The 144,179-nt window shown below is 38.8% G+C and overlaps 1 protein-coding gene across 1 annotated transcript; it reads left to right on the top strand.

The window, feature by feature from the left end:
* Nucleotides 1–45,062: 45,062 nt before the first annotated feature.
* SLC27A6 (solute carrier family 27 member 6) lies at nt 45,063–114,224 on the top strand. The gene is made up of 10 exons (XM_032425318.1): nt 45,063–45,543; nt 56,189–56,392; nt 71,386–71,544; nt 72,844–72,968; nt 92,847–93,041; nt 102,872–102,962; nt 106,577–106,775; nt 107,819–107,916; nt 109,210–109,340; nt 113,679–114,224. The coding sequence occupies exons 1-10, from the start codon at nt 45,063–45,065 to the stop codon at nt 113,853–113,855; spliced, it is 1,860 nt and encodes a 619-aa protein (XP_032281209.1). The 3' UTR covers nt 113,856–114,224.
* Nucleotides 114,225–144,179: the final 29,955 nt, after the last annotated feature.

Raw genomic sequence — 144,179 nt, 5'->3', positions numbered from 1 at the left:
ATGGTCACAAGTTGCTTTGGAAAGGAAGAGTTCAAGATGTCAAAAAAGAGGGGCACCTGGGTGGCACACTCAAGCTTCCAACTCTTGGCTTCCACTCAGGTCCTGATCTCGGGGTCTTGAGATCAAGCCCTACATCAAGACCCGCGTGGGGCTCTACACTCAGCATGGAGTCTGCTTGGGCTTCTCTCTCCCCCTCCCCCTGCCCCTCCTACTCATGCTCTCTCTCTCCCCCAAATGAATAAGTACATCTTTTTAAAAATTTCAAAAAGAGCATTAACAATAGCCTCAACATTTGAGAAAGGGGGAAAAGCATATTCAGGGAATAGAAATCAGGATTTATAGGAAAATGAAGAAATGTCAGGCTGGGAAAAGTAGGAAAAAATGGACTTTTTCTGCATTGTGAAGAGGGAAAAATAATCTGATGATGATAGCATGAGGCTGTAATGTGAGTAAAGTGAAGAACTGACTGGAAACAGTAATTCAGGTTAGAAATAAGTAAAGCAACCACATCGTTTATCATTAAAAATGGGTCATTTCTGAGAGCAAACATGAGCACTGAAATCATTAAAATGTTATAACTTTTAGAAATGTTTATAGGTGAACAAATTGATTGTATTTTTTTTGGTGGACCTATAAAACAGTTCTATTTAAAATTGATTTCTGAAAATAGAATACACCCATATACACTAAAGCAAAAATGTTGATTAACTGAAAATTTCAAATAATATAAGCAAAATAATTGCTTCTCATATATGGTCACATACTTGAATCAGTTTCACAGCAATTTCTGCTTTTAATGCCTTGTCATTAATATTTTCTGGGGAATATACTTTCAATATAATGTTACTATGATAAATTTTTCATAAAATTGTCTGCTGTCTTCTTGAAAGTTGCATTTTATGGTACTGAATGTGAAATGGACTTGTCTGTAGATTATGATAGTTTTACTTGATAAAGTGCTGTCCCTACAGGTGCTGACGTGTTTAATAAACTCCGAGCAAGTTCTGCTAAATGGAAGGCTACCTCAATTTTAATTTTTTTTCTTAAGCTATGAAAAGATTTTAGCTTAATATTTTAGGTATTTTTTTAACCTCCATTCAGGGAACCATCTTTGACAAATATTACTCCACGACAGAAATTTTCTCTGTGTATAATTCTTTTCAATGTTTTGCCAAGCTTTATTGTTAGAAAACCGTAGGCCGTCTCAGTTTGATTTCAGTATAGAATTTAAATTTATTAAAAATAGGAGCTCCATGGGGCGTCTGGGTGGCTCAGTTGGTTGGGCATCCAACTCTTAATGTCAGCTCAGGTCATTATCTCAGGGTCAGGAGATGGAGCCCCTCAATAGGCTCCACGCTCAGCAGGGAGTCTGCTTGAGATTCTCTCCCTCTCCCTCTTCCCTGCTCTTCCCTAGGCTTATTCGTGCTGTCTCTGTCTCTCCCTCTAAAATAAATAAATCTTTTTTTTCTTAAAAAAAGGCGCTCCATTAAAGATTATTTCTGCAAGGTGAGACATTTAAAATTTCAAGTATAAGTCATCAAACTTACATTGTGTACATCCTGAGTTCACATTAGCTAATTTGTTCAGTTCCTCTTTAGCTTTGGTAAGGATGATTTTTCACTGTCTTCCATTCTGCAAGCAATGCTTTTAGTTGGTGCAAAATGTAAATGCTTCAAAGATTTCTGATGCTTAATTTGTGGAACACTTGGATTAAAAGTTTCCTATAGTTTTATAGAAAATTATTCTAAACTTCAAAGTATGAATTTATAGAAATTTTCAATGCCATCATAGAACACTTAGGTTGTTTTACAAGGTAGTGTTTTGAAGGTTTAATATGTCTAACTGCCAATTAATATTAAATTAATGAAGTATCTGCAATTGTGCTTAAGTGATTTTTAAAATATTAAATATCAGCTTCATCACCAAAAATGTAGACCAGTCACCCCAATTATGTATATATAGTAATATTTGTAGATTGTAAATTTGGACACTAAACATATTCTGTTTCAATTGGTAGACTCTTGAAGCTTGTTTGAACTCAGTTATGAATTATGTGTTCATCACCATCAATTCCAGGTGAATTATTCTCTCAACTTCTTAAGACTATTGTTTTTATCATAAGACTTGTTTATTCTAAATTTGTCTTTATAGTTTTACTACTAACTAAATAATTTTATCTTCGGTATTGAACTTTTAAACAAATTCTACAATAGGAGCCATATTATCATCTTTTGCAAAATGAACTGTACTTCTCTTTGGTTCCAATAATTGGGTGAAAAATATTTGAATGATTATTGATATGAATTTTTTAAAAATTTTTATTTAAATTCAATTTAGTTAACATATAGTGTGTTATTAGTTTTAGGAGTAGAATTAGTGATTCATCAGTTGCATGTAATACCCAGTGCTCATTATATCATGTGCCCTCCTTAATGCCCATCACCCAGTTCCCCCATCCCCCCACCCCCTGCCCCCCATCAACCCTCAGTTTGTTTCCTATAGTTAAGAGTCTCTTACAGTTTGCCTCCCTTTCTGTTTTTAAATTATTTTAGTTTTGGGCGCCTGGGTGGCTCAGTTGGTTGAGCGACTGCCTTCGGCTCAGGTCATGATCCTGGAGTCCCGGGATCGAGTCCCACGTCGGGCTCCCTGCTCAGCGGGGGGTCTGCTTCTCCCTCTGACCCTCTTCCCTCTCTTGCTATCTGTCTCTCATTCTCTCTCTCTCAAACAAATAAATAAAATCTTAAAAAAAAAATGAAAAAAAAATTATTTTAGTTTTCCTTCCCTTCCCCTGTGTTCATCTGTTTTGTTTCTTAAATTCCATCATATGAGATCATATGATAATTGTCTTTCTCTGACTGACTTATTTCACTTAGCATAATACCCTCTAGTTCCATTCACGTTGTTGCAAATGGCAAGATTTCATTCTTTTTGATCTTTGCGTAATATCCCATTGTGTGTGTGTGTGTGTGTGTGTGTATACCACATCTTCTTCTTTATCCATTATTGATATGCATTTAAATGATTTTCTACTTGAAGTACCTGATGACATGGATGAACAAACTGCATTAACTCACTTTTTGCAAAGGTTTTTTGTTTTGCTTTTGGTTTTTTTTTCTAATAGTGGCCGTATTGAGGGCTATTGCTTCACTTTTATATGTGCACAAGTAATCTTGGAATTTAAAGTGAACACATTTAAATTAGGAAACAGTCTTCTGCTATAATTGGAAGTCATGCTTCAAGGTTCATGTGTAAATATGTTTTCTGTATTTACATATACTAATTGTTTTCTTCAGGCACAGTTTTCTTAAAATTAATTTTTGAGGCAAATGCCAATGCTTCTTTAGCAGATTTATGCCTTCTGGATTTCAGTACAGAGAACACGGTGGGTGGGCAATGATGCACATTTTGTGCAAGTTCCTTTTTTATCATCTACTTTCTTGAGAAATGAAAATTTAGTATTTAATTGTCCTTCAATATGCACTTTTATTTTTAGCTCATTGCTTCTGAACATTTCTTGGAAATTTTAATATTTGAGAAACGAGGAATAAATATTATAGATTTACATGATACAATAAGGATATTACCACTACATGAAGAATAGAGACTGTTTTCTATTCACTCTGTTAAAGGACAGCTCCCAGTTCTATTTCCTACACATTAGTCATATACACCTAACTTATAATTTCCCATGATTCCTCCTGAGTCCCTTCGCCCTCATTTACTGTGAACAGTTTAATGCAGGACTCGTGGCCCAGAAGATTTGTCTCTCTTGTAGACCAAGGCAGGACCAAGGCACCACCGTCTGGCCAAGTATAGCAGCCCAGAGAATGGTGCTCCCTCCACCACGACCTGAGATCAGAAGGAGATGGTTGTTTTTTGCAGCTGATGGTTCCAGGAGCATAACTTTGTCAGCAAGCACCCTGCATGCGGACCTCCAAGGGGAAATGTTAGTCTGTTTCAGTCTGAGGGTTTCAGGAGAAGAGAAAGGGTTTCATTGTTTGTCCCAGTTTAAATAAGTTGCAGCTTGCAACTACTCATTTCACATAATTCTCGCTCTCTTCTGGATGGGAACATGACAGACACTATCAAGACTATCTTGGCTTATTTAAATACAATGATTGATAATACTTTGTGAAAACTAAAGTCCAGAACAAATATAAATCATGAGATGGTGCTTGGACAAATGTCAGAGACTGGGACTGTCCCAGGCAAACCAACATGTAGAATGTTCTGGTTATTGATTGCTGTGTATGAAATGTCCCCAAAAAGTAGTGGCTTCAAACAACCCTTTTATTATATCTCATGTTTTTTGTTTTTGTTTTTGTTTTTGTTTGAGCCAGGAGTTCAGGCAGTCAGGAGTTCAGGCAGTTCAAACTGGGTTATTTTTCTGTTCCATGTGGCATCAACTGGGGTCAGTTGGTGGTATTCAGCTGGCTGCTGGTCTGGTTTGGAGGTCTAAGATGGATTCATTCACATGCCTGTTGCGTTGACAGAGACAGCTGGAAATGAGTTGTCACTCCTCCTCCCTCTGCATCGTAATCTCGGGGCTTCTGCACTTGTTCTGTCCTTCAGGGTAGTCACTCTTCTTACACTGTGGTACAGGGCTCCTAGAAACCAAGATGAAAGTTGTCAATCCTCTTTAGGCTAGACCTGGAACCAGAGTAATATATTTCCACAATGCTCCATTGGTCACAGCAGTCAAAGGCTAGCCTGGGTTCAAAGGGAAGGGACATCCTGCCCAGTGTCAAAGAAAGAAGTGTCAAAGAACATGTGTGGCCATCTTTAATAAGCCACATATAGTCACAATCAGCTCAGGATCACATGAGTATGTACACAGCTGTTCATTCACTTGCTGCTAATCAAATCGCAATTGTTCATTCTTCCTCAAAGCTGACAACACTAATTTGTATAGTTGCTTTCATCACAGTGTGAATCTCTTGCCTATCGATCACTTTGACATATAACTATTAGCACTGTCTATGTGCAAGACACTGACACCGTGCTAATTGCTATGGAGTGAAAATATGAACCCCAAACTCCAACCCTTAAAGAGCGAGGAATCCGCTGAGAAGATACTCATCCTGAAAAAAGCACCAAAAGGAAAGGGATGTGTTTCCTTTGGGAAGTTGATTCACCCAGTGTCCTTTTGAGAATGTGTGCAGGGGTGCTTAAGATCACAGGAGAGCCATTTATTAAAATAATTTAATATTGATATATAAGCATCAAGTCCATTTAACATTTTATTTCCTTCCTTGTCAATGTTCCAAGGCATTCAGCTGTTGTAATATTATTAAATAATTGACCACACAGTGTTAGGACTAGTTAATGTTTTTATTGAAAAGCATTTCATTTATCCTTAAAATTAAAGTCTTTTATGACTTTAGAGGGAAGAAGGTGTGAGCTGTAAAGTGTAGCATGAATATGGGTGGACTTACAGATCTGAAAGAACAAGTGTATTGTCTTAAGAGACAAAGCCACTTGTGTGTCAGACAAAGTTCTAGGGACTTCTCACACAAGTCAAACACAGACACAAACACAGAGCAAACCGCAGGTGTGTCCCCTGTCACTTTGACTTATGATTATCCTTGTAAGCAACAAACAAAAAGCCTCAAATCAGTGGTGGAAAAAGCCAACATTATCTGCACTGAGAAACATTTGGTCTAATTCTATGTAGCTCCTAGCTCCAGGGAAAGAGAGGTACCGTCTCCAAATAAAGCATTAGCTTTAAATCTGTAAAGAATTACAAGATTTCTTTTTCCCTGAGAAATGCAGCAAAAACTGGAGAACGGTGTAGGATGGAAGTGAAAGGGAAAAGAAGAGAGACTTAATAAAATGAATTATGCCTCAGGAGAGTTAAGGGTGAAAGCCAGGATCTCAAATGTTAGCTAAAGGTGAACTTGCAATTCATTCTGTAATCACTACTACTAATAATAACCACCAGAAATCCCCTCTTGATAAATTCTCAAAGATCATTCATGCTGATTAACCTGGACAAAGCTAAGTGACTGTGTTACAATGTGGTTCTCCCTCCACACTTTTATTGTGTTTATCTTTTCCTTGGCTCAAAGCAGATTACAGCAGAAATATCACTTGACAGAGATTACAGAAATGGCTCGTTGGGTCTTTTTTTTTTTTTTTCCTTTTTGAGTGTTGAAATATTCCTAGACAGAGCTACACAGTTTATCTCACTACTCTTCTTGGAATGCAGAGAAGGAGACAGACTTGAGATAACTTATGTGCTTATCAGTTACTACAAATAGGGTTTGTATTACAAATCCACTGCCCTTTTTGGGTAATTTGGTATTCCTGGTTGGTAGTTATTATTAGCATTATTATTAGATGAGAAAGGTCTTCCTTATATAAAAGTTTTCATTGTAGAAATAATAAGTTTTCTTTCTAAGAAAGATTATCAGTAAAAAGAGAACAGTAAAAGTTACCTACACTCTAGAGATAATTCTGTATCCATTCTATGACTTTTGTCCAGTGTTTTAAAAATCTGCAAGTATGTATAGGATCATATTGCATATTATGAATAACTGTATGTACTGTACATAAATGGATAGGAAGGGGTTAGAGGTCAGCATTAAACCCATTTACCATCAGACGCTGTGGGGTTCAGAAGAATGTGCAGATCTGATGGGTCTGAGTGGAGACAGGGTGGACCCTGAAAGATGTCTCGGATTGCATTCACTAGAAAAGCACTCAGAAATGAGATGATGTGTACAGGAGTTTAATTAGGGAGAGGTGGGGGGCAGGTGGCTCCTCTCTTTTAATCTCTAAGGAATTGAAGAAAACAGAATTGGGCAGAGAAGTTGCAAGAGAGGTCTCAGTCCAGGGGTGCCTGGGTGGCTTAGTTGGTTACACATCTGACTCTTGATCTCAGCTCATGTCTTGATCTCAGGGTGAGTTCAAGCCCTGTATTCAGCATGGAGCCTACTTAAAAAAGAGAGAAAGAGAGGTCCCAGTCCCTCCAATAGAGAGTTTAGAGCCTGGATGGTCCTTCAGAGGTGTCCCATAAGTGGCCAGACTTCCAGTAGTAATAATAATGTGTTTTATTTTGGAGGGTATGTCTGGCCATGCCCCATTCTGTTGGACTCCTGAAATCTTAATGATGTAATGTACCCCTGCAATTTTGTAGGGCTTACTTCCTACCTTATAGGGCATGTTTAAACTCCTCCAACATACATGACACTTATTGAAATTGATTTTTAAAAATTAATTTGTAGGACACTAGCTGTCTTTTTAAAAAAGTTCCTGAAAGAATTCACTTAGCACTTCTGCATCCTCCTCGTGGGCTAGGACTTAGTCAGATCACCACATCCAGAAAGCTGGGAAATGAACTTTTCATCCTGGGCAACCAAGTGTGCAGGTGAAAATTGAGGTTTCTCTTTACTGACCACAAAAACATGGAGGGTAGATATAGGGGGACCGCTAGCCATCTCTGTCATAAACGTTGATTCTGATTAAACATAGAATCAAGGTTAACCAAGTGTGAGAGTTACTGCTACAGAACCAAATGCAAATGCCATACATTATGTTTTGACAACATAAAAATAGTATCTAGTAGAGGAGGTAAGATAGGTCTGGGAGGCCCACCAAGCAGCAGTCCTCTGTAAGACAAAAATGATAGATGTGGGATCAGGTGTGAGCAGGGCTATAGCATGCTGCGTGGATGAATAACCAGAATTGGAGTTCTAGGTCAAACCTGTGACTCTATTACAGTTGAGTGATGTCTCAAACACTTAGGCTGTCAAGGCAAATGGGGTCATGATAACATACCACTGGTGATGGCCTATGATTTTTAACTCTCCAAGAGACAGAATTAGTTTTCAAGACACATTAAATCACAGCCTTAGGCATCTCCCTCCTTGCCCCCCCCCCCAGGAATCCTGTTCCTCCAAGCACAGTGCTCATAAATACCCAGGCGACCAATCTGTTCAAATCACTTACAGCTAACAAACACGAAAGTCATGGACACAGGGAAGAATGAAAATTGCCCTTGTGTATGTTACCTAGTATTTGCAGTCAGCAATTTGTCAAAGACTGAAAGACACGATCTGTTTAAGTGTAGAAAAAAGGTGGTTCATTTGAGGGTACAGAATAATGAAATTCACCTTAAAATTATGTATTTGTGTATTGAGGAGAAATACTATGTATGGTGAAGTAGTTTTACAATGCAATTAAGGTTTTTTTAGACAAACTGATAAAACCTCGGTTTTTATAAATTTCACTTTTTCCAGCTCTTTTATTGAATGTTAACTTAGCTGAAAGGCATTTCACCTCCAAGATCAGTTATAAAGCATGTTTTTTCTCTCCCAAGAGCCACATTTGGTCAGCTAAGACAACGAGTAGTTGCATAAATGTCGCCATTAATGTAGTAACTTAACAACACTTTTCTGTTGTGCCACAAGATGGCAGCACATGCAAGGATGCTATTTACAGTAATACTGTATTATTGTGTAGTTAATGTATTCTTTGGTTTGGGGGCCTGTAAAGGATGATTCAAAGGCTAACTCCCACCTTCAAGAATATAACCAATTTACATTTTTGCTTATTTTATTGTTGCTCATGTTTTTGAGAGCAATGTGGTTTTTTTTACCCCATAATTATCAGATCTAAATTTGTTGTTTTAAAAAATTAAGCTACCTGGTGAAAATCCATTTACCTTTTAGGCCAGTGGGAGAAAACATCCTCACTCACAAATCTTATTTTGCTTCTCTTGTGACTTACTGACTTAGGGGGACAATCATCTCAAATTGCTGTTCCCCATGAAAAGTTGTTGCCCAAATTCGACATGGCTGTCTCGCATTTCCGAAGGTCTCTGCTCAGTTCCATTCGGTGAACCCTTCCGTGCACACCCTGTAAAAAATAATGACATAGTAACCCCTCTGTTACCCCTGGTATTCCCTTCCCCCTTTGTCTGGATTTATTGTTAAAATCTATGTTTTATCATCAAGCAATCTACCACACATCTACTTGTTGATGTGCGTTCCTCCCTAACAAGATGTAGGCTCCTCAGCAGACGGGATTTTGTCACTTTTTTTTTCCTTTTTTGTATTCCCAGCCCCAGAAATGGTTTCTGCACATGCTGGGTGTTCAACAAACACGCTCCATGTATTCCCATGGAGGTTGCAACAACTAATTGCAGCAGGATTGTAGATGTATTTAAACAGAGCAAGTACTGTAAATGAAAGAGTCCTAATCTAAGAATAGAGAGGCACATGTTATCTCTGTTCTGTCCCACTGGTGAGGGACCTGGTGCTGATAATCCACCTATGTGAGTCTTGGGTTTCTATTGAGTCAATATGGATAATAACACCATTTTTACTCATATCTCAACGTAGGTATGAAACTTCCAACCATGTGATGACTTTCAAATTTTTATCTCGAGCTAGGACCTCCCTCCACTCTAGACCTCAGTGTTTACTCAATGTCGCTATTTTAAGGTCTTATAGGCCTCCAACTCTATATGCCTAAAGCTGCACTGTTGGCAATTCTGTCCTTCTGACGATCCAAACACTGTGGGTTTGTTTTTGCCTCCTTCCTCGTCCCCTATCCTGACCTAACTTCATCAGCATGCACTGCCAGCAATATGATCTTAATGTCTCCGAGCTCTGAGCACTTTTGTCTGTCCTCACTACTGTTAGGAGAGTCAAAGACACTCTCATTCCTGGAGTGGAGCGCCATAGCTTCCTAACTGATCTCCCAGTTCTGCCCTCGTCCCATCAGTCTGGTTTTACCCCAACATCCAGAGTGACCTTGTTAAAATGTAAGTGTGATCATAGCACTCTTCTGCTCTCAACTGTCATTGGCTTCCATCTCTACTCAAGAAAAGTTAAAGCCCCGGGGGTGCCTGGCCAGCTCATTTGGAGGAGCATGCGACTCTTGATCTCGGGGTTGTGAGTTTGAGTCCCACGTTGGGTGTTGAGCTCACTTAAATAATTAATTAATTAAAAAAGAAAAGAAAAGTTAAAGCCCTAAAAAGGCCTTAATGCCCTGTGACTTATGCACCTACTCCTTACTTCTCTGATCTCGTCTTGTATTAACTCTGCCACCCCCCCAGGGGCCCCCACTGCTCATCCTTTCACACACCAGCTCTTCTTCTCTCCCATCCAGTGATCCTTGCTGTTCCGGAAGCATATCAGTCAGACCTCTGTGTGGCTCTCTCTCTCTGCTCTATTTCCCCATGGTCAGACCTACATTGTAGCTAAAATATACCACTTATAGGATATCTTGCAACTTCAGGGTTAAAGTGTCTACAGTTTCTTTTCCAAGAACTTAGTGGTCTAGAAGTAGGTAAGCCCTAGATGTCCTTTGGCAATGTGGTGAAAAGTAAGAATGGAATTTATAGCTTTCTTCCAGATGATCCTTTCACTTCGGCCTCCAGCCATTGCTGCCGCAGGACCAGCACTGCCTCATGTATTCCTCATACCAAGTCTCGAGAGTCTTTCAGAGGAGGGGACTCAGAAGCTGTTTAACAGAAACCAAGTATAGTTCTTTGGAAGTGATAACTCTTTCCTTACCATGACTCAGGAGGAAGCTCACAGCATGCTCATAGATTCTTTTCCCATGTAGCTCTTGAGATGGATAAGAGCCCCTATCACCATCCCTACCTACTCTTTAGAGGCTAAGGTCAACAGATAATCATTTTAATTGTTGCTTAATGATTAATGTGGTTTAAAATTTGTTTTAAAATTATCAACCGAGTGGAATTCTTCTTTAAATTTCACACAGTTGAAATTTCATAATTTATCATTTAACAACCAGGTCAACTGAAAAACAAACAAAATCACATACACACAATCAAGATCCTTAGTGTTTCAGGGCATCTGTACTTAAAGCGCTTTCTCCAGATAGCTGCTTTGCCTTCAAGATGGTGTTCAATTTTTACATTTTCACAGAGGCCCTCTCTGATCACCTCTGTTAAAATTTTGATCACCCCAACACCACTATCTCCATTGTTTGCTTCCATTTTCTATAATTCATGTTACTACAACATGGTATTTGGCTATTATTTTTGCTTATCTTCTTCCTTCCTCTACTAGAAGCTCCGTAAGAAGAAATCGTCACTTCTGCTTTCTTAAGAGAGCCCTTGTGATAATGAAAAAGGGTGAACATTCTTCTGCTTCCCTCACCTGCCCATAAAAATCACAGGTCAAACTCTAGATATTCATTCCCATGGACACTTACACATAACATGTGATTATAGTTAATCATACACCTGTATGTCTTCCTCACTGGGAGGAAGCTGTTTTGAGGTATTTTACTTTGTTTCATTTCTGTTTCTATCCCCAGCAAGGTGCCTAGAAGATGAAAGGTATTCAATAACCATTTGAACTGAAAGGGAGATATGAAAACACAAACATTCATTTAGTCTATGGCTAGAATGTAACAATGATATGGACAAATATGCCAGAATTTACACATGTAAGAGAGTTTCTTTTTTAAATCTTCAAAGAAGTCTCCTAAGGAAGCTGGAAATATTCTCACCATTTGACTCCCCCTCACCCCCGGAATTCCTCCTTTGTAATTGCCTTCAATATCTGAGCCAATTTCCTGAAGATATTATCAATAATGTCAAATCATCCTTTGAAGGTAGATTTGTTTTAGGGGCAGCTCAGTTTGGAACTAAATTTAGTGAATAAAACGGGTATGTTTTGGAGTCCAAAATGAGTTAGGGTGATAACATAAGATTTATTTTGTCTCGTGTAACTAGTAAAACGGATCTGATTGTAAATTTTAAAAAGATATGTCAATGATGACGACCGTGTAATCACAGTCATTCAAAGAAAATATACAACAACAACAAAATCTATTTAGAAGTATAAAATCTATTATTACTTTTTTAAAAGTTGGGGGCAGTGTTTCAGGCACATCTTGAAACAATCTTATTTTCCAAAGAGAGAAAGCGAGATGATAGCAGGCACTGTTAGATATTCTGCAGGATCAAGGAAAGACAAACTAAAAACAATCCAGGCTTGAAAAACCAGTCTTGTCAAAATCTTTACTGAGGACCAAAACCATGCCTTGACAGCATATCTAAGTCACTTCGTACTGGTATATATTGCCTGATGTTGTCACAGATGAGAAATTAGTTGCTGTCCTATAGTTTATATTTTTTGAACTTACGTAACCAAGAGACCTGACATTACTTTTGATTTTGCTAGATCACTGTACTTGAACTTCCTCTCTCAACAGATGAAAAGATTATGTTAAGAGCAAAACCCTTCTCTAGCTGGAAAACTGTAAAATCTCACATCCAGCAGTAATTATTATTTAAGTACCTAATTATAGGAACCTGATTAAACTTGGAAATAATAATTAACAAGATATGGAAGTGTATAATTAGATGCTAAAATGAGCAGATGAGAAAATAAGCACTACAAGAATTTGGAGATGAGATTGTGTGAGTGCTGAAGATACTGAGATTTTTTTTTATTTTTTAAAGAAAGTGGGCTTGAGCGATGTAGCTGACAGTTTGAGAAGGGGCAGGTGGCATGAAAAGCACAAGGTAAGGCTTGAAGTTGGAAGTGGGCAGTTTGGGGCAGAGAGCGGTGTAGGGATTCCTGGGAGGTACAGCTGAATGAATGAGAGGGAGACGTACAGATCCACCAGCAGGATGGGGCCAGGAGGGGACATATGAATGCTATGTTGCCAGATAATGAAGGATAGCTGAGCATTTTTGAGGAAGAGAATCATCTAGAGTTCGATATTTTAAAGATATTAATATGAGTGCAGGGTGAGACATGGATTGGAGCAGAGAGCAATTATTTTAAGAATTCCGAAGAAGAGGCTGTTGCTGAAATCATCAAATGACCTTGTCTGACCCAGCCCACAGAGCCTCTACAACTATGACCATGCACGTTTAGTCTTTGTCTGATCATTAGTCAATCACACACAGAAGCTTCTTAGATCGGCACAGACAGTTTTAAAAAATGTGTGGATTCTGACCATCCTATGACTCTTGGGTCTATACTATAACTGATTCTGTCTACTACTTACCTTGACTATTAAAAAAGGACTCATCCCTGTTGATTAATTTGTGAAAAAAGACCGTAGTGATATACATCCAATGAAATTAATATGCTTATTTTTAATAAGAATATTTTCTAGGTCCTTAGACTTCCCATTCACTGACTTCCTGGCACAAAATGTATTCATTAAACCTAATTACTGGCATAACTTGAGATCCATGATTCAATTAAAAATGATACTTTTTGGTGAGAAATAAAAATGAAAAGGATAGGAGACATAGCAACACTGATTAGAAAAACTGTCAGATAGCCTTTAAAATCATATTGATTTTTCAGATCCTCAGAATTATTCCCATGTGCTTTGGAAAATATCATGATAACAATTATAACCAGACCTAATCAGAAACGGTATTCTTGTAGGTTTCCTTTGTTAAAAAAAAGTTAGATTTCCAAATAGAATGACCCAGAGATGATTAAATCCTTTTATTGTTAGAGCTCCGTTCAAATACTTGAACATTGGTGTTGTCTTCACAAGATCCTAAAAATTCCAGTTAATGAAATTTTTAAATTATGCAGTATCTCTTTCAATATTGCTTTTCTAATGTTGCAAAGGTTTTTGTTTGTTTGCTTGTTTGGTCAGTTGTTTGGTTGGTTGGTTGGTTTTTAGCTCTCTTTTATAATCTCCAAAAAGTGGAGAAATGAGGTTAAGTTGGCTAACATGGGTTGAACAGGTCTGGAGCCTGCCTGCCAATAGGAGGTGCAGGAATGATGGAGAATCTCTCTCAGAGACAGCTGGGACTAAATTATTAGACAGTCTTTAGAAAACAAGGGATTAATTATGATGTTAAAGCATCCTGATTTCCTTGTTTGCCTTGTAAAACTCCTGACTCGCCCAGTTCGGTTGTGGAATCAAACAGACTCAAGGACAACCATACCGGGTTGCATGACAAGTAAGATAACTTTACAAACTATTGTTGTACATGAGGAAGGACTGGTAGTCATGCTTCTGTATAGATTCTTTTCCCATGTAGCTCTTGAGATGGATAAGAGCCCCTATCACCACCCCTACCTACTCTTTAGAGGCTAAGGTCAACAGATAGTCATTTTAATTGTTGCTTAATGATTAATGTGGTTTAAAATTTGTTTTAAAATTATCAACCGAGTGGAATTCTTCTTTAAATTTCACGCAGTTGAAATTTCATAATTTATCACTTAACAACCAGGTCAACTGAAAAACAAACAAAATCACATACACACAATCAAGATCCTTAGTGTTTCAGGACATCTGTACTTACAGCGTTATGTTCAATCTCATACAGAGTTAGCCAAGTAAAGACTCAGTGACTCTCACTGAGCCAGTACCCTGAAGCTTTGAGAAAAAACATGCTCACACCTTTCAAACTTATTGTCAGAGTAGTAAGTACAGAAACTAGATGTGGAATAACTTCCAGGAAATTGCGAATAGAAGAAATAATAGTTCTAATTCCTATTTAGGAGAAATTCTAATTCTTAGTTATACTATTACTTTCCCTCTTTAGAGGTCTTTGAATTTCAACCCCTCTAGTAAATTTATATGCAGGTATAAAAAATAGGCTAAATTCTAAAACCCAAGCTGCATTGATTGTATCTATTAGTCTCACTCCACATACAGTGGCTTCTTAAAAAAATCCAGCCTGGCAATGACTTCCATGACTGCAATACATTCTCGTTTTTCTTCTCATTAATATACAGTGCACAGAAAATAAGTTCCTTTTTGTCAAAAAGTTGGGAGCTTTCATTTCAAACAAGGTTATTTTATTCATATATACTCACATATTCTACATTGACATTGTAAATTTTATTCCAGAAAGTAAGAGCAAATGTAACCTCAACCAAATTTTTCTCTAGCTCAGTGTTAAGGCAAATATCCTTATCACTCTCCTTGGAAAAAACAAAAACAAAACCCATGTCCTTTTTTTTTTTTTTTTTAAGATTTTTATTTATTTATTTGACAGAGAGAGACACCGTGAGAGAGGGAACACAGGCAGGGGCAGTAGGAGAGGGAGAAGCAGGCTTCCCGCGGAGCAGGGAGCCCGACGCGGGGCTCGATCCCAGGACCCTGGGATCATGACCCCAGCCGAAGGCAGACACTTAACAACTGAGCCACCCAGGCGCCCCAAAACCCATGTTCTTAATAAAACTGTAATCCAGATATCTAAGATGTAAATTAAAGGGTGCAAAAAGATGACAATATCAGAAAAGGGCGGGGCGCCTGGGTGGCTCAGTCGTTAAGCGTCTGCCTTCGGCTCAGGTCATGATCCCAGGGTCCTGGGATCGAGCCCCGCATCGGGCTCCCTGTTCCGCAGGAAGCCTGCTTCTCCCCCTCCCGCTCCCCCTGCTTGTGTTCCCTCTCTCGCTGTCTCTCTCTCTGTCAAATAAATAAATAAAATCTTAAAAAAAAAAAATCAGAAAGGGGCAAAAAGACACCCAATAGCTTCCAGGTAGTGAAGAGCAAATATTAGAAGGCATGTCTTAACAACTAATGGAGAAGACTGTGCCTAGGTACCAGCAAGGAAAATAGCATATAAGTTAGCTTTCATTCAAAAAGTACCCCCCCCCCCCACGTTAGTTCCTAAAATATTTGAATTCCAGTTTGGAAACTGTATCTTCAAACACAAAAATGAGTTGGCTGTGCCCAGTAATTCCTTTTTCAAACACATCTTATTCAAGGTGTGAAGACATTGTACCAACTCAGTATGAGAATAGTACTCATTCTGGCGCAGTTATAGTGTGAATAGTGCCTGATGTCAACTCAGCACAAAGGGAAAGAAAGGAAAGTACAAAAGGACCTAATTATGCAGTGATTGCAACCAAGACACAGCCATGTGACTGGGATCTCAGATTTCTGGTATAGAAAGAGAATGTTTTAATCTTAGGCCTTAGCATAGGTTGAATATAATTTTCAGAAGGAGCATGACATCATTCTCTCTCCAGCTGATTTCAGAGCATTTCTTCAGTGACTGAGCCTCACCTCTGAACATTTGCAGGATATGCATTCCCAGAAGCATATCCGTGGCTCCTGAGTACAGAAGCACTTCTTGGGCCATCAAAAGCAGGGCCCCAAAATTCTAACACTGATCCCCTCTTACAAATACACTGTTTAGGAGTTTGCTTTCAGTAGCTTTTTCATTTCCATAATAGCCTAGGAAGGTCTAGCTTGGGATCATCTCAGGGTATAAAAAGGCAACCTCTTCTGAGCATTAAAAGGAAAGAAAAATGATATTTGCCCTCTTACTCATTCATGTCATAGGCACAGACAGTTTGGAAATGCATTCCTCCCATTATTCTTAAAGGAATCATTGTCAGTATTTATTGATAGTGAATATCCCTTATTTAAATTGCACTAAAATGTAAGATTACAAGTAATCCCGCCTTAATTAATGAGATTATCATAGACAGAAAACCAGTGGGTTCACACGTTACACAGCTTCAGGGCAATTGCATACTCCATTAGGGATACACTCAGCGTAGTGGGAGTATCTCCTTCAGAAAATGGGTGAAGCATAAGCAGTGTAGCTTTCACAGGGAATCTGGCCTGGAGGTGCAAGCCTTCTGAGAGCAAGAGAAAGGATGATAGAAAATCCGCTTACCATATGATTCATTCACGATCATATCCTCTAGGAAAAACTGATGAACTTAGAGCACTGTCCTAGTCAGTTTGGGCCACTCTAATAAAAATACCATAAACTGGGTAGTATACACAAGACACATTGATTTCTCACGGTTCTAGAGGCTGGAAGGTTAAGATCAGGATGCCAGCATGGTCAGGCTCTTGGTACAGGCCTCTTCCTGGTTTGCAGATGGTCGTCTTCTTCTTGTCTCCTCTCATGGCCCATGGGGAGAGGAGCAAGATCTCTCCTGTCTCTTTTTATAGGGGCTCTAGCCTTATGACCTAAATGATCTCCCAGAGGCCCCACCTCCTACAAACTGTGATGGTATCATATTGGGGGTTAGGATTTCACCATGAAGTTTAGGGAGATATAAACATTTAGTCCATTACAGGAACCTAGGGACATTTGTCAAACATTACAGAACATTTTAAGTTGTTAAGATTTGTCTAATGGAAGCCATGTAATAAATATATTAAGATGAATATATATATATATGTATATACTTAGTGTAACACGTATGGTACCTATGTATACGTCGGACCATGTGTGCGTACAGGCATGTGTACATATAACATATATGTGTACACATGATCGTGTGTTCATGTATATATACACATATTTCTCTGCATGTGTGTGTGTGTGTGTGTGTGTGTGTGTGTGTAGTTTGGAAAGTGTGTTAATTGCCTAGGGCTGCCATAACATTACCATAAACTTGGTGGCTTAAAATCATAGCAATTTATTCTGTCACTGTCCTGGTGGCTAGAGCCCCGAATCAAGGCATCGGCAGGGCCTCACTCTATAGAGGCTCTAGGGGAGAATCTGTTCCTTGCCTTTTCCAATTTCTAGGTAATGGTCACATCACTCTAGTCTCTGAAACCCATCTTCACATTGATTTTTGTCCTCTGTATGTCTGTCTTCTCTTCTGTATGTCTCTCATAAAGACACTTGTTATTGAATTTAGGGTCCACTCAGATTATCCAGGATGATCTTCCCATTTCAAGATCTTTAATTCAATTATATTATAAAGACCTTTTTCCAAATAAGGTAATATTCACAGGTTCCAGGAACTAGGGCATGGACATACCTTTTTTTTAGAAGCCACTACTCAAAATATCAAGAAGATATTTTACTTTTAGACTGCTCTGCTTTTGCTTGTCTGGCATTAACCTTTTTACTGTATTTTCTATCTTATGTTTATGTCATGGTCACTGCAACAATACTATCATATCATTTCTTTTATCTCAGGCAATCATCAACGGTGTACTAGAAAGAAAGCCATTTGAAACCCAGTTGGGCCTTGATATTCCACCCTTGCTCCTTTCCGCATTGTTCATTCTTTTTCATTTTAAATATCAAGAAAGTTAAAGGAATGTCAAGCTGAACAAAATAAAAAATATCCTTTGGTAAAACCGTGGTTATCTTGGCAAATGCAGAAGGAAATCTGCATCAGGCAGGGCTCAGGCAGGCTGTCTACACAAAGGCAGCTAACATTTATTTTTATTTATTTATTTTTAATATTTTATTTATTTATTTGACAGAGACAGATAGCAAGAGCAGGAACACAAGCAGGGGGAGTGGGAGAGGGAGAGCAGGCTTCCCGCCGAGGAGGGAGCCCGATGCGGGGCTCGATCCCAGGACCCTGGGATCATGACCTGAGCTGAAGGCAGACGCTTAACGACTGAGCCACCCAGGCGCCCAGGCAGCTAACATTTACCTCAGAGAAGACACTGTGATGTCCCACAGCCCCTGTGTCATTTGTGTACCTGAAGATAAATATATTTCAGTCTGTGGATCTATAAACCTCAAGCATTTTAGTTGGACCAAACCATTCAAGAAATTCCTTCCAAGGCTTAGGCCTTATTCCATTTCCCAGTGCCAGCATACTTGATCTCTCGTTTCTTCTGAACATGTTATATATAACATTTTTATATGGGATATAATGAAAGCATGTTAAAGAGAGAAAGAGAGAGGAAAGCAACACTAGGGAAGCCAAAATACTGGAAACACAATTTGTGTTGAGGACTTTATAAAAACTGTAAAATGTGATTCCGTTTCAATCATTACATTATAAATGACACTAAGTATGGTGCTTTCTTTTTTGGCTAACAGGGCCTAAAAATTAGATATACAATGATTCTGTTGCAGAAAATGCAAGTCTTTCTTTCTCCAGATGAATTTTTACTTAACCTCTGTATGGCAGAATAACCTTTGTGAGCCAAATACTTTGCTTCTTATTCATCACTTTCCTGTGGAGAAGAACTCTGCCCCTCACTGACAATGAGGAATAATTTGAGGATAGTCTCAAAACACTGTAACTTTGTTTTTCTCAAAAGTTACTCTTAGGGGTGCCCGAGTGGCTCCGTCGGTTAAGCGTCTGACTCAAGCTCAGCTCAGGTCTTGATCTCAGGGTCATGAGTTCAAGCCCTGTGTTGGGCTCCATGCTGGGTGTGGAGCCTACTTTAAAAAAAAAAAAGTTACTCTCAGACTTTGAAATGAAGCTCTCAGAGAGCTGAGATGAAATGGCGTCAAGATAGGAGGTGCCATTCTTCAACACTCCTTGGCCCCTGGTGGGTAATTGACCAAATTTACTCTTTGACAATAAGCAAGGAGGCATGTATGAAGCTGTGTGGGTGATAATAGTGATATTCCATGCATCCATTTTGTAAAAGCTTGTATTCAGAATAATTGTGCAAACACCTAGTTGATTGGTAAAAATGGGAATACAGTACAATTCTAACTTTATGACCTGCCATTCTAACAGCACGCTAGTTGTATAGATGTAAGACTGCCATGTTCCTGGGGAAGGAGCCCTTCATTCTCAATGCCTCAGAACATTTCCATTTCCATTTCTTTCTCCAGGTTGGTTTTCACACTGAAGCTCTCCTTTTAACAAACAGCTAGAAATGTTCTCATATTTTGCTTGTCCTTCTCTTGCTTTTACCTTTTGCCCTGCTTGTGATGGTTATTTGTTTCCCCATAGTTAACTAGATTTTGGTTCATGGTATAAAGGAAAGTATGAGTTTTTTAAAACAAAAATGTCAATTTTATAGTTTTCACATACAAAAATTTCTTGTGAGAAATGGCACTGAATGGATGATACAAAATAGGTGATTTTTGTGTATTTGCTTGTAGGTATAATTAGAAATGTTTGGAGTATGTAGAAATAAGCACTTAGCAGAAAGAAAGGCAATTGGCAGCTAGGAGAAATATCTATATCCAACCTAGACCAAAAAGCACTAAATGTCATTCATAAGATAAATTTGAAATATCTTTGCTCACAGGAATAGGTTCATATTTTTTAATTTAAAAACTATAAATGCCTAGCCAGTAATTAAATAAAAATAGGAGGTTTCTCCTAAATCTTGGGCTAAATTTCTGTTTGCCTTATAGCACATAGTTTGATGGAGTAAATTGAAAGGTGCTCTTGACATAGTGATAGTGGGGAGGGCTTGAAAACATAATTAATGATAAAGATGTCTGATTGTTTTCATGACAACTGTTTTATTCTACATTACTCAATTCCCTAGGCTATTTTGATAAGTTTTTTCTGTTACTCCTATTAATTTTGCATATTCTTACAGAAGAAGACAATCATTAGAATGATGTCTTCTGAAATATCTATAGATCAATTGAAAGTCCCCAATGATGAGCTTCCCTCTAATGTTGGTAGGTTGAAGAGAAGGAATTACTTGAAATGCAGTTTAGTTGAAAATGTACAAGTGGAGTGTGAAAAGAATGGCGTATTTTTTCTTACCTAACATTTTAAGATAAAAATTTACCTTTAATATTTAGGTGGTGTTCCATAAAAACAGGGACTAGGGCAGCTTGGTTTTATTTGAACCATGTTTCAATCATCATGCATATCTGAGTTCTTAATGAATTGGAATCATATGTTAACAGTATATTCTGGTCACCATACTACCTTGCATAGAAAATGTAAGAGCGAGCTAAGGTAATATATATAGGGTCAGAAGAGAAACTGACACAGCGTCGAAGCCCTAGCATGCTGCTTGGAATTCAATTGATAATGACCTATACCAGTAAGAAGCAGAATATGTGGATAGAGCCATATCTTTTCTGTCGGCTTCAAAGTGTCTCAACTGGGGCCCTATTGACATTTGGGGCCAGATAATTCTTTGTTATAGGAGACTGTCCTGCACATTGTAGCATGCTCAGCAACGTGCCTGACCTTTACCCATTAGATGCTACTAGTCCATCTGCCCCTCAACCGGCCCCCACATCAGGGCAAAAATCTCCCTAGTTGAGAACCACTGTCTGTGAAGAGCAGAGTCCCATTGCCCGGTACCCTGTCCCCAGCTCTGGGGCCCTGTCCTTCAAGTTCACGTTTGGTTTGTTTACACCATTAATGGCAGAACTCCCCCAATATGTAGGGGCACAGACACTGTATTTTCGGTAGTCATCCCAGAATTTACTGGAGGAAATTTCTTAATCACACATGTTGTTCCTAAATTAGAATAAAGTGTCAGAAACAGAGAGATGCCGTGAGATATGGTATTTAATTATATAGTGCTCAGTAAATTCCATGTGAATTTGAAAAGAAATGACCACTTCCAGCAACACAGTTCATACTTAACAATTACCCATGTTTAACGCAGAATGTCTCAAGATACTTGTTCAACTTCTAAAAATCGAGGATTATCAAAATAAAGTAAAATATGTACTTGAGGTAGAAAAATAGTCTCCTTTTGCATTAATAATTCTATTTCCTTAATTGATCTTTAATATACACTATGTGAAAGGATTAAAAACACCTGTTGTTCTGTAATATACTTGTTTTCACAGACAAGTGACTATTTTTATCTTATTATCTTTATTTTTGAAATAATAAAACTTTTAAGAATTGTTCTAACCAAATGGCTAACAGAGTTAAGCTATAAAAGCTATTAACCTATTGCTGTGAGCCATAAAATAAAAATAAGTTTTTAAAACGTGCCCCTTAGTAGTTTAGTATATGTTGGATGCATGCGTTGGAGCAGATTATGTTTACAATTACTCTGTCTTCATGTAAATGTTAAAGTGACTTAAATGTGGGGAGGGAAACAGAATTTGTGATGTGATGGAAACCACTTAAAAGCATGAAGTTGAACAAAAATGAGAAAGGCTGCTTTCACACTTCAGTGAGGCTCGATTTTAACCTAAGTAACCTTTTCCCTCTCTTCCACATAGCCTTAGCTTTTTGTTTCAGGAACTCGGTTCCACCCAGAAAACATGAGGAAGGAGGCTGGCGGCATGAGCCCAACTCCTGTAGAAACCAGCTAGATCCTCTATTTCCCTAGAAGACGCACCAGCCCCTTCCTCTGGCAGTTTTGAAGGCCTTGGCCTATTGCAGCCTCCTTTGCCCAGCAAAGCAATAGAGATTTTGTTCCTCTTTATGCCCAAACTCTGTCTTCGCATTACATATTTGGGCTCTGGAGCACAGAGGTCAGTTTTTGATGTGATCACAAGATATTCTCAGCTCTTTGTAAACAGCATGTAAACTAGGCCAATGCAGTACCTGGATTAATTATTTATTTGTGCTCAGCCTTGACTCCAATTACATTAAGCTATCGTACATAAATGCAGCAAGTACTCAAATGCTCAAAGTAAACAAAAAGAAAAAAACTAAAACAAAATCCTAAGAACATAAAAGTAAGTCAGTAAAAACCTAGTTAAAAGCAGTTATAAAATTAACTTGGTTGTAGTAATCATTTCACTACATATACATATTTCAAATCATCACATTGTATACCTCAAATATATACAGTTTTATCAATTATACCCTATTAAAACTGGAAAAATAAATTTTAAAACCTGAAATAAATTTTTTGTATGTACAAAAACAAAGTGCAAAAGATCCAAGTAGACAATTCTTCAAAGAAGATACACACATGCTCAACATACTTACTCATCATGAACATGCAAATCAAAACTCCAGTGAGACCCCACTTCACACCCACGAGGATGGCTATAATCAGAGAAAAATAATAATTGTTAGTGAGGATGTGGAGAAATTGGAACCCTTATACACCAATGGGAATGTAAATTTGGAAAATATTTTGAAAAAAGTCTGGCATTTCCTCAGAATGTTAAACAGAGTTCATGTAGAATCCAGCAGTTCTGAGAAGAGGTTTGGTGAGGGAGGTGAATATTATGATTCATTTGCTCTTTTTTGCAGAAATGATTGGGCCAGACCGCCACAAAGTATTTGTTTTTACTTCTCTTCCCACAGCCTAAGAATCTTCCCCGATTCCTAGAAATATTTTAGATAGCTCTATAGGATCTATTCAATAATTCCATTACAGTTTTATTTTTTCTCTCTTTAAGATTCAGAAACATAAGTGCACTTAATATAAAGTAGTAAAACTTTACAGATTTTCTTAAAAGGTACGTCACATAAACCACCGTTTGGCTCCCATTGCTATTGAAAATGAATTGCTAAGTACAGAGAAAAAAGTTTAGGCTAAGTAAGGGACTGTTAATATACTTTCTACTTTGTTTTAAGAGACAAAATTCTGAGCATGTTTACAGACCTAAGAGAATAAGAATAACTGCCTCAGAATTCAAGCCAAGAGAGAAAAATAAAAAGAAAATCCAATGATTTACCATCTATTTAAGAGCTGAACTGAATTCTCTTGTTGAGTTTGGGACTTGCAGCATTTTTGGCATTTTATATTAATTTTTCATTTACGATATGGTCTCTATATAAGTCAGTCTATGGATGGTTTGTTTTCATTATTAAAGAGATACTATTGATGACCTCTGTTTCCTCCTATTAAGGTAAGCTCTGCCAATTTTGAAGAGGGATACTTGAGTACTCTGTCTGACAGAATGACATACTGATATCGTTCATGTATGTGTAGGATATTCCTAAATATCCAGGCCCAAGATAAACCATTTGGGGTCTCGGACTTCCTTCTCCAGCAAACCAATTGACAAGCTTTATATACATGTTTTATCAGTTCCGTCTCCCCTGCTCTCCAATGTTGGCATAAATATTGGCATAAAAACAGACACACAGGGGCGCCTGGCTGGCTCAGTTGGAGGAGCATGTGACTCTTGACCCCAGGATTGGGAGTTCCAGCCCCACGTTGGGTATAGAGATTGCTTAAATAAATAAATAAACTTTAAAAAAAAAAAAAACAGACACGTAAATCAGTGGAACAGAAAAGACAGTCCAGAAATAAACCCGTACGTATATGGGCATTATGCTAAGTGAAATAAGTCAGACAGAGAAAAAGAAATCCTGTGTAATCTCCCTTAAATGTGGAATCAAAAACAAAAACAAAAACTGAGCTCACAGATCCAGAGAACATATTGGTGGTTGCCAAAGGTGGGGTGTAGGTGGTAGGTAAAATGGGTGAATTTGGTTAAAAGGTATAAACTTCCAGTTATAAAATAAATATGTCCTGGTGATGTAATGTATGGCATGATGACTATAGGTAATAATACTGTATTGTACATGTGAAAGTTGCTAAGAGGATATCTTAAAAGTTCTCATCGCGGTGGCGCCTGGGTAGCTCAGTCGTTAAGCGTCTGCCTTCGGCTCAGGTCATGATCCCAGGGTCCTGGGATCGAGCCCCGCATCGGGCTCCCTGCTCTGCGGCAAGCCTGCTTCTCCCTCTCCCACTCCCCCTGCTTGTGTTCTCTCTCTCGCTGTGTATCTCTCTTTGTCAAGTAAATAAACAAAATCTTTAAAAAAAAAAAAAGTTCTCATCACAAGAAAAAATTTTGTAACTACATGTGATGGTGAATGTTAACTAGACTTACTGCGGTGATCACTTTGTTACATATACATGCATTGAATCATTATGTAGTACACATGAAACTAATGTAATGTTTTACCACAATTATATCTCAAAAAAAATTTTTTTTAAAGAGAACTCCTGGGGCGCCTGGGTGGCTCAGTCAGTTGGGTGACCAACTCTTGATTTGGGCTCAGGTCTTGATCTCGGGATCATAGGATAGAGCCCTGCATGGACTCCAATGCACTCAGCAAGGAGTTTACTGGTCCCTCTTCCTCCTCCTCTGCGCCTGCCCCCACTCGTGGTGGGTGCTCTCTCTTTCTAAAATAAATAAAATCTTTGAGAGAGAGAGAGAGAGAGAAATCCCCTATTTTCAGCTTTTTAAAAATCACTTTCTGAGGAAAGCTTTTCCTTCATTTTTATGGTATTTTCTCTTTTTAAAAGCGTTTTCTATTTCAGATAATACTGGGGATTTGCTCACATGGCATCGATATACTAGTTAACCTTCTTGTTTGTATAGAATCTCCCTGAAGGCAATGATAATTAGATGATAATATGAAGGAATAATGACAATGATTATAAGCTTATGATTTGCATTCACACATGTCTGCATAATGCAGTAAAATTACCTCTATTATTTAGCCCTGTACTTAGGTCAAAATAGATCCTCGAATAATTCTATTTGCTGGAAAACGTACAGTCTTACTGATTTATTGCAAATCATCTGCATGTTGTGCATTAACATTAGCATCATGCATGACTATTCTTTTGTTTCCCAGCAACACAAAGAAGATTCCATTTGCTCTTGCACCGAACATCCACTCAATGCAAGACTGTATTCTTGCTGCTGCATGGAATGCATGAAGGGCCAAGGCAGAGTCTGACTTCAAGAATCTGACTATCAAATCGTAAGGATAAAGCAAGAACACAGTATAGATCAGATAAAAAAAAAAAAACTAATTGGAAGCATGCACAATATGCTCTGGAATTTGAAGTGAGAACTGATCACATCGGAATAGAAGTTAAAGGAAAGATTTCTTGGAATAGGTGACCTGTCAGTTACAGACTATGGCAGAAACTATTAGTTGTCTACCTAGATATCCGTGGTCCCCCTTCCTTCTTAGTCCACAATCCTGACTTTTAGCTGAGCCCACCGATGTATGGAAAGAAAGACCTCTCTTTCCCAGCCACTCTTAAAGCTGTCATGTGACTAAGCCCTGGCCAGTGAGATTTCAGCAGAAGTGTTATGTGTGATTTCTGTGAATGTTGCTTAAAGGTAGCTGACTTGCCGGAAGGTGTTTCTTTCTTTTTTTTTAAATTCGATTAACATGTAGTGTATTATTACTTTCAGAGGTAGAGTTTAGTGATTCATCAGTTGCATATAACACCCAGTGCTCATTACATCACGTGCCCTCCTTAATGTCCATCACCCAGTTACCCCATCCCCCCACCCACCTCCCTTCCAGCAACCCTCAGTTTGTTTCCTAGAGTTAAGAGTCTCTTACGGCTTGTCTCTTTTCTGATTTTGTCTTATTTTATTTCTCCCTCCCTTCCCCTGTGATCCTGTTTTGTTTCTTAAATTCCACATGAGTGAGATCATATGATAATTGTTGCTCTCTGACTGACTTATTTCGCTTAGCATAATACCCTCTAGTTCCATCCACGTCATTGCAAATGGCAAGATTTCATTTTTTGATGGTTGAGTAATATTCCATTGTATATGTATACCACATCTTTATCCATTCATCTGTCAATGGGTTCTTCATCTGGGTTCTTCAGGAAGGAGTTTCTTTTTATCCTTCTGCCTTTTGTCATCTGGCCCACAGCTCAGATATAATGGCTAAAGTTCCACAGACTGTTTTGGGTCACAAGGTATCCTGAGGATGGCAACCTTGTGCTAACCTGGTAGAAGAGAACAGCAGGAGTTGAGGTTTCTGATGAAAACATAAGATGGACTTCCTCCCTCCAGATTTATTTCACATGAGAATAAAATAAACTTTATATAACCCCTACTATTAAGGTATATTCTGGTCTATACAGATCCTAACACTCAGGCTGTAGAGAGTTTCACCAAACGGAGGCAGAGAGGAAAGTTGTTTTAGCAAAGAAAATAGCACTCTATTGGGGGTTTGTATAATTTTACCTTTATTCTCATTTTGATAATTTTACCTTTATTCTCTGGTCGTATTTCTTGTGGTCCTCTTTCCTTCCAACAATACTTCCAACATCAAGAGAGGCAGTTTCGCTCATTGATTGAAGTTTGGATTCTTGAATCAAACTGCCTGGTTAAAATCCCCGCTTGGCCTCCCATGAGCTGTGTGACTTGGAGTAATTATTTAACCTTCCCCAGTGTTCTCATTTGTATAATGTAAAAGGTGATAAAACCTAGTTTGTAGTGTTTTTGTAAAGATTAATTAGTAAAGCGAGTATTAGGAAATGTCAGAGTGAAATGTGGCCATCGTGTTCCAGAATGACATGTTGAGTTTTAGTTGGATTTCAAGCTCTAGACCCAACCTGGGAACACAGAGTTAAAGAAATCACATTCCTTACTCTGTGGAAGTTTACAGTCTAGTCATCTGAGAGAGAAAATGTGTTTGCATCTCAGGGATGCTTCTCTTTGTAGTTCCGTATCCTGTGAACTGTACCACACCACACAATTCTGAGTTACAGAGCAGTGTTTATTCAGCAGATAAACTATGAAGTTCACTGCATGCTCCAACGCCAAGAAGAGATATTCTGGCCTGGTACATGTGAAGATCAACATGATAATTGACGAGATTATCTCCCTACAAAAAGGAGGGATAGACTGTAAGTGTGTTCCAGTTAACAATTCAGTTCGGGGGAGACCTAAAAGTGAGTAATGTCAGAGTATGACAACATTGAAGATGTCTAATATTACTACAATTCCTGCAAATGCCAAATTACAAAGCAATTTTTACATGGCTTTTTGCCGCCTGTTCATATGTTTATAGCAAGAGACACTTCCTCTTTGTGGACATGACTTTTCATCAACCCCCACTTCTACTTGGAAGTATTGGAGGAAGTTAACCAAATCAGTACAAAGTGTGTCAGTTCTTTGGAAATTGGACATATTTCCTATAAAAATAATAATGTACATGTAGCCTACAGAACTCATGATGTTCCTCATAATAGCAGTAATAGTCCTGTAGACACTAGCTTTATACTCTCAGCTCTCCCAGGGGAAATTCATCACGTATTCTAACTTGGGATGATGGGACCCATGCCCTACTGCCATCACCCTTTCCTACACTGTCTCCCCAATCACTGGGGATGATTATTGAGACCTGGATGAAGAAGTCCAGCCATTTGGGGCTGGGTCAAGGACAATTGGAAGAGAGCAAGGAGATCTCAGAGGTCCTTCGTTCTGCATCAGCTCCCAATTACATTACTTACAGGCCTTGACAGTGGCCCACGTGTTTCCAGTTCTGCTGCCCTGACCTGTCCCTTATGCCCCCAGTTTGTCTCCTCTCCCAGGTCATTGTCATGAAAAACTGATGTTATTCTCTGGTCTCCAAGTGCCTGAATCCAAGTATACAGTCCTTTGCAGGAGTGCTTTTCAGACTTTTATTTACTAGGACCCACTATCATAAAGGCATTTTACATCATAATTAAGTAAATATGTACCTATATATTTACATAATTGAAACAGGAGTTTCAGGGGAAAAAAAAAAACTCATCCTACTATGCGATAGGCACATTGATAATTTGTATTCCCTTCTAGTGTGTTGAAAACAATTAGCTCACCAAATTGATTTAATGACACATTTAGAGGTCACATCTCACTGTTTGAAGAACCTTTCTTTGAAGGTTTTAAAAGCATTTCAATAATAAAACTAAAAAAAAATTAGCTTAAAACTAACATGGGGAAATTCACAAAATTCAAGTCATCTAAAAAATGTCACTCTAGTGAGCCTTTTGGTTCACTTCGGCTGTTTAGGTGTTGAAGCTCTTCTCTACGTTTGGGAAGTCCTCTATTCTTCTCTATTTGGGAAATTCTCTACCTCGTGATGCTTGGGGAGGCAGAGCCTATCTCCTAGTACAAAATCTCCACTGTCCAAACACCTTCTTTCTCCAGGTGCTAGAAGCGAGGGATGAGAACAACCTTACAGGCCCTCGGTGTAGAGCAAGAATTCATCCACAGCATGAATTACTTTTGGCCTCAATCACCGTGGGGCCACAGTGTATATACTGTCTGGTGCCAGATGGAACTGTGTGCCAGATGGTGCACGTCCATCATGGACAGCTGTAGAGATAGCAGCATCTGCCTCCACATGGCGCTCGGAGGTGTGGTTTCAGCTGCACTCACTGGGTCTCGCCTCCTCTGGTTCTTGCCCTGGCTTTGTCCAGGTCTCCAGCCCTTCTGGCAATGCCTTTTCTGTTTAAATCTGCTTAGTGTTAGTTGGTTCCTCTTGTTTGTAATCAGTTGCAATCAGTTTCTCTAAGGTTTAATTAAACATGAGGGAATTTAGCTCTGCTTTATGCAAAAAGATGACAATCTTGGCGGTTCCTTTCAAAACCAGCATTAGAAGTCCAGCGAAGAGAATGAGGGGGAGCTCCAAGAGGTGAAAGCCTGACTGGGAGATTGACAGTGTGGCTTGCTGGTGAGACAGGAAGTAGGGCGAGAACCCACCTTGGAGATTTTCTACCTTCCTTTCTCAACCAGCCTCTTTGTCATTTCTCTTCTTACCATCAAAAACTTGGGGGAGGGGGTAAGTGGGGGTACCACCAGAAGACCAACATTCTGTGTAAAGAAAAGGGAAGGCAGTCATAGGCAGTGAAAGGGAAGGGAAGCTGCAGCCTTGGGGAATAAAAGCAAACTATTACGGTCCTTCTCTGGGATAGCTTTTCATATGCCAGAGGCCATTTCTGGGTGTACATGAGTATACCTCCCTGCTGTCTAGAAAACTAAAATACATCTACCATCCATGAGCAGTGCTTGCAATTTAAATATCTGAAGCTTGCTTGTTTCCTTCCTTCCTTCCTTCTTTCCTTCCTCTCTCTGTCTTTCTCTCTCTTTCTTTCTGTCACCAAACTGTGAGATCCAACTTAATTCTTCCCAGTCAAGGAAGTCACTGGCTATACTTCCTAGATGGCCAGTATAAATTCTCTAGGTTGATTCATCAAGATGTCCCTCAATTTCTGTACAGTTTTTAGTCAATAGGATCATAATAAGGAGTACCAAGTACAGAGATACCTGCTTGTTGGGGCAAACCCTCATTAAATTCCATTGCTGCTTTCCTTTTCAGAACATTATGTTTTGACATTTCAACCATCTTCATTGCACAGGGGATTTCAGACAAAATATTTTGTGTATAAATCCAGTCAGTGCAGATGTGTTGAAAATTTTAATTTACAACCCAAATGTCACCAGCCTACAGAATCTATACTGGACTAACTCAGTGTATAAATGTGACGATTCCTTGTGCCTGCTTCTAAGCCAAGTGAACAAAAATGTGTTCTTTTAGCAAATAAGCACTTGTGAAATAGCTAATGAAACAAACATGAAATACCAATAAATTAACAGAAAAAAAACAAACAAAAAAAGATGTAGCAAATAATTTCATTTGAACTTTGACTAATTTAGTTTAGGCAGTGGATACGTAGGTACAGTTAATATAAATGTTGTTTTAGTATCAAAATATCCATTTTAACGTTCAAAACATTTGGAAAGCTGATATTTACTGGTATTAATCTCATGAATTTTCATTACAAAATAAAAAAAAAGTTCTTAGAAATTTTTCTTTTCTTAGAACTCTTCTTCATCTGCATTATGATAATGAGATATAGATGTAGGGCACAGATATTGTTCAAATGAATTATTGTGCAATAGGATATTGAACAGCAGGAATACAGGATTAAAAAAGTATCACCTGTGGTTTCAGGCTTGAGTGTGATTAAGGCTGAGTTGCCTGTACTTGCTGTAGTTGTGAGGTGTGAAGGCAGGGGATCTTTGGGGGCATCACCTAGTTTATTCAATAAAGTACTAACGTGTTGGAAAGAATAATTCTTCCTCAGAAACTAAATGCTAATGTTAGCTTCTAGAATCTGACATCTAGAATCTAGAATCTAAACTATCTTCACAAATAGCCACATAATCAAGAATGTGAAGGAAAATACTTCAGGTTTTAGATAGCAAATACTTTGAAGTTTTTTTTTTTTGTTTTTTTTTTTTTTAAAGATTTTATTTATTTATTTGACAGAGAGAGACACAGCGAAAGAGAGAACACAAGCAGAGGGAGTGGGAGAGGGAGAAGCAGGCTTCCCGCGGAGCGGGTAGCCCGATGCGGGACTCGATCCCAGGACCCTGGGATCATGACCTGAGCTGAAGGCAGACACTTAACCATCTGAGCCACCCAGGCGCCCCAAATACTTTGAAGTTTTGATCCAATTGATAAAAAAAAAATAATTGAAGTTTTGACAATGTGAAGATTTTAAAATCTCATTCATTTTTATCATAAATTTCCAAATGCTACTTTATTTAGGAATGATAAGCTCAGAATCCAAGTATATTTCGAGTCAAAAAAATAAAAATGAAGCAAGTTCTACTTCCAGAGGAGTCACAGGTTAATTTTACAAATTATTTCAGAAGACTAGTGACCTGGGTGGCTGCAGTCAACCAGCATCTCTGGATCTGCTTTTCCTTATCTGGGAGACCCGAACCAGATGCTATCAACCTAATGCCCTATGAGACTACACATTTGGTCATGGAAAGAAAGCAGGAATGGATCATATTTACTAGAAATTTACTGCACAATGTTGTTCTTTATCTGTGTTACCTCACCTTGTGTCTGCAGTAGTGCTCGGTGGTGGGGGGTGAAGTAATACGCAGACACCAAGTAACTTCACATATCACAGGAAGCCCAGGTGAAACCCAAGTAGTCTGACTCCTGGGCCTGGGCCTGGGGCATCTCTATTCTTTGATATGATACATTTCAGAAAAGTGCATTTCAAATTACTTCCTTTAGAAAGATGTATCTGATTCTCCCAAGTTACCTGAGGATTCTTTCATTTTGTCCCTTCAATACACTTTATCATTCATCCATTATACAAACCATCCTACTGGTTGCTACCATGCCCACCTCCCTTTCCTGAGAGAGGGGACTGTGATATTTCATGTTGTATCCCCAGCATCTGTCAATATCTGCTTCCTAATAGATACTGAATACATATCCATTAAATAGATGGTTTAACACTTCACATGTTTCTGTAGAAATAAAAGCCAGTAGGTTGACTATCAATATAAATAAAATAAGACTTACCATCACTCGGGACGCCTGGGTGGCTCAGTTGGTTAAGCGATTGCCTTCAGCTCAGGTCATGACCCTGGAGTCCCAGGATCGAGTCCCACATCAGGCTCCCTGCTCAACAGGGAGTCTGCTTCTCCCTCTGACCCTCCCCTCTCTCATGTGTGATCTCTCTCACTCATTCTCTCTCTCTCAAATAAATAAATAAATAAAATCTTAAAAAAAAAAAAAAAAGACTTACCATCACTCAGTACCAATAACATGGCTCTGCTTTGGTGAGGACAGTGCAGACAGGAATTGGATTGAGCGTTGGTATGAGGAGTATTGCTATATGGTCCAACTTGACCACCATAAACCATACATGAATGAAGTCTGGCATATTGCTTAGTAGCAGAGCAATATGTCTCTCTTCTTCTTTTTTTTTTTAAGATTTTTTATTTATTTAAGAGAGATAGAATGAGAGAGAGAGAGAGAGCATGACAGGGGGAAGGGTCAGAGGGAGAAGCAGACTCCCTGCTGAGCAGGGAGCCCGATGCAGGACTCGATGCTGGGACTCCAGGATCATGACCTGAGCTGAAGGCAGTCGCTTAACAAACTGAGCCATGCAGGTGCCCTGTGTCTCTCTTCTTTAGAGCTGCCTGGTCCATCAAGACATGGCTAACCTGATTGCTCCTGTGTCCTCATCCTGATAGGTATGGACTTCTTTCTGACACAGGATAAAAGATTTATTTCAAAATGTCTCCACTTGCTGAACAAAATGGTGCATGAATGTCAAGGGGGCCTTATTAATTACCTTAGAGTTTATCCTGTCTTGTACATGTATCTTAATCAAGAATAGATCTTACCTCAATAATAGTTATGTGCATATGAGTGAAGCATACAGTTTTGCTGCTCCAGCTGGAGTTGCTGGTGCTCCCAGAATTACCATTAGGGTGGATAAAATAATAATGTTTAATTAAATTATTTTATAATAATAATATGTTCACAAATGTAAATACTAAGAACAATCATATTCAGGAGAGAAGTTAAACAATACATAACAAACAATTATTTAATAACGTGGTAATTTATGTTGCTTATTAATACCTTTGAAACTGTATAGGAAAGTAAAAAAAAAAGGCAACATAATGACAAACCAAAGGCCTTCACTGATTTAAGATTCTTATATGTAAAAAATGCACTTAAAAAATACGAAAAAACTAATGAACTTTTAGGTTCATTAAGAATATTTCTTTTTGCTTTTTTAAGCCATAGTTATATTGGGTTTTTTTTTAAGGTATAATTGACATATAAGATTATAATAGTTTCAGGTGTACAACATAATGACTCACTATTTGTATACATTTTGGAGTAAGTCTAGTTAACATCGTCACCATGTCACCATACATAGTTACAGAATTGTTTTCTCTTATGATGAGACCTTTTAAGATCTAATCTCTTAAATGGGAAGAAGACATGAACAGACATTTCTCCAAAGAAGACATACAAATGGACAACAGACACGTGAAAAAAATGCTCCACATCACTTGGCATCAGGGAAATACAAATCAAAAACCACAATGAGATACTATCTCACACCAGTCAGAATGGCTAAAATTAACAAGTCAGGAAATGACAGATGTTGGTGGGGATGCAGAGAAAGGGGAACCCTCTAACACTGTTGGTGGGAATGCAAGCTGGTGCAGCCACTCTGGAAGACAGTATGGAGGTTCCTCAGAAAGTTAAAAATAGAGCTACCCTGTGACCCAGCAATTGCACTGCTAGGTATTTACCCCAAACTTACAAATGTAGTGATCTGAAGGGGCACCTGCCCCCTTGTGTTCATAGCAGCAATGTTCACAATAGCCACACTGTGGAAAGAGTCCAGATGTCCATCGATAGATGAATGAATAAAGAAGATGTGGTCCATATATACAATGGAATATTACTCAGCCATCAGAAAGGATAATACTTACCATTTACATTGATGTGGATGGAACTGGAGGGCATTATGCTGAGCAAAGTAAGTCAATCAGAGAAAGACAGTTATATGGTTTCACTCATATGTGGAATGTAAGAAACAGCACAGAGGATCGTAGCGAAACGGAGGGAAAACTGAATGGGAAGTCCTCAGAAGGGAGAAAAACCATGAGAGACTCTTAATTCTGGAAAACAATTGAGGGATGTGGAAGGGGATGTTGGGGGGGGTAACTGGGTGATGGGCATTAAGGAGGGCACATGATATGATTAGCACTGGGTGTTATACACAACTGATAAATTATTGAACACTACATCTGAAACTAATGATGTACCATATGTTGGCTAATTGAATTTAAATTGAAAAATATTCAAGGATTAAAAAAAGATCTAGTCTCTTAGCAACTTTCAAATATGTAATACAACATATTAACTATGGTCACATGCTCTACATTACATCCCCATGACTGATTTATTTTATAACTGATATTTTGTACCCTTTGACCTCTTACACCCATTTCCCCCACCTCCCACTCCCTGCCTCTGGCAACCACCAGTCTGTTCTCTAAATCTATGAACTTGTTTTCACTTTTGGTTTTTGTAGATTCTACATGTAAGTGAGATCATATGGTACTTGTCTTTGCCTGAATTATTTCATTTAGCATAATGCCCTCAAAGTCTATCCATGTTGTTGCAAATGGTAGGATTTCATTCTTTTCTATGGCTTAATAATATTCTATCGGTGTGTGTGTGTGTGTGTGTGTGTGTGTGTGTGTGTGTGTGAGACTACTTCTTTATTCATTCGTCTGCCAATGGACACTTCAGTTGTTTCCATATCTTGACTATTGTAAATAATGCTGCCGTGAACATTTTTGTTTTCATTTTCTTTGGATAAATACCATGAAGTGGAATTGCTGGATATGATATTTCTATTTTTAATTATTTGAGGAACCTCCATACTGGTTTCCATAATGGCTGCACTAATTCACATTCCCACCCACAGGGCACAAGTGTTCCCTTTTCTCCACGTCCTCCCCAACATTTGTTATCTCTTGTTTTTTTGTTAATTGGTATTTTAACATGGGTGAGGTGATACCTTACTGTGGTTTTGATTTGTATTTCCCTAATGATTACTGATGTTGAGCATCTTTTCCTGTACCTACTTGTTAGCTATCTGTAAGTTTTATTTGGAAAAATGGCTAGTCAGATCCTCTGAACCACCCATATGATTCATTTGCATGGAATTCTAGAAAATGCAAACTAATCTATAGAAAGCACCGTCAGTATTCGCTTGGAGATGGGGTGGGGGCAGGTGTGGTGGGGAGTGACTGAAAGAGGGATTTCAAAGTGAGGACACTTTGGATATTGATGGGTATGTGTTCATTATCTTGATTGTGGTGGTAATTTCATGCACATATACATATATATCAAGACTTACTAAATTACACACTTTAAATATGTACAGTTTTAAAATTATTCTATATATTATATTATACCTCAGTAAGGTATTGTTTTAAAAAAAGACATTCTCAAGAAACTCAGTTACGCAAAGAACACTGACATTTGATTAATAATAATATTTCTTCTTCTTAGATATTACACAGGAAAGAATATACATATATGCATACATCCATATATGTGTAAACTCATTCTGAGTTATTTGCTTTGCCATGAAGTTAAAACAAAAGAACCCATACAATGCTGTGAACGCCTCAGTAGTAGATGCTTCTGTGTATGTGTGCTGGTGAGTCTCTATTTTTAGTCCAGTGAACAGGCCTGCTTTTTTTTTTTTCCCAAAGCTGCTCAGAAGCCAAACAGTTCCTCAGAGCACATCAGCAAACAATGTACAGGCCTTACTAAAGACAGAAGAGGAGCTGCTCTAGTAAGTGGGAGGGTAAATGGGTGGGTTAGCTTTAGCCTGGTGCTTTGAGTACATCATAATTCCTAAGCCATAAAACATAAGGAAGTAATTTGTGTGTTCAAATCCTTTTATTCTATCTTCTAAAACTTGCCAAACCCGCCTTACCACCCTCAAATACATTTTCAGATTAATTAAGTAAGAGGCTTTAAGAAAAAATCCTCATTAAGATGTGTCAACCTCTTCCTCATTCTAACTCCATAATGAATGGATGAATGAATCCAGTAGTCTGTAGGTTTACTCCACCCTTCTAATCCAGTATGAGGAACTATACCAAGCATTGTGGCTGGAAAGAAAAAATGTCACACTATTCGGAAAGCTTCAGTTTTGCTACATGAGGTGGCTGCCTCCCCCTGCAACTTCTCCTTCACCACCTACACTTGACCTTCTGCTGACCCTCCTGTTTTATATTCAAAGGATAGATTGACACTTAAACTCTCTGTTTGCAGCTCAGTGTCACCCTGCTCCTACAGTTGGGTCTGCCCCCTTCCTGCCTCTGGTGGCAACAAGGCTGGACTAATTGCCTTACACACATTCCAGGATTGGTCTGACAACCTCTGGAAGGTACAAGGTCAAGACTAAGGCATTGGTAACAATAGAGGGTGATGGTAAAGCAAACAAACAAACAAAAAAATGAATACTAAAACATTAAAGAAGTGATCAATAGTTGAGCAAATTATCTTTCAGTGAATTAAATTTTGGTGAATTTGCCACTCATCAAATTGATCTTTGGCACGTTGATAATTTAAGGATCAACCATTCATGAGAGCCAGTGGGGAATGGCCGGCTGCCTAAGTTGAAAGACCAACTGGCCAACCTGCTGACGCTAGGGGCTGCAGCACATCTAGTGGAGAAGCCCATGGCTCGTCCCAGAAGAGATATTTCTCTCACATGTAGTCTGAATGTCCTTCAGGTATCAGGCAACAGTATTTACAAGTCTTCCAGTAGGTGCTCTCTGCCAAAGGAAGGCAAGCTGGTGGGCTAGTGATAGTCTTGGGAGAAGGGAATGTTCAAATCTTGGGAGAAGGGAAAAGAAGCATCAGGCAGAAACTTCTGGGCTATTGGCTTGGTGCCTGAGCATCAGACAAGTAACCTCTTCTTTATTTAATGCTTAGGGAGCAATGAGAACTACAGGCCTCACCTATCTGGGCTCCCTACGACGTATAGACCTGGAGAACGTAGACTTTGTTGGGTATGGTTTTCTATCTCTGATTTACCTACTTCGAGCCCTTTTATTTGTCCTGCAGCTTCTCTAAATCCTGGCCTGCTATCGGAATAGCCACAATGACAGTGAAAGTTGTTCTAATGAAGAATATGTGCTGATTAAATGCCTGGAGAGAATTAGAGTATGTCCATTTTGCCCTACAGAAATGAGAGATACACTAGGTGATACTGCACTCGAGGTACCCCTCAGCTTACAGTTCTCTCTGCATCTGTTATTGGCATGGGAGTGGGTACTAAATAGAACTCTTAAGAGAGGAATATGAATTAGAATTCTTTAGTCTTATATCACGTGACCTTGGAAGCCAGGGGACATAAAGACTTAAGTGGAGAGCTCTGAGGATGACTCATATCAGGGGTTGAATTGGGCAACCTAAGCTAATATGGGTGTGAAGACCAATATGCGGGTCCACTGACCAGACCCCAGGGTTCTTGGGGGTCAAGGGCAGGTACAGAAAACGCCTCAGGCCATTTGGTCTACCAGATTAATATATTCTGTCCAATGTGGGTCATTATTTCAGTTGGGCATCACTACATGACCCTGAAGCCCAGATGCTGCATGCTTAACATTGCTGGTGATCCACCAGTATTATGCTGGGGCTCAGACAGAGTGCCAGAGACATAAGCCTCCCTGGTGAGATGGCCTAATTAATTAACATTTCCTCTAGAGCCTTGTCAAAGATGGTCCTGAGCTGCATGAAGGCACTGGCCTGAGTTTTGATAAATTATGCGGCCAGATGACAGCAGCCAGGTCTAACTGTGCTTCCTACCCTCTCCTTGGTAAATCACTGAGCACCAGGTAAATCATTTATCTGCAGGTTCTATCAGCATGTTACTGCTGGAAGTTATATCCCATGTACTCTGATCTTTAAAGAAGGGTATCAGTTACGGAGTTTGTACTGTTCTCAGGTTGTTGGAACAGGGCCACAGAATCTGTTATTGACTTTGTTGAAAACCCTTCTCTTTGAGAGAGTACCAGGCTTTCTCCATTACTTTTGGGTGTCTTTCCCTGGCAAAAGAATGCATTATCAAACTTGTAGTTTTATTCTTGAAATTTCAACATAGAGAAAAATGGATACGAGGGCTTTTGGAACCTTCTCTGGGTTCAAAATCCAATTTTAAAGAGTGGACAAGTTTTCCTGTTGGCATGCATCAGAAATTCTTTGTAACCTTTAGGTTTTCATCTGATACTATATTATGCTGCCTATGAATATAATTAATTAAATGAGCCAAAATTTGTATGTGCCTTCTGTAACAAATCAGAACACATATTCTTGTAATAATTTGGAAAAGTCTATCTCTTTGAAGTGTGTGGTCTGGATGTTGAGGCCACATTTCTGTCTTCTTTCTCATCTTTGAAAAGATCTGTTACTTTAGTTTAGCTTTTGTTTTAAATATGTTTTTGTAATTTACTGTCTAAAAAGGCTGGAAATTTAGTGTTGCCCAAATCATACCACAGATGTGGATTTTGAATTATATAGTTTCATGTAAAATAAAATTAAAAAAATATATTCAATACAAATGAAACACTTTGGGGCGCCTGGGTGGCTCAGTAGGGTAAGCATCTGCCTTCGGCAGGTCATGATCCCAGGGTCCTGGGATCGAGCCCCACATCGGACTCCCTGCTTCTCCCTCTCCCTCTGCTGCTCCCCCTGCTTGTGTGCACTCTCTTTCTCTCTCTGTCAAATAAATAAATAAAATCTTAAAAAAAAAAAAAAGAAACACTTCAATAACGGTGTCAGAACACAGAACCAAATGCTTTACAATACTGAACATGAATTAACTTGTACATATTTGTGGGAACATTGTATGTAGTCCCCGGTATTGCCAGTTTAATCAAAGTAGTCATTAGAGACTTCATTGCTCTTCCCAAATACTCTCATATATTGATGGTGGGCACTTGATATGGAGGGGAAAATGGCAATATTCAGAAAAATTACACACGTTTTCTCTTTGTCTCAGCAATCCCATTTCTAGAAAGCTATCCCAAAGTTACACTGAAAATAAATATACACTATGTGCATAGACTCATTAACTTTAACACTATTTGTAATGGCAAAAGACTGAAAACAAGCCCACCAGTGGAGAGCAAGTTGAGTAAGTTATGTTATTCACCACATGATGGAGTATATACAACCATGAAAGAAAATGAGGAGGATCACTGCGTAATGATAGATTGTGGTCACCAGAGTGCATTAGGGACACAAAACAAGATAGATATCAGCGTATACAGTAAGGTACGTTTCTTTATCAGTGATGGGCTGATTCACAACTAGATAGCATGTTTATCTTGATGTAATACAACATAAAGTACATAGATTGTCCTATGAAGTATTCTTGCCCAAAAATGTTTAACCTGAGTCTCACCAAGTCTTTAGGTCTAATTACCGGTTTGCCTGGGTGGACAGAGGAACATTTTAAAGGAGACATGGGGAAGCAATGAGATCAAAGCAGAGGGTGGGACATTCTATAAGACTACTGGTCTGTTGTCTTTAACCAGGAAATGCCTGGGGAAAAGATAAAGAGGTTGTGATAAGGACTCTTCTAGATTAAAAGAGAACTTAGACTTTAGAGCTTGAATTGATTCTGGTTTTAGATCAACCAATTCCCCAAGACATTTTGGAAGCAAATACGGACTAAGTATTAGATGGTATTAAAGAATTAGCATTGATCTCATCGCATGTGATCGTGGTATGGTGATTAGGGAGTGAAATCTCCTTTTTTTTTCAGAAAAGCACCTAGAGATGTTCAGGGTGGGAATGCTATGTTGTCAAATTAAAATACTTCAGAAAAAAAAGAGTTGAAACAAATTGGGCAGAAGGTTAACAATCACAAACTCCAGGTGAGGACAATATGGTTGGGGGGGGTCATTATTGTATTATTTCCGTCTTTATGTGTGTTTGTAAATTTTATTTAATAAAAAGCTGAAAAATAAAACTGAAGCAATGACTCATCAGCTAAGGTGACTCCTTCAGTCCCCCACCTATCCCCCTCTTGAAGACTGGGAGCGGCTGCCTTGACCCCCTGAGGGGTGAGGCACGAGTCGAAGTTGGCAGAGTGGTGCCAGGTCTGCAGCACCTGCTTACCCAGGGAGAAATAATTATTATAATTAAGCCGTTGGAAAAAATTTAATTTTATGTGTTGTAAAGTTGCTTGATGTGTCAGGAAGTGATATCCACACTCTGAACCTCAGAATTCCCACTCTCCCCTCCCACACCTTTGAGACTAAATCTTAGACCCTATGAGACTTACAAAACTAAGGGCCCAGGGAACAACTCACTGTGATATTTGGAAGATTGTTAATTCCTAATAAAAGTTGCCAAAGAGTTTCTTTGATTTTATCTCACTGATGATCATATGACCTGCCTCCATGTAGGTGGCTTATAAAATAGAAATGAAGCTACCCTGAGGACTCAGAATCAGTATGTAAAACTTCATATAAATATCCCTTCCAAATAGTACAGCAACATCAAGGAAGGGGAAGTTATCACAGACAGAAGTACCTGGATATCAGAAAGCTATTTCTTTTTTTTTTTTTTAAAGATTTTATTTATTTGACAGAGAGAGACATAGTAAGAGAGGGAACACAAGCAGGGGGAGTGGGAGAGGGAGAAGCAGGCTTCCCGCAGAGCAGGGAGCCCGATGCGGGGCTCGATCCCGGGACCCTGGGATCATGACCTGAGCCGAAGGCAGACGCTTAACGACTGAGCCACCCAGGCGCCCTCAGAAAGCTATTTCTAAAATTCATGGATAAAATACATATCTTCTTGGCAGGATCCTGATGGGCAGAAGTTTCTAGGCATGGTTTCTGGTCTGTGGCAAAAATAATAGTTAAAGATTTAATTTGTTTGAGAATTGTTTCCCAGACTATTATTATAGGATCACTTACATGGTGCTATAAAAATTTTATATTTCAAGAAGTGTTTGATGTGTCAGAGACATGTAGTAATGTTAATACTATCCAACCCTCTAACCCACTTTTCATCTTTAATGTTGAGTTGGCTTCATGAGTCCTTGTGGGGAATAAACTTGTAGGCAATGATGGTTCATTAATACAACCAAACCAATTGTAGGAAGAGTTAGGCTTCCCATCAAAAACCAAGCTATGATCAGAGACTAAAACAGTGATTAAAACCTGAGCAAGACCCCATTCCTAGACAGAAGTGTTAAGTGGATAAGTCTCACATTCACCGCTTCCCAGCCTCAACTCACCATCCATCTCCCTCACACGGTCCACCGCACTCTTACCACCTTCCCCAAACACTGCTACAGTCTAGGAACTCAGCTTCCTGGCCCATGGCACATACCTGTTGTGGTATTTTGGTACCAACATAGCATCATTTGGGATTTTCTAAACCTGTGCCTTCTCCCCCAAAACTTCCTATAATCCAAAATATAACTGCTGTTGAATTTCCTCAGAATACTCAGAATACTTAATGGACACAAGTAATTTGTCTACATGAAGTCAAAATTCTTAAATTACAGTGGTAAAATCTTACGGGCATAAGATGACTCAGGGTCTACCATATGATGCTTTTTGTTCAGTTTTACTTCTATCTACTCACTAAACAATTCATCTTCAACAGAACGGGGGGTGTAGAGGGGATTGGGAGCAGGTTAGAGGGGAAAGTCGAGTCAGAAATGGGGAAGGGGGAGAGGAGAGCACATTTACATTGAAAATAAAGGGAGGGTTGTTTTTCTTTTTTGCATTGATTTGAATTTAGTCACAATATTTATTTTCAAATAACATTAAAGAAAAAAATTAAATTTCTGTATTTCATAAAAGGAAACCTGAGAAATACTGCATTGTCCCTGATCAAAAGTAATGTTAACAGAAATGTCTAGACTATTTGCATGTCTTTGTTTCTATTTTATTTTATTTTTATTTATTTTTTTTTTTTTAAAGATTTTATTTATTTGACAGAGAGAGAGCGAGAGAGGGAACACAAGCAGGGGGAGAGGGAGAGGGAAAAGCAGGCCTCCTGCCGAGCAGAGAGCCCGACGCGGGGCTCGATCCCAGGACCCTGAGATCATGACCTGAGCCGGAGGCAGTCACTTAACTGACTGACCCATCCAGGCGCCCCTCTATTTTAATTAAATGATAAATTTACTCACTTTCAATTATTCTTACTGTCTGACCCCCATTTTACAATAACTAACAACTGTAACAAATAATTATATCTATTTTACTTAGCTGTCTTTGGTTCTTTTTGAAAGTGAATATCAAATTTATAGAAAAAAAGCAGGGATATATGAGCTGATGTAATAGTACATATAATACTGCTAGCTGTCCCAAGATTTTCATTGATTCCTTCTTTTGTGGTGAGAGTTCAGGCAAGGAATTGGTCTTGGCTAATATAGATTTTGGCAACATAGGCTTGTAGCTCTCCTAATGAATCAAAGTATCTCACATGGTGCCAAATATTTTCTCAACCCACTTATATCTGTAGTTGCTAAAAATTTAGCTCCATGCCCTGGGATGATGTTACCAGGCCCATGATGAGAAAAATAAGTGTAACACAATGAATTTTTCATGAGGCTAATTTTATTTTAAAAGACTGTGTTTTATTATAATAGTATTCCTTGTTTTTAATGTTGAAATAAATCCTTCCCTTTATAAAACAATGGTGACAGTAGATGGTAATTGTTTTAATGTGTGCTTATGTTTTTAATTTAACAAATTAAAAGATGGCAACCTATGTTTCTTTAGTCATTTTTTTCTGCTAGAGGAGGACAGATTTTACTTGTGCTGGAAATCCAAAAGTCTAAGACCCATTGCTCCATAGTCTTTGTCTGCTTCAAATGTTGTTTTCCAGGAGGTAACTGAAGCAGACTACAGCTAGGAGAGAAAAGAATCGAATTTCAAAGATGCTTTTCAAGTTGAAAACTACTTGATACTAATGCTTTTTTTTTTTTTTAACTGAGAAGATGTTTTTGGATTGAAAAGACCAGAGCTTCTGAGTAAATTTAGGAAACATTTTCTTCATCTGCGAGTAAAGAGCCTGTCTTTCTTCTGGGCTCTTCACTGTAATTTCAAAATAATCATTTTCAGATTAATAAACCAGAGGCTGCCTTGGAGTTATCAGGTTTTCTTAATTAGGAAATCTGAAATTAGCTAGAACCCAGCTGCAGAACATAAGACAAAAGGAGGGAAATGTGAGGCAATGCTTAATCATTTTATTATGTGCAATTAACCATGTATTCACACTTCTTAAAAGCAGAGGCCTGGGATGCTGGTGTCTGCAAGAAAAAAAATGTGCAATTAAATGCCCCTCAGTTTCTTACCTTCAGTAAAATTTCATCAGTGCGTAAAATTTTATTGTTATTCTTTATAATTACTTGTTTCCTCTCCATTTCCCCTCCCACCTGGGGAATCTTTAGTTTGAAGTCCTGGTAAATGGTTTAAAAGATCACATGAAAATTTAAAAAGTTATTTTTAAGGACAGAAAATAGTATCTTTTTCTCTCTCTTTTTTTCTTTTCTTTTCTTTTTTTAAGACAGAGAGTGAGAGAGTGAGAGCCGGGGTGGGCAGAGAGAGGGAGAGAGAGAATCCCAAGCAGACTCCATGCCCAGCACCAGTCCCACCCTGGGCTCATCCCAAGAACCTGAGATCATGACTTGAGCCAAAATCAAGAGTAGGACCCTTAACCGACTGAGCCACCCAGGCGCCCAAGAATAGTATCTTATACTTTAAAAAAAAGGGGAGGTGTGTGTGGATATGGACTTAAGCTCGCACATCAATCAATATTTTTGTAAAATTCTGTAAAAAGCGCTTCTAGGCATTTTAAGGATAAAATTTCAATATAAATGTCAATTCCGACCTTTAAGTTTTTAAAAGTACTTTTTGGGGGCGCCTGGGTGGCTCAGTCGGTTAAGCGTCTGCCTTCGGCTCAGGTCATGATCCTGGGGTCCTGGGATCGAGCCCCGCATCGGGCTCCTTGCTCTGCGGGGAGTCTGCTTCTCCTTCTCCCTCTCCCTCTGCTGCTCCCCCTGCTTGTGTTCCCTCTCTCTCTCTCTGTCAAATAAATAAATAAAATCTTTAAAAAATAAATAAATAAAAGTACTTTTTGTAGAACAACCCAATTTTGTGTTTTATGAATCAAAGAGTTCAAATATTCCTTGACCTGACCAATTCATAGATATCTTTTTTGTTGTTTTCTCTCTCTTTCCGTCGGGATATGTATACATACATACATATACATATAAATACATATATTTTAATTCTTCCAGTCGCCTCTCCAGCGTCTAGTTTAGTTTAGTTCCCTTTATCGTTTAGTGAATGAACTCTCTCGCCCCAATTCCAGCAGCCTGGTTGCCCTCCACTCTTGCCACGACTTCCGGGATCCCCGGCTTTCCCTCCGGGGACCGTCCTTTCGCGGCCAGAGGCCCCAGTCACGGCACCCTCGCCGGACCCAGCGGGGGAGGCGGCCAGGGGGCCCGAGCTGTCCCGGCGGCGGCGCTTCGAGCGGGGGTTGGCCGGGAGCCTGGAGGCGGGCGGTAGGCGGACGACACCTCCGCGGTGGCTCGGAGGAGAGATACACCAGCCCAAGAGCAGTCGGAGGGTATCTGCGGCCCGGGCCGGAGGCAGCCACTCCGGGCGGGCGCGGGGGTCACCGGGGAGCAGTCCGCCGGGATCCGGCGCGTGGTGCGTCCGAGGGGAGCTGCGGGGCGCCGGGCCGTGGCGCGGGGCGGAGCCGGGGCGGGGCTCGGACCCGGATCTCACTAGACCTGGGGCATCCCCGACCCAGGCGTGGCCCAGACACCCCGCGCGGTTTCTGGTGGGTTAAGAGGGGAAGCCGCTGCCTTTCTCAGCCGTCGCCACCCCAGCGTCTCCAGCCTCGAGTTCAGCCTCCAAGTTGCAGCCGCCGGAAAGCCCGTCCCCAGAAGAAAAGCATCTGCCCCTGGACGTAGTTCTCCTGAGGGTGGTGGGATTTGTTGCGGGCCGCAGAGGCTCCAGGGACTGACCCAGCCTGCGGGGAGAGGGCTGGAGAGGGCCGGAGGACCCCTCAGGGCGCGGGCCGTAGTTGGGGCTTTTGGCAGGCAGGGGCGCTGAGCCGGGCTCCTAGATTCCGAGGACCCTGCGAGTGCCCGCGTTGATTTCGCGCGCTCTCCCCTCATCCGCCAGGTGACCCAAGCCTGATCCCCAGCATCCGTTGGAGCGACTTCTTCTGTGCACCCTTCTGATTCTGTTTCTCAAGTTTACCCTCTCCCTCCCGGAAACGGTGGCGCGAACTGCAGGTGCCAGCCTGAAGCCCCGAGGACCTGCGGTCTCTGCGGAGAGCTGCACTTGGGGGGAAGGGCTGGGATCCCAGCTGCCTTCTGTGCCGGTGGCCCCCATGCTCCTGTCATGGTTAACAGGACTAGCGGCTGGAATAGTCTTCCTGCATTTCTTGCAGAAACTCGCGTTCCCTTACTTCTGGGACGATTTCTGGTACCTGCTGAAGGTGGTACGTTATGGAATTCGGTTGGAGATGTACGTACTGAAAGGGGAGCTGTTCACTGTCCTGGATAAATTCCTGAGTCTTGCCAAGAAGCAGCCCCAGAAACCTTTCATCATCTATGAGGGAGACATCCACACCTATCAGGATGTGGACAAAAGGAGTAGCAGAGTGGCCCACGTCTTCCTGAACCATTCCACGCTGAAAAGGGGGGACACCGTGGCTCTGCTGATGAGCAACGAGCCTGACTTCGTCCACGTGTGGTTCGGCTTGGCCAAGCTGGGCTGCGTGGTGGCCTTCCTCAATTCCAACATTCGCTCCAACTCCCTTCTGCACTGTATCCGCAGCTGTGAGCCCAGGGCCCTCGTGGTAGGCGCAGGTAAAGTACCGGGTGAGGGTCACCCGACCCCCCCCCCCCCGCCGCCCTTTTTTGTTAGAACAGTTCACAATTAATACTTTGGGTATGTGATGAAGTGTGCATAGTAAGGATACAAAACAGTTTTACAGTTCTGTGACTCGTGGTTTAATTCTCCCTCTTCCATTTCCACCACTTTCTCTGTTGTAGATGAGTAAATACCAAGACAAGTTTAAAAACTTTTCTGAATCCTCTGCTTCTTACTGTTTTGGGGAGAGGGGGCAGTTTTATGGTTATTGATGTCTTCAGTGAATGTAAGAACACAGAGAGATAGAACTTGGTATGTTTTAAAATTTTGTCCCATCTGACAAAATTATTTGATGAGTAGGAAAGGTATCTTGATTTCATGGCAGAATACCTACCTGCCCCTAATAGTAACACTATCAAGGTTGACTACATTTGAAGAACAAATATGTTTAATCTGAATTGCATGAAGTCTTATCTTCATGTCTGCTTTTATTCTGCACTGCTTGCAAGCTAGGATTTGCCTAGCAAGTTTGGGTTCCCATCTCCCAGCCAGTGGGCGGGCTCTTGGCAGACTTGGCAGACTCTCTCTCTTACCCCAGCCCTGTCTGTGATCTTTTTTTTTTTTCCCTGTCAGTAGGTTCTAGTCTTCTCCCTCCTCCCTTGGAGTTAGGCTTTGGATGCACATGTTGACACAGAACTACAAGGGAAAGGTTTTGGATACTAATTAACAAAGCACCTAGGAAGATGGGTCGCACAACCAAGTGGAATTGAAGTATGACCAGTGATACTTATTTGGTGTAATCTAATGGATTTGTGCATATTTTTCTTGCACGAGGAGAGGCAGGTGGAGGATGAGGAGGATCCACAGCAAGGGCCTTAGTGAAAGTACTTAAGTAGTTTAGACTAAGAGATACACACTGACACCTCATATAGAGTTTTTAGATTTATAGAGCAATTATGAAAAATTATCTACGTTTATACATTAGTGATCTCGGAAGTGTAGAACTTTACAAGTAACCTTTATCCTATAACACTTGCATATCACACAATAATGGGTTAGGGATATATAGTACAAAAGTTAGTTTTTCAAGACTTTCATTTCTGCTCATTCCCCTTGTCCTTCCAGCTCAACTTGTGACCTGAGAAAGTAGCAAAATGTTTACTCTCAAGCACTGATTTTACCTTGTTTAATCTAAAGGAGTGGAGAAGCTGAATAGTCTCTCTTGTCTATTTTTTGTTCCTTTTTTTTTTTTCATTCAGTAGTCATATCCTCCAAGACTGAAATTCAATCCCTTATCTTGGAACGAGGTTAATTAGTGTGATGAACTTCCTCTGAACTGTAACAATAAGTAGGATAAATGAGTCATACAGAATTTTGACATCATGGTGAACAGGGGCAAGTGATAAATGTGAATGCAGCAGAAAAAAATACCATTCATCTCTGGATATATTCCAACATTTTATTGCTCAATCTAATTTAGATAGCAGTTTCTAGAGCAAATCGAAATTTGGTTGTGCTAAAAATTGATAAAGCCATAAATTCCTTTTACAAGAGCAAACTAAGAGGGCCAGGGTGTCCCTAAAAAGATTTCAGTGGCCATGTTATTGAAGCCAACCTGAGAAACATCCTATAGCCAGTCTCCTGAGGGATTCCTCTGAGAGTGTATAGGGCTGGTTACCTCTAGGCAAAGAACAGTCAAATTTTGCTCTTGACTGAGTGGTTGCCTAATTAGGAACAATTAATTTTGCAGTTCTACTTGTGCCAAAGTCTTGCTTTGCTTGCCAATAACTAAATTGCATTGTTTCCTTGTTTTTGACTTTTACACCAACAGTGAATTTTTATATATAAAAGCCGATTTGGGATGCTGGAGTTTTAAGCCAAAACCATTTAGTCAATTTGCTTAGTAATAGATAGGTGGAGAAACCAACCTTAAATCTTATTAACAGTTCTTTTTAGCGTATCTTTAGAATATATAAATTACATATGTTTTTCAAAGATGGGACAATTGTATTTTATGTAATAACTGGGTTGTGTATTTTTTGGTTTTTTTTTTGTTTGTTTTGTTATTGTTTGTTTTTTGGTAGGATGTGGCTTATCACAGGGATTTTTCTGTATTTGAAGCTCTTAGCCTGAAATACTGTATTCTTGGCATCTTGAGTCAAATTAGTGAACAATATATACATACAGTTTTTAGAGCTTTAAATTTTAGAGGTCTTAGAGTCTCATGGAATGTTTCTAATGGAGATGTATCATTAAACCATTATATCCCCAGGGAAAGTGTACTGAGAAAGAAATGAGTCAGAGGGTTTAGATGGAGATAACCCAGACAGATTTGGATTTCAATTATGGTCTATCACTTCTTAGCTCTGTCATTGAGGAAAAGGTCATCAGTTGCCCTGGATCTCATTTTACTTAGTTGCAAAATGGTGACAAAACCAATCTACTTCACAATGTAATTCTGAGATTCAATGAGGTGGCTTTTGTAAAGTGACTAGCTGAGTGCCCGGTATGTACTAACTGGAGCTGTAGTGAATTGAAATAATTGCTATTATTATTATTATAAAGTCATCTGAGGCTTTTAATAAGGAAACTTGCTTGGATTTTGCTGCTACAATCGAATTTGGTGTTAGCTATAAGAAAGGCTGGTAAGTAGTTTGGTATAGGACCTCAAGCACCTTACTTTGGTATGTTTTAACAACATTTTATTTTCCAGAAGTTATATAGAACTGATTTCAAACAGGTTTTATAGGCAGGCCAGGTAATGCCCTTTTTTTTTTTTTTTTTTTAAGATTTTATTTATTTATTTATTTATTTAGAGAGAGGGAAAGAGTGAGCAGGGGGAGGGGCAGAGAGAGAGAATCTCAAGCAGTCTCCCTGCTGAGCCTGGGACCCAAAGCCGGGCTCCATGTCAGGACCCTGAGATCATGAGCTGAGCTGAAATCAAGTGGATTTCAAGCTAAGCCACCCAGGAGTCCCCAAATAATGTCTTATAATTCTGTCTTCAGGAATAAGTCAAAGGAAAAGATGTCAACTAATCTCCCAGGCAAATTGTTAACGTCATGAACAAAAATATTAACAGTTGCCCTTTACTCAAGGCTGATTATGTAAAAGATACTCTCAGTGATTCTGAGAGGCAGGTACAGAGCTATGTATTGGCAGCAGAGGGAAAGACATTCACTGAGAACAACTTAGTTTGCAGAGCAAAGATTCAAAAGCTCATCTCTGATACAAGACTCTGTTGTACTATGTAGCCCAGTTGTTTCTGAGGCTGGTCAGTCCCCTTTTGATATAACTAGGAAAAGATATGCATTCCAGTTTTATAAAAATACTAAAATAAAGGTTGCTAATATTAAGATACCGGGTTTTTCATATACAGATAACTAGAAAAAATTTAAATGTTTTTAAAACTCTTACTCCTTTCTCTCACAGTCTGAAGATTCAAAAATACTTGCCAGGAAGTTTCCTATCTGTATAATGTGGTTTTGAAGATGTATTAAATGGCATTTCAGATTTCCCTGGAAATTTCAATGCTTATTGAAAATTAAATAGTCTTAGATTAAACCTAGTCCTTTCCTCCCAATATTTCAACTTCGATTATTACTAATGGTGCCTGTGGCCAAGATTATCATCTATCTCTATATGCTATTCTCTTTACTTAGAATAAACAGGAAAATGTTGGGATGCTTGTATATCACTTTAAAAAGTCTATGTAATTATATTCTTTGACCTATTTAGCAATAATAATAATAATGTTAACAATAAATAATAATAACCTCTTCCATTTCTAAAGTACTTTATGAATTACAAATTGTTTATATGTATATTGTCTTATGTGACTCTCATTACAGCCATAGCCTTGTTTTAAAGGGAGTGAAAGCATGGTTTAGAGCGGGCAAACCATCTCCTCAAGCTTACACATGTAGAAGAAGCAATGTACAGTTTGGAGCTGGGATTTTCTGATGTGAAAGCCTGCTGGGTACGCCTTTGTCTTTGTCCTTCTGCTCCTGTTCTTTCCCCCATCGCCATCTTTTCCTTTCCTTTCCCCATCCCTTCCTGCTCCCCACCCCCTTTCCTTCCCTGTCTCTCACCTTCCATCTATCCACCTACTTCCTTTCAGTACCTTTTCCACTAACCGCTCCTGCCTCAGGTGTGGTATGACTATTCACAGCGACCCAGTAGAATGGTGAAGTTCTAGTCATTATTTGTGCGGACTCAGGACCAGGCCCAGAACAAGGATGTAAGCTCTTTGAGTGGAGGAAGTTTGTTTTGTTCACTGCTAAACTCTCAGAACTTAGCACAGAGGAGATGCTTAACAAATATTTATTGCCAGTATGAATGAATGACCTCATGAAAAAGTACAAGGTACATATGGACACTCCGTAACTTCTTATTTACTTGCATATTTTTGCTAATAAATTGTCCCTCTGCTGTCCATTTGGTAACTGATTTTGATAGTAGATGTATCAGTGGAATTTCTTTGTTGTGTTATTTTATATTAATGTTGCTAATTGTTAGCATCATGACTCCCCAAAAGTACGAAGCGCTTTAGATACACTAAGCATCCCCAGAGTTTCGGATTTATTTGCATGTATGTATTTTTACTTTCTCCTTTCTTAATATACAAAAATTATTCTAAGTGTATAACTAAAAAATATATATTAATATTACCCTGAACTCTTACTTTGGACTCAATGTTATCAACATGTTTGGAAGGGTTTTGTGTTCCTGTTCATAAGAAACGGCTCTAATAATTTACAGTAATGCATGCAGATTTGCCCTGTTAGTTTTCCTGAACTGTTGCATTCAGACTCTGCAGGGCAAATGTGCCATTATAATTCTCCAAATGACTTTCAGCCATAAAGGCATCTGCTTTTTAAAGACCAAGAGGAAGGGTTAGAGGAAAAATAAAGAACCTTTAAGTTTTATAGAAAGGAATATGTATTCAGATAGATAAGAAACATGGCTCATGTAAACTTTTATTATTTAACCCAGGTATTGTGATAACCTCACATCTATTTTCATTCTTAGGACATTTTTGTATTTTTACTTATATTTAGTAGAATGAATGGCTGTTTTGCATTTTTATTTTCCATTTTAGACTCAGCTCAGTCAAAGATGACCTCCATCCCAAAAGAAAATGGCTCATTTCAATAGGAAGGTTAAGTGGCTTCATGATTCCCTAGCTGGAAAAGACAGTGTTCTAAGCACTGATACACTTGTGGTTTTTTTCTTTTCTGATCATGGGGACACTGACTGGGGTTCTTATTTACATTATCTGCTGAACGTGTATTCACTGTAAGGGAATGATGTTTGAATGCTGGCAGGAGCAAAAACTATTTAAAAGGAGATTGTGCCTACTCAGAGATGTGGCAGGGCTAAGTGGGAGAAATACACATCTTGGAGTCAGGCAAACATGGGCTTAAACTCTAACTCTGACGTTAACTGACTGCTAACACATAGCAGATGATCGATGAGTATCAGTGGGTCTTGTGCAAATTAAATGTAAAGAACACGACAGGGTGCCTGGACCATAGTATATATTCAATAAATGGTTGCCATAATTATTTTTAATTGCATAGAGGCAGAGACATATGTGCAAAGTAGAAGTGTCTGCCTTTGCTATGGGCAGATGGCCATCAGGAGGCAGATCCAGGCACATGGCCCGGGACCCAAGCGAACTGGTTTTAAGCAGCTGTTCTGTCCTCCCCCGTAGCATTGTGGCCGTATCTACTTCCCAACCCTCAGGAGCTAGAGCTGGAATGGTGTCAGAGAAGTTAAGAGCCAGATGGTTAGCTCTTCTCTGGCCGAGAAAAGGAGGATTCTTCCACTTATAACCAGAAAGGAATGTGGAAAATAACTCTGATGGCGTATGAATCTTGTAGATATACTACCTTGGAATTGCCTTTTTGCCAATTTGTGGTTTACTTACTGATTAGTCTGTGTCTAGAGAGCTCTTCCGTGCATTTACTAGTTTTTACTACTTTGTCATTGAAAAATAGCAAGCCAAATACATCATGGCGTTGTGGTCCCATTTGGGTAATAATTATTCATTGGCAATGGGAGATGTGCTGGAAATAAAATCAAATGAAGTGTTCTACTTTTTACTTTCTTGAACAATTTTACCCATAATAAATATGCTCTCTGTGTCTCAAAACGTGGGGACAGCTGAGAGTGAAAACACATAAGCCTACTTACAAACTTGTTTGCATATATTCAGGGCAGCTAATAAAATCATTTCAGGGAAGAATATGTTATCACAATCGAAAACACTTGTGCTTCTGTGCACTTCCTAGGATTATTATGATTATTAATAAACTAATATTTGTTAGACTAGCTGGCACATTATTCATGGTGAGATGAGTTTCTGGCCTGATATGAATTGCCTTAGGATATTGCTTACTTAAGCATCAATTTTGTTAGAGCCTGCCCATGCTTTCTATGGAAAACCTGTTGAGTGGCTCTAAGTAGTAGGAGGGTATTTATAAGCATGAAGTGAGACCTATAATTTCACTTTGGATTCTGTGTGAATATTGCTTTGGAATGTGGAAAGCTCAAGGTAACCATTTGTCCTGGAATTCCATATAAGTTGTCTTCATGCCTAAAAGTTTCAGTGTTTGCCGGTGTATTAAGAACTACAAGCTATTCCTTTGAAGCATTAGCTTGTTTTATGTAAAATAAGATAACTTTAAGGGTTTTTAATGCAGGATGAATAACATAATTCATACTAATGGCATAGTAGAGGGATATGTTAAATTTTACTCCTTGCATTTATAGTGTCAGTAATGTGAATAAGAGACAAGATGATGTAGAAACAAATTAAACAAACAAAAAGAGCTGAAGGATCATGAGCAGAGATCATAATTTACCTGTTTTTCTAAAGATTTCATTTATCTATTTGAGAGAGAGAAAGCGGGGGAGGGGCAGAGGGAATGGGGGCGGGAGAAGCAGACTCCCTGCACAGCAGGGAGCCCAACTCCCAACTTGAGGCTTGATTCCAGGGCTCCATCCCAGGACCCCGAGATGATGACCTGAGCTGAAGTCAGATGCTTAACTGACTGAGCCACCCAGGCAGCCCTCTAATTTACCCATTTTAATGCTTGCAGCACTACTTAATGAAGTGCCTTGCGTATTTGAGAAATAGTACGGGTTTCTTAAAAGGACCCTATTGCTGTGAAAGCCTTGTCCTGTGAGGTAGACTTTGTTCAAGGTCATAAAATATTCAGGTGTCGCATTTTCTTATAGCAGTTTTCTGTCAAGACCTGCATCTCCAGGGGATCCCAGGGGCAGAGCTCAATTCCATACCCAGATCTCTCTCCAGCACCCGCAGTGTGTGTGCGCCAGGGGCAGTGAGCGGAGGTATGGATTAGGACACACATCATTCATTTGAGGTCTTATAGTTCAACAGTTTCGATGGTAGTACCCTTCACTGAAGAGTAAATCTTCATGAAACATAGCCAGGTGTCCTCGAGGTATATAAAAATGTGCTATTTTGTGTCAGGACTTACTATTCAGAGTTTACTTTCAAAATGACACTGAACCTTTTCATTTTGTTAAGGAACACTGACAGTGATAAATAAATTGTCATTTTTTATCCTCTACAAGACTTTTCAGATTTTTATTTCAATTTTCATTACCCTCAACCACATTACCTACGACTGTTGAAGAAATAATTTAATAAAATTCTGTAGAATTCTGAATGTCTCAGCTAAGTCAATTTAATTTTAACCTTTGAAGGGAACTAAATTTTATTTCCTCTAATTCTCAGGAACCTGCTCACTTCCTTTTTCTTCTAAAACTCATCCCACTCTTTGTAAACGTTGAGTGTTTCTTTAGACTCTACAATTCCAAAAAAGATATGGAGCCACAATTAATCATATGGTAACTTTCTTTGCACTTATTTTGCCTACTTAGACTTACATATCATTACAAACATTTTATAAGTTTATGCTGTTAATTTACAATTCCAGACGAGAGATTTGAAATTAAGATAATGAAATGAGTCAACTCAGAGACTTGTACTTATACATTCAAATTGCCAGAAAGAGTCATTAAAACAAGATTGGGGCACCTGGGTGGCTCAGTGGGTTAAGCATCTGACTTTTGATTTCAGCTCAGGTCCTGATCTCGGAGTTGTGAGGTTGGGTCCTGCCTCGGGCTCTTGAGCTGCGCATGGAGCCTGCTTAAGATTCTCTCTCCCTCTCCCTCTGCCCCTCCTCCTGCACCATTCCCCACCCCCCCCCACTCTCTCTCTCTCTCTCAAAAACAACAACAACACGAAATTAAAAGAAAATAGAAAGTCTCGATCATTTGTTTGTCCTGTTTTTTTTCATATATTTGTGGCTTATTCTTCCCCCAGCATTCCCTGTGATTTTTCACTTCTTACCGAAGCAATCTGTAGCTAGCAGCATGCTGTGTATGCTCAGTGAAACTCTGGACTCTTACAGTTTATTTTACGTGGATTTGTGACAGATATAAAAATTAATTCAAAAAAGTTCAAGTCCCAGTCGGCCTCCCTACCCCCTACTTATGAACTCCTTATCATTCTGTGGGTTTCCTTAGTTGTATTACAGGTTTCATTTGTGAACTACTTGGTCTAATTTGACATGTTTCTCTTGCTGTTTCTTTGTGATCAATCTGGATTATAGATTTTGAGGAACTAAATCATGAGTTTTTCTCAAATGTATTATATTATAGTAGAACTAAATAGTGGCTGACAGATGGCTTTTTGAGGTTACCAGATACTGATTTCCATTTCCAAAAAAAATGTTTAATGCAGAACACCGAGTTCAGCTTCAAAGCAGAATATATCTTGTAATTATTTTTGAAGTTGTGTTAAAAAATTTAGAAAAAAATATAATTGTTTGGATGGAAAGGTTCATATTTACATGTACTTGAGCTTTTTACCAGGGTATATTTTACATTTAATAATATTATTTTTTATAATTGATTTCTTTTATGAGGTAATGTATAGATTTTAGGGATAATTAGCGACAGGTTAGAATAACAGTTCTGTCCACCAACTTGTGCTTGGTGTATTCTTTTTCTAGGGCTGCTATAATAAACTCTCACAAACTGGGTTGCTTAAAACAAAAGAAATTTATTCCCTCGCCGTTCTGGGGGCTAGAAGTCCAAAATAAAAGTGTCTGCTGGGCCATGCTCCCTCTAAAGGATTTAGGAAAAAGTCTTCCTTTGCCTCTTCCTAGCTTCTGGCAGTTGCTGGTACTCTTTGACATGCCTCGCATTAACTCCAAAGGCCAGTGGGATATTACTGCTTAATATCTCTAAGGACATTAAGGTAGAGTTTAAGATAAATAACATAGCACTCAGAAATCCCTTATATCTTAAACAAGTATGATGTTTTATAGGAATACCAAACTAAAATTGGAGCACCTTTGTGGAATATAAGTGTCAAACTTCCGTGTTAGAGATCCATATTAAAGTAGGGAAGTGTTAAATTTTAAAGGTATTTAAAGACTATAAATAACTATGTCTTTACTCTAGAAAAAAATATGAGGCCTCACTGGCTTATACAAAAGACTCTCTGGGAATGTTGATGCTCTGCTTCCTTTATGTCCTACAGAGTGCTGGATACCTTAATAAATATTTCCTCCTCAGGGACTCACGCCCACCTTCTGCCTCTCTTCTTTTCTACCCCAGCTCCTCCTGAGCAAATGACATTTTCTTCTACATTAATGACCAAATTAAGAAGGTTGGGTGTAGTCTCCCAAATTAATGCAACATAGCCTCTCCTCTCTAGGTGTTCTTTTGTTTTCTGTACAGTAGAGGCTTCCTGGGAGTTGTATCCTTTTTTCCTTTCTGAAACCTGAATTGCAGCCCAGACCCTTGGTCTTGTGAGACTCTCAAGTTCTTCAGGCCTGAAGACACCAGTGTTTCAGGCTTTTCTACTTCTTGCTTTCCTTGTTGCTTGGCATTGGTTCTAGGTGGGCCTTGGGTCCCACTGCTGCTGATGGAGGTTGTGCTCTCTTCAGCCTGCTCCCACCTGCCATTGTTGCACCTTGCTGGGCACTGGGACCTTCCTGCCTGTTGAGGAAGGCATTCATTTCCTCCTTTTGCTTTCAAAGACTTTCACCTTTGGTTATCCTGATCCAGAGAAAAGGGCATCTCTAAATTTCCTCACTTAACTTTTGGCTCTGAAACAGTCCCTAAACCATAATGATCTCATGACTCTGGAGGGGTCAGTAGAGTTTCCCGAACATACTGCATTATAGTAGAATTAAACAGTGACACATGGATGGCTTTGTGGAATAATGAGCTACCGAGGTATATTTCAATGAAAATGTTTACTGTGGTATCCTGAGCACAGATTTAAAGTAGAATATAAAAATAGAATTTCATTAAAACATTGGGGGGAAAAAACCCATAATCTGAATCATGGTGTCTCCAGAATTCAATTTGAATCAGCCTATTTGCATTTATTAAATCAGGTGGTAACCAGATTTCCCTTCCAGTTGGTCACGTTGAATCGGAATGGTAAAATGGCTATGATATTAATCATCCCAATGAAGAGGAAGTCAGCATCGTAGTGACATTTTATCCCTGTTCCAACAGAGAAAAGAAAACACAAGTTAATGGTTTGAGATTCCTGTTTTATTTATCTCTTCCTAAATCTCTGGTTTTTAGATCTGCTTGGAACTGTAGAAGAAATCCTTCCGAGCCTCCCAGAAGGTATCACTGTTTGGGGGATGAACGATTCTGTTCCACAAGGCGTAACCTCACTCAAAGAAAAACTGGGCACAGCGTCTGACAAGCCCGTGCCTCGCAGCCTCCATGTGGCTTCAAGCCTCAAGTCTCCTCATCTTTATATTTTTACCTCTGGAACAACAGGTAGGATCCATTTCTTGTCGAGAATTGAAAAGAATGCAGCATATTTCCAAGCAACAGCAGTCACCATGGGTCTCACCAAACATCTGAGCAAGCACGCATCCAAGAAGTCCCAAGGTTCTTAGATCTTAGAACTCTCAAACTTGGATGACTTTGCTCTCACCGCAACTTGGCAAGTTCCCATGTTCACTTGGCCATTGTCTCATTTAGAAAGATTTTCTTCAAGTGTCATTGAAGACCTTGGACTGAGTGCAGACCTTGATACGGCCCAGTTGCTCAGAGTGTGAAATTTGGCCTACTTCTTTGGCAAGATAGCTGCTGGCTTCTCTGTTCCTTAAGATTCCTGATATATAAAATGAAGAGATTCGTTTAAGTAGCTTCTAATTATCTTCCTGGATCAAAAAATCCATTGGTCTACTTTAAGACAGTCTTCTGTGTTCTTGTGTACCCTCTTAAATCCTAAATACAACCCAGCTATAGCTATAGTTTAAGCACAGGTAGTAGGCTCTCGGGCTTTTCCTTAGGGAGATTGGAATGTGTGACAAACAGGAAGTCTTGAAAGCAGTGGGGGGGTTGGGAGAAGATGCAAAATAGAATCAAGTAACTAAACATCCCCCCTCCCTTTTTGTAGGTAAAAAAAATCGTAACACCCCAAAATAAAAAGAATAATTAAACTGCCTAAGAATTCAAAAGAAATGTTAAACCTAACTGACTCTTAGGAAAAGGTGAATGGTATTTATGGTAGGCTAAATAAGCTTTTGTCATTAGTGTGAAGATGACTGGGGGTTTGAATTAGAGAAATGAAAAATATTCTGTTAACTAATTTCCTATGCACAGGTGGTATTGTAAGCAAACTACTATTGCATCAGTAAAGTTTTCTTACTTTTCTCGTTTTCTCTTCTCTTTCTGTGTGTGTGTGTCTGTCTCTTTTTTATTTACTATTTAGAGTCTAACAATGATCTCTTTTAGATTGGAGAGTAGACTATACTTTTGACGTTGTCTAGAACAGCTTTGTTAAATGAACTGGAAAGTGCTAATTGTCTCAAGTTGTCAGCATACATTCAGTCTGACTTTGGACTTTGAAAGAGACAATGAAATTTCAGAAATGATATGCTTTGAAAACTTCAACAGAAGGTATTTAACCAATTTATCCGTATGGCTGTTTTCTTGTGAAAAACAGAAAGTGACTGGTCTTCCAAACATTCTTCACCACTCCCCATCCTCGGCCCAAAGAGAACAGGCAGTGGGGGGCCTGGATGGCTGTTAGTGGAGTGTCCAGCTCTTGATTTTGGCTCAGGCCATGATCTCAGGGTCATGACGTTGAGCCCCTCATCAGGCTCTGCACTGAACATGGAACCTGCTTAAGATTTTCTCTCCCTCTCCTTCTGCCCCTCCTGCTCGCTTGCACATACTCTCTCTCTCTCTCAAAAAATAAAAAAATAAAAAAAAAACAAGCCAGAGCTACTAGCTTTTTTTTTTTTTTAAGATTTTATTTATTTATTTGACAGAGAGAGACACAGTGAGAGAGGGAACACAAGCAGGGGGAGTGGGAGAGGGAGAAGCAGGCTTCCCGCCAAGCAGGGAGCCCGATGCGGGGCTCGATCCCAGGACCCTGGGATCATGACCTGAGCCGAAGGCAGACGCTTAACGACTGAGCCACCCAGGTGCCCCCAGAGCTACTAGCTTTTGTTTTCCAAGATTGAAACCAGATTGTTCTATGCATTTATATAACAGGCCGGAAGCAAAAGCACTACTGATTTTTATTTTATTTGATATTTATGTTAAAGTTATATAGCACAGAGATGAAAAATTCTAATAGTTTTAGAAATTTTAGAGAAAAGTACCCTGTTAACCCCCTTCCCCATTTCTCCTTCTCCAAACCAACTACATTCAGTATTTTTAGATCTTTCTTTTTGGAATCACCTCCATTTCTCTGCATGGAATGGGTATCTTACTGGATACTTAGTAGATGCTTACTGAAAATTATCTACTGATTTTCCATGGTGGAAATGAGGATTTGTCTTCTCTCACCAACCACTCTCTCTCTCCCTTCATTTCTTTCTCTCTGGTGCAGACACTTTCTTTCCCCGTCACACTAATATTGTGTCGTCTTGAAATTTGACTGGATTGGTATCAGTTATCGCAGTTTAGTAAACACTATTATTGCCTTCCATGTAAAATTCCCCTCAACCTGGAATTAACCACTGTTTTTATTTGTTTGCTTGCTTGCTTAGTTTTCTATACGCCTATTGCTGGTTCGTACTCGCCCCTTTGTCAAAAAGATAGCTCACCTTTGATATTGATAAGATAGTCTGTATATTGTCAAGCCTTGTTCTTGGCCGCCTTTTTCCCGGAGCCTCCCCATGATTTCACTGTCAACCCCTCGCTCTCTGGCCGTCCTGGGTTTATTTTTCACCATTGTCCTGGGAATTCCCTTCAGTTCTTTCTCCTTTTTCTGATCCCATAATTCCTAGATCCTAAATTAGTTTCCTCAGTTTAGTTTTCATTTTATCGCTGCACTGCTTTCAGTAATTGCTAGCTGTCTGCTAAAAAGTACTTAGGAGGGGAGCTCTTGGGTGGCTCAGTCAGTTGAGCATCAGACTCTCGATTTTGGCTCAGGTCATGATCTCAAGGTCATGAGATAAAACCCCATGGCAGGTTCCGTGCTTGGGGGGGAGTCTGCTGGAGATTCTCTCTCTCTCCCTCTGCCCCTCCCCATGCTTGTGTGCACTCGCCTTCTCTCTCTCTCGCTCTCTCGCTCTTTCTCTCTCTGTTTCTTTAAAATAAATAAATCTTAAAAAAAAAAAAAGGGTATTTAGGAGGTAAATTCTCTAAGTCCTCACGTCCGGAAATACTCTTATCCTTGTTTGTGTAGCATTCTAGGTTAGACACAATTTTTATCCCGGGGTTTGAGGACGTTGCACCGTCTTCTGACTTCCAGTACCCATGATGAGACGTCGTTTTCTTTCTGATTTCTTAGCCTTGACGTGCAAGCTGGTGTTGTTTTTCTCTTTCTTTTTGGGGATTTTTATTATCTGCTGGGAGTCTTCAGTAGTCTCTAACCTGGTGATGACTTGTACTGGGACTTTTTATATCCATTTTGCTGGTAAATTTGTAGGCCTTTTCAGTCTGGAAACTCGTATCTTGCAATTCTAGGTACTTGGAAATTAAAGAAAAAAAGTTCTACATCCCCTTCTTTTTCCTTCTTTATTGCTCTTCTTTCTACCCATTCCCTCCTATTGTATTTGTTTGTTTGTTCATTCTTTTGTCTTTGAAACTCAAACTTTTTATTTTATTTATTTATTTATTTATTTAATTTGTCAGAGAGAGAGAGAGAGCACAAGCAGGAGGAGTGGCAGGCAGAGGAAAAGGGAGAAGCAGGCTCCCTGCTGAGCGGGGAGCCCGATGCGGGACTTGATCCCGGGACACTGGGATCATGACCTGAGCTGAAGGCAGCTGCTTAACCAAGTGAGCCACCCAGGCATCCCAAAACTCAAACTTTTTAAAGATTGGCCCTGCTGGACTGAGTTATTAATTTTCCAATCTTTTCTATCCCATTTTCCTTCTCTTATTTTTCATCCACTTTTTGAGAGATTTATTTTCTAAACCTCTGTTCTCTGAAGATGCCTTTTTTTTTTATAGCAAGCTATTTTTGTATTATTGATTATTTATTATCTTGTATCTCTCAGAGTAGTAGTGATAATTTTTTGAAAATTTCTCCTCTCCACCTCGTCTCTCTTTTTGCCAGCACCCTCTTATCTTTTGGTTTATTTTGGTCTCTATCCTTTATCCTAGAGGATTTCCTTAAATAGCTGGTGACCTTTGGCTGTCAGTTCATATTTAAAGTGCAGATACCAAAACATACACAGAAACCCCCAAAACAGATCCTAGCTCGAAGCTGTGTGTGCCTGAGTGGAATTTGTGGACTGATTGATCTCATCATGCAGGACATTTTGTTGAGGGATTCATGACTGTCAGCATCTTTCAGTTTTGACTGGTAGATGTTTCAGATTCCTCAGATAAGCACCTCGAAGGGTAAAACGAGTAAAATGTAGAAGGGAGCTAGAGGAATAAGCAAACTTTCTCTCATTCCCCTTGTTTGCTCAACATTTCTTCTTCCTCGTGTTTCTGGAGGCTCATCATCTCCAGAGAATAAATCTCATAACTTCTACCAGTGTGGCGGAAGCCATCTGGCTATAATTTGTTTTATTTTCTGAATTTTAGAACAAATACCAAAAGCATTTATTGACATTCTTCCAAAATTAGTTTGTGAATGATCTTACACAGGGAAAGTGAGCATGATAATTAAAAAAAAAGGAAAAAAAGGAAAAAAAGTACAGGCCATCCAAAAAAAAAAAAAAAAAGGAACGTGATACAAATGTCATCTTCTTTTAGCTTAAATCCTAAGCAACCTGGGGTCCCCTTCTGGAGATGAGAGAAGAGCCATGTACAGAATTGGTCATACAGGAGACGTCATGATTTATGAAGATAACACTATCAGTGTAGCAAACCATGATGCATGCAGCCTCATTAAAGATTTAATTGACATTTTTTATGAAAAGCGTCTCTCTCTAATACGAACTGGGTGTTTTGCAACTGAAAACCTTGAGCTGAATTGATTGTAATGGTAATAAATATGATCATTTCTATTAGTATGCCGTTTAATGTTAGAAAAGTCACTTGATTGTCATACAGCAAAGCCTTCTGATGTTGATAATGAAGAAGGTGTTGGTGCATGTTAGGACGTGATGTAGAAAGCGAGGCTTTGAAAAAGTGAGCGATGGATAGAGAGTCTGCTCGTGAGCCCTTTTGGCTGGCTGTAATGAAGCCCTTGGGCTGATATTGAACATTTCCTAGCTATTCTTACTACTGCCAAGCCCTGTTTGCCCAAGGTCACCAAAATGTTATATTCCCACATCTGAAAAAATGCAGTGTCTCTGAGTAAAAAAAAGGGTGAGATCAGTTTTGATGACATTCCTGTCTCTTTGACCTAGGAGGTTATGTGATATCTTGATGAACAAGGGGTGAGCGTTATATAGATTCCCTTTTCTATGACCTTGACCTCATTGTTTCTTAAATAGAACTTCCATAAAGCTCCTTGTTTATAGTTCCATATTTATCTTCCATTCTATAGGGCACCTGCTCATCAAATTTCTAAGCCTTTCGGGGATTCTGTGGGGGCAAAATCATCTTCTTCAAGGCTCGTCTCAGGTGTCAGCTTCTTGGGTCCACTGTGTCAGTTACCACAGCCATCCATCTGCTTTTCTAGAATCTTGTTGATTTCATCTATAAATCCATTCTTGTTGCCTTGAGGGTCTGTGTATGTGTCTATCTGCCAACTTCTAATTCTGTTATTACTCACTGGGCTTGGCTAAGTAGCCTCAAGAATCTCTAGGAATGCTGTTTAAGCCTGGACAGAGCAGCCATGGGTTCCACTATTCCTAGAAGGAGAGGGAGGAGGAAAATCAGGTCACTGCCCGCTGAGATTTGCCTGGAAGCCAGGTACTGTCATCATCTCAATATCTCTCTTTCCTTCGTCTCTCCTTTTTCTTAACCTTATGGAATTTTTCATTTTTCCAAAACTATCTCAGAATTCCCCAAATTATTTATTCCTGCCTCTGGATTGGATTTCTCTTACATCATCTCTCCCTCCTTTGCCCTTCTAATCCCCAACTCACTGGGCACAGCCTCCCTCCCACCTTTATGCCTGGACCTCCTCCTGGACCTGTGAGGAGTTCCAATGCCAGGGATTCATAGAAGGTTAGAAGAGCAGAAGACTTTGGAGCATTTCTCAAAGAGTGTTTCTATGACATGTCCCTTCTCATCTTTAAAGAGATGAAATAAAAATTAAAAAGGGGTGGGATGCCTGGGTTGCTTAGTCGGTGGAGCATCCGACTCTTGATATCACATCTTGATCTCAGTGTTGTGAGTTAAAGCCCGGCATTGGGTGTGGAGTCTACCTAAATACATGTGTGTGTGTGTGTGTGTGTGTGTGTAGAAAAGAGGCTTTATGACCACGGAAGTTTGAGAAACACCATTAACAAAAATACCAAAGTTTCCATACTGCTGGGCTCCACAAGAGCTTTAAAATGTTAATGTGCTTTCTAACTCTTTAAAGGGGGATGCTAAAATGTACTTTTAACAAACTTTATTCTCCTTTTTCTTCATTCCTTCTTTCAAACTTTAACCTCCATCAACCTTTGATCCCTTTCATTTCTTGGACAATCTCATATCTGTTGTCTCTTTTATCAAAAAAATCTAAGGGATGGGGCGCCTGAGTGGCTCAGTTGGTCAAGCAACCAACTCTTGATTTCGGCTCGGCAGATCACAATCTCAGGGTCATGAGCTCAAGCCCTGGGTCGGGCTCCATGCTGGCGTGAAGCCTGCTTAAGATTCTCTCTCTCCCTCTCCCTCTGCACCCCCCCCCCCAAAATCTGAGTACTTTGGATGATTTATAATAAATTAATGAGTTCATTATCACTTAAAGCTAACCAAATTAGGAAGGGAAACATGGCTAATTAGTTTACTAAAGTGCTTTGAAGGAGTGAAATAAGCATACAGATGGAAAACAACTAGATAAAGCATCCTTTTCTTTGGTCACACCCCATTTGAAAAATTATTTTAAAGCTGGGTTTCCATGGGATCAGGAACAGTGTGGGAAGTAGGGAATATAGTGACTGAAGAACCATGGGTGGGGACTTCTTGGAAGCAGAAAACACATAAATGCTTGATCCTCTGGATGAAGACGAGAAAGACATTGAATTATCAAGACCAAGGATGGAGCTAGTCTCACCCAAAATCTTTATATGTGGCTTTGATGAGAAAATTTGGACAGATTCCCTGTGTATGTGGATGATGAGAAACTTCCATGTTGTGAGATGCCAAGCTGTCAGGAAGAGCCAGAGGGACTTCTTCTGAAAAAAATCAATAAATTTTAGCTAGGATAAAGGCAAGATGATGCCAACTTTGCATATGAGATCAGTTGTCTTCCAGTTTAATAGAAATGCAGCACAAAGCTTATCAGAAAATGTCACAGCAGGTTCAGCAACAAGGTGGATTTGAGGTTCACCTGGATTAAAGTGTCTAGGAAGCACTAAAGCCTGTGGTTCATAGCTCTGGGTGCTGCTGTGACCAAAAACCCCATAAAAATTTTGGCTTTTATCAGTGAATATGTTGAATCAGAGAAGGAATGATGTCCTACTATTAGTAAGAGGGAGCCCCGGTTGACTGAATGATGTATAAGTTGGTTACTAAAAACTGCTGAATAGAGGATGAAACCAGAGCAAAACTGGAGTTTAGTTTGTATGGAGCTCGTTGTCTGAGTGAGATATATGTTGGGAGATAAAAAGACCAGTGTGAGTCAAATCTCAGTTGGAAAATCAAGCATCATTTCTTTTTCTTTTTTTTTTTTTTTTTAAGATTTTTATTTATTTATTTGACAGAGAGAGACACAGCGAGAGAGGGAACACAAGTGGGGGAATGGGAGAGGGAGAAGCAGGCTTCCCGCCAAGAGGGAACCCGATGCGGGACTCAATCCCAGGACCCTGGGATCATGACCTGAGCTGAAGGCAGATGCTTAATGACTGAGCCACCCAGGTGCCCCTCAAGCATCATTTCAAGCATCATTCACAGTCCATCCATGTTGTCACAAATGGAAGGATATCTAAAAAACAAAAACAAATGAGAAGATAGCTTCCTTTTGAATGGCTGAATAATATTCCACTGTGTATATGTACCACATCTTTTTTATCCATTGATGGGCATTTGGATTGTTTCCATATCTTGGCTATTGTGAATAATGCTGTGATAAACATGGAAGTGCAGATGTCTTGTTGAAATCTCATTTTCATTTCCTTTAGGTATATATCCAGATGTAAAATTGGATCATAGGGTAAATCTATTTTTAATTTTTTGAAGAACCTCCATATTGTTTTCCACAGGGGTTAAACCAATTTACATTCCCCCCAGCAATGTATAAAAATTCTCTTTTTACTGCATCCTTGCCAGCACCTTTTGTCTCTGGTCTTCTTGATGGTAGCCATTCTAATAGGTGTGAGGTGTTATCTCACTGTGGTTTCAATTTGCATTTCCCTGGTGGTTAGTGATGTTGAACATCTTTTCATGGGTCTGTTGGCCATTTTGATGTACAGTTTGGAGAAATGTCTATTTAATTCTTCTGCCCCATTTTTAATTGGATTTTTTTTCTGTTATTGAGTTACTTACTTATTTATAGGTTTTGAATGTTAACCTCTTATCTGTTATATGGTTTGCAGAAATTTTCTCCCATTCTGTAGGTTGTCTTTTTATTTGGCCGTTTCTTTTGCTGTGCAGAAGCTTTTGAGATTGATGTAATCCCATTTGTTAAATTTTCTTTTATCATTTATGCTTTTCATATCATGTTCAAAAATCATTGCCAAGACCGATATCAATGACCTTCTTCCATACATTTTCTTTTAGGAGTTTAATTGGATTAGGTCTTATGTTTAAGTCTTTGATCTCTGTCAAGTTAATTTTTTTGTGGTGTGAGATAGAGGTCCAGTTTCATTGTTCTGTGTATGTTTCTCTAACATTCCCAGCACCATTTGTTGAAGAGATTATCTTTTCTGCAGTGAGTATTCTTGGCCCCCTCGTCAAATATTAGTTGACCATATATGCCAGGGTTTAATTCTGGGCTCTCCATTCTGTTCTATTAGTAGATGTGTCTATTTTTATTGTGCCAGTATCGTACTGATTTTATTACTATGGCTTTGTAGTATAGTTTGAAATTCAGAAGCCTGATACCTCTGGCTTTGTTCTTTTTTCCTCAGGATTACTTTGGCTCTTTGGGGTCTTTTGTGGTTCCACACAAATTTTTTGGATTGTTTCTTGTATTTCTGTGAAGAATGCCTTTGGTATTTTGATGGTGATTGCATTGAATCTGTAGATAGCTTTGGGTGCTATGGTCACTCTAATAATACTAATTCTTCCAATACATGAACATGGGATGTCTTTCTGTTTGTGTCTTCTTCAGTTTCTTTTAGCAAAGTTTTGTAGTTTTCATTGTATATTCTTTAATTTCCTTGAATAAATTTATTCCTAAGTGTTTTATTGTTTTTGATGCTATTGTTAATTCCCATAGTCTTTTGATTAATTATTTGGGATTTTCTATATATATCGAATCGTATCATCAGCAAATAATGACAATTTTACTTCTTTCTTTCCTATTTGAATAACTTTCATTTCTTTGTCTTGCCCAAGTGCTCTAGCCAGGACTTCCAGTAATGTATCGAATAGGAGTGGTGAGAGTGAACATCCTGGCCTTGTTCCTAATCTTAGAAGAAATGTTTTCAATTTCTCTCTGTTGAATATAATGTTAACTGTGGGTCTGTCATATATGATCTTTATTATGTTGAGGTATATTCCTTCAGTACACAGTCTGTTAAAGGTTTTTATCATAAGACGATGTTGTATAGTCAGATGCTTCTTTTCTATGTCTATTGAAATGATCATGTGAGTTTTATCTTTCCTTTTATTGATGTGATGTATTACATTTATTGATTTGCATATGTTGAACCATCCTTGCATCCGAGGGATAAATCCCACTTGGTCATGGTGTATCATGCTTTTAATATGTTCTAGAATTTGATTTGCTAATATGTCATTGAGAATTCTTGCATCTATTTTCATTAAGGATATATTGGTTTATATTTTCTTCTTGTATTTTTATCTGGTTTTAGTATCAAAGTAGTGCTGACATTGTAGAATGCGTTTGGAAGTGTTTCTTCCTCGTCAATTTTTTGGAAGAGCTTGAGGAAGACTGGTGTTAATTCTTCAATTGTTTGAAGAATTCTCCAGTGAAGGATCCGGTCCTGGAGATTTCAGTTTTGGGAGTTGGTGCTTTTTTGTTTTGTTTTGGTTTTTGGTTTTTTTCATTCCATCTTTTTACTCATTACTGGTCTGTTCAGATTTTCTATTTCTTCCTGAGTCTTGGTACATTGTGTGCTTCTAGCAACGTGTCCATTTCTTCTAGGTTGTGTAATTTGTTGCCACATAATTCTTCCCCTTAGTCTCTCATGATCCTTTTTATTTTTATAGTGTCAGTTATAATGTCTTCTCTTTCATTTCTGATTTTATTTGAGTCTTCTCTCTTCAGTTAGTTTAGCTAAACGTCTGCCAATTTTGTTTATCTTTTTAGAGAACCAACTTTTAGTTTTGTTGATCCTTTCTATTGTTTTTCTGGTCTGTATTTCATTTATTTCTGCTCTGGTCCTTATTATTTCCTTCCTTCTGCTAACTTTGAGCTTATTTTTTTCTTCTTTTCTATTTCCTTGAGGTGTAAAGTTAGGTTTTTTGTTTGAGATCTTTCTAATTTCTTAATGTAGGCATTTGTAGCTATAAACTTTCTTCTCAGAACTGCTATTGCTCTATTCCACAATATTTGGTATGTTGTGTTTTCAGTTTCTTTTGTTTTGAGATAATTTTTTATTTCCCTTTTGATTTCTTCTTTGACCAAATTGCTGTTTAGAAGTGTGTTATTTAGCTTCCACAATTTGTAGATCTCACTTTCCTCTTGTTGCTGATTTCCAGTTTCATACTGTTGTGTTCAGAGAAGAGAGTTGGTATGATTTCAGTCTTCCTAAATTTGCTAAGATCTGTTTTGTGACTTATGGCATGATCTACCCTGGAGATTTTTCCATGTGCATTTGAGAAGAATGCGTATTCTGCTGCTGTGGGATGAAATGTCCTGTACATGTCTATTAGGTCCATTTTTTCTAAATGTTGTTCAATTCCAGTGTTTCCTTGTTGATTTTCTGACTGAATGCTCTACCCATTGTTGATGGTGGGGTACTGAGGTTTCCTACAATCGCTTGTCAACTTTTTGGCTAAGATCAAGTGTGAGGTACCCTATAATTCTTGTACTGTCATGTATTTCTTCCTTAAGATCTGTTATTAATTGCTTAATACATTTTGGTGCTCAGGTGTTAAGAGCATTATATATTTACGATCATTGTATTTTCTTGATGTATTGACCCCTTACCATTTTATAATGACCTTTCTCTTATTACCCATTTGGCCTGAAGTCTGTTTTGTGAAATAAATATAGCTCTGCCTGCCTTCTTCTCATTTCCATTTGCTTGGAATATCAACTTCTATCCTTTCATTATGAACCTATGTGTGTCTTCAGAGCTGAAATGATTCTCCTGTAAGCAGCATATAGTTGGGTCTTTTTTTTTTTTTTTTTAAATCCATGCAGCCACTCTGTGCTTTTTGACTGGTGAGTACAAACCATTTACATTTAGGGTGATTATTGATATACACGGATTTACTAGTGTCATTTATCTTTTGCCTTCTGGTTATTTTGTGTCTCTATTGTTTCTTTTTCCTTCCGTTTATGTTTATGTCTACCTTTGTAAGTTGGTGGTTTTCCATGCTGATTTGCTCAGTCTTGCCCTCTGTTACGTATAACGTCTCTGCTCTAGATTTTTGCTTTGTGGTTACCAAGCGTTTACATAAAACATCTCATAGATAAAATAATTCTTTTTTCTGCTGAAAGCAATTTATCTTCATTCACCTATAAAGGTTCCATCTTTTTACTCAAACTCTTATATTTTTGATGTCACGAATTATCTCTTTATATGCTGTGATTTCATTACCAAGTTGTAGTAGATATAGTTATTTTTAATGCAATTTTCCTTTATCCTTTATGTTATAGTTAAGAGTTTATTATACTATTCTAAAAAGAGTTACAGTATTCTAATTCTGTTTATCAACTTAATCAGAATTCTGTGTACTTTTGCCTTTTTGTTTCAGCAGAGCTCTTGTCAACATTTTATGTAAGTCAGATCTCGTGGTGGTGAACTCCCTCAACTTTGGTTTGCTTGGGAAAGCCTTTATTTCTGCTTCATATCTGAAGGATAACTTTGCCAGGTGGATTATTCATGGCTGGCAGTTTTTATCTTCCAATATTTTGAATATGTCATTCCATTCTCTCCTGGCCTATAGAGTTTCTGCTAGAAATTTGCTGATAGCATAATGGGGGTACCATTGCTGGCTACTGTCTTTTTCTCCTTGGCTGACTTTAAAATTCTTTCATTATCATTGACTTTTGTCAGTTTTAATATAATGTGTCTTGGAAAAGATCTTTGTGCATTGAAATAGTAAGGTGTTCTGTTAGCTTCATGGACTTGTATACCCAATTCCTTCCCGAGGTATGGGAAGTTCTCAGCTATTATTTCTTTAAATATTCCCTCTGCCCCCTTCTCCCCTCATCTCCTTCTGGGCTACCCATTATTCTTGTGTTGGCTTTTCTAATGGAATCAGATGGTTCTCATAGGTTTTCTTCACTTTTTAAAAATCTTAGTTTTTTCTCCTCTTACACCTGAATCATTTCTATACTTCTATCTTCCATCTTACTCATTCTCTCTTCCGTATGATCTAGGTCTATTTCCACTGCATTCCTAAAGCATTTTTCATCTCATTTCTTGAGTTCTTCAGTTCCAGAATTTGCTTGGTTCTTTTTCACAATTTCAGTTTCTTTGGTTAAAGTACTCCTGTTCATGAATAGTATCTCTGAGATCATCATACTGTCTTGCTGAGTTTTCTTGTAGCTCATTGAATATCTTCATAATAACTATTTTAAATTCTATATCAGTTAGATTGCAGTATCCCATACCTTTGGGTTTGGTTCATGGAAAATTGTCACTTTCTGTTATACTCTATTACCATGATTGTTCGTGATGTTTGATGAAAAGTGCCTCTGCCACCGTATTTGAGGCAGCAAATACCTTTCTTATTTAGGCAATGTTTTTTGTTTTTGTTTTTAAGATTTTATTTATTTATTTGTCAGAGAGAGAGAGAGAGCACAAGCAGGGGGAACAGCAGGCAGAGGGAGAAGCAGGCTCCCCACCAAGGAAGGAGCCCGATGCGGGACTAGATCTCAGACCCTGGGATCATGACTAGAGCCCAAGGCAGATGCTTAACCAACTGAACCAACCAGAAATCATGGTTTTTTTTTGTTTGTTTGTTTTTTAAGATTTTATTTTTAAGTAATCTCTACACCCAACCTGGGGCTCTCGGTCACAACCTGTAGACTGAGTCACATGCTCCACCAACTAAGCCAGCCAGGTGCCCCTAGGCAAGGTTTTGTTTACTTTGATACTAACAGTTGAACACATTGGTAGTTAGGAGCCTTCCTTTTGTTTTCCAGAAGGTGGCGCTATAGCACCAATTCTTGGTTTCTCTACTGGAGCTGGGAACACAAAAAAAGGCAGAGTGGTGGTTGAGGTGGGAGGGGGTAGGTGTGTACTTAGCCCTTGGGGCTTTGGGCGTGCCTCTGCCCTGGGAGGGGAATCATCAAGTGCAAGGGCAGAAGGGGGGTCCTAGAGGTCTATGGGTGGTCCTCTTGAGTCCTGGGGTAGATAGTAGGAGTCACTTTCCTTCACCTCTCTTTGTCTGCCTATTTCACTTCCCTTTCCCTCCCCTCAGTCACTGCGGTCTCTCAGAGAGAACAACTTGGTCCTTCCAGCTGCAGCCTATGGGGCCAGGCAGATTCACCACTCACTCACCCACTCACTGCCGTCACCCTTGACCTCTTCTGCCAGAAAGGTCATGACTCCAGCACCACTTCCCTCACTCTGCCACCTCCTCTGGGGTCCAGTTCGCCCACATTCACGTCCACAGATGGGTGGATCTCTGGGATGTCCTTGTATGTTGCGCAGAGGCACTTTTGGAGGGGAGGTAGTTATACATGTCCCATTAGTTGTGTATCAGAGGGGAGAGAAAAGAAGAAATGACTCACACAGCCTTGCAGCTGATATCACTGTGGGAGTGTATTTTGCTGTAGGACTCTCAGGCAAGCTGAAAATGACAAGGAAGTACTTCAATTTGGGAAACACATTGTGAAATTTAGGTCTCAATTTCTAGAATTGAGAAATAAAGTCCAATCAGGTGCAGCAATAAGTTTGTAGAGCCACTGACGTTAGTAACCCACCTGACGTTAGTGGGAGTGTATCAGTATGTGGGATAGAGAGAAAGGCCACACTTTATGGCCGCTGGTCTTTGCTTTTGATCCTGCCATTTGCTTATTCCCGTGGCTTCTCTGATGTTGGTCTCTGCTTGCCTCTCTGGAACAATGGATGATACTCCTTGTCACCATTGCGTGTTGTGAAGCAAAGTAACTTTACTGGTGAGGTAGATTTGGGATGGGGCCCTCTGCATGAGGACGTTCCAGAAATACTAGAACTCTTTGAACTGACAAACAGAATAGGACTAAAATACCATTTAATCTAACAAATGAATTCAAGAGAGGATACTTATCATTATGAAAACAAGTTATGTGTTGTGTATACAAGGAGATGTATGTTGAAACATGAAATTGCTGATATTCAATCACAGATAAGGCAACTTCATAATATAACATGTATTAACTGGATGAATTTATTATGCTGACATTATACTGCAAGAGACCATAACAACATGGAAAATTAAAAACAGTGTGCAAAATGTTTTATACGTTAATTATAACTACAAATTTTTATAAGAAACCCTTGAGACACAGAAGAAGACTAGAAAGAAAAAAAACAAATGATTTATGTTTGAATCATGAATGTATAGAACTATTTCAGCATCATGTAGTATGGAATCATATTCTATAATGATCTTATACCAGGATGTAGGAAACATGACAAAATTACTGGTTCTTGAGATAGAATCTTACTTGGAATTTTTCACTAGAAAATTGCTACTTTAAGGAAAATTTAGATTTATGTTGTGATTTAACCTCATTTTGGGTGTACATTTCCAGATTTGGGGCATTTTTGTCATTCTTATAGTAGATATGGCTCTTGGAAGCTAATGGTATCTCAAACTCTATATAATATTAGTTTTGATCCTTTTGGGTACATCCAAGATTCTAGAAATTAATTAGAGCAGTAGCTCACATTTGCATGGTCCCTACAAAGCACATGTAATACATAAACTTGCTTTCTATTACATACATCTCTTTTCTTTTCTTCCAGGTCTACCAAAAGCAGCTGTAATCAGTCAGCTGCAGGCTTTAAAGGGTTCTGCTGGCTTGTGGGCTTTCGGTTGTACTGCTAATGACATCATTTATATAACTCTTCCTCTGTATCATAGTTCAGGAGCTCTTCTGGGAATTGGTGGATGTATTGAGTTGGGTAAGTTTTCACTTTTTGTTTGATGAGTTTTCAGAATGCTTACTAACCATAACTTGTGTTCATTAAAGTTTGAAGCTTTATCAGTAGAATTCAGAGTGATTGTGGGCTTATTATATAATTAGAACATAATTTTTATTAAAAGGACACAATTTCGTGACATACTCAGTCTATTCCTGAAGTGAAAAGAGCAGTGCCTTGGACATTAGGTCATGTGGTTGGAGCCGGCTGTTGACTGGGCTTCCTTCTTCATGTGGTCACTCATCCTTTGATGGTCTACTCCTGCCTCCTTAAATGGTGATAGGAGCCTTCCAAGAGTGTGATTGTAGAAACTACATAGCTCTTAAGGCTTGACCTCAGAAATCACATTGATCACCTGCATTTTGTTGATCAAAGCAAGTCACAAATCAGTATAGATTCAAGATTTGAGGGGTGAGGAAACAGACCCTACCCCTTGAAAGGGAGAAGTGGTGGATTCACATTGTAAAGGTAAGTGCATAGAAGGAATTGTTGAGGTTATCTTTGCAAACAAGGTACCCCAGGCACCCAGTTAAGTTTGTTGGTAGCTTGTGACTGAGTGGATTCCATTCATAAACATGCTGAGATTATTTATCTGGCCCCTAAATAATATATAACAGAGACCATTCACTACTATCAGTATCTGTCTGAAATATAAAAAAGTGATTTTATGGAATAGCATATTTAGAATATGATCAGTGTCCAAAATAAACAAAGGCAAGGGTCAAGACATTAGCATTTTCCTTGGAACATATTCATATGACTTACACTGTTGTGAAAATTAGGTTGTTACATTTGGGGTCTGTAGTCATCGATGAACTTGGCTGGTGCTATCTTACCAATTCTGCCTTACCAACTCTCAGCATCAAGAAATATTGAGGCAGCTTTAAGGTTTTGAAAATAAATAAAATGTACATATTCAAGAACAAAAGTAAGTGAATATTCTTGGTCTCTGTGAAGAAGGCTGACCCTTATCTATAGTCATGCTCTAATACTTGCAACTCCCCTACTTATTTTGACCTCTTCTTTCATCCCCTGTATTTCAAAAAGGAAAAAAATATATTTGCAGTCAAAATATAGAATTACAACATAAATTTTTTTTAAAGTTTATTGAATTGTAAGATAATGGTTTCAAATGAGCTTGAAATAAATGTCCACTGATGGATTAGAAAAGCCTTGAAATGGAGTGAAAGTGTTCTAGACAGGGCAACATCATTTGTGTTTTATGTCAATTCTGCCCTTGAATATTTTTCCCCAGTGCCTGTTCTTTGCCTTTTCTCATAGGAGCTACTTGTGTGTTGAAGAAGAAATTCTCAGCAAGTCAATTTTGGAATGACTGCAGAAAGTATAATGTGACTGTGTTTCAGTATATTGGAGAACTTTGTCGCTATCTTTGCAAACAACCGAAGGTAAGGGGAATCATTTTCAGAAAGGAAAAGTAATTTCAGAAAGAAAAAAGTATGGAGAGAAAAATAATTTTTGTTTGTGTGTACTCTACCTTCTTTCAGAACATAGTTTGACTGATATACGGAGATGTAGGCAGTACCCCTAGAAAAAAATGAGTATAAAACAAGTCAGAGGAAATAAAAGGAGAGCTATGCAGGACTGTACTAAAGTGCTTTACATTGTGGCAGGATAGAAGAGACTTGCGATCCAGTCCACTTTATGTTTAGACTGATTAAAATTTCACAAATGTAGCACACATCCAATTATGAAATTAGATGCGTGCTCTGTACGCAGAAAGTGGTTACTGCAAGGTTGAATTAGATAGTCTTTCAAAATGCTGTTCTTTAAAAAACAAAACAAAACTAATGATGTTGATTATACTTCTTTGTTATTTCTTTCCTTTTGATTAAGTGATTACATTAGTCTGTCTGTTTGGTTTTGACTTAAAGTTAAAAAGAAATTTTGCTTTCATGTGTTCCTGTCTCCCCACCTAAAACCATCATTCCCACAAACAACTGACAAATTGTCCCTTTCTGCAAATAGACAAGCAGAGAGAATTGCAAGAGCCTGAAGTCTGTCTTTATTCATTTGTTTGCGTTTTTGCCGTCAGACATTCTTTTCCTGGTCTCATTTGTATTTTGAGATGCTTATTTTTTAACTGATTTTTTTAAACATTCTTGAGGCTATGAAGAAGTGACCTTCTGTCATCAAATCCACACCACCCCATGAATAATGGTGATTGGGAATGCCTCCCTGTGCGGGGCAGGCAGCAGAAGCTGATGGCCTGCCCTTGGACTTTGATAAACCCCTTTCCTCATTCCTCGCTCATCACCTTTGCCATCATCATGCCAGCTTGAGGCATGGGTGGTGGGCTGGGATATCTTCTCTGGCTGGCTAAAATATGGACACGATATCCTTCCTTTGCCCACAGCACAGCTGAGACTAGGCTGGAAGCATTTAAATTAGACTTTGTTGAAGATATGGGATTACACAGGGAAGAAAAACACAAGAAGAATGTGAAACTGGATAATCTTATTTACAGAATGCTTTTATTCACTTTAAGCTTGACATTTACCCTGTAGAGACCTCCTGTCTAGCTCCTGACCCACCCCTTTTGTGGCCAGAAGCCATCCTTGTTCTTTTCTTTGTCAGGGGTGATATAGATCTAGCTATAGATTCCCTAGATCCATCGCTAAGACAGGGAGTCCCAGAGTAATGTTTTAGACTTTTTGACCTTTATTTTCTTCAGGGAGACTTTGCCAATGTTAAAGTTGTGACTCTTCCTGTCTGAAGAGTCCTAGTGGAACGATTAATGATAATGCCACAACTTGCCATATTTTCTAGTTTTCATTGTGTTCTTTGGTAATGTGATATCTGGACGAGGATAATTTGGGGAATTAATGTCCTCCAGGAAGATAGAAACCTCCTTCAGTAAAGGACAGATTAGGCACTACATAATGAACCTCTTCACAGACTTTCTAAACTGCACCTCTAGCCATTCCTTCTTCTCCTCGTCCTTCAGTAGCAACATTAGCTTTTGCGAGGCCATTTGCTCAGTCAGTATGTACTGAACAGCTGAACACATGCATTTTTTTTCCCTAATGTTTTACTATGTTAAATGATGCGGCAATTAGTATCTTTATGCAATGTAGCCAGTAGGGGGGCTCAGAAGTGAAGGCAGTCAAAGGACGTGAATATCTTGGTGATTTTTATGGCATATTTCCAAATTGCTGTTAAAAATGGTTGATGCGATTTAGAATCTCATTGATGTTGTGAGAGTATACCTATTGTGTGTATGATCTCTTATCAGACTGCGTTATATTAAAAAGAGTGGTTTTCTAGTTATGCTTCATGAAGAACTAGAACCTCCTTCAAAGTTCCTCAAAAGTCCCTGAAGCGTAGTAAACAGGGAAAATAGGACAGTCTTCATGGTCCACCCTTTCAAATATGATGGATGAAACCCAATTTGCTAGGGCTTTTTAATAATATTTTGTTTGAACAAGGATGTCTTGGGGGTTTTTTCTTTCTTTTTTTTTTTAATGGGGAAACATTTAATTTTATTTATAATTTTATAGACTAGAAACAAACATATTTTTAAATTATTTGTTCAGATTATTAGCAAGGTCGGATAATTAGAAAATTATCTATATTTCTCTTTAAAATGTCTTTTCTGAGTCTTTTACTCATTTATGTCGTTAGCACATAATGTTTTATCTGTTTGAGCTACCATTTCCTCTAATAAAGGTATTTATTAATTGTTTATGATGTTCACTACAAATCTTTTTTCAGTTTTTGTCTGAATTTTTTTATAAAAAGAAATATCCTTTTCACCTCTCTGAATTTGCAGTGCACTAATTTGGGAAAAATGCTATAGCCACAGAGAATTTGAGAGAACTGAGAATTGAAAGTAGAATACCTGATTTTTCTTTTAGTTAATTAAATATTTTAATTCTTAACTAAAGTTCTTTGAAGAAAAGATAGTGTTTGTGAAATAATCTCTAGGCATTTACCTGAAGGCAAGTGGAGGAGGAGAGAGGGGAAATAAAAGAATAGCTCTGCTCAAAGGAAAAAGTGATCTTTTTTTTTTGCAGAGATGCATTGTATTACTTAATCCCTTTTGTTGATTTCACACAGAACAAGAACAAGCAGTTCTTGGCATTAAAGATTACGGAAAGAAGAAAGTCATTCTGTTAAGACATCTGACCCCTTCAAGGAGGTCTTGCTTTTTTTTCGGTCCAATATTTATTGCTTTCAGTGAACTGCTCCTGCAGGCAGGGGGCTGCCTCTGTTCTGTGGCACGTCAGTGGCTTCAGGCTCAGCCGAGAGTGAACAGGTAACCGGGTCCACGCCCTCAGAGAGTTAAAAGTGGATGTGTCCCACACCGTGGTTTGAAGCCCCATAGACATTTGTTTAATATAAACCCTTAACTAAAAAAAAAAAAGAGCAAAACCACTTATTCTCTAAATACATCCAGATTTGTTCTGCATCCAAGGGTAAGTAATATATTCCAAAGGAGATTTACCTGCTGGCAGCATTCAAAGTCTGAGTTGAGTGCTTAAAAACAGAATTCCTGTTTGCTTTTAGTTAGTGACATCATATTTTAATTCTTAACTGAGGTTCTTGGAAGAAAAGATAATGTTTGTGAAATAATCTTTAAGCAATGACCTGAAGGCAAATTGAGGAGGAGAAGAGAGGGAAATAAATAGAGCTTTGCCCCTAAGCTGTATGTGGTTGTTCGTAGTTGCATAAAAACACCCTAGGGTTGGCCGTCCCTGGCTGGAAGCATTTATCCATCCCTCCCCCAACCCTGTCTCGTTTCTCTTTTTCAAAAGTCCAGTTACCAAAGTTCCTTTGGCATAAACATCGGATGTGCCTCAAACTTCTGGCAGTAGCACTACCCTTTAAAAATAAGCCAAGGTCCTGGCTCTTCTTCGTCACGGAGCGATGGAGTAATGATTCTCCTCCCTGGAGATTAGGAAAGCAGCTCTGCCCACGTTCCAATCATCCACGTTTTCTGCATTATTGAAGCATCAGCATCATACACTCTCTGATTGGATCGAGTTCTTTGTTTTCTTAGCATTAGTGCTGCATTTCCTATCGGTTGGTGAGGAATATGTTGGCGTGCTATACATCAGTGATCCTCTGGGGGATTCCTGCACAGTTCATTGTATTTAAATAAACTCTGCCCAAAACTGCCAACAGCAATATTTAGGGATAGGATCTTATCTGTCACTTATTCAAATAGTTTCGCAGGATTTGGTGTATGGGGGCACATAAGACAAACAAGCCCCCTTTTCTCATGGAACTCACGCTCGAGTTTGGGGAGGGAGAACATACACCAGCCAACAAATGAAGGAAAGTGACGATGACAAGTGTTATGAAGAAACAAAGAGGGTGAGGAAGAGGAGGGTGGTGGGTGGTGAGGGTGGGGCATTGCTAATTAGGTTGAGGGGTCAAGGAAGGCTTCTCTGAAATGGTGACCTATGAGCTGAGGAATTGGTATGGTGAGTGGGATCCAGCCATGCGGGGGGGCTTTGCACCCATGGGGGATTGCAGTCACAACAGAACAAAGTGACAAATGAAGAAGCCCACCGAGGACACGCATGAATATTTAGAGAAGGAAAGGGTGGATGGGCCTCTCGCGGACCAGATCTTGTGGGGCTCAATATACCATGGAGGAGAAATTTGGATTTCATTCCCATCAGAGCATTTGGGAAAAGATGAAGGCAAACTGGAAAAAAAACTATACTGATGTGGAATCTGTTTGAAGGAAAGGTAACAAGACTTGTTAATTCAGGGTTAGGCAGTGAAGTAATAGAATCAATGATGAGTCTTAGGCTTTTGGTTGAAACAGGTAAACTGTGAGCCATTGGCAGAGGTGAAGAAAACTGAGATTTAAAGAATGAAAATTAAATTTCTTTTGGACCTGTTAATTTTGGTGTGTTCATTAGGCATCCAGGTAAAGAAGTGGAATTGGTAGTTGGATATAGGAATATGGAGCCCAAAGCCTACAGAGGGCAGGATATAATTAACCAAGCAAAGATCTATGTGTGTAGTGCTTGTTTTTCAAGTTAATATTATAGTTTATCATTTAGGCAGTATAGTTTGTCTCAGTGTAAAACACCTATGTTTTGACATTCTGAAGGCATAGCCTATATTTTCTAGTATATGTATTTTGGTATGTGTATTTTAGTGACTATATCTTCTATAAGTTACATCCCTTTTCTCTCTTCTGTTTTCTTAAAAGCCAGGACATTCACTGGCAGCTAGAAAGTATCCTTAGGATTCTGGATACTTTCATTAAAGTGTATTAAAACTGACAAAATGGATTACACTCGATTCCCATTATGAAAAGAGAGACATTTTACAGGACCCGGATAGCTGATAAATATTTATTAAATATTTATTAAAAATAAAGCCATACTAATTTTTTCACCAGCAATGTTTAGGCAGTTGTGCAGGGCACCCTTAAGTGTTTGCTGGGCTTTCTTTAGGGTAGCAAGATGAAGTTGTTAAATGACAAGAATCAAATATCAGCACTGCAAGATTTTTTAAGACTTCAATTTGAAAAGACACCTACTCTATTTTCTCCAAAGAAAGCCCATCATTTCTTCCAAACTTTAAGAGTTTTCCTTGTCATAATTAGGGAGGTGGGGATGAGGAAGATGGAGATGTGTCAAAGAATAAAATTCCAATAGAAGGGACTAAATTATGCTGAGTTGACGTAGATGAATACATGCACCTTAATGGATATATTAAAAACATTCATTCTTTTATAGTGTTTTCATTTTCTTAGTTTCTACCTAACTTCAAATGTTTTATCATCACATTTTCCTCATTCCACATCTTGTAAAAGATGTAGTTTATCAAAGCATTGAGCTCTGGAAACTTTTCTCATCACACTTAATAACCTCTGAAGAATGACATTTTTAAATTAATATGAGCATTAGCTCTTATTAAGATGTTCTGCGTTAGTTTCATTATCATTTTCTACTCTGGAACACTCAAAACAATTGATTTTACCTCCAAGACCTAGTTGTTTTAAGATATTTATACATTTTTTGTTATTTCTTTCCCCCAAATATTTGAAGCATTTTATTATATGGTTGAATAAATCATCTCTCTTTTTTTTTTTTTTTTTTAAGATTTTATTTATTTATTCATGAGAGACAGAGAGAGATGCAGAGGGAGAAGCAGGCTCCCAAGGAGCAGAGAGCCCGATGCGGGACTCGATCCCAGGACCCTGGGATCATGACCTGAGCCGAAGGCAGACGCTTAACCATCTGAGCCACCCAGGCGCCCTAAATCATCTCTCTTTTAAAACTCAGTTTTCCTTAAGTAAATCAAAGATGTATTTAATATTCTCATACTAGATATGAAAGCATTTAAAAAAGTTGGCAAGTTCCCAGAACCTTCTTTTCTGCTTAGAAACTACAAATATAGAAATACAGTCCTTAGAAGGACTCAGATAAGAAATAACTATGAGCAACCTGAATGCTAGTAGAATTAGCAGGGAATTAATGAATATTTTGAGATGTTTTAGACTGTGTATATTATTAAACAGTTTTAGTAAGTGCTGATTTTAATATTTAATGATTCATATTTCATGGGTAGTGATGCATATAAAATATACATATCTTTTTCTATCTGCTTGTACCATTCATGCTATGGTTTCCATTAAGAATACACATATCTCTTATTTATTAAATTTCCCAACAAATAGGGGCCCTTGGGTGACTCAGTTAAGCACTGGACTCTTGATTTTGGCTCAGGTCATGATCTCAGGGTCCTGGGATCAAGCCCTACGTTTGGGTCCAGTATCAGCGGGGAGTCTGCTTGAGGTTCTCTCCCTCTCCTCCTGTCTGTCCCCTCGTGCATGTATGTGCACGTTCTCTTTCTCTCTCTCTCAAATAAATAAATGAATCTTCAAAAAAAATTTTCCAGCAAATTTACTTTATGCAGAAAGTCATCAGGTAGTGCATTGACTATGAATCAAAAGACCCAGGTTCAATTTCAGACTCTTGTTGTATGACTTCCTGCTGGTCACTTCTCTTTGAGCCACGGTTCCCATCGTTATATAAAACAGGTGACAACACCCACTTGTCCTCATTTGCCCCTTGCTTCTCATAATCTGACTATGAGATATACATGAAAAAATCTAAACTGGGAAGCCCAATACGAATGGAAGGAATTTATTTTTAAACAGAATGTGGTATTGTTTTCTGCAAATGTCATTGTAAAATTAGAGTGATTTTTGTGTGTTGAAAATAATTGGTCTTTGACTAATAAAAATCATACTTTAGTTATAATAGTCAGTTTAGGGGCACCTGGGTGGCTCAGTTGGGTAAAGCGTCTGACTCTTGATTTGGGCTCAGGTCATGATCTCAGGGTCGTGAGATGGAGCCCCGCCACCAGCTCTGCACTGAGCTTGGAGCCTGCTTAGGATTCTCTCTCCCTCCCCCTCTGCCCCACCTCACCACCCCCACCCCCACCTCCTGCGCAGGTACTTTCTCTCTCTCAAATAAATAAATAAATAAAATAATTATAAAAGCCAGTTTAAATATGGCATGATAATTTCAAAGTAAAACTTTAAAATATTAAAATAGTAATAATTTTATAACATGAAACTTTTCACAAATAAAAATACCAAAAACAGAAATGTAAGATTAAAAATCCTGAAGATATGGTGCCTGTTTCCTCTTGGCTTATATACTACTCTTACTGTAAATGTGGCATGTGGGTGAGGTTTTCCTACAGTCCAAATTGGTTTAACATTTTAAAGTTTACCTCCTAGATTGTTTGTTTTATTATTTATTTGCAAATTTTCACATTGCCTATTCCTTTAATAGTGTTCTTGACGTCCTTGCTATGGACATATAAAATAAGGTAAGAAGTGGCCAATCTTTGTCCTTCGGTGTGCAAGCACAAGAATCTTCAGCCAATGATAAATGGCCAGAATTTTCCAAGTGATCATGTTATTCCAAGTGGAGAAAAATAAGAATATATTAAACATATCAGGGATCTATTTCCAGCCTTACCATTAATTCTCTGTGTCACATCAGGCAAGTCATTTCATTTCTTTGCCCCCTGTAGTTAGGGAGCTTGAAATTCAAGCCTAACTTCCCTGTCTCAAAAGCTCTGTCATCTTGAGCAAATTATCTTGCTTTTCTGAGCAGCCCACACCTCAGTTTTGTCATTAATAAAATGAGTGTAGTAATAGTTATGTCCAGGGTTGATGGAAGGGTTGTTAAGCACCGAAATTCACATGGAAACAGATTGACATGATGGCGAGAGGCTGGAAGAGACCTCACAAGATGGTTTTTGTTATCACAGCAAATAATGCCAAAGTTGAAGATCTAGTCACCAGCCTGACAGGTTCAGATCTCCCTTTATCAGTATAGGTCTTTAGATTAGACTCCTATAGACCAAGCCCAAGAGTGCCAGTTGATAGCTTTAAATCATCTCCATTGCTGGGTCTTCCTTAATCTTCCTGACCTGTAAATGTTATAGTGCCCACCACTCACAATCAAACCTTTCTCCTCTCTACTCTCACTCCCGGGATATGTTTCTGGCTACAAATACCATCCACAGCTTAACTCGTAAGTGTGTATCTCCAGCGTGTCTTCTCCCTTGATTTCAGATTTTACCTATCTACATTCCTACTGGACATCTCCACTTAGAAATCTAACTGGCATCTGATCTCAAAAATGGCCAAAGCTCAACTTTTTCATCACCTCTTCCGTCAACATGCCCTTCTTGCCCATCCAGGTGCTCAGCCACAAAGATCCTGGGATCTCCCTTGGAGCTTCTCTTCCCCTACCGCCCCCCCCCCCCGCCCCCGCATCTAATCCACGAGCAACCCCTGCAGATTCGACCTTCAGATGCATCCCGAACCATAACCTCAGCTTACCGCATCCCTACTGCTCTCATCTCAGCCAGCTCTTGATCCCCCTGATAGTTTAGCTCTGGCTTCTTCTTCACCCCACTTTTGTCTCCTTCTATTCTATTCTTTCATAGCAGTTGGAACAATTCCGTTAAAATGGAATTCAAGTTGTGTTACTTTGCTATTAAAATCCCTCTGATGGTTCACTTGGAAGAAAATCCAAATTCCCTTAGGATGGACCACACAGCTCTGTGTGGTCTGCTTCCCCTGCTAGCATCTCCCCTCATCCCCCACCTCCATGCCACACCTGCTTGCCCTCCTTGTTTATTCTACCACAGCTTTGCTGGCCTCCTTGCTTTTCCTTCCTTATACCAGGGCTCTCCGTTCTCTCCCCTTGAATGTTCCCTTGGATATTTGCATGGCTCAGTCCCCAGTCCATCCACATCCCACCTCCCCAGAGAGGTTTTCTCTGACCACAGGTCCTACTGATGTGTGGTGCGGTCACCTTAGCATCTCAGATGGTCCCATACCCAAATTTGGTACAGATGTTGAGACTTATAATACCATACCTGCACCAAGAGAATGTGAACAAGTTTATTACTCACATAATGGGGCTTTCTGGGAAGAGCAGGGTAGGGTCCCAAGCATATCCAAAAATGACTTCAAAAAGCCAGGGAAAGAGATGGGTTCGGCTACTGTGACAAGAAAGAGGCACCGGGACAAGTGGTCTTGTGCACGTGGGGCTGCTTGTGGACTTTGAACTTCCTGTTGCTGCCGAAGGAAGGAGCACTGGATGTTCTCATCAGCTTGCCCAGATGCGAGTCAGGGAAAGAAAGGGGAGTGCTAGAGCTGAAAGCTATCAGCAATCAGACATCAAGAATGAAGTCAGATTCTATTACAATGCTTATCTCATAGTCTTCTTTCACTGCTTTATTTTTCTTCACAGAACTTATTACCCTATTACAGATTTTATATATAATTGTTCCTTATTGTCTGTTAATCTCCCCCTTCCACTATTATTTCCTGCTTCCAGGAAAGTAGGGGGTTTATCTTCCTCATCTATAGTTATACCCTCAGTACTCACTATGGTACCTGACACATAACAGGTGCTTGATAAAAATTTGTTATTTTTTAAAAATAAAGTAACAAATAAGCCTCATTGCTGGGATACCTGTGTGCTCTGAATCAGCACAATTTTCACTGGTCCCAGACCTGCATGGTAAGCTCAGTTATAAACAGCAAGTCATGTTCCTGGGGAGGACAGAGCTCACTGAACGAGTTTGGATAAATCAAAAGTTTGCATCCTTACATGGAGGGAGTCAGACCATCGCTGCATCCAGCTTACAGCAGAAATTATCTTGGTCATGGGCCCCTACACTTTTCAGAACATTTCATTAATAAGTCATGTTAGTTGTGGCTCAGGTGACCCTTTCTCTGGGTTTCCAGATCAACCTCCCTTTATGTCTATACAGCCACCCCCCCCCCTTTTTTTAGCTGAATTAGCACTTTCATGCAGGTTTAAGGCAAGTCTTGCATAGACTCTTGGAGCCAGTCTTTCTCAAACAAGGCAATTGGGAAATGTCTCTGGTCTGCAACATGGCTTTCCCTGCACTCTGAGTTCCCCGGAGTGCTGCCAGGATAGAAAACACCTGTTCAGAAGAAGTGGTCTGTAAATGGCAGTCCCTCTTACTATTATATCTAGAAGATGAGTTTGAAATAAGCCCACAGTGTGGTTGCTTTCTGCTGTAATACTTGAGATCACAGAGCTCTTTTCAAGCTATTATTTATGCCTTGAAATGGTTTGTTGAACTGAGGGCTGGCATCTCTGAAACCATGGCCTGCCCAAACTTGGGCTGGAGAGGCAACGCGGCAAAGACTTTTAGGGTCAGCTGGAGCCCGTGCCAAGTTAACAGGGCAGGTCTCTCCTTTTAAATACTCTCCAGTCCTTTCTCAAAAGAGACCTCCACACTGTCCCCCCACCATGCCTTTCCTGCTTCAGTAGAAGAAAGTCTGCTATTTTATGCCATTTTTTGTTTTTGTTGTTGTTGTTGTTGTTTTGTTTTTTTTGTTTTTGCCCCAGGATTCTCTGACAGTCTGTTTGCACTTAGTGTTACTTTGTACCCGTCTGTAATACCCAGTTGGCTTGCTGCCTTTATTTTTTCAATGTATAATACTGGAGTGTCTGTGAAGGCAGCAAACTGTTGGAATATAGTTATTCTTATTCCATGGAGTGTGTTGGTCTGACACATGAGCATGTGTAATTATCAGTGGGTTTTAGAAAAAAGCGGTCTTAGGTTAAATGGAATCAAGATGGAAGAATCATAAGCCCAAACATGTGTTGTTATAAATATCAGATGATCCTTTAGGAATTAGACCATACTTTTGTTTTGCACATTAAGCAGCTAGTTACCCGAGGCTGAAGGCAGAAATGATTTGCCCCTTTGTTTTCACTGTTAACTTGTTTTTCTTTTCTGTGCCTCCATCTATCAACAAACAGGCTTTGTTTCTGAGAAAGCAAGGTTGATATAAAATTACCTGTATTTAAGCAGAACCTTCAGACTTTCACTTTTCATAGACATACAAAGAGGCATTTAGCTTGGGTGTTATAGATTTTCTGGGTAGGATTAAGCCCATGTTCTGGAAGAAAAAGACTTTGTTGTTAGAGGCCTGTCCATTTCAGCAAATGAATAAGTGAACATATGGCTGGGTAGGAGGTAGTTATAGTTCATGCACTGCCCGGCATCTAGTAAGCTCAACAGACAGTGCCGGAAACCAGTGGGGTGTGACTCCTGTCCTGCTATGGACGTGGTCTGTCCACGTTGGTATGGATGCATGGTACTGAAAGGCAGAGGGAAACTGCTCTACTGAAACCCAAGACCGTGGGATCTCTGTATTAAGAGGTCTGACTCATCCAGCAGATTCTCTTTTAAATTTCAAATGGGGGGGCACCTGGGTGGCTCAGCCGTTAAGCGTCTGCCTTCGGCTCAGGTCATGATCTCAGGGTCCTGGGATCGAGCCCCACATCGGGCTCCCTCCTCGGCGGGAGACCTGCTTCTCCCTCTCCCACTCCCCCTGCTTGTGTTCCCTCTCTCGCTGTGTCTCTCTCTGTCAAATAAATAAATAAAATCTTTAAAAAATAAATAAATAAATAAATTTCAAATGGGATTTTAAATGGCTGGAGATAAAAATTAGTACTTTCTGTATATTGTAAAATGGCTTACTCTGTGTGTGTGTGTGTGTGTGTGTGTGTGTAAGTCCATAAATATTTAAGCACTAACTATTGAATTAGAAACTCATGTTTTGATTGCTTCCTATTCCTGAAATCATGGGGAAATACGTGGAAAATAGAACATGGGCTTTGCAAGGTTTTGAGCTGGTTTTTTTCTGTCTTCCCTTTCTTTCCTTCCTTCCCTTTCTCCCTCTCTGTCTCCCTTTCTTTCTTTGATTTGCCTTCCCTCTGTTTCTTTCTTCCTTCCACAAATATGTTGTGAACATCTCTTACGCACCAGGCACTGAACTAGGCAACGGGGTACGCAGAGGAGAGAACAGGCAACAGACCCTGCCCACATAGCACCTTCATTTTAATGAGTTCAGATTCTGTCTCTTGTTTATTTCGTGTCTGTGACCTTGGACCTGAACTTCATTATCCCAATGTGCAAAATGGGGAAAATGCGTCTTTTGTAGGGTTTTCATGGTGATTAAAATGAGAAAGTACAGTGACCTTAACATGGGGGCTCAAACATATCCACTCCTTTTGCTCCTGCTGATTGGGCTGCAAACATGTCTTTTGTTCCTGTCCCGAACCCTGTGGATTTCTGTGTCTGCCCCCTTTCTCTGTCTGTTTCTACCTCACTTGTTTTTGCTTGTTTGCTTCTCTGTTTGCTTGCATCTCTGTCTGGGTCTCAATACCTGTGTCTCTGTGTACAACTGTGTGTCTCTGTGTGTGTGCCTTTCTTTCTTCAAGTATGTCTCTCTGTGTCTAGTTTATCTTTTTTTTTTTTTTTTTTTTTTTTTTTTTTTTCTCTTTTTGGGGGGGGGGGAGAGTGAGAGAGAGAAAGAGAGAGAGAGCGATCGAGAGCAAGCATCCCTCCTTGTGCATGTGCTTTTGTCTCTTTATCTCACTCAGTGTGTGGGTTTCTCTGTGTCTCTGAATGTCTCTCACGTTGCATCCCTTTATAAGTGGGTGTGAGCGTCTCCCTGCATCACTTGGAGTTTCTCAATATTTCCCTCACAGCGTGGGTCTCTCTCTGCCTCTGAATATGTCAGTCTCTGTCTTTGTTATTATGGATCTCTATTTCACTCTTTGTCCCTTTCTCTGTTTTGTTTATACTCCCCCCACCCTTGCTCTGTGGGTCTCTCTCACTTTCTTCACTTTCACTGTCTTTCCTGCTTTCCGTGTGTCTCTGCGGGTCTCTCATGTATTCTCTCTCTCCTCATCTCTCTTTATCTCTCTCTTCTCTTGTTCTTTGCCAGTCTCTGTCTTCTTTCTCTTCTGCATTTATTTATGTAGGTGTTATGTATTCATCTAATTGTACCTATGTATTTATGCATGTTCTCCTCATTCCATTCTCAATACAGCTTAGATATCTAGTGATATTTAGGCAGTATGTTCATGCCTCAGGGAGAATTAGAAGCAATAGGAATTTGTTCTAAGAAGGTTTGGAGGAATTTATGGACAGCTAAGGGTATTTTTATTTTCTTTTTTCTTTCTTTCTTTTTTTTTTTTTTCTTAAGTAGACTTCACACCCAGCATGGTGCCCAGCCAGGGGCTTGAACTCACGACCATGAGATCAAGACCTGAGCCAAGATCAAGAGTCAGATGCTCAGGTGGAACCTCAGGACCCTGAGGGGGATTTTTTTTTAATTGTAGGTGGGAGTTATGAAAATTTGGTTGTATTTTAGATGATGTACTGCTAGTTTCTGAACAATTTCAAAATGGACACATATCAAACCAAATATAATTAGCAACCCTCAGACCCACCTCCCAATTTCCATATATTCCAGGGTCACTTTTTGAAGCTCCCTTTGCCAATCCTGATTATGTTTTCTTTTTTAAATTTGCCATTCTGCTGACCTTCCTTTTCTACTTCCTTTCCCCTGCCAACCTCCCAGTGCATCATGCCAGTTAGTACCAGGTTAACGTAGTTATTATATCAGGCTCTGCTTGATGCCGTCCTCTGGCTTTGAGTCATCTCCCTCAACTTCACAACATCACTAGCTGGGTAGTCTTTAAAAAGATTCATCTGACCAATATTTTGCCCATCAACCAATATGCTCAATGTGCATGAGTTGCTACTCACCCACTTTACAAATAAAACCAGTTCCCAGTTATTTCCGGTAAGATAAAGCCCATCTTAAGAAAGAAACATAAAAAGAAAAGAAAAGAAATGAGAAGGGAAGAAAAAAGAAAAGAAAAGAAAGAAACATAAAATGAGCGTATGTGGGAATCTGGACGAAGAATTTTAATGAACCAATATATGTAGCACCAGTGTATCATCCACTTAACCAGATGGTGTTTGACTTGTCTTAATATTAAGAAGTTGTTGCTTTTTTAATTTTCTTTACAATTTAGGACAAAGGTCAGCAAAAAAAAAAAGCACCAATTAGTAAGTTATTTTAGACTTTGTGGATCATACTTTCTCTGTCACAGGTATTTAATTCTGCCTCTATATTACAAAAACAGCAAGAGACAGTCCATATAAATAGGCACGATGGTGTTCTAATAAAACTTTATTCACAAAAACAGGAGGTAGGTTGAATTTGGCCCCTATAGGCTGTAGTTTGCTAATAACCCTTGATTTAGACCTTATGATAACATCTTATTGTAATGTTTTAGGTAAAATTTCCATTCCTGTGCAAACTATTTTTTTTAAACTTTTGTTTATTTCTCTCTCTCTCGCTCTTTCCCTCTTTTCATATATGTATATACATATGAGTGTGTGTGTATGCCAAAAATAACTATCTTTTGGACTTGCCGCAGGTTTTATATAATTTTTACAGTATAATTATAAACAAAGGAATCATATTATCTTCATTTATACATACTTCCTGGCTCATAATTTGAATCAAGGAAACAAAAATCTGAATGATGCTATTGACAACTTTAGATAATTATTTCAGTAAACTGTAAAACAATTATAATTTACATCACTTACATCAGTTATGTCATTTATATTTCATTCTTTCAGAAGTGCTTAGGTTTTGATTCTCAGTTATGTTTTAAAGGAAGATTTTAGAGAATGGTTTAAAAGTATTTTGTGTGCATGTACTTACTGAATCAGTTTAAAGATGTTTGTAAAATTTCAGACTTTTATTGAGAAGCTTCTATTTGCAAGTCTTTGGATAACTAGAGCTGAATAAATTGTAAACTAAATTTTCATGAAATCTGAATTGGCCTTAAATGAGACAAATCATTACATGAAATTTTAAAAGTTACACTTTTCTCATAAAATTAATTCTAGATGAATATAATTGTTAAATGTAAAGAAGAAGATAGTCTATTGATTTTTTTTTTTTGATGTTGGATGGGAAAGGAGATTTTTAATTACAAATTAAGTAGAAAATATTACCAAAGAAGAGAATAATATATTTAATTATAAAAATAAACACATTGAATGCAAATATTGAAAATAAAATTAAAAGGAAATAAATTCCATTAACTATTAAAACAAAGTGCTGATCTTATTAATATTTTATTATGCGACAAGAATTCAACTTGCCTAAAATCAAAGAAAATAACTTAAATCCAAAAAAAGATTATTCCACATTTTCTTATCAAATTAATATTTTAAATTAAATGAATTCTTAGTTCTAGTACACTGAAGAGGTTTGATGTGAATAGGATGTCCTTTTTATACAACAATTTTGGTAACAAGGTCATAAAAATTGATAACTATTAGGTTCTTTCAGGAATCTATCCGAATGAGCTGCAAAGATTTATAGACCGGATATTCACTCAGTTTTATTTAGATAGGTGAATATTTGAAAACAAGCTGGTTATCCAAAAATAGGTGATAGTAGATAAATTGTGATATAATGATATGATAGTCATATAAACATGAAAAATCATGTTTTTGAAGCATAAGAGCTAGTACCTTAGGATAGTGTTCAGAATATAGTATTAATAAAGTAAAATATATAGCTCTAATACAGTGTGATTGTGACTTTTCATGTATATACATGGTTATATAAAAATAATGTTGGTGTAGTAGGATTACAGATTTTTTAATTCCTTTTTAAACTTTCCTATGCTTTCCAAATTTTCTATGATGTGCATGCATTTCAAAATCAGAAGAAATACACCTTCTCTTTTTTTCCCGTAACAGTAAATAATGAATCAGTTCATCTTTTCTCATACCCGTCAAAGCATGATCTTCTGGGTTTGTTTTAAAAGGGAAGACCAGTGGTGCCTGGGTGGCTCAGTCAGTTAAGCGTCTGACTCTGGATTTAGGCTCAATTCATGATCTCAGGGTCCTGGGATGGATCCCCACAGTGGAATCCCTGCTCAGCAGGGATTCTGCTTGAGGATTCTCTCCCTCCCCACCCCTCCATGTGCATTCCCTCTCTCTCTCTAAAATAAATAACTAAATTTAAAAAGTAAAATAAAAGAGAAGACCACAGAATAAAGATATCTTGAGAGTTAAATAAGTGGTTTTGATATTTTTAGATAAAAGCCTTACCCTAGTATGGATAATTTAATTTTCTCTATCAATTGAATCATTTTTGGATAATTATTTATCCTTATTTAGTAGGCTTATATAGCTGTAGCACACACAGGTTAAAGTCTGTGGAATTTGGTTTATAAACCACCTTCTTACTGTTTTCTGGAGTGTGCAACACATTTTATAAATAATGATACTTGCTGAGACTCATCTCTGACCTGGAAAGCATCCAAGAGTTATACTATAGAAAAGATTGTTCTCTGTTCAAGCAGAATAAATCCTAAGATTTGCAGCACTACTGTTTTGTACAGAAAAATGGCAGCAGAAAATCCAAGAACGAGTTCCATGGCAGGTCGGCCATATCCAACATGGCCCTGGGAGGTAGGAACCAGACAGAACTGCTCCTCTGTCTTGGAAGGAGCTGTTCTTCTCTGAGTGAGTTTTTTTTCTCTGTCTGCAGAATGTTTACCTTCAACCCTATTGATGTGGGGCTAAAGAAATCAGCAAGTTGGAGTCTTACTTTCGATATATCCACACTCTTGCTTGCCTCCTATTTTATTTTTTTAATTTAATTTTTGTTTTATCAAATAAGGCCTTCTATAGTTTAAAAAAAATCAAATGGTACTCTCAAGATAAACGGTAACCCCCTGCTATCAATACCTGATCTGTAGAGGTAAACACCCTTCATTATGTTAAGGTATTTTTGGTTGTTATATAGTCACACATTTCTCAATAAAATATGTATATTACTATTTCTTGATTTTTCAGTTTTAATTGTCATCTACCTGGCTTCCTACCCACATATTCATATAGATATATTTCTTCTCCCTCTTTGGCACCAATGTAATTATGATCATCTAAAAATATGTTGATAATCAGTTTTTTAAGTTATTATAAAGAAATTAAAATATGTACATTTTATTCACAGTGGAGGCACATCATGTAATTAAAATATCATTACAATTTGATTTTTTCAACTTTTCATTTCTAATAATTGCCTTTTTTAAAATTTAGCTTTCTAAATACCTAATGAATTAGGATCTAAATGAATTAGTATCAAAATACTCTCAAACTCTCCATCGCAGCTGAAATTTCTCATAATAATTTAACAACACTTGGAGTATTTTTATTATTTTTATTTTTTTTTAATATTTTATTTATCCATTTGTCAGAGAGAGAGCGTGAGCATGAGCAGGGGAAGGGGCAGAGGGAGAGGGAGAAGTAGGCTCCCCGCTGAGCAGGGAGCCCGACGTGGGACTCGATCCCAGGACCCTGGGATCATGACCTGAGCCGAAGGCAGACGCTTAACAACTGAGTCGCACAGGCGTCCCAGCACTTAAAGTATTTTTAAGTAATTTTATTTATTTATTTTTCTTGAAGATCATCCTCCTGGATATCTTCAACAATCAGTCATTGTCCCACCAAATGTGAACAGTATTCTGATTTCTCTCACTATAGATTAATTTTGCTCTGAGGTCAGAGCAGAAGAGTTTAATGATCTCACCATTTAGTATTCATACTTTTATGTAACGCTAGTGTTTTCAGTAGATTCCTCAACCCCAAACTGGTGTCTGTGTGGATGGACTTCTCCAGACAGTTAGTCTCCAGTTTTTGGCTAATGTGTAGCAAGGGCAGATGCCCACATGCGTTGTCTATGTTGGAGTATCTAAAGGTGCAGGAGCTTCTTAAACATTTTCAACCAAGCCTTCTGCCTTCCTCATTCTTTTTGCTGCTTCCGTTAACACCTCAGAACATTTACTGTGTCCCTACCTGTTAGGTAGAAGCATAGAAATATGCTTTCTTCCTTACCTGATCTCTACCGAAATAAAGCTTTGATGTCAGCTTTTCCCACTCTGCTTAGTCACATGACTGCCACCTATTTACTTTCCAGTTATAAAAATGACCTTGCACTCACATTCTCTTTGTTCTTGAGAGTTAATAAGTAAAAATCTTTCCTTTAAGACTGAGAAGGAACTGAGATAAAGAATGTGCTTAGTTGATCATTTTTAATCATAAGTGTCAGGGACATTGAATACTCTTTTATTGTTGTGGATGTATTATTGTTTCTTGTTAATTTTATAATTACCTTGGGTGAGGATGGGGGTAGCTCAGAGGGAATCATGGATTTACCATAGCCATACTGACAGTATATTCTTACTCTAATTGATAGTATATTCTTACTGTAATTTTTTTGGTGAGTTGTAATTGACATTTAATGTTATATAAGTCTTAGGTGTACAACATAATGAGTTGATATTTGTATATATCGCAAAATGATCACCAAAATAAGTCTAGTTAATGTCCAACATCACACATAGTTATAAATTTCTTTTTCTTGTGGTGAAACTTTTAACATTTACTGTCTTAGCAACTTTCAAATATTCAGCACGGCATTTTTAACTGTACTCACCATGCTGGATGTAATATTCCCATGACTTACTTATTTTATATCTGGAAGTTTGTACCTTTGGATCCCCTTCACTCACTTCACCCTCCCCCCACTCCCTACTTTTGTTCTCTATATCTATGAGCTTTGGATTGGGGATTTTTTTGGGTTCCGTTTTTGCTTTTGTTTTTAGATTTCACATATAAATGAGATCACATGGTCTTTGTCTTTCCCTGTCTGATTTATTTCACTAAGCATAACACCCTCAAGGTCCATCTATGTTGTTGCAGATGGCAATATTTCCCTTTTCTTGGCTGAATAATATCCCCGTGTGTGTGTGTGTGTGTGTGTGTGTGTGTGTGTGTGTGTGTACTACAATTTCTTTATCCATTCATCTGTTAGTGGGCACTTAGATTGTTTCTGTGTCTTGGCTATTGTAAATCATGCTGCAGTGAACATGGGGGTGCAGATATCTTTTTCATTTATCCTTCACATAAGTGCCCAGAAGTGGAATTGCTGGATCATATGGGAGTTTTATTTTTAATTTTTAGAGGAACCTCTGTTCTGTTTTTCATAGTGGCTCCACCAATTCACATTCCCACCCACAGTGCACAAGGGTTCCCTTTCCTCCACATCCTTGCCAACACTTGTTATTTCTCATTTTTTTAAAATAGCCATTCTAACAGGTGTGAGGTTCTCATATTTGATCAGTGTATATAATTCACGTTACTTAACATAGTGCCTATGGAATGTAAAGTATAGTTCTAGTTTTTCTTTCAATTCTAAAGTATGAATCAGAAGAAAAAATGTGAGAATATTGCACATTCAAAAATAATATTTACAAGCAGTTGCCATAATATTTGTAAGTCAAATATTTCAGGGATTAGATGACCTCAGTGTATTGTTTACCCTAGGCTAGGCCCTGGGTTTACCTATATACTGCAGTACTTAGGTGAGAGAGGTATTCTCAGTTTTACAGGTGAATAAACTGAGAATCAGAATGGTAGTCAACCTTTTGCTCAAAGTTATATAGATAATGAGTAGTAGAGCTGAGAATACAAACTCAAGTATATTTTATAAATTTTTTAAAGTAATGCCTTTTTTCCTGAAATATGCTTTCTTCCTTACCTGATCTCTACCGAAATAAGGCTTTCGTAGTCTGGAATGTAGGAAGATCTTTTACCAGATATGGTTATAATAAAAGCTATATTACTCTAGGCCAGTGTTAGTTTCATGAGCTGTTGGACATCGTTCTGCAACAGAGTGAAATATGATTTTTTTTAACTTCCCTTCCATGATTGCATATGTGTGACTTACTTCTGAATATTTGCCATTAAAGTTACAGTAATGAAAGAAAGAATGGAGAACTGGGGAATTAATAAATTACAAGTAAAATCTTTTCTTCTAACAGAGAGAAGGAGAAAAGGATCATCAAGTGCGTTTGGCAGTTGGAAATGGTGTACGGAGTGATGTATGGAGGGAATTTTTAGACAGATTTGGAAATATTAAAATGTGTGAGCTTTATGGAGCTACTGAAGGAAACATTTGCTTCATGAATCACACTGGGAAAATAGGATCCGTTGGGAGAACAAATTTCTTTTACAAAGTAAGTACAGTATTTTCTTTACATAAGAAATATATTGAGGTCAGTTTACCTCTCTTCTAGACTTCCTGTTTGTAAATTATGGTAAATATGATCACCTTTCTTTTTTCTTTTTTTAGTTGAGAAATTATATAGTCATGGCCTCTAGGTGAACCATAGTTTATAAAAACCTTAACTATCTCCCATGTTTTCCTCTATAATGTGGGGATAATGATACCTAAGTCTTTTGTTCTGTTTTCAAATTTAATGATATAATGTATAAAAAACAAGCAAAGTTTCTGATACATGTTAATTTGACTCTTTCCATTTTTCCTGAGTCTTTTTAACTTCATTTTTATATCACTCAAAAATTATGTATAGATTTTTGATAAACCAAGATATCACTAAAATCTGCCCAAAAAATCACTTGCCTAGGAGTAAAAGACTTTCAGCTGGTTTCTCAATAGGAACCATGGAAGCCAAAAGATTGAACAATGTCTTGAACTGCTTCGAAGAAAATAATTGTCAAAATAAAATTTATCCTCAGCAATATTATTTAAAGAATAAAAGTGAAAGTAAAGAAAATAGTCTCTGAATTTATATAGCACAATGTATATAATCTCAAGTGGAAATAAACAACTCCAGAATCGTAGTAGGATATTAATTATAGCTCTTTCAGTATTTGATAGAAGAAACAAAAGAAAGCCTTCAATGTTACAGAATATGCAATAAACAAATTACTTGAGCTAATGGTCATATATAGGATACTACATCTAAAAACTGCAGACTATCCATTCTTTTCAAGCACTTATGAAACATCCACAAAGACTATTGGGCCACTTAGGGAATTCCAGCAAACTTCAGAGGATTGAATATGGATTATGTTCTCTGACAGCAGTTTAATTAAGGTAGAAATAAATTTTGTAAATGACAGGTAGGTCATCTCCTATATACTGGGATATAAAACATCTGTAAATGTCCATGAGTCTACAAAAAAATCATGATTGAAATTAAAAAATAATTTGAGATGGGGTACCTTGGGTGGCACAATCAGTTTATTCTTGATTTCGGTCTGGTCGTGATCTCGGGTTGTGGGAAGGAGCCCACCCTTAGCGGAAAGTCTGCTTGTGCTTGTCTCTCTCTCTCCCCTTCTGCTCCTCCCCCTGCTCATGCTCGTGCTCTCTCTCTAAAATGAATAAATAAAAATAACAAATCTAAAAACAAATTATTGGAGCTGAATTAAAATGAAAGTGTTATATTTCAAAACTTTTGGACCTACATAAGAATGGTTGAAAATTTGTGAGCTAAATATCCATTTCTGGGGGTTAATTAAAAAGCAACTGAAAATAAACCCAAAGAAAATAAAAATAAAGAAGTAATCAAGAACATAAGGTAAAAAAATACAAGATAAACATTTAATGAGAAGTGTCAGAAGAGAGAAACATGTAATTTTTAAAAAGTAAAGAAACAGATTCAAAGCTGGTACAAATTTCTCTGACGTTTGGAACCTTGAGAAGGTGCAAACTGTTTTTATGATATACTCTCTGGAATTTTGAGGGTCTTATTGGCATCTCAGAAATGCAGCTACATTCTGAAAAGTAATTTTTGGGAATGTAAGTGCTGATATTACTGAGTTTTTCATTCCTTACAGTTAATTTTCTCAACTTGTTGCACTGGTTCCATTAAAAATTTGGTATTCATATTAAAGCTCCTTAGTGAAGCTGAGTTATTTCCAAGTAATCATCCAACAGGAGCACAATGAAGAAGATTTGTATTTTACATTACTGGCTTGACTTCATTATAATTTTATAATATCTTAAATTTCCTGTCAGACTGTAATACTGTCAATAAAGTAAGAAGTCATGATTGTCTCCAATTTATTTGGAAAACTTCTGATTTTCAACTTATTTTTTTTTTCAGTTTGGAAATGAAAAAAATTGTACCTATTATCATATGAATTCTACTCTATCTTTTCTCATTTCATGCATGTATTATGGTTTTGTTACGTAGGTCATCAGAAAAATTTGGACCAATAACTGTTTCATAATCATGTGGGGAGATTTGATAAGTCTGTCTCTCAAAAATTTAAACCTAATGGAAGCTTCCACTTACTGGCTCAGAGACAAATCAGCATCTAAACAGAGATAGGAAAGTAATAGAGAAGGAAAAAGATGAGGCTTCAGCACAGAGTTCCTGCATCCCAAATGTCCTTCTTGCGTTCTGTCCTTACCATTTAAATTCGTGCATCCAAAGGGATATGTGAGTCATATACACCCCCAGAGCGAACAGTATAAAAAAATTGGTGACTGCATTTGAGAGACAATCCCAAGTCACAGTTACAGACTGCCTTCTCCTTTTCTACACCCAAGGGTAATATAATTAGGAGGGAACAAACATGAAATCCCTAGAGGAAATAAAACTTGAAAAAAAAAAGAGAGAGAGAGAGAAAATAAGTCTTAATTAAAGAGAGCTGAAGAAGGGGTGCCTGGGTGGCTCAGTCGGTTAAGCGTCTGCCTTCGGCTCAGTTCATGATCCCAGGTCCTGGGATCGAGCCCCACATCGGGCTCCCCGCTCGGCAGGAAGCCTGCTTCTCCCTCTGCCTGACACTTCCCCTGCTTGTGCTCTCTCTCTCTCTCTGTCAAATAAATAAATAAAATGTTTTTTAAAAAAATAAATAAGGTTAGCTGAAGAAAAATGCGGATACATAGCAAAATAATAAGCTCTGTAAAATGACCAGGGGATTTTAGAAAAACAATTTCCCATAGGTTCAAAAATTGCAATAATATTCTCTTTAAAAATAAGAGCTCAATGGGATGTCTGGGTGGCTCAGTCAGTTAAGTGTCCTGGGATCGAGTCCCACATTGGGCTCCCTGCTCAGTGGGGAGCCTGCTTCTCTCTCTGCCTGCCATTCCCCCTGCTTGTGTTCCCTCTCTCTCTGTTTCTCTGTCAAATAAATAAAATCTTAAAAAAAAAATAAGAGCTTAAAAGAGAGGAAAGTGCAAGGGAAATATAAATCAACAAAAGGAGTTGGAAAGTAGACAGACTCAGTTCAAAGGAAAAAAATAAAAGGGAAGAATGAAAGTATTGCAGAGGTGAACACCACAAGCTGTAAACATTGTTAGGGAACAAGATGAATGGGATTAAGGAGTCACACAAACACAATAAAAAGAATAAGCAAATAAGAATATAAAATAAATGAGAAAGATAGATTTTGAAAACGTAGACAATCATCTGACATCCGCTAATTGGTGTTCCTGCAGGAAAAAAAAATAGATCAAAAAGGAAAAAAAAATGATTTGAAACCTAATAGAGGAAAACTTCCTTAAATTAAAGACTTCAATCTTTTTTTAAATTATATTTTATTATGTTAGTCACCATACAATACATCATTAGTTTCTGATGCAGTGATCCACGATTCATTGTTTTTGTGTAACACCCAGTGCTCCATGCAATACGTGCCCTCCTTAATACCCATCACCGGGCTAACCCATCCCCTCACCCCCCCTCCCCTCTAGAACCCTCAGTTTGTTTCTCGGAGTCCATAGTCTTTCATGGTTCATAAAGACTTCAATCTTTAGCAAAAGAGCACACTGTGTTCCAGGAAAAAAATATTAGTACAGGATGACCATCAGAAAAATATATGCTGGTGAAATTACTGAACATAAATTAAAGAACTGTAAGGAGAAAACAAAGGTTGTACAAAGTATAGGGTGAAGATGGGAATCATCTCCAGCATCTCTCAAAACAAGAACAAAACACTCAATGCCAGAAAAAAAGAAAAGGAAGGAAGGTATTCACCTCAGAATTTTACTTCTGACTGAGTTGTTCTTTGAGTATAAAGGCAACAAAGCTGTGTTCTCAAAATTTTAAGAACTCAGAGAATATAATACCCATGTATCTATAGGAATGTCATACTTCTTTATAAAATTCACTCCGTGGAAATGTCCAGTCAACCTGAAGAGAAAGCAGAATTTAGAAATGAAGGAATCGCCTTCAGTTAAAAGGTTTGATTGAATCCATCTAAATACAGAAGATTGAACAGCTCCAACTTATGTTTATAAATGGGACAGCACATAAGGAGGAAATATAGGTGCTAATTTTCTCATCTTTTATAGTAAGTCCATAAGTACAGTGTAAAGAAACAGATTTAATAAAAAGCCTCCTTCACATTTTGGTAAACTATTTTATTATCTTAAAAGTAGGCATTTCTTACGGACCAGGAAATTTAGCTGGTTGTGCAGTTAGGCAGGAACCCACATGAGACCACCCTCACTTCTCACAGCACTTGCTGGGTTTGAAGTCCCGACAACCCATTCTGGGTTCGATGATTCGCTAAGGACTCACAAAACTCACCAAAAGCTGTTACGCTCATAATTACTGTTACTACATCTAAAGGATACAGATTAAAATCAGATGGAGGGAGAAGCAATAGGGCAGAATCAGGAGGGCACCAAATGCAAGGTTTCTAGGGGTCCTTTCTTGTGGAGTCAGGATGGCATTACTCTCCTGGAACTGACATGTGACCATGTACATGGAGTATTGCTGGCTAGGGACACTCACCAGCCTTGGTGTCCACAGTCTTCTTTGCAGCTCCATCATTTAAATACACTTGGCTGCTTGTGCGGCTGACCTCCATCTCGAATCCCTCAAGAGGTCAAGCTGGAAGACCCAAAGTCCCCCACCCTACATCAATCACATTATTCATGTGGCTCAGAGACACTAAATCTAAATCATATGGTCACTCTCTGGATGCCAGAAGCCCTTAGGGTAACACATATACTCCTATTGGCCATGACATTGCAGGGGCATAGAGATTATCTCCCAGCAGATGAGAGTGAAAGCCAGACCTCTGGTTAAACTGGGGTTAAGGTTAAATTCTTGACGCTGCAGGGACTGATTTCTTCTATGCTAAAGGAACACATCATTTAACTTCAGTTCCATTTTCTTTTGTTAAATTCAAAGAAATTTAAATTGATTGCATTTCTTAAAATGGTGTGGTTTCATCTTTCACAGATTATTTTATTAATCAGTTTCCTACCTTTCTCTCTATTTAAACACATTTGTAATAATGCTCATCAAATGCATTCCTTTATATAGTCTACTAAAAGTTTTCAGTATACCTGACACTGTGAACAGAGTGAGCACAGCAGAGATAAATTCCTGCTCATGTGCAGGTTATATTCTATTGGGGAAGACAGAAAACAAGATAAATAAATATAACGTAATATAATACACATTACATACTCTTAAATGCTGAGAAGAAAAAGTAAACAGGAAAAGAAGATTGTGTGTGTGTGTGTGTGTGTGTGTGTGTGTGTGTTGGTAGGGATTTTGCAATTTTAGAGAGGGTAGTCAGAAAGGCCATACTGAGAAAGTGATATTTAGGGAAAGATTTGAAGGAAATAAAGGAATGAGTCATGAGGCTATCTGGTGTTCAAAGTGGATTGAGTAGGGGCACCTGGGTGGTTCAGTTGGTTGTTTGTCCAGCTCTTGATTTTGGCTTAGGTCATGATCTCAGGGTTGTGGGATTGAGCCCAGAGTTGGGATCCACGCTCAGCAGGGAGTCTGCTTGAGATCCTCTATCTCCCTCTCCCTCTTTTCCTCCCTCTCCCTCTAAAATAAATAAATAAATCCTTAAAAAAAAAAGTGGAATGAATAGCTAGTACAAAGGCCCTTAGGTGGTTACATGCCTGCCATGTTTGAGGGACAGCAAGGAGACCACAGTGGTCATAGTGAGGTGAGCAAAGATTTTGAACAGAAGACCAAGTGTTTCCAATAGCCAAACTGTGGAAAGAGCCAAGATGTCCATCAACAGATGAATGGATAAAGAAGATGTGGTATATATATACAATGGAATATTATGCAGCCATCAAAAGGAATGAGATCTTGCCATTTGCAATGACGTGGATGGAACTGGAGGGTATTATGCTGAGCGAAATAAGTCAAACAGAGAAAGACATGTATCATATGACCTCACTGATATGAGGAATTCTTAATCTCAGGAAACAAACTGAGGGTTGCTGGAGTGGGGGGTGGGGTGGGAGGGATGGGGTGACTGGGTGATGGACACTGGGGAGGGTATGTGCTCTGGTAAGCGCTGTGAATTGTGCAAGACTGTTGAATCTCAGATCTGTACCTCTGAAACAAATAATGCAATATATGTTAAGAAAGAAAAAAAGAAGACGAATGTAGCAGGAGGGGAAGAATGAAGGGGGGGAAATCCGAGGGGGAGAAGAACCATGAGAGACGATGGACTCTGAAAAACAAACTGAGGGTTCTAGAGGGGAGGGGGTTGGGAGGATGGGTTAGCCTGGTGATGGGTATTGAGGAGGGCACGTTCTGCATGGAGCACTGGATATTATGCACAAACAATGAATCATGGAACACTATATCTAAAACTAATGATGTAATGTATGGGGATTAACATAACAATAAAAAATTAAAAAAAAAAAAAAAGACCAAGTGTTTCTATTTCAGCTTTAATGGGATCACTTTGGCTCTGCTGAGAATATATTACACCATGTTAATGCCAGTTTACTTTTGGTTGAATTTGGAGAAATTATAAATTTTCTTCATATTTTTCTATTTTGCTTGTTTTTTTTAACACAACTTTGTGAACCATTCAGAACTATGCTGTTGCATAAAAATGCATTCTAGGGACGCCTGGGTGGCTCAGTCATTAGGCATCTGCCTTCAGCTCGGGTCATGGTCCCGGGGTCCTGGGATCGAGCCCCACATTGGGCTCCCTGCTCAGCGGGGAGCCTGCTTCTCCCTCTCCCACTCCCCCTGCTTCTGTTCCCTCTCTCGCTGTGTCTCTGTCAATAAATAAATAAAATCTTTTTTAAAAAATGCACTCTAAGACTAAGTATCCATAATAACCCAACTATGTGAAATATTAGATATAATATATATGTATTTACATAGATACATGTATGTATTATGGATATACATGCATAATATATATTATGTATATATAATAGATTTATGATTTATGTGTGTGTGTTTGTGTTTTTTTAGGGTCTTCTGTTAAAGAAAACAGAGAAACTAACCTTTCCCTATGGTGCCAGAGAAATGAGCCTCTATCTTGTAGGCAGTGTAGTATAATGTTGAGGGGAAAACTGTGAACTGCAATCACTATACCAAGGCCTGTAGTCTAAGCTCTGCCTCTCCTTAAGGTTTTAACTTTGACAAGTCACTTCCCTCTGAATTCAGAGTCTCCGCACGTATTCACAGAGGGAATGATTTTTGTGTTCTCCTTCCAGCTTCTACATTTACAACTGTGAATATGCAGAAGCATGCAGGTGTGTGTGGGAACTCCAAGGGCAGTGTGCATAGCCACATAGGTGTGGAGTGCACAGCGCTGGGGATCCATTTACCCAGTCTGTGTGAATGGGACCCCTGTGGCTCTGCTCTGGACACAGACACGGATACCCATACCTGTGCGTGCACACGTACATTTAGGGGTATTAAAGTGGGGGTCTGTCTTTTTTTAATCTGCGTTGTGATAACACATTCATTTTTGTAATCTCGTGGGATCTCTTGAAGGCAAGGAAAAAGTAGAAATCTCTCTAGCTGAAACTTAATACTCAGACCCAGACTAGCTCTAGAAGATGCTGTGATATATTTAAATGCCAGCTGTATCATAATATTACCCGATTTATGATAACAGGCACACTGAATGGTGATTTGGTGTAGAACGAATCTCACCCATGAATGCAGTTGACAAATTAATATAAAAGAAATAACACTAAAGCTGATATCATTAGTTGCTGAGCAAATTTTTCAAAATATAAAACACGTTACAACAGGCGATGGATAATGAACGGGGCTCTCTTTTTGTTTGACCAAAATGATAAATGTGGTTCTGGGGCTTCTGAAATCTTTCTTTTTACCAGCCATTGGGCAAGTGGCCAGAAAGCTGTTATCCCAATTACAGACAAAGATCAATAAGATGCAAGCTTGCATTTTAATAAAGAATCTTTATGTCTAGAATCACCATACATTCTGCTTTGCTGCCTCTCTCATTGGCCACGTCTTAAGATGGGACAATATTTTATTTTTAAAGATTTTATTTATTCATTTGAGACACAGAGATAGAGAGAGAGAGAGAGAGAAAGCATGAGCAGGGAAAGAGGCAGAAGGAGAGGGAGAAGCAGGCTCCCCACTGAGCCAGGAGCCCGATGCGGGGCTCCATCCCAGGACCCTAGGATCATGACCTGAGCCGAAGGCAGACACTTAACCATCTGAGCCACCCAGGCGCCCCAAAATGGGACAATATTAATTGCTACATCATAGGGTGTGTTGGTAATTAAATTAATACTGCTCTTAAGCCGTGTCTGCCATACAGTAAGTACTCAATCAACATCAGTGGCCGTCGTTTATATTTTAATTCAAGTAACGAATTGTGATTCTAATTACATGCTGAATTTGCTGAGATTAAAAACCAGGGATGTTTGGGGGCCCCTGGGTGGCTCAGATGGTTAAGCGTCTGCCTTCGGCTCAGGTCATGATCCCAGGGTCCTGGGATCGAATTCCGCATTGGGCTCCCTGCTCAGTGGGGAGTCTGCTTCTCCCTCTGCCTGCCCCTCCCCCTGCTTGTGCTCTCTCTCTCTCTCTCTGTCAAATAAATAAATAAAATCTTAAAAAAAACAGGAATGTTTGTGTCTAGTCCTTGAGGATAAATCATAGTACATTTATCTCACTAATTTTATTCATCTTTTCCCACTTCTTTGTTCTATATTTATTCACTTTGTTCCTCCTCCTCTTTGTCTCTCTCTTCTATGCATCCTTCCTTATTATTTTTTCTGTATTTTAGATTACTATTTTCTAGTTCAACTTAACCAGATAGCTTGTTTAATTGATCAGCAAAACCTCGGTTTTCTTATATATAAAATGCAGGTTGGGTTGAAACAATCTGCAGTTTTTCCTCCCAGAGTCACATCTTCAGGGATAGGTGAATCTGCATGACAACACGGACATGACAGGAGCAGGGTAGCTGGAAATATTTGGGGACAAGGAGAGGTGTCCAACCAGCTTGTTTTCCAATGTAATGAGCATGTTCTAACAAATTTGCCATCTCGCAGCACAGAAGTACTGAGTGTTAGTTAAAGGACATTAGGGTGAAAGGCCTGGGGAAAAGTTCAAAGTCAAGAAGGCATCTAATCCCTTTTCAAGGGATTGTAAGTTAAAAATAGACAACAAAATCCTTGCCTTCATGTAGATGAAATTTTAGTTCTATTAAACCTTTCATTTCAAAGGATTTTTTTTTTTAATTCTATTTATTTATTTGAGAGAGAAAGACAGAGATAGAGCATGAGTGGAAGGACAGAGGAAGAGGAGAGAGAGAATCCCAAGCAGGCTCCATGCTCAGCATGGAGCCCGATGTGAGGCTGGATCTCAAGACCCTGAGGTCATGACCTGAGCAGAAACCAAAAGTCAGACGCTTAAGCAACTGAGCCACCCAGGTGCCCCCCAAGGGATGTTTTTGAATGATTGCAAAAAGGAGAAAGCAAGAAGTGTTCCTCTTAGCTAGAGTTAGTAGAGTATGTAATTGAGGGCAAGGATGTTTGATACCACTCATTCAAGAATAAAATTAATGTTTTGCTAAGGTAATGTGCAACATAAAATGAAATGAAAGTAAATGCCAGGATACAAATGCTGTTTACTAATGCCTTCAGTTTTGATTTTCAAATATATATTTAATTTTTTATCAGTAAAGTTTACTTGTTTTCCTAAATCTACATTCTAATTCTTTATTTCAATTGCCTAAACATAAGCTCTACCACCAGTAGATATAACTGCACAAATAAATATTTTGTTGTTGTTGTTTTTGTTGTTTAATTTTGTTTTTGCAGCTTCTTTTCACTTTTGACTTGGTAAAGTATGATTTTCAGAAAGATGAACCCATTAGAAACGAACAGGGCTGGTGTCTTCATGTGAAAAAAGGTAAGATTCTTGTGTTTGACCATGTCTCTTCAGGCAAAAGTTTCTGAATTTCTGTTTAATTACTACTGAATTTAGAAAAGAAAGAATGGCTATTATTGATATGTGATGAGATTTATTTGGAATTTCAATGCAGGTAGAATAGTTTCATTATTAGATGTTAGGGATCCCAAGTGGGTCACTCGGATGGTCAGTGACTGAAGTTTGAAATGGATTACTACTGGCCTCCTGTTTTTCCTAATCCACTCTTCTAGTTGTAACAGTGGCGCTAATGTCCTCTATCACCAAGATATAATGTAAAAAAGAATGCCTTAGTTATCTTTCTAGGTATAGTGGAAAGTCAGGCTGACATTTGTATCTGGGCTCTCACCCTTAGAAACTGTACAACTTTGGGCAGGCCACGCAAGCTGAGTCTCATTTTCTTCATATGTAGAGATGACATTATTTATTTCGTGAATTTCTTGTTGACCATTAAATGAGGTGATGTATGCAGAGCCCTACGGAGAGCCTGGCATATGGCCTGCTACCTACCCCTTCTCTTCTCCCTCTCATTCCCCTCCTCCACCAAGGTAGTTTCTGATCAGGTTTGGTTAGACAATTAACTTGCTGCTGCATATAATCAGTCTAGAAATTTAACTGTAGATATGTGCATTTGGAATTGTTTAGAGATTCAGTCTGAATAAATCAGACCAAAATTACTTTTTGCTGTCTTCAGAATATGCTTAGGGTGCCTGGGTGGCTCAGTTGGTTAAGCGACTGCCTTCGGCTCAGGTCATGATCCTGGAGTCCCTGGATCAAGTCCCGCATTGGGCTCCCTGCTCGGCAGGGAGTCTGCTTCTCCCTCTGACCCTCCCCGCTCTCATGTGCTCTCTCTCATTCTCTCTCTCAAATAAATAAATAAAATCTTTAAAAAAAAAAAAAAAAGAATATGCTTAGACTACATTTCAAAGATGAATTCATTTAAATCTTCACTTCAAATGTGGAGATAGAGGTTGCAAACCTGGCTCGTTTGCGTGTTCTGGTAGCTGGAAGCTTGGAAAGAATATAAGCCTTATCTATTAAAAAACAAATTACCCTGCCCTCTAAATTTCAAACCTAAGAGCATTTATCAGATACCTTCCCCTAATTCAAGTCTATAAGCTGTGTCCAAGAGAAAAGCCATTTCTAAAAAGATTGTAAAGAGCTTTATTTATACATACTTTAGTGTATTTTATTTTAAGATTTTAATTTTTTAGGTAAAAATTTTTAGGTAAAAAGCACCCAACATGGGGCTCGAACTCACAACCCCAAGATCAAGAGTTGCATGCTCTACTGACTGAGCCAGGCACACACCCCTAATGTGTTTTATTTATTGCATTTAGGATAGAATCTGACATTGGAACTTGAGTCTCAGTACTGTTTGTACAAACTCAGGGTTTCTTAAAAAGCAGATTGTCCCACGGTGCTTGGGTGGCTCAGTTGGTTAAGCAGCCGACTCTTGATTTTGGCTCAGGTGGTGTTCTCAGGATCCTGGGATCGAGCCCCGCGTGGGGCTCCTCACTCGGGGAGTCTGCTTGAGGAATCTCTCTCCCTCTCCTTCTCCCTTTACTCCTCCCCTGACTTGTGCCTGCGCTCTCTTCTCTTTCTCTCTCTAAAATAAATAAGTCTATAAATCTTAAAGCAGATTGTCCCCAAACATTTGCTTCAGTGTTTTGTGATTCTCATTATGAATTACTCAATATTTTTCCCATTTATGATATTGTGTCTTGTATATATTTGCCTAGAACAGATAGATAAGGAATACTACGATCTTTTTAAGCATTTGCAATAATTCATTTGTCAGGGAAGAAACTGCCCACCTGTGTCTTGAAGAAGAAAAAGAACATAAATTTTAAGGGAAACATGAGAGGCCTGGAAATTTCTGCAATAGAGGGAATGTAGACTGAAGGAATATGTGTTGGAGGACAGGCTTTGGAGTCAGATGAACTTGGCTTATAAAAACCCATCTTGGGGGCACCCAGGTGGCTCAGTCAGTAAAGCATCTGAGTCTTGATTTCAGCGTGGAGCCTGAGCCTTTAAAACAACAACAACAAAACCCATCTCTCATATTTGGCAACTGAACGACATTGGGCAAATTACTGTCTCTTTCTTGGCTTCTTTACCTGTAAAATGAAGATAATATGAGGGCCTGTGTTACAGGTTTGTGATGAGGATCAGATAAATAAAGGGCTCAGAATAGTGACTGGTCCCCGGAAAGTGCTCAGGAAGTGTAACAAAGGCAATGATGATGATGATGATGATTAAGGTGTCAGTGATGACAGTGACAACAAGGGGCCTCTGCAGTAGCCGAGCAGACTTGGCTTGGCCGATGGTATGTGTGCCTGTGGAAGCCAGGATGTCCAGCAGGAGTGGGAGCCAAGAACGTTGAATAATGTTACAGTGACATAAATTGGTTTACAATGTGCTGGAATTAACCCCACCTCATTAATCACGTGGACGTTGCCTCTCTCCACAGGGGGCAAAGCAGGTCAACAATGGCCTTGGGATGTTCTGGGGCCATGTTTGCTGCTCCCCTTTGTCTTCCACCCTTCTCTTAGAAGTAGATTTTTACCTTGCAGCTTGCTGGGCAAAATCCTGATTAATTTTTTTTTTTTTTTTTAAAGATTTTATTTATTTATTTGACAGAGAGACACAGCGAGAGAGGGAACACAAGCAGGGGGAGTGGGAGAGGGAGAAGCAGGCTTCCTGCAGAGCAGGGAGCCAGACGTGGGGCTCGATCCCAGGACCCTGGGATCATGACCTGAGCCGAAGGCAGACGCTTAACGACTGAGCCACCCAGGCGCCCCAAAATCCTGATTAATTTGAGTAAATCTGATTGAAAATTTTGTTCAGCTAATGTGTCTACATATAAGGAATACGAATAACTTTCATGCCTCATCTCTTGCCCGTTGAGGATTTCCACACAACATCCCATAAGAATAAAACACTTTCTTAAGCTTCTCATAACTTCTAGATCAGAGATAGTATGGAACAGAAACCTTGTTGCAAAATCATAGACTTGAATTTGAGTTCTAGGTCCATTCCTTTCAACCTGTTGGTCTTCAGTAACTTACTTCACCCTTCTGGGCCCTGGCTCCTTCCCCATGAAATAAGGATTTTAATTATCATTTGCAAAGGATTTCTGTGAAGAATAAACAGGATGACAGTTGCAAGGGGCTCGTGGGGCTTGCTACATAGTAAATGCCCAATAAATATTGTTACTATCATAATCTTATTAAAATTATTATTATGGTTATTTATATAGTTGTCATTATTATCAGCATTAAAATCTATGGAACTTGAAAGAAAAGTAGCCTTTGGTCTATCCACCCGAGATAGGTTGTAAAATAAGTTTAATATACCTTTGTTTGCATTTGCTTTCCTTTTTTCTAGTTTTTCCAAAGTGGTTTGTGTTGGTGGCGGTCTGTGGAAAGGTGTGCTGGATGCAGGCACCCAAAGTAAATATTAAATATAATAAAAACAAATTCAGGGGAAGATAAGCAACACTGGTTGTGTTGGTCAGATATAATCTAAGTACATGCATGATATGTGTACTAACAGTTTTAATCAAATCACTGAAAAATGCCTTTGTCCCCCAGGAGAACCTGGGCTGCTCATTTCTCGAGTGAATGAGAAGAATCCCTTCTTTGGTTACGCCGGGAGTAAGAAGCACACAGAAAAGAAACTGCTTTGTGATGTTTTTAAGAAGGGAGATGTTTACTTTAACACAGGAGACTTAATGGTGCAAGATCAGGACAATTTCCTCTATTTTTGGGACCGTATTGGCGACACTTTCAGGTATGAAATAGCATCGGTCGTACTGCTTCTTCTGTGATTGTGAACTATGATCCAAGCAAGGCTCTGTGGAAACATTATAGACCACGTGGTCTTCACCTTCGGGGCAGACAGAGCGCTTTTATCTCAGTAATGTCTCCCCATTTAAAAATTCATTGGCCATCTGGTTCTAGATTGTAACCTAAGTTAAATGTTGATGTCAATTTTTATCATTATTTAAATGAATCACTTTGGTCCAAATCAGTGAGCTCCATTTTTTTAGACTATAAAATAAGCAGACAGATGTGATGTCTAAATGGCAGAGTTGAAATAGAAACCAATGTGGTCAAGTCTGGTCCAATTTTTGACCAAATGATAAAAACAATGAAACAGCAAAATTTTCCTTTTTTGCATTTTCCTTCTTAATTCCTTAAGATTATTTTAGGCTTATGCAATGATTTTGCTTTACTACTCAATGACTATGGAAGAGTGAAGGACATACAGGAGACATTCCAAAAATGTTTGAATAAATAAATGAATCATACTTCCTCACCTTCTTGTACCAACTTATGTGCTCACTTTGTATAAAATTATTTTAATTGAAGTAACATATTCAATACATAATTCATATGCATTAAAGGAGCCAAAGGGGTTAACCCCTAGAAATTAAAGAAGGTCATTACACTGAGAGACAACTATAGCTTTCCTTTCATTTTTTTCTAACTCTATCATTAGAGATAGGCAATGTTTTGTACTTAAGCATTACTACAGTTCAAAATAAAGAGGGAGTTATCATTACTTTATTTTGATGACATACTATAGAAAAACATTTTGGAGTTACCAGTTTGTACCAATGAAACACAGATAAAGTAATTCTACTTAAAACAGTGATTCTGATTTTGTTGACTTCTCAACGAAGTGCTTCCTTGGAAATGCCTTTCATTTCAAAAACGGCCATTGTGTTTGGTTACATGTACTTGCGCAGAACCGAATGCAAGGCACTGAAACTAAAACGGAGTGCCTACTTGAAATATGGGCGCATTCCCTGGAACTTGTTTTTCATTTAGGTGGAAAGGAGAAAATGTTGCTACCACAGAGGTTGCTGACGTTATTGGAATGCTGGATTTCATACAGGAGAGCAACGCCTACGGGGTCACGGTGCCAGGTACGAATATACTTCAGGTTTGGGAAGAATTCTCAGACTAGAGTGTGTCTCTTTTCTTTACTTCTGCAATGATCTTACTAATTCAACATTTCATTTTTTATATATTAAAATAAATATCTGAGTCTTGTCTTGGCAAGTAATGCCCTAGACCAGGCTTACAAAGACTGTGGTCCCATCAGATACCAACTTAATTTTAATGGATGTGTGTATTTTTAAGTAAAGCTTGAAAATTCTGGTCAGTGACTCACTGCTTGAAAATAGTTCCAACTTTTCAATAGTCTTATTATTGTTCTCTTTGTGACTAGAGTTTATGCATGCCACCAAACAGGAACATGTGCTAGTTTAAATGTTTAGTAACACTGACTTGTGGTTACGTCGAATCTTTTTCTTTTTAAGATTTTATTTATTAGAGAGAGAGAGAGAGAGTACGAGTGGAGGGGAAGGGGCAGAGGGAGAGAGAGAAGCAGACTTCCCGCTGAGCAGGGAGCCAGATGCGGGGCTCCATCCCAGGACCCCGGGATCATGACCTGAGCTGAAGGCAGATGCCACCCAGGTGCCCCTGGTTAAGTTGAATCTTTTTCAAAAATAATTTTAAAACCTGTTTGGCTTCATTTATCTTTGTAAATATGCATATGAGGATTGTCTCATGATGGTGAAAATGGCAGTTACCAAATTGAAATTATAGGATAGCTGTTCTCCTTTGCTGTTGTTTTGTTTTGTTTTGGTAAATGACAGTATTTTCCAACTAATGTTTGTAGGTGCCGGGGACACATGGGGTGGGAGTGTTTAAATGGGGAGCAGAGGAAGGGGGTGTTTATTCTAATAGACCTCTGGTGCTGCCTATTCTGATTTCCTGGAAAAATCCATAGGTGGCATGATAAGTCTGGTTTTTAAATTTAAAAACAATGTTGCCTTTTATTTTTTGCGTTGACTCTTAACATGGATATTTGTCTGGAATATATTCACCGTTAAATAAATGTTTCCTCCCAATATTTTATGTTAATGGTGGTAGGATGCAAACTAGGGGTTATTTATGGTGTTTTCTATTCCATCTATTTCATTTGTGTAGTGTCAACAATTAAGAATAGGCTCTACCTTTTCCTGTTCCTAACTTATTTCTGGGAAGTCGATCATATGCTCCGGGAAGGACCCACTCATTTATGCTACTGTTGGATTGTTGCTGCTGTGATAGAATTGTCTCCATTTGCAACAATTAGTATATAATTAAGAGGATCATTTTAAAAATCACCTAGTACTTGTAAAATTAATGCTATTGCAAACTTTTTTTTTCAGATTACGAAGGAAAAGCAGGAATGGCTTCTATTATTTTAAAACCAAATAAGTCTTTGGACTTGGAGAAAGTTTACGAACAGGTTGTAACATTTCTACCAGCTTATGCCTGCCCCCGATTTTTAAGAATTCAGGTAATTCTACTGTTTGAATTTTAAGAATTCAGGTAATTTTACTTAACTAAAGATTCAACTTAACTACAAGACCAGGAATCCAGAAGATGGTTTAATTACAAAATAGTATTTTATCTTTTAGATAATATGTGCATTTTATCTCTATTAGAAAATCTCAAGAACAATGAAAAGCATTGGGATGCTAATTTATGCCACATTTGAAGCCTAATTATAGAAGGGAACTTGATGAAATGCTAGGGTGTCTTTGTCTTCGTCCTAATTATAGAATTGCTTTCTTCCTCTTCACTCAACCTCAGCAATGGTGCAAGCCAAAACTCCATTCTACACAAGCCTTATGAAGACATTTGGTGCTCTGTGCCTAAAATTACGTTCCACCAAGCTGACATCAAGGTGTCTGCGGGATGTGTGCAGAGCCTAAAGGCAACTGGCTTTAAGCCATTCTGCTTTTCATTTTTATCCTCATTCTATCCAGCCTCACTCTGGGACTTTATACTTTTAGGGAATTCTGAATTTACTTGTTTTGAGAGGTGGGTACTCTCTTGTTAGGTTACTAGAATAAAATACAGTTAAAAGGAAAGTTTGCTCAGCTACTGGATAAATTTGCTTGCTCATTTATTCAGCCATTCATGTATTTAATACTGTGTACCCAAAGCTAGTACTTATCATCTCTTAACATCCAATCACATAAAACTTTTCTGGGTACATTCATCAGATCACTGTTAGATCCCTAGCATAGCCATCGAATGCATCATATTCATCTTTAAAGCATTCACAGCAATCTTCATGGCCCTGTCACAGCTTGGCCAATGGGACACATCATCTGGACTGACATAAATACATATTTCATCTACATAATTGTTTTATTTTAAGAGCTTTTGTACACATTGTCTCAGATTATTTTCATAACAATCCTCTGAAATATTAAAGGTAAACAGAAGTAAGAAGCAGAATTAATACATTTTCAGTTGAAATTTTTATTGAGATCATTGTAGTCATGCTATTGTAAGAAATAATACAGAGAGACATGTTTTGCGTAGCCATTACTCGATTTCCTCCGGTGGTGACATTTTTCGAAACTATTATAACCAGGACATTGACGTTGATAACAATCTACCCATCTTATTAAATTTCCTGCTTTACTTATGTGTGTGTGTGTGTGTGTGTGTGTGTGTGTGTGTGTATATTAAGGTCTATACACTTTTATCACCTGTGTTGCTTTATTCATCAATGACTGCAGTCAAGATATGAATAGTTCTGACACCACAAGGATTTCTCATGTTTCCCTTTTATAACCACATCCAGTTCCCTCTTGCCCTTCCCCATACCACCCTAGAAATAATGTATTTTAATGGAGTAGACAGTTGGTAGTTTAAATAATGTCTTAAATGTGTTTCCCCTAGGGCAACTTAAAATTCACTTTCATTAAGCCGAAGAAATATTTTGGCATAGAACTACTTTAGAAATCCCAGTCAGTCTTGCACAAACTTAGAAAATACTTTAGCATCATTAAACACCTAAAGAAATAGAGGGATGTCTGGGTGGCTCAATCGGTTAAAGTGTCTGCCTTCGGCTCAGGTCATGATCTCAGGGCCCTGGGATCGAGCCCCGCATAAGGCTCCCTGCTCAGCGGGGGCCCTGCTTCTCCCTCTCCCTCTGCCTCTCCCCCACCTTGTGCCCACTTTCTCTCTCTCTCTCAAATAAATAAAATCTTAAAAAAAATTAAAAAAAATTAATTAACACCTAAAGAACTAGAGCTGTGACTGTTATATTTATTATAGTATTTGCTACGGTTAGCACAATGCACTTAGTTGGCAGTCACAATATTTATTTAATAAATCTGGTATAAGCAGTACAAAAGTTTAAGTCACTTCTGGCAAAATGAATAAAACAACTATCTTATCAAAATCTTATCAAAATCCATTTAGCACAAATTAAAAAAAGATACTTTTTTGGTACTAAATTTACCAAAAAAAAGTTTTTTAAACGATTGATTTATTTATTCTGGGTTGGGGGAAGAGGCAAAGGGAGAGGGAGGGAGAGAATCCTCAGGCAGTCTCCCCACTGGGCACAGAGCCCAGCATGGGGCTCCATCCCAGGACTCTGAGATCATGACCTGAGCCAAAATCAAGAGTCAGACACTTAGTTGCCTGAGCCACCCAGGCACCCTAAATTTACAAAAAAAAATATTTAATGTGATATTACTCAGTATGGGTGGGATGAAATTAAATTGATCCTTTCATTCTGCTTGCGGAAACACAAACTGTTATAACGTCTCTAGAAAACAATTTGGTAAATATATAATTAGGCTCTTAGAATTTACATATATTTTGACTGAGTAATTTCATTTCCAGAAATATATCCTTAGAAAGTAATCAAAGGGGCGCCTGGGTGGCTCAGTCGTTAGGCGTCTGCCTTCAGCTCAGGTCATGATCCCAGGGTCCTGGGATCGAGTCCCACATCGGGCTCCCTGCTCTGCGGGAAGCCTGTTTCTCCCTCTCCCACTCCCCCTGCTGTGTTCCCTCTCTCGCTGTGTCTCTCTCTGTCAAATATATAAATAAAAATCTTAAAAAAAAAAGTAATCAAAGCTGAACAAATGTTATATATACAGATGTTCTACAAAGTATTATTTATAACAGTAAAAATTTTTGATATTCTTTATTAGAATAAGAGTAATGTTAATTAAAACATTATAATTAGATGAGAACTTATTAAACCATTACTAATGGTTTTTATTACCTAATAAAAAATTACCTATGGAAAAGTATACCTGGCATATTATAGAGCTGGTTTCTTTGTTTGGTTTTTAGATTTTATTTATTTACATATTATAGAGAGAGAGAGGGGGAGAGAGAGCACAAGCGAAGCAGGGAGAAGGGCAGAGGGAGAGAGAAAATCCCAAGCTGACTCCGCACTGATCGCGGAGGCATGGGGGCTGGATCCCATGACCTTGAGCCAAAATTAAGAACTCAAAGCTCAACCAACTGAGCTGCCCAGGCGCCCCTATAGCCGTTTATTTAAAGGCAGGACATCAATTGTATAAATACAGTGAGCTTCAAATTTTCTATAAATGAGAAAAAGAGTATGTGTTTCTACACAGTCAGATCTAATTCTGTGATGACAGTGTTGGGAGGAGGGGAGGATTGAAAGGATGAGATAGGGAAGGAGGTGCAGAGAGAACTTGAGTCTTGAGTGAGTCCAGAAGGATGAATAAAAATTGCCAAGTTATTCATAGGGCCTTATAAGGACCTCTACATGTCATCTGATTTAAAGCAGGTTACTTCTCCATGCCTGAAACTGTCACAGATACACTGTATCTCTTAAACCCCTTAAAGCAGAGAGCTTCTTAAATTTTCTAGATTCATGGCATCTCTAGTGTCTCAGTAAGTATTTCCTGGCATTCTTGGGCCAACCAGATACCTAAATTTTCATTTATCCAGTATTTAAGTCAAAACAAATTCATTAAGTATTTGGGTCTAACAAATTAGTTGCTGTTTGAAAAAATAATGCATATAAATTAAAAGAAAAAATACTTTTATTGTTAGACAACCACAAGTACCAGAGAGATATAAATTGGTCATTGTATGACTCCTCAAACCTTGAAATTAGATTGGGCGGCACAGGGACAGCCTAATTCCTTGTCCCACATTGATTTGGGGATGTACTTGCCTTTTATTCCAGCAACCACTGAAAACCCTGTTTCACAAAGATATGGCATCATTGAAAAGAATGTGTTGCAAATTACTATTAGAACTGCGAACTACCTTGAGCTAGTAGTTAGCAAGTGGTGACCAGCAGATATCACTGGGCTTACCTGGAAAATTTAAAATATACCTTTGGAGACACTGGAAATTCACGGAGGTACCACAAAGCACTTCAGTGCACAGTTTGGGAACCCAAAATTTAGATCATCCTTTACTCCTTCTGGTGTCTATAGTATTTTGCCTTATAGAATAGAATGCTCTCCTTCATAGGTTTTATCTTCTTGGTGTCTAATAGCATTCTCTGCACATGATGTTGTGTTGGCAGTGAATTAAAGAGATAAGCCTGTGTGTTTTAGACAGGTCTATCTATAGTCAGTTGTAATTAGTTTTTGACAATTTTCATAATTCTTCTACATTGAATAAAGTTCAGAGGTAAATCGCGCTAAAGATTCCAGTGTTCTAGGGGGCATGTTTTAAATGTCTAATATTAAATTATTAGTAGTAAATAGAGAGATGGTCACTGGATATAAGAGTATTATAATTAAATATTACAGTCTATCTTATTGAATATTCTGTTTATAGACTTTAGATAATATTAAATGATTCCACTAATCCTGACAATTAAATTACTTTGTAGGAGAAGATGGAAACAACAGGGACATTCAAACTACAGAAGTTTCAATTGGTGGAAGAAGGATTTAGCCCATTGAAAATTTCTGACCCACTTTATTTCATGGATAACTTGAAAAAATCTTATGTTCCACTGACCAAAGAACTTTATAATCAAATGATGTTAGGGAAGGTCAAACTTTAAGATTTTGTACACATGGGATTTTCATGTGTTTTCTTAGGAGAGGTGAGAGGAGAGTGTGTGATTCTTTAACATGATATGTGGGGAGGGAACGGACATTAACTAACATACGCTGTGTTTTCTTAATATGCAACAGCTTTTCTCTAAGTAGGAACTTTCATTTGTTTTAGTTCATAACAAACTCTAGTTGATTATTTGTTTTACCTATCTGGGGTCAGTGCATAACTAAGTATTTGCTTCAATCGTAAAGATTCTAAATAGTAAGTGGTTAACAATTTAGAAACTTACTACAAATGTACTTTTTCCTATTTAAAGTCTCTAGTTTTGAATAAATGGTTAAATTTTGCTCAAATGTTTTATTTTTATGCACCCTGTGCTATAACTCAATAAAATCATCTTCATTAATATGTGTTTTGAGGTTTTGTTTTTGTTTTTGTTAAAGATTTTATTTATTTATTTGAGAGAGAGAGAATGAGAGAGAGCACATGAGAGGGGGGAGGGTCAGAGGGAGAAGCAGACTCCCTGCCGAGCAGGGAGCCTGATGCAGGGAGCCTGATGCGGGACTCGATCCAGGGACTCCAGGATCATGACCTGAGCCGAAGGCAGTCGCTTAACCAACTGAGCCACCCAGGCACCCGAGGTTTTGTTCTGATGTTTTAACTGTAAACTTCCAGTCCAAGGAAGCTGACTGACCTCATGCATGCATTCCTATCTCCCTTACTGAACTCACATTCTGATGATAGAAGAAATATAGAAGCGTGATACAGCAAAGCAAGAGAACTGGTAAGCCCAAAACATTTAGGAATTTTGGGAAGATACATAAATGGGATGAAATTAATGATAAAATCCAACAGAGCTGTAGAAACCACTAACGATACAGAGAAAAAAATGGACTAGAATAGAAGGTAGGTATCGACACCAAGATCAGAGGCAGAAAAGACTTTGAGTGTGAGCAGGTTTCTTGTTGTTACCAGAAATGTATTGCAAGGACAATGTAATACACACAATTATACTTCTTTCAGTCTGGAAGCAACAGGCTCCAAGGTTTGCTTCAAGCTGGAACCGCATGAACGACTCTCTCAGCAAAGTGAGCTGGCTTCCACAGGAGGGGGTTGTGGAGCTAGACTTAAGTGAAACGGAGCCCAGCAGGAAGCTCCTTTGCCCATAAACCTAGCTCCCTGTACAAAGAGAAGGAAAGTTAGCTTTGCCTCTTGTTAAAAAGCTTATTTGGGGGGCACCTGGGTGACTCAGTGGGTTAGGCATCTGCCTTTGGCTCAGGTTGATCCCAGGGTGTTGGGATTGAGCCCTGCATCTGGTTCCCTGCGCACTGAGGAGTCTGTTTCTTCCTCTCCCCCTGCTCATTCTCTCTCTCTCTCTCTCTCCCTCTATCTCACTTGCTCATTCTCTCTCTCAAATAAATAAAATCTTAAAAAAAAAAAAAAAGCTAATTTTGGTTGGAAGAGAAGTTGCAGATACTGTAGTTCTTTTTTGTCATTATTAGGAGAAGAAGTGTTACAAAGTTAAAATATTTTTTAAATGTAAAGGTTAAGCAATCGTAGCATAGGGGTGCCTGGGTGGCTCAGTCGTTAGGTGTCTGCCTTTGGCTCAGGTCATGATCCCGGGGTCCTGAGATCAAGCCCAGTAAGCCCAGCATCGGGCTCCCTGCTCAGCGGGAAGCCTGCTTCTCCCTCTCCCACTCCCCCTGCTTGTGTTCCCTCTCTCGCTGTCATTCTCTCTGTCAAATAAATACAATCTTTAAAAAAAGAAATATAAAGCATACATAGCATAGAAATAAAACGTCAAACTTTAGGATTAAAAGAACGACAAAAGATAATCAATTTTGCAAAAAAAAAAATTTTAAAAGAGAAAAAAGTTCTTTGGTAAGAATGAATTAAATAAGTCTAAGCATATCCATTCTCCCGTAATATATATGAGAATGGATGAATGATCTTTATTAAAAACCATTAAGTGAATGAATAAATTGGCACTTAATTTTTATATTGGTGATTTGGTATTCTTTACCTTTCCCATTAAAAGTCTGTTTTGCCTTTATGTACATATTTTTAATTTATGGGTGCTCTTTACTGCAATAAATCTGAATGAACATTTTACTACTAACTCATAATTTTTAAAAATCGTTAGAGATGAGATGATGGTGAATTTAGCATACATATCTCACTCCCTTACCCCAACCTTTCCTGTCAAATCCATTACAGTTAAAGACAAAATATCACTGAAGACAATAATCCACTAAAAGATGGGGGGGGAGGGAACAAGAGAGTCTGTCTTCAGTGGATAAAAGTTTGTCAGAAATTACTGGAAAATAGGAAACACACGGGACCAGGTTATCAAAGAAACAATTGATGGATGGGGGAAACAAAGCCTCACACTTATGCCACTGAAAACTGCTTCAAAGGCAAAAGAAACTCCAGCCACATTAAAAACACATCTGAAGACCAAGACTGGCCCTCTGTGTAATTAATTAGAGTAATTAATTGTAGAAAATTGGGATAATAAGTTTCTCTGCCTTTCCCTTGATTATAGAAAGTTTCCATCAGCACACAAAATAACTCATGATATAAAAGAAAGAAATAGAAAATAAGACCCCATGACATTCAAAACTCCTTTAAGACAAAAGACACTAAGGATTAAAGTTTTTAAAGAGATAGAAACTAAGACAAAATGTCTAGAAACCTGGGGAAGGGAGTTGCTCACATGTATTATATATTAAGAACATTTGCAAAAAAAGGGGGAGACAAAAGGAAGAGAATATGATTTCTCTTTCAAAAGGAAAAATAATATGAAAAATGGAATCCCTACCAAGATCCAACTTTACTAGGACAAAAGCAGGGGGCAAGGAGGTTTTCTGATTTTAATTTCTAAAAAATGAAATCCTTAAGAAAATGTAGAAAAGAGAGGTTCTAGAAGAATAGGCTTCCACCTAGATTAGGAAGTCTCTGGTCTTAGAGTCACAGAGACCTATGAGAAGCGATGAGGCTATTTCAGAAACAGAATGTTTCCTATGACTCCAACCTTAGCAGGAAATTAGTGGGAAGGACATTGGGCTTCTAGAGGGCTGGGGCTAGAAATAGGGACAACCCAGTGGCTAACTGCATGGATCTATGACTGGGAGCCAAATAAAACTGACTTTTCCAGAGACAACTGCATGGTGGGGTAACCCAACGCCCCTCTCCTCTCCGGTATCCACAGAACACTCTCAAGGATGTAGACCCAAAGTTGAGGGAAATGATAAACAGAAGATAAGCCAAAATTGCTTGAAATTAAGTGCTACCATCTTGCTTTTCAAATTGGAAATTAGATTAATTCTGGTTCAAACTGAAACTCAATTCCTTAACTTCTAATTCTTGACATGGAAGAAAAGTTGCAATAAAGGATTTCTGCAGATACTCAGAATTGTCCATTGATTGTGCTCCTTAGGGTCTTCTAGTATGATTCATGAGGCAATTCTCTTAGAATTGGCAGACATTTTACTTCTTTCTACCTGTTTATGAATTAGGGCTGGAATAGAAAGAGCAGCCAAGGGATTACTTTGGCTTCCATAGGCATGGTGGATGGGAACAAGGGACCCATAATGGTAATGGGTGGGTCAAGACAGACTTACGCTGACATCGAGCCGCCAGATTTGGGAATGGATTTAGGTAAGTCATTTGCTATCTTTTTTACTATGACTCTTCTTTGTGCTATTTCTTGAATGTACTATTATCTATAAGTGAATATCTGGGCCAAAAAATGCCATTTTCTGCAGACATATGTTTCATAAATTTTCAATGACATAATGGAAAATTAAAGCAAATTCTCCATATATTAAGAGCTGCAGTATTGAGACTAGATATTATATTCTCATCCAAATGAGCTACAAATATTAAAGATAATATGTGAAAGCTTATGCCAGAAAGGCAATAACATAATGAACAAATTTCAGTCAGAGTGAGTTTAGTAAACAAAAAGGCAATTCTTTCTTGATGTTGCCAAGAAAACCAATAAGGGAAAAATATGAACTAATTGGTTTATATCAAAGATAATGGTCAAATCTACTGTAATTCCTGCACTACTCAAATATTTTGGTGATTGTTAGGCAAGCCAAACTACATGTTTAAAAAGAAAGTCTGTGAGTGGTCAATTATTTTTGATCCGCATCAAAATACCTGATTTTGCTATTTAATTACCTTCATACACTATTTAAACCAAGAAGAGAACATTGTTTGAAGCTATTAGGATCTGTGTGGTATGAAAACATGAAAAGACATTTATATCAAATGGGGTTTTGTAGTAAAAGGAATTGATTTTTTTCTGGGAAATGGGGGAAGTTCTGCATATAAGAAGAACAAAGCATTAATACAGATTTCTCATATGTTTTTCTTAGACCACTCATTCACACTAGACTAAAAAAAGACTGTGGGCAATAACCCATAGATAACCCCAGCCTTATCATAGAAAAAAGCATCAGACAAATGCCAATTGAGAACATTCTACGGAACAGCTGACTAGCGTTCTTCAAACTATCAAGGTCAGTAAAAACCTTGCATCTATGGTTGGAATCTAAAATATTGGGCAATTTTAAGAAAATGATTGTTTTTGTGTAGGAGAGATAGCAGACTAACATATTCTATAAACTCTATAGAATAGTGAGTAATAATCTCTCTTATTATTAGTGTTTAGTGATTTTTATTTCTTAAAAAATTTTCTGGCCAAACAGTGGCTTCTGTCTACTGGCCCACACTGCAGATGAATACGTTTAACGTGTAGCAAAATATTCTTTTAATATATGATTCCTGGAAATTAAATTCACTGCCACCTTGACATTGCCCTGTCCAGTTTAATTCCTATTTAAACTCATGAGTAAAGTGAAACTGGAGTCAGGATTTACTGTGTTCTGTTCTCTCCCAGCCTCGACATTTAACTAGCTGGGTCACCTTAGGCAAGTCACCTCTCTAAGCCTTATTTTGCTCACCTGTAAAATAGAAATTATAAATCTACCTTACAAAAATGTTGTGAAGATGAAATGAACAACAAGTATGAAGGCCCTGGGTACACTCAATAAAAAAATAAAACACTTGTTGCATCTATCTACTAAATATGCACCATTGTGTTTAACCTTCATCTTGCAAAAAATAGAGATGGCCATTTCCTATCTACAGGATTAGACTGTGCAATATCATTTCTAGTGAATGAATGAATGAACACATTAATTTAGGAAAACTGGTATTTAAATTTAGAGTCATATGCTAATTCAAATAATAAGTGAATTCATGGCAATGGAAATGATAAAAGACAAATTCATTTTCCCATGGAAACAGGATTTTAATAGAGGGTTACATTCCTGAAAAGATAGATTCCCCAGCGTTACTAATCCAATTGTGACAACAATTACCGTAATTAACAACTAATATTCCTTCCTATTATTCATCACAAAGCTATCTCAGTGTCAGTCAATCAGCAAGTTAATACAGTATTGAATAGCCTACAGGATATTCATTTACCTTTATTTAGCAGAACCCAGGGAGGGAGAGTGTGCTTGACTGGGAAGCCTTGCAAGAGGAGCATAGAAAGGAAAGAACTGGATAGAAGGTTAGAAAAAGGCTACTTGAAGCTCCATGCTATGAAATAGGTCACTGGCGAGATGCATTGGTGGGGTTCTCTAATAGAAAAAAAAAATGTCTGTAAATAAAGGCCAATATGTTTAATTTCCTTAACCTCTCTGAAATGGTGATGATAGTGATGGTGATGCGTGATGGATGGTGAGAATGATGATGAGGATGATGATTTCCTTCTTCTATCATTCGTAAGGTTTGTGTAATTGACCTCAGCTTATGGGGTAGAACTGGTTGGTCTTGGTTTTCCCTTTAACAGTGGCTTGTTAAGAATGGAGATCAGCCTCATAGCCTCTTTAATGAGGCACCAGGGCAAGTTTTCTGGGGGTTCCTGGGAAAGTCCTTCCTTAACTTCTGACAGAGAACAATGGAGATCCAGACTCTCCAGCCAGATGTGAATGAGGAAGCAGGTTGCCCTAATTGTTGACAGTAGCTGTATTATAATTACATGGAGATTGAGCTAAGGCGGGGGGGGGGGGGGGGGGGGGGGGACGGGACGAACACATACAGAAACATGGAGTTAAGCATTGCAGAGAAATGGAGCAAAATCCCAAATTGGACAACTCAAGCAATTTGTTCTTCATCTGGACTTTTAGTTATGAGAGGCAATGAAATCCCTTTAGTTTGAGTGGGGTTCCCGTTACCTGTCATTGAAAGTATCCTGATGTGCTATGTACTAGGAAACACATTAAGGACTTTCAGAAAAACCACTAAATAATCAGGTTCAAAGGTAAGTCAAGGACAAATTCTGACATTATTAACAGTAGTAATATGCCATAACCAGAAGGGGGAAAGGATAATAAAATTACAAGTGGCTATTATTATGAAGAAATAATTTATAAGAACAAATTTTGTCATGTTACCTTATGTAAAAGATACTTTATTATTTTTTTATTGAGAAAGAGAGCATGTGCGCTCTCACACGAGTTGGGGGAAGGGCAGAGGTAGTGGGAGAGAGAGAATCTTAGGCTCCATGCCCGGTGTGGAGCCCGACTCAGGGCTCGATCTCACAACCCTGAGATCATGACCTGAGCCAAAATCAAGAGTGGGACGCTTAACTGAATGAGCCACCCAGACACCCCTGAAAAAGATATTTTAAAAGATGGGTTAAATAAGCTTTCAAATGCCAAAATAGATGGCATGAGTAAGGCTATCTCTATGTTGGTTTGCTGCTCTCTGGGTATCAGTAGCTGGCAGCCTATTTCCCGAGTGCCAGGATCGTCTGGGGTCAGCCTGTGGCCCGGGGGACACATGCTCATGTTGCCCATTTCATATCGCTCCTCTTATGGAATCATAGCATTTCATTCTCCATAGAACTAAGTGGATTATTTTCTTACACCAGGAGATTATAATGTGCTTATGGGCAGATGCCTGGATCCTTTCCTTGTTACTGTGTAGAATAAAATTTGCATTGTGCTTTGAAAAATGCAATTGTCTAGCAAAACACAAGCATTACTTCAGTAACAGTACAAAAATATAAATTTGAGTAAAACAGAAAGACAACTGCCTTTCATATTTGGCAGCATCTGAGGTTTAGGATTGAAAGTCTTCAATAAGAAGGGGAGAAGATGATAAGGACAAATTCTCTGTTTTGTTTTGTTTTGTTTCGTTTTGTTTTTCACTTTTTCCTGAGGTAAAAAAAAAAAAATTAACACTTTATTTTTTTTTTTTAAGTAATCTCTACACCCAACATGGGACCCGAGCCTACAACCCCGAGATCAAGAGTCACATGCTCTGCTGACTGAGCCAGCCAGAAGCCCTTCCTAAATGTAAAAATTTTGCAACTACCATGTGCCCTGAAGAGACATTGTAACAATGTGAGTGAATTCTTTTCTGCCCAGCACATTTCATTCCTCATTGCATTTTAAAAATCTAAAATTTAACTTATATCAGGAAAAATTACAATAAGTAAAGCTACACAAATATTAAAAAGTTGGTTAATTAACTAGCACTTTTCTCCCTCTCCCCTGAGTAGGTAAACTCCTATTCTAGCCTGGGTTTAACTTTCTGGTCCTACTCCCTCTCAAGTAGAGCTCTTTTCACTTCAAAACTCCTGTAATTTCAAGAATAATTTAAGCGCTTCCCCTCCAGATATTCACTCTGACATTTGTCCTTTTTCTTGTCTTTATTAAGTTTGAGACTAAGACTCTGCACATGTATCCACCTCCTAGCCATCCCAGGAACGAGCCTTCCCCAGCCCTCCCCCCCAGTCCCTCCTCACCACCCTCCTACCCAGCTAGAGCAAGGCAAAGCCTTTACTCAAACTTGGCCTGTTACAACAGCACACCACAGAACAAACAAGTCAATATTTAGCTCCTGAGCTTCAGAAGTGTAAGCTGCAAGGTCAGTCAGAACCACCATTTCCTGTCTCTGGAGATAGTATTCGAGTTTGCCAGACTAGAAGGGTGGGGAGTCGGGGGCAGGAGGCGGGGGGGAGTTGGAGGGGAAAACAGAAGGTTTAGATATTGGTGTGATTCCCAGGGAATGGGCTTTGTGCACTGGATGATGTCTGAGGCCAAATACCGGGAAAGAGAAGGAGAGTAGAAACCCTAATTAGAGCTGTGGTTAGAGGGGCGGGGGTATTCTGAACCCCAGTTCAAGTCAAGTCCTAGGAGTCAGCACCACGTCAAGGGCGCCTTTATCCAACATGGCGCAGTGTGGGTAGGGATGGTCTGTGGCATGTCTAGGCAAACGTGGTCTGAGAGAGCCTGCCCACAAGAAGAGAGCCCAGCCAAGTATTTTTCCAAACCTTCTAGAGGGTCATTGTTGTAATGAAAGAGTTGGAACAAAAAGCTTCAAAGTTGGAGAGGAGGCTCATGAGCCACTCGTGTCACTGGCCTGACCTGCAGACTGGATGAGAAATGGCATGAAGGACAGGTCAGCTGATGCCAGCCTCATGTGAACAAAGGGACCAAGGCTTGGTTTCCCTTCTGGTGCACCTGGGTCTGCAGCCTGATACACCCATCAGTCACCACTCATGTTTTTCTGTTTTTTTCCCACGTTTACTTCATTCAAACAGAAGAACTGATTACTTCTTCGTCATAAAACTTGTAACACAAATAGCATCTGCCTACTTATGCATCACTTCAGGATTTTAAAAATATGTGTCTATCCCAAAAACAATAATGAAACAGGGATATGAGTCTGTGGAAAAGGTTGAGACATCATGGCTATGATTACTTGTTTACAAGATTTTTATAATACTGCCTTTGCTACTCTTGTTGCAGCTTAAAATTGCAATATATTAAACATTTAGCTAAACATAATGATAGGATGTAAATTCTGCCAATGATTATACTGTAGTTCATACCGAGAGATGTTCATGAGAAATAGGAGCAAAATTAAAAGGAAAACAATTTTCAAATGTTGCAGACAGTGATGTTTCTTATTTTTCCTTTTGTAACTGGTTCGTTTCACCTAGCATAATGTCTTCAAAGTTCATCCATGTTGTAGTATGTGTCAGAATTTCCTTCGTTTTTTAAATTTGATTTTAATTCCAGTATAGTTAACAGAAAGTGTTAAATTAGTTTCAGGTGTACAATATAGCGATTCAACAGTTCCATATATTACTCAGCACTCATCAAGGTGCACTCTTAATCCCCTTCAGCAGATGGTGATGTTGAACTGAACATTTTGGAAAGCAGATGGTTTAAAACTGTAATGTGCATGATGCAACTGATAATTTAAAAAAAACAGTTTTAAATACATTTTTGCTAATAAAACTGCATGAACAGATACAGTAATTCAGAAAAAAATTTGTTATGCCAAGATTTTATTGAATTTGAAGTTTAGGCCTTTTCCTGTAACTGTATTGTGATTTTTTTTATCCAAGTGTTCTGAACCTAAAAATTTTTAAAAATGAGGGCATAGTAACAGTACAAAGTGGAGATTATGTGCATTGTCTAGAACAGTCCTTGCCACATAGATGCTTTAAAAGCAAACTTTTTTGCATGAATGAATATTATCTCCTTCTCTAAAGATTATACTACCGTTAATTCAGCTTAAAATCACATTATCTTGAAAACCCATATTGAACATGGAGTCAACTAAAACACTTTATTTTTGACAATATTTTGGTGAAATCATGTCTTTCTTACTGCATTCCATGGTTTTCTATACTTGAGCACAGGAATTTTTGGTTGATTATATCGTGTACTTTAAGATAAACTAATTTTTTCTTTTTCTGTTTTTTTCAGTTGGTCTCAAAATACAGACTCTGTTGATCAGGTTTCCACAATGAGTAAGTTTTAAAGAACTAGAAGCAACATTAATTTGTGTGTATAAATATCTAAGTTTAGAAGTTTTCTACAATTCATGGAGTGGCTGCTGGAGTCCTACCAACTTCCTTACCAGTAGTAAGTTCAAAATGCTTAACTGAAATCCACAGTTACTATTAATTTTACTTGACTGATGTTGAAAATAATGATAATCAACCAAGCACTAGAGTATATTAGAAGGATAATAATAAAATGCATGCTCTGGTAGACAGAATAGAGTCTCCCACACACATACCCTAGGATCCATGTTTTAACTCCCAGAACATATGAATGTGTTTCCTTAAATACAAAAGGGACTTTACAGAAATCAAATTAAAGATATTGAGACGGGACGGGGGCACCTGGGTGGCTCAGTCTGTTGAGCATCAGCCTTCGGCTCGGGTCGTGATCCCAGGGTCCTGGGATCAAGCCCCGCATCGGGCCCCCTGCTCAGCAGAGAGCCTGCTTCTCCCTCTCTGCTGCTCCCCCTGCTTATGCTCTCTCTCTCTCTCTCTGTCAGATAAATACATAAAATCTTAAAAAAAAAGATACTGAGGTGGGACGAGCATCCGAGATTATTCAGATGGGCCCAGTGTAATCACAGAGGCCTTACAAAGGGAAAGAGGAAAGCAGGGGCCTTGGAATGACGGCCGGAGATATGAAGATGAAAACAGAGAGATTTGAGGAAGCTAGGCTCCTGGCTTTGAGGACAGAGGCAGGTGCCACCGGCCAAAGGATCCAAGTGGCCTCTTGAAGCTGACAAAGGCAAGAAAACAGATTCTCTCTCCCAGATCCTCCAGAAGGAATGCAGCCTTGCTGATTTTAGACGTTCTGACCTACAGAGCTATAAGATAGTAAGTTTGTGTTGTTTTAAAGCTGCAAAGTTTGTGGTAAATTTTTCACAACAACTAAAATGAATACAGTTTTAGGACAAAGGAAGACTGAGGTAAAGACATAGACTGTGTCACGTCAACGGGGGCATATCTCCTCCTGACTCTGAAATCTCCCCGCAAGTGGCCTTTCATATCTTAGGATTGTGAGACTGCTCATTCAGCAGGAGGGCATCAACCTGAAACCTCAGAACAGGAAGTTCTGAATCTGGAGAATATAGATCTCTCAGGAGGTATTGAACTGCCCCCCCCCCCCCCCCCGCCCAACAAATTGGATGTATTTACTTGGGGAAGATATCCATAGCTTTCCTCAGTTTCTCCAAGTAAGTTCAGGACCTAAAAAACTTTAAGAAGCACTACAGTGGTTCACTGTTTGTCTAATTTTATTTTTTTTAATTTTTTTAAGATTTTATTTATTTATTTGACAGAGAGAAAACACAAGCAGGGGGAGCGGCAGGCAGAGGGAGAGGGAGAAGCAGGCTCCCCACTGAGCAGAGAGCCCGACACGGGGTCTTGATCCCAGGACCCTGGGACCATGACCCGAGTCGAAGGCAGACGCTTAATCGACTGAGCCACCCAGACGCCACTGTTTGTCTAATTTTATTAAGTAATCTGCAAAATCACCCACTGTCATTAAGATTGCAGTCATATGAAGATATGAAAGAAATTGATTAGTGACTACAAAGGAGCGATTTCCAGCCTGATCAGGCATCCATGTTGAGCACTCTCTACAAATGGGGGATGTGTTCATTTAAGCTGGTCCTCTGCTTCCCATAGGCTTTGTGTTGGTAACCAGTGGACTTTTGGATTTGTGAGCAGGCCTTTCACTTTGGTAGCCACTTAACTTAATATGTTCTCAGTTAATTCTCATGTGAGCCCCTGAAGGTCAGAAAGAGCCTCTTGAGGCATCTGAAGAATCAGGAGTGACCTGGGATTTTGGTGCAGGCCTGAATTCTCACTGAATCTGGGTAGCAGTATGATGGAGGAAGAATGAGTCAGGGTTCCTTAAGTATCACACAAAGAAGAGGCTCTTTTGAGCAGCTGCCTACATTTAGGCAGTGGTTCTCAGGTGTGGTTTGGGACCAGCAACATTCGCATGAGCTGGAGACTTGTTAGAAATACGGTCCCCTAGGTCCATTCCATTCTCCCCCTCAGATACCAAACTTACTGAAACTCTGGGGGCAGGGCCCAGCAACCTGTATTTTAACAAGCCTTCTAGGCATTTTTAACACCCAAATTAGAAAATCCTGCCCTGAAGTATAAAATCCCTTATCTGTCTATAGAGTGGCTTGCATTGATTTTGTATTCAAGAAACAATATTTATTTATTTATTTAAAGATTTTATTTATTTATCTGACAGAGAGAGACACAGCGAGAGAGGGAACACAAGCAGGGGGAGAGGGAGAGGGAGAAGCAGGCTTCCCACAGGCAAGGAGCCCGATGTGGGGCTCGATCCCAGGACCCTGGGATCATGACCTGAGCCGAAGGCAGACGCTTAATGACTGAGCCACCCAGGCACCCCGAGAAACATTATTTAAATTATAAGTTAGTTTTCCAGGATGGGGAGGGAAAAGAGGAAAGGCAAAGCAAGTTAACAGGAAAAGGAGCTATTACTTTGATTTTTTTCTTTCCCCTTTTCTCTCCTTAAAAGATAATACTAACACAATCCTTTACTTACCACTTGTGGCCACAAATAACTATTCTTTTCAGGTAGCTAGCTCTTAACCTAAAAAGCGCTGGGATTCAGTGAGAAAGCTTCGAGGGGTTTATGAGCCTCTTGGGCATTTTTCCCGTGATTAGATCTTTATCATCAGGTCAGTAGTTCAGCCTTAGCTAATCTCCTGCAGTTTGAACAGCTAAGCTTAGAAAATCAAGCATATCAAGGTCAAATTAGATTAAAGCAAAATGCGTTGGCTGGGAGTGGCTTTGGGCAAACACCAATGGACACAGCAATCTAATTTAAAAATTTCTTACCCCTCCTAACTTGACCTATTCACTTCACTGTGTGAACATGACCCTTCTTAGTTTTAATGTTCAACCAGGTGTGCCTACATCTAGGTTCCCCCCATGATAAATGTTAAATAGGAAACGATGCTGTGACAACAGATATAAACCAGGCAAACAGGGATGTATGAGCTCTAGCTAAATCCCAGAGGCCAATAGAAATAGAAGATAACCAGGTGCAATGAATTGTGGTGAATGCTTCAAAAACTCTTTCCTCAGCTCTTATTTTCCATCATATTTTTAGGCATGTCCTCCCCCTTGACTTCTGCCATCTCAAATACTCACCCCGTCCTGACCACTGGCATTTTCTTCGGTTGATGGACTGGATGTCCTTGAACCCTAAGCGCAGCCTTACTGCTGAGAACGTAGCCTTCATGGACCTCAGTGATTCCCTTCCATCCCATAACTGTCATTCAAGCTCAGTCTTGAATGCAAGAGTTTTAATTAAAATATTCTTGTTGGATTTGTTCACAATATCATTTATCTTACTTAGAGTCTTTATTACGTGGATGACTATTACAAATTGTCTTATTTCTCTTAATTACATCCTTTGTATTAAAAATCAACTTCACCTGAGTTTTCAGAGTGGAGCTTAATCAATGTATCTTGCATAGTTTAAGGTCTGATCATGCATCATCTACACAGCTACGCCTCTCCAGACACATTCAGATCTATATCTTCATTAAGCAACTTTTGCCTGCCCTCAGTTGTTCAAAATGTCCTTCTGTTTTATGACCAACCACTTACCACTCCTTTCCAGCAAGACCTCCCTTTCTCACTTGGTATATTCTCCATCATTTGTGTACTTTTTCTCCTCTATTTATCCTACTAGTCCCCTGGGTCTTTCTGATCTCTCCATTTACTCTTGCTGGAAAAAAAAAAAAAAAAGACAGAGCCCTCCCCTCAATCTTGCCTCCCTTTGTAGATACCATTCCATCTCACTATAGACAAGGTTCTTGAAAGTCTACTATGCCCTAGTTATTTCTACTTCCTTACTTCCTTTGCATCTTAACTCATTGAAATCTTATTTATTTAAAGATTTATTTATTTTAGAGAGAGACAGAGAGAATGTGTGTAAGTGAGCATGAGTGGGGGAGAGGCAGAGGGAGAGGAAAAGAATCTCAAGCAGACTCCCACTGAGCAGGGGGCAGGGGCAGTGGTATGGGGCTGGATCTCAGACCTTGAGATCTTAACCTGAGCTGAAACCAAGAGTCTGATGCTTAACCGACTGAGCCACCCAGGCGCCCTCTGCAATCTTATTTTTGATGCCATAATGATGTCAAAATTGCTCTCTAAACATCCTTAATAATCAACATATTGTTAAATCCAATGGCTTTTTGCTATTTTTTGTTTAGACTTATGGGCTTCATTTGATATCTTTGGGTGCTTATTTCTTTTTGAAACTCTTGAATCTCTTGACTTCTAGGATATTGTTTTCTCTGGGTTCTCTTCCATTTCATCTCAAAGTCCTTTGCCCCTCTTTTTAATCCAATTTCTTAAATTTGATACATCTTAGGATTTCAACCTGCTGTATTCCTGATCACAGTAAACTGCACCATTATCCATTCATGCAGTGAGTCAGATCAGAAACTTTTGTCTGATTAGAGGCAAAAATTACTCCTTTGCTTCTCCCATGATAAGATTTTAAAATACATCTCTTCAATATATCCCTGTGCTGGTTACCCTTCCCCCATACCCTTCTCAACCTTGGTAATTCATAGTCACTATTCAACAGTCATCAGAGACTTTGTCTTTATCCGGAAATCTTCCCTACTCCATAAGCAGTTTCTGAACAGAATTGCATTAAACAAAGCTTGAAGTATTTAAGTAACTCAGTCTATCTCTGGCCAATTGACTGCACATTTCCCATTCATGGTAAGAAAAGCAACTGAACTGAGTTATTTAAGACTAACTCCCATTTAAGTTCTGGAGGCTGTCTCCTAGAGCCTGTTAACTGGCCATACCATCTGGCATTGTTTTCATTATGAAGCATAAGCAAGCATAAAGCTATGAAAATGAGATGGAAGAAATACTCACATGAACCCCCCATTCAACGTTATTTGCATACTAGATAAACTACCAGTTCTTCTAGATCAGTTCCAGAGAGCCATTGTAGTAGATTCTAGAAAAAAATGGAATTTGTCTTCTGCACATATTCCCCTTTATTTCTGTCCTTCCTTTTAGTTCCTGGTGCCCCTGTCTCTTGAGTGTCTTCCAGATTATAAATGTTTGATGATCACTTGCCCCATATCTCTAATATTATATCTATTATTACTATGTTTTTTCCTAGAATTAGCTAAGCTGAAGAAAGTTGATGTTAAATATGCTTGCATAAAACTTAGACCCATTTGAATCTTGATGGAATTGGGTACTAGGGCAATGCATGCAATAAATCTGTTAAACCCTTGGCCTATAAATATGAAATATAAGATTAATGATTAAACTCAGAGATTTCCTGACTTTTAATGAGATTTTATGCTGTTTATATTAAAACCCTTATTTTTCATAAGTTTAAGAAATGAAGAGGGGTGTCTGGGTGGCTCAGTCGGTTAAGCGTCTGCCTTCAGCTCAGGTTGTGATCCCGGGGTCCTGGGATGGAGCCCCGTATCAGGCTCCCTGCTCAGTGGGTAGTCTACTCCTTCTTCTTCTCCCCACTCGTGCTTTCTCACTCACTCTCTCTCTCGCTCTAATAAATACATAAAATTTTAAAAAAAGAAATGAAGAGACCATTTGAACTAGATTAGAAAGGTGGAATGCTAGCCCCTCTGCATGTAAAAAATCATAATGAGAGTGGAATTATCTTTACTGGTAGTGACAAACTAGGTAATTAAGACCACTTTTCCCACTGAAAAGTAGAAAACCTGCCTCAAATATGTTGCAAAAAAATTTACTTGAGGGCGCCTGGGTGGCTCAGATGGTTAAGCGTCTGCCTTCGGCTCAGGTCATGATCCCAGGGTCCTGGGATCGAGTCCTTCATCAGGCTCCCTGCTCCTTGGGGGCCTGCTTCTCCCTCTGCCTCTCTCTCTCTCTCTCTCTCTCTGTCTCTCATGAATAAATAAATAAAATCTTTAAAAAAAAAATTTACTTGAAGTTATCAGGATCCTAACAAGGTAGTAAAACATCACTGGATGACAAGACAGAAATGCAGATAATTGAGTCTTGATCGAAATGCAGAGAAATGCCAAATCCCTTCAGGGCTGCTTCGGCCCAGGGGTCTTCGGTTAACCTAGCAGTGGTGGCCAGGAAGCTCATCCTCACTATTGAAGGAATCTGGGGGATACGGGACAAAAGCACTCCAGAAGATAGCAATGGTGGGGACCCTTCTAAACCTATGGTGCTTTAGATTAGGGCTCAAAAGATGGCATTGTAGGGGTAGACAGGGAATGAGAGCTCCTGCAGAGATTGCACAACAGCTTGAAGGCATCTGAGAGGTCCTGAAACAGCCGATCCTAGCACTTCTATATTTACATGCAGTGTAACTGGTATTTGAATTTGTAACTAATATCCACAGTATGTGAGTTAAAGCCTTTTTATGTAATTTGCTTCTTTGCTGTTCCTTTTTCTACTTTTGTGACTTCTTTAACGATTTTCTCACTTATTTGCCTCTAACTTAAATTTTATCTAGATCTAAATTTGGTCTTCTCGAATCTATGAATTGAAGCCTTTAATCAGTTTCGGGAAATTCTTAGTTGTTATCACTTCAAATATGCCTTCTGTCTCATTCTTTGTTTCTCTTTTTTCCTTCTGGGACTTAAGTTAAATGTATGTTAGGCCTTCTAGGAAAATACAACTTAATAAAACTGATAGAAAAGGAGATTGTAAATCTGAATATTCTTCTATTAAGTAAATAAAATCTGTAATTAAAGATTTATTATACAGCTAAAATAATTAAGATATTATCATGGTATCACAAAGGTAGAGAAATAAAACAAGGACCAGAATAGGGAATCAGAAAACATACCAGTGTGCATATGGACTTTTGACTTGTGTGGAAAAGTAGCCCTGGAGAGTGGTGGGGAAATGACAATGATTTCCAAACACCATGTTGTGAAAATTGGATATCCATGTGGAAAAGTAATGAAACTTCTTTCAACATCCTGCCACAAACAAAAATCAGTTACAAATCAATTGCAAATTTAAATGTGAAAGTAAAAACTATGATGTTTTCAGAAGATGAGAGAATATGAACTTGTGATATGTAAAAATTTAAACAGAACCAAACACTAACTATAAAGAAGACTGATGTCTCTAATTCAATGAAATTAAGACCTATGTTTCTCTGCATCGATCATTAAGAAGATAAAAATTTAAGCCACAGTATGAGAAAACATTTGTTTTCTCATCTGAGAAACATGTACACACAGAGCACTCAGTTTTTATTGAAAATAATATATTATGTAAATGTCTAGAGTAGCAAAAATCTATAACCTTATATTAGAAAATGAACTTATTTTTGCATTTCACTGTCTATATGCATGAATATTTTTATATTGTAATCATGGTGTACATGCAATTTTGGATCATTGTAACATAAATGTTTTGATTTTCTACATTCCTTAAAATATAGATATAAAGTATTGTTTATATATAATAAAAGTTGGAACTAATAGATATCAATATTTTAAAGAGAAGGAAGTTTTATTGGCACAAAAATATGGCATAAGTGCATGACACATGGAAAATACCCAATAAATTAGTCTCTTTACTTAATATGTTTTATGGTTTCCATTATAAAAATTGAATAGATTAAAATGAATCAAGTATTAGAAAAGCTTTCATATTTAAAACTGTGGTAGCCTTTAGTGAAATTAAAATTTCTGAGTTAAAGACTTAATGTTTAAATTAAATTTAGCCCATCTTATTTAGAAAGTAGAAAAGTCCATAGTAATAAGATAACATAAACATTAAAAAATGAAATTATAATATAGGAAAAATATTTTTAACTGTGAGACAGACATTTCATTTATTTAAAATTCCAGAAAAACATGAACATAAAATCCATACCATTCAAGCTGTAGTTTGATTCTTGCTTGAAACTCATCATGAAATAACTACTGTAGTTAATCCTAATAAATGTTTTTAAACATCAGAGTTATTAGTTACAATGTAATATGTTCAGGAGAACTAGATTGTATTCCATATTCTGCCACTTAAAAATTTTGTGACGTTGGATACATTTAACTTCTCTCTGTCTAGGTATCCTTTATTATATAAAGACACTTACATGACAATGTGTACACTTTTAATTTATATTACATTTTATATATTTGTATACATGACTTCTACATGTGTACATATACAGGAATATGTAAATACGTAAATGATAAGGCATTCCTCCACTTCAAGTTGTTCTTTCAAATTTTATATTTATTGCTTTGTCATCCACATAAAGTTTATCTTAGCAACAACAGTCAACACAGCAGAAGAAGTTTTCACTACAAAAGAGGTGATTTTATTTTTAAGTTTTTATTTATTGATTTAAATAATGTCTACACCCAACATAGGGTTCAAACTCACAACCCCTGGATGGATCAAAAGTCGAATGCCCTGACTGAGCCAGCCAGGTGCCCCATGACTTGATTTTAATAATAGTTACCAATAACAAATAACCATCTAGTTAGGTTGTGTTAGCTTTGGTAACTGTGTTAGGTCCTGCTTTCTGAATGCAAGAATATGTGAGCACTTATACCTTACTATTTAAAAAGAACTCTTAATAATTAAAATCTTGACGCGTACCAACATTAACACAGATAGGAATCACCAGATGATATAGTTAAGTTGCAGGTTCTGATACTGTAAGGTTCAGGACCCAAGATTCTGCCTTTCTAACAACCTCCCAGATGATATCCGTGCTTATAGTGCTTAGGTCATGCTTGGACACAAAGGGTGAGCTTCCTCGACTGACTTCTGTTTAAAAGTTCCCCAGGCTGCTTATTCCCTTTGGTGTTGGCATTCTGTACTTCTCCCCAGGTTATTATCCCAGGGTGTTATCCCTCTTGAAGTATCCTCTACATATTAAAAAATACCCACCCCCTCCCCCAAAAAATACCCCCATACTCTCTCATTTCAAATTTATTTTTCAACCAATTGTCCTGTCAGTTACTGAAAACATCTGTAATACGAAAATTTTCCATCCTTATTAAAAATATCCTTTTTCTTTTTATAGATCTATCTTCGGAAGGGTAAGACTCAGTTGGGACCAAACAGACCAGATGCCAGGAGCACGGATATTAGACTCCAGTCTAAATCAGTTCAGGGCCTACAGACTACATGGGCTGGAAGAAAGTGAGGTGGAAATAGAAGAGAAATGCATTTGCTAAAGGAGTCCTGGAGTTTAAATTTAGTCACCCCACAAGGGAATTTAATTTTGCACATCCAGAAACTGACAGACAAGCCTGGGGTAAAAGTAAACTGTGTCCTATCGTGGTGTCTACCCATCTTTGTACATGCTGCAGATGGTTTTATTTTAGCGTATTAATTTAGCAAAGTACTGAGTAGTGGAAGCTCCTTGTGTCTGTCTTTTCTGGGTATCACCATAAACCTAGCTTGGTGAAAGAAATGCCAGACAGCCTCCTGATTCTGCTCGTTGGTAAGATTCACAGAAACCACACTAAACTAGCAATTTTCCACAGTTCTGCACTATTTGAACTGGACTTTTATTGCTTCCAGCCTTAGCATGATTACATGTTTCTGTTACACTAATGTATGAGGCATGTGTGTATGTCTGTGTGTTGGAAGGTGTTTACTTGTCTTTTTCGTTAATAGTTCTCCATTTCAGGAGTAGCTGAATCCAAACTTAAGGTAGATATGGAAGAATATAATGCAAAGGTCCAAGTTGTTGAGCTTTTTAAAAATATATATATTTAAATTCAATTTAATTAACATATAGTGTGTTATTAGTTTCAGAGGTAGAATTTAGTGATTAATCAGTTGCATGTAACACCCAGTGCTCATTCCATCAACTGCCCTCCTTAATGCCCATGCCCTAGTTACCCCATCCCCCCACCCCCCTCCCCTCCAGCAACCCTCAGTTTGTTTCCTATAGTTAAGGGCTCTTATGGTTTGTCTCTCTCTCTGATTTCGTCTTATTTTATTTTTCCTTCTCTTCCCCTATGTTCACCTGTTTTGTTTCTTAAATTCCACGTATGAGTGAAATCATATGGTATTTGTCTTTCTCTGACTGATTCATTTTGCTTAGCATATACTCTCTAGTTCTATCCACATCACAAATGACAAGATTTCATCTTTTCTGATGGCTGAGTAATACTCCATATATACACCACATCTTTTTTATCCATTCATCTGTCTATGGACATCTGGGCTCTTTCCATAGTTCGGTTATTGTGGACATTACTGCTATAAACATTGGGGTGCAGGTGCCCCTTCAAATCACCATGTTTGTATCCTTTGGGTAAATACCTAGCAGTGCAATTGCTGGGTCATAGGGTAGCTCTATTTTTAACTTTCTGAGGAACCTCCATACTGTTTTCCAGAGTGGCTGCACCAGCTTGCATTCCTAACAACAGTGTAGGAGGGTTCCCCTTCCAAGATGTTGAGCTTAATGCCATTATAACGCACTCGAACCGGTCTGCAGGGTTAACTTGCTTCAAGTTGACACGGTCCTTACTTGCTGACCCAAGTCCCTTGATTAGTAGCAGACAGGCCACTGGCCTTGAGGAGTGAGGAACAAAACCTTCCCAGGCTACAGAGGCCAACAAGTCTGTTTGAAGCTGCCTCAGCTTTTTGATTAGCCTAGCATTTTTTTTTTAGCAAAATGTTTTTCTTTTTTCAGGTCATGCAAATGATTTTACTAACCTCCCTTTGTGTGTCTGTAGACCTTGCCCTCCTGAAAGAACAGAGTATTCCTACACATCATCAAAGAAGAACTGGACCTGCTCTCCCAACCCCTGGGGCACTGAGATAACATCTCTAGCTGGCACCATCAAGTCTGCACGTAATCCGGAAATGTTGTGGACCACTGCACTCCCTTCACTGATTAACTGCCCTAAACCCCTTTCAAAACCCCTGGACCAGGCATAAACCTCAGAGTTGGCTCTTGGACAAGAGTCTGCCTTCTCCCCAGGTGGCTGACCTCCTAAATAAAGCTCAAATTCCTTTCCAATCAAAACTTTTTCTTGAGTATTGGCCTTTTGAGTGACAGGCAGCCAAACTTGGGGTTTGGTAATACCACGACTGAGTGGGATTTTGGGGTTGTCTTTCTTGGAGTAGGGGTAGATGTGTTCTCTTTTTGGGACTAGAGATTGAACTAATTGAACTAACATTTTTTTTTTTTTTTGAACTAACATTTTTTTAAAAGATTTTATTTATCTGAGAGAGAGCACAAGCAGGGGGTAGGGGGTAGAGGGAGAGGGAAAAGCAGGCTCCCCACAGGGAACCTGATGCGGGGCTTGATCCCAGGACTCTGGGATCATGACCCAAGCCGAAGGCAGATGCTTAACCAACTGATCCACCCAGGCACCCCTGAACCAACATTTGATAACCAAAATGGTGGTCTTTAGTAGTCACTATGCTGTTTATCAAATGTTTCCCATTCCTTTACTTCCAGGCTAGCATGGAAGATATATCAGTTCCTGTTGAAGTTACAGGTGGCCATGGGATCTGCTGTGGACAGTCAAGTGTGATCAGAAATGGTATATATCCATTTTGGGAGGAAGTTCTGATGATCACAGAAGCTTCTACCTCTTGCGGAGTATTGGGCAGAGCCCTCTCTGACCGACAGTGAACATGAATGTAAGCAAGAAAAAATTTTATTGGGTTAAGCCATCATTATTAGAGACAATTTGTTACTACAGCAGAATCTAGCACCTATTCTGTCTAATGTAGACTTTAGCTTGCTCAGTCTCTGTCCTACTCTTTTCTGATTCTTTCTTTCCTCCTTCTTTCATCTCTCCTCCACCTCCCTTAACCTTTAGTGCTTTTTCAGTCTGTATTCCTTAAATTGTGATGGACAGGTAGTCTTTTTCAGAGTCCCTCAAGAGTTAACACATGAAGTAGCCACCAGTGTCTATTCTTGAAGGGTCAACTCTGGTAAATGCCATACCACTCAAATAGAATTCATACTGACAGTATAAATTATCTCTATATCATCTGGAAATGACTCATATTAGCTAATGACTGGCCTTCTAAGTACTGGCCATATGTTTTTGTTGTAAATATTATTATGAGAGGGGCTGTAGCCATTATCTAAATTAGCAGATATTTAAGCCTGGATGAGCAGTATGAAAATCCCTGACAGTTGGCAGCATGTTTAGACTCTGTTGTCTTTAGCTGCAGGGAAGGTGAACTCGGCAAGAGATCCAGTGGCTTGCCTTTCTTTGATCTGTATGGAATATACATTTGTCCCCAGAAATCCCTTTAGTGAACCACATCTATTATTCACAATAAAAACACCTGGAAAAGAAATTTAATTTTCTTTTTTCTTTTTTTTTAAAGATTTTATTTATTTATTTGACAGAGAGAGAGAGACAGCGAGAGCAGGAACACAAGCAGGGGGAGTGGGAGAGGGAGAAGCAGGCTTCCCGCCGAGCAGGGAGCCCGATGTGGGACTCGATCCCAGGACCCTGGGATCATGACCTGAGCTGAAGGCAGACGCTTAACAACTGAGCCACCCAGGCGCCCCAAGAAATTTAATTTTCCACCAGAGTTACCAAATACTAGCTTGATTTTTAAGTTTGTGAAGCAATACGTCTAGCCACAATATAGGCAATGACATTTGGGGTGCTTGTATTGTAAAATGTGTTTAGTTTTGGGAATATATATACAGAGAAAGAACCGTACAGATGAGTAAGTAAAAGATTATCGCAAATAGCAAAAAACTAAAGGTATAAGTTGAAATCTAAATGCCTAAGAAAAATATGAAAAATGTGTAGCCTCATAAATTATCAGTGAAAGGAAAAGTAGAGCCACAGAAAAATATTATTAAATACTGTCATACTGGGAAAAAAGAAGTCAGAAAGAATTGAGAAAAAGGTATGGAAAATTGGTATATTCATAATAGAATATAAAATAGATATGAACCAATTTGGCAATATTTAATAAACCTCAGTATGATCGTACCCTTTGACCTATAAATTTCACTTCTGATTGTATACCGTAGGGAATCTATCACACACATTCACGGGGAGCATAGAAAAGAATGTTCACTGCAATATTTCTTAGAGATAGCACAAAACTGGAAATCTTTAATTATTCATCCATGGTGAATGAATGAATGGATTGTACTATACTCATCCAATTAAAGACCATGGAACTTTAAATGAACTGGATCTATAGGCTAAATGTGGAAAAAAATTGGACACATATTACATGAAAAGATAAATCAAAGATGGATTCCATTCATGTAATTTAAAAAATTCCAAATTATGATATATTTTTATGTAAACACATCCATGGCCAGAGTCAAATACTTGATCAGGAAGGACATACACCAACTCAAGAAAAAGTTTTCTCTCAGACGGAAAGAGGCATATCAGAAGGGATTGTAAAAGGGATTTCAAATATATCTATAGCATTTTATTACTTTGAAGAAGTTTTAACATAAGAAACAGCAAAAACAAGAAAAAAACAGTAAAAGTCACTAAAAATTCAAAAACAAAGTCAAAACAAAGAAAAATGAAAAATTATAGATAACATTGGTTAAAATTTTATTGCATTTTGTATTTTTTACATAGCTAAGAATATTTTAACCTAATTAAATTCATACTCCTTAAAAATGTCTCCTGCTTTAAAATTTTTACATTTTATATCCATTTTGTATTGTACTTTGCAGACTTTGCATCACTTTCAAAGAACTGTTTTCTATTCTATTGAATGCATGTGCTGTGGTTAACTCACTGATACATTTAGATTATTTTGGCTCAACAGGAATAACTGTCATAATAGCAATTATAATGATAGTAGCTACTTATTAAATGATTACTGTGTAACAAATACTTGACTAAGTGTTTTGAATACAATATCCCATTTAATCTTCACCAAATCCCTTTGTGAAAGAATTATGCAAACTATAAAATGAGATAACTTTTAAATTCCGTAAGGGCCCCACCTTCTGAGGGCCAGAGTGAGCATTCTAACTTGAATTCACCTATCCGTCCATGTTGCTTGTATATGCTCTGTATTGGGGGTTATATCCCCACTACACTCTGCTTTTGGCATTATATTGAGGCTGGCTTCTTTGGAAAGCTTGATGTAGCAGACGCTGTTGTTCCTCAACAAAAAAAATCAATTCCTTTTGTTTCTGAGCATGTAGGCTAGACTGTGTTCTCTTCTCTCTTAAAGTTGACTGATGGGTTTTCATCACTGGATGTGAGGGGACGTGATGTCTGTCACTTTTGCATTAAAACTTGAAGTGAATGTATCTTCCCCTTGCTCTCTCTTCCCTTAGGTCTTGCTCTCTCTTCCCTTAGGATGCAGATGACGAAGACTGAGGGAATGGCAATGCCTTAGAAGGAAGGAGCTTGGTCTCTGAATCACTATATTGAAGAAAGTCACTCAACTAGGGCTATCACGTGAGTGAGAAATCAACCTCTATTGTCTTTAAACCAATTTACATGCTTGAATCTCTCAGTTATAGCATCTTAACCTATACCAACTTATACAGTAGAATTCAGAGATCAAAGATAATGAATATTTTCAAGGTTCTCCATAGATGATGGCAATTTGGCTTTTTAAAAACTTGTATTAATTTACATGCGCACCAGAAATGTATGAGGGACTCTTAATTCATCTGCCAACATATAATATTTTTAAAAACATTTTTATTATTTGATGTGGTATTATTTTTGAATACGTCTTTCCAGTATTCTGTAGAATAGTAATACCTGTGTGTCCCAGCACTGGTGGGATAGCTTAAGGCTGTAAATTGAGGAGTATGTTGGTTGTGCTAGTTGGTCAAGGGAGAATGAGATTCACATGGAAGGAAATAAACTTCCAGACCAGTGACCTGACCCTAAGAGTATAGTGATATGAAGAACTATGAAAATTGTTTTGGTGAAACTCTCAGTGTATGGGGGAGAAAAATAAAAATGAACTGGTTAAAAGGGTACTATAAAGAATGTAGACTTGGGAAAGGATATAAATACAGAGCTTTCTGGAAGAGTCTCCAGAACAGGCATATAGAAATGGGCTACTTGATTAAAACAGCCTGACCTGAGCAAGAATCAGAGATGGATAGGTTTAAGATTTCAAAGAGCAGGGGTGCCTGAGTGGCTCAGTCGGGTAGGCGTCTGCCTTTGGTTCAGGTCATGATCTCAGAGGTCCTGGAATCGAGCCCCACTTCAAGCTCCCTGCTCAGCGGGGAGTCTACTTCTCCCTCTGCCCCTCCCCCTGCGCCTGTCTCAAATAAATAAATAAAATCTTTTAAAAAAATTAAAAATGACGAGGAGATGGATTGCTTACTGCTTGCTGCCAATTCAAACATGGTGTTTCTTTGATGGATCGGTTAAAAGTCCATTCATTCAGCAAATACCTCCACTGCCTACAGTTTATCCAGCACAATTTTCTCACGTTACTCTAAGAGCCCCGCACATAGAGAGATTGTGTATGTATGAGATGATAAAGTACACGACAGAACAAGGAGTCCTGCCAAAGAGGAGAAAGTGGGGAAATTCCATAAGCTAGGAGGACTGCCTTTAAAGCAGAAACCTCTTTACATTTGACTTCGATCTTGGCACACTCAGCCTAGGGAATTCTTCTATAGGAATTATTTTTCCATTTAATTACAGTGGCAGCTAGTTTTTCAGGTCCCAAACCTGGTTCAAATCCACACACTGCCACTTAATAGCTATTTGATCTTGGATAAGTTGTATGACCCCTCTGTGCCTCACTTTTATCAATAAATGGGGATAATCACAATACTTACCTCAGAATTCCGGAGGAGAGTGGATGGTGAAGACATGTTGTCTCAATGGATTATTGTAATGAATCATGGCTATGGGATTAAGTGAGTTTTATGTATAAAATATTGCAGTAGGCTGAGTCATGGCTCCATTATCTGGTCCTAATCCCTGGAACCTGTCCGTGTCTACTTGCATAGTAAAAAGGGTCTTTGCAAATGTGATTAAGTTAAGGACCTTGAGATGGGGAGATTATCCAGATGTACCCTAAATGCAATTATATGTATCCATATAAGAAGAAGGCAGAGGGAAATGTGACCACATGCAGACATAGAAGGTGATACGTTGATGTAGGCAGGGATTGAAGTGATGTGACCAAAAGCCAAGGAATGCCAACAGCCACCAAAAGCTGGACGGAGCAAGGAACAGATTCTTCTCTATAGTCTCCAGAGGTAGCCCAGGCCCATTGACATCCTAACTTCAGCCCAGTGATACTGAGCTCGGATTCCTGGCCTCTCGAATTGTGAGCAAATAAACTTGTGTTGTTTGAAGTAAGCTAGTTTGTGATAATTTTGTTAGAGCAGTCACAGAAAACAAAAACAAATAGACCCATGCTTATAACATACCAAGCATTATAGTTCGCTATTAGTATTCCAAGAAGATAGCCACAACCTTACACGCTGGAGTCCTCAGCATTGGATAGCTCAAGGGCTACTAACTCTATATTTTCAAGGAATTTGCATTTACTTGAGTACTGAAGGGGTTTCCAGATAGAAGCTTATTCTGAGGAAGTAAGTGAAAAGAACATGCCATGTGGCAGCCCCCCTCCCACCAGCAGACATTTTGATCAGGTGCAACAAGGGTAAGGGACCTGGGTAGCCTTAGAGGGAAGCAGCGGCCGCATTCCCAAGCCTTCCCCTTCCGCTTAATTAAGAAGAGGTTCTACTTATATTCCAGGCAGTAAAATCATGACCTCCTACAGGGTCCCTGCTCTGTAGTTACAAGTTATAGGATTCCAAGCAGCCACTTCACCTCTCTGGTCCTTAGTTTGCTTTGTAAGCTGAGAATTCCGGAGGAGAGTGGATGGTGAAGACATGTTGTCTCAATGGATTATTGTAATGAATCAAATTAAATAAATACATGGAAAGTGCTTAGTCTTGGACCTAGTGAGCCGTAAAGAGTCAATAAATGCTATCCAAAAAAAGATAAGACCAAGGCCCTAATTCACTCAGAAACATAGAGGTTTAAGTAGATAATGGATTTAGATAGGGCTAAGGAAAAATGCAAAGAATATGTGCACAAAAGATCCCATCAGGTTTTTTGTTTTAGGCCAAGATATTCTTTTCCTTACTCTCTAGGTGTAGAGAAGGCCCCGTAGCACAATTTTGGGGGGTAGCCTATTAGGATTGGAGAGGTTATTCCTGAAAAGAAAGTAATAGGAGATAGTCCAATTTTTTAATAAACTAAAATTGGGGAAAAAGCCAGCCAGTGAAAGTAAGTGCCAGCATAAAGCAGTAATAATTACAGAAATCCTATTTTTGCCAAGTTTTAGCTCCAGAAAGGAGGTTATGAGAAATCACTTAACTTCATCGCAGCTAGACTTTAAATTTTAATGGAGGTGATAGAATCAACAATGTAAAGTGGCCGCAGAGGCCACGTAGGAAAGCCAGACATGCATTACCCGAGTGGAAAAAGCCTGAAGCGTCCTTGTCGGCTTCGCCTGCAACACTCATGTGCTGAAAAGCATCCCAAGATTGCGAGCTGCATAATGAAGTGTAAACTGAGGCAGCTGCCATCGCTGCCTTCATGAAGCAAGGCCAGAGAAGAAAGGTTGCATTTGGCTAATCTTGTAATAGTTTATAGCCTTTGTTCTCTGTTGTCCACCAGAAGCCATTCCCTCCTTCTTCCTGAGTACCACAAGACCTACTTGCAAGTCCAAGGGAGGGCGTGTACCATATTTTCTTCCTATACATACATATTTTGCTAAAGTTTAACTTCTAAATTAGGCACAGTATTAACACAGAGATTAACAATAATTAATAAAATAGAACAATTAGGGGCACGTGGGTGGCTCAGTCAGTTAAGCCTCGGAGCCTTGGTTTCAGTTCAGGTCATGATCTTTTTTTTTTTTTTTTTAAAGATATTATTTATTTATTTGAGACAGAGAGAGCACATGAGCGGGGGAGGGTCAGAGGGAGAAGCAGGCTCCCTGCCAAGCAGGGAGCCCGATGCGGGACTCGATCCAGGGACTCCAGGATCATGACCTGAGCCGAAGGCAGTCGCTTAACCAACTGAGCCACCCAGGAGCCCTCAGGTCATGATCTTAAGGTCGTGAGATCAAGCCTGGCAGCAGGCTCCTCGCTCAGTGTAGAGTCTGCTTAAGTTTCTCTCTCCATCTCCCTCTGCCCCACCCTGCTTGTGCTCTCTCTCTCTCTCTCTCTATGAAATGAATAAATAAATCTTTTTAAAAAAGTAGGACAATTATAACAATACAATAGAAGTTACATAAATGTGGTCTCTCTCTCTCAAAATGTATTAGTCTGTACTCACCCTTCTTCTGGTGATGATGTGAGATGATAAAATGCCTACCTGAGGAGCTGAAGTGAGGTGAATGACCCAGCTATTGTGACGTAGCATTAGGCTACTACTGACCTTCTGAGGATGCATCAGAAGGACAGTCATCTGCTTCTGGAAGGTGCTTGACTGTGGGTTAACCGAAACAGCAGAAAGCAAAACCACTGGTAAGAGAAAAGAACTGTATTTGTAATCGACACGATCTATACAATAAAATCAGACGGTCAATTCTTTAGGTTCAGGGACCTTGGAACACACAAAGATGTAACTCCCCTAGAATATCTTTGGGGAGAGGGTGGGAAATAACTTCAAATTACTCAACCAGAGAATAGAAAGAATATGGAGAAAGGTAGATCAGTTACATTGAATCATCCATTGATTTGTTCATGTGTTTATTGAGTTTGTATTATTCAGCAGGCAGTGGGTTGCTGGGAACACTTTGACAGAAGAGATGGACAGGGTTTCTGCCTTCATGTGTGTGTACACTTCATCAATAAGCTTATGTAAAATGAATACTGAATGGCAAGGGCCAAGGAGAAAATCAAGACAATAACGTAGTAAGAGTGAAGGGGTTGGATTGAGAGAATCTACTCGAGGTAGATTTGAAGGATGAGAGGGAGCCCTGCAGGGGGGAAATCTTGGGAAAAAATCCTACGGGCAGAATAAGTGCAAGGCTTTGAAGCTGGAAAGTTCTGGGAAAGCTCGATGTCGCTGGAGCGGTGGGAGTTAAGGATAGGAAGACAGGAGATGAGAGCAGAGAGAACAGAAGTCAGACTTTGTAAGGCCTAGCAGACCGTGCTAAGGAAATGGATCTCCTTCTGTTTTAAGTCTAGTTGGGAGCTAATGAGGGGTTGTAAGCAGAGAAGTGAGATGTTCTCATTTACTTTGTCAACAGTTCACTCTGCTGTGCGGAGCATGGCCTGAGGGGCAAGAGCTGAATCAGAGAAACTACTGGCAGCCATCCAGGAGAGAGCTGATGTGCTTCGACAAGGATGGGGGCAACCTGAACAAAATTGGTTGGTAGAAACCACAGGCTCTGCTGGCAGAATGGATGTGGTGGTGCCGGAGGGGATCAGTCCAAAATGACCCACAGGTTTCTAGCTTGATCACTGGAAGGTGACTCTACTTTCTAAGATGAGGGAAGACTCTGAAGAAAGATATATATAGGATGAAAGTTAAGAGTTCTGTGTTGATCATGGTGTATTTGAATTTTCTTTTCTTTCTTTCTTTTCATTTCTTTTTTTTTTTGATAGAGTGTACAAGCGGGGAGGGGCAGAGAGAGAGGGAGAGAGAATCTTAAGCACGCTCCACGCCCAGCATGGAGCCCGACGTGGGGCTCGATCTCACGACCCCAAGATCATGACCTGAGCTGAAATCAAGACTCAGATGTTCAACTGACTGAGCCACCCAAGCACCCCGATCATAATCATGGTGTATGTGAGAAGTTCTGGAGACACCAAGTGGAGGGGCCACGTAGGCAGTTTGACATATAAGTCTGAATGTCAGGGAGGAATCAGCACTAGAGATAAAAATTTGATTGTTGTAACATATAGATGGTGATTAGGAACAAGGTGAGATCAATCAGGGAAAGTGTGCAGAGAGGGAAAAAAAGAGGACTCAAGACTGATGTCTGGTGTGTGCTGACATTTAGAAGTCAGATAATGGGAGAACAAGAAGATTTTTTAAAAAGCCTGGTGAAGGCAGTCAGTGAGAAGGAAAACCAGGGGAATATAAAGTAATGGCAGTTACCACCTAAAAAGATTTCACAAAGCAGAGAGTGATGAGAGACGTGTTGCATATGCTTGAAAAGTCCAGTAAGTTCAGAGTGCAGATGTGGTCATTAGTGGTAGGCATAGTGATGAGACTGGCAAGAAGCAGCTCATTGATGACCTTGACAAGAGCAGTTTGAGGGGACAGAGGAAGGTAGAAGCCATAGCGGGGTGAGTTAGGGAATAAATGGAAAGACAAGTGGAGTCACATTTTCCAAGAAGTTTTTCAATTGACACAAGAGAAATAGGACCCTATTTTTAGAAGAAGAGGAGCAGAAGAGTTCATTTATTATCTCCTCACTTAACTCATATCCAGTGAGAAAGATCCAGGAGAGAGGGAGGAATTTGTTCACATAGAACAGGGTCGG

The sequence above is a fragment of the Phoca vitulina genome, unplaced genomic scaffold (assembly GCF_004348235.1).
Source record: "Phoca vitulina isolate PV1807 unplaced genomic scaffold, GSC_HSeal_1.0 scaffold32, whole genome shotgun sequence".
Lineage (NCBI taxonomy): Eukaryota > Metazoa > Chordata > Mammalia > Carnivora > Phocidae > Phoca > Phoca vitulina.
The sequence above is the reverse complement of the archived record's forward strand: the minus strand, read 5'-3'. Positions and strand labels throughout refer to the sequence as shown.

Bases quoted from the DNA above. Each gene is read 5' to 3' on its own strand.
- SLC27A6 (XM_032425318.1), top strand. From the start codon at position 45,063: ATGCTCCTGTCATGGTTAACAGGACTAGCGGCTGGAATAGTCTTCCTG. The intron at 71,545-72,843 runs GTAAGTTTTCAC...CTTTTCTCATAG, and splicing joins TGGTGGATGTATTGAGTTGG to GAGCTACTTGTGTGTTGAAG. The intron at 106,776-107,818 runs GTATGAAATAGC...TTTTTCATTTAG, and splicing joins CGTATTGGCGACACTTTCAG to GTGGAAAGGAGAAAATGTTG.